Source organism: Camelus ferus, chromosome 12, assembly GCF_009834535.1.
Source record: "Camelus ferus isolate YT-003-E chromosome 12, BCGSAC_Cfer_1.0, whole genome shotgun sequence".
Classification (NCBI taxonomy): domain Eukaryota; kingdom Metazoa; phylum Chordata; class Mammalia; order Artiodactyla; family Camelidae; genus Camelus; species Camelus ferus.
The window spans coordinates 63,908,395-64,052,573 of record NC_045707.1 but is presented as its reverse complement, the minus strand read 5'-3'; the positions used below and the strand labels follow the sequence as shown (position 1 = coordinate 64,052,573).

Here is a 144,179-nt window from a genome sequence, read left to right as displayed (position 1 = left end):
GGTTACCCTCCTCCCCAGCCCCAGGGCTCCTCACTTCTGCACCCACTGAATGGAAACAGTAAGACTTCGATGGTCACTCTGCCTTTCTCTACCCTAAGATGCTGGCAAGTATATTTACTGATCCTGTACATTTAATTGTCTGTTATCCAGAAAAACTTTGTATTTCTTGTTTATAATTTGTCTTGTTGAATTTTAACTCTGAATATTAATCAATTTCAAGCACCCATATGTGTTGGTGAACTTGTTTTAAAAAAAAGAACTTTTTAGAAATTATGTTAATATCAATATGTACAAACCTAGACTTACTTTTTTTTAAAAAAAAGGAACAATAAAACAGACACTAGCCAATGCTAGAATATTTTTTTCTAGTAGTTAAATTATTATGATTACTCAAGAGCAGAGGAATGAATGAAAACCATAATTCAATTTAACTAAATGCAAAAAACAGGCAGTTTCCTGAAACAGATGTGCCAATGGGGAGAGAGGTATATTTAGCCTAACTAGAAAGTAAATTTTTGGAGCACTACCCACAGAATCTCAGGTGAAAAGGGTAAAGTCCTAAGGGCTGAGGAAACCCATACTGAGATCTGGAAGATGAGTCCAACATGGGGGCCGCCCTGAGACCAAGGGAGAGCCCCAACTTGCCTCTAGGAGTTTATGACACAGAGCTGAGCAGTAGCCAGACCTAAAAGTAGCCTCTTTTCTGAGGCCGTAGAACATGGTGCTGCCTGAAGACTGGAGCCTAGTCGCTGTGCCCTGAAGGATGTACCCAGTCTGCAAAGTGTCCTCTAGTGTCCAAAAGCCCTCACTGCACGTCAAAGCAGAAACCCTTCTCCGTTCACAAGATGGAGGGTCAGCCCGCCCTGACCACAGCCTGATACTTTGTAGTCAGCTGGTGATTATTTTTCCAGCTTCCACATGGTTTCCCACTTAATCTGGATATCAGTAGACAAAGCAAATAATGTAACTGCAAGCATCCTGATTTAGAGGCCAGAAGGAGGCGACAGAGCAACTAAGAATGTGGTCTGCATTCTGACAGCCTGCGAGGGTAGAGCCTTGCACTGCCACCAGCTGGCTCTGTGACCACTGATGAATGAATTAACCTTCCTGCTTCTCAGCTGACACATGTTGAGTCTGGATACTAAATACGATAATCCTATGTAATAAAGATTCTTAACCCACCCTACCTCAGAACCTTTTTCTTGTGTTGTAATAAACTTTCAGCACGTGCGGTTTCTACTATTATTTGCAGCCATTGCCACCCCACTGGTAAACTGACTACGGCAAATGAGTATTTCAGATGACATCCCATGGTCTTCCCATGGGCTGGGCTTTTGTATACTATAGACTGTTCCATCATACAGACCATCCAACTCACTAGCTACTCAAATGAGAAAACCAAATCCCGAAGAACCTAAGTGTCTTTTTCCAGGTCACACAGCTGGCAGAGCTGGGACTGCCTAAACCCCAACATGCCTGGCTCCTAGTCCAGTGCCCTTTTATCACATAATTCATTCCGTTCCTCCTCTCCATGCATTCAAGTCCACACAAATCACACTCCAAAGCAGAAGCAGCAGAGAAACCAACTATTTCTTCAACGTATTTTCCAGATGTGACAATAACGAAGCACTTCTTGAAGGCAGGTAATGAATTAACCGGAGATTATAATGAAAAGACCCCAGAAGAACTACTGTGAAAGCCGAAGATCAGTCAGTTCAATACATGTTTGAAATATCATCGATCAGACCTGGATATGCAGAAACATATACACAAATGGTGGAGCCACTGGAAGGTGCTTACTCACTAACCAACCCATCCCGCCCGCAGTCCAGCCCTGCGGTTAAACTCGGGAGGGACATCATTAGATCTTTCATTAGAACCTGCCTTCCTGCCAATTTACTGCTGGCTCTTCTTCTTGAGTGTGGGGGAGTGGGGAATAGAAAGCTGATTATCTATATTTGCTTCTGCTCTGGAACTGTCTTTACACAGACCTTCACATGGAAAAGTCATTGTCATGCAGGTCTCAGCTGGAATGTCACCTCCTCCTCAGAGGGGTCCTTTCTCATGACAACCTAAAGCAGCCCACTGTCATCTCCTGATCACATCCCTAGTTTTATTTGCCCACAGTACTAGTTACGACCTGCTGTTTTCTTTCTTTCTTTTCCCTTAATTTTTGTATATTTCTTCCCATCTCCTGCAGCTAAAACGTACACTATTAGATACCCTGACTGTCAGCATGGTAACCCCAGGACTAACGCAGAGCCTAAGTACCCAATGAATGGTAGCTGAGCTTTGCCTAAGTTTACACAGTCAGTTCCAGAGCCAAGATTAAAACTCAGATGTCTAGCCCACTGATGTTTTCCCCTACAGTCTGACTTCTATAGGACTTTACCTTGGGATACAATAAATTTTTAAATGTCTTCCTTACTTTACCTGTAGTGACCTCTACCTACCACCTCCTCTAAATTAAAATTATACCCCCCTTTTAAGGTCTGTTTTATTTTCACCATGGTGCTTTTTCTATCACACAATCAAATTTAATCACCCCTCTCTCAGTATTAGTATAATATCTTTATTATGTTTCATTTTTTAAACTTAACTTGTTTTTCACCTGATTTGCCTGACTCTTAGCTTACCTTGTTTTTTATCTAGACTACAAATTGTTTGAAGCTAGTGATGGTGTCTATTTCTTTTCCATTACTCCCTATGCCTATCAAGTTGCCTTGAATATAAAAGTTATTCAATAAATCCTCGCTGAATTGAATTATTTTCCCTCTATACAAAGGTCTTGCTGATTTCCAGAGACGCAGGGTGGTCATACTATAATAAAAATCACTCAAGGAAACAGAACAACCTGTTTATTGACAATAATGATATTTCTAAGGATATATTGGAATGACTAAGGCTCAAGGCAATATTCCACACATTCTAGAATGAATTCCATGGAGGAATATATCACATCTCACTGACTCAGAACCTATAAATATTTTTCAAGTAATATCTGCACAGGATGTTGAATTCCAAACAACTTTTAAAAACCACGAATCATTCACATTCTTCCCCAAATGTCACACAGTGTAAAACTGATGGATCTTTTGTGACCTGATGACATTTGTCTCCATTCCTAAAGGTATCATAATGGAAATGTGGTCTTCTATCATTCTGCTACAGTTGGTATAAATCCACTAGATCCTTTTTAAAAATATTTGGGGAACACACAGTCATGCAAACCAGTGTCTGCCTGTCCCAGCAGGGGATAGTAAAAGACTTTACAAACACCAGATGGGACTTAACAGAGTTAGTAAAACATAAAATGCTCCAAGAGTGCTAAGTCACTTCGTGAACAATTCAAAGCAAATATATTTGATTTCCATTATACATATTTTTCTTTCTTAAGAAATTCTAAAATCTTCCAACAAAAGTTTTATCACAGCCCTCTGACATTTAATTTCTCTTAAAATTAAATTATAATTATTTACCCTTCGGATACTATGCATAGACTATTAGTTGTGGATATATTAACAACTTTCTAATTTTACCGCAAGTCTAGAGCATACGGAGTTCTAAATAAGCATTCACCTGATTTCAATACTTCAATGCTTGCTTTACCAGAAAACCAACAGTCTAATGCATCTTTTTAGTTTGTCATATCTAACTTTAACCTTGTAACTATGCAGGAGTTGATATTTTGACAAGTATTTTATAAAATAGTCATTGCTAATCATTTAATAAAATATGACCTAGAAAGACGTTATTACCTAATTTTATTTTAAAAGACGATTTTCTTGGATGCTTCAGGGAATAGAAGATTGCGATCATAAACTAGAGTCAATTTTCTATTCAAAGTGAACAGAAGCACAAATAATCTTCCCACTCCCACCCTCTAAAAAAAAAATCACTCATAAAATCGGACTTTATTGTGTGTTTTACTCAAATAACAAGCAGCCTGGCTGAGGGTAAGAAGAGACAGCCTGTCTACAAATGTTCCTTACTATTGTTTTACTTAGATTAACATTAGAAAATGATTTGCTTTGCCTAACCAACTCTCAGAAATGGTTGCAATCCAGAAGAAAGCAGTTGAAAGTCAATCTGAGATTAAATCTTAGCTGCATATAATATAGTAAGCATATAATCCACAAGCAAACCATAAAGGAGCTCAAGGGGAAAAACTGTATTCGTGTGGCCCACACCATGGACCACAGCCATGTACCTGAGCAGAGATGCCGCTTTCCATCCCCTGAACCACCCGGCTTATCTAAGATAAGCAAACGATTCAAAGCAACAAGAGACTATCACAGAAATTAGAGGAACGGGAGTCAGATAACCGCTAGCTCACTGGATGACAGTCCCGAAACCAAAGAGGGCAAGGTTATGAATTTGCTCAAACATGGGGTCAAGAAAGGCTCTGTGTTCACAGACAGTATCTTTAATCTCAAAGACAATGAACGTCACAAAAAGCAAATCTAATGATGTCACTCTCCTAGTTAAAATTCTTCCGCGGCTCCCCTCTGACCTCAGGAGAAAGTTCAAAGTCCCCAGAATCCCATCCGAAGCCCTTCAGACCCTGTGCAAGTTCATTTCTCTGGCTTGTGTCTCTACCTCCCTCCTGCCCCCAACAAGGCTGCGCAGCAACACGCAATTCCCCAAGAGCAGCTAACCCTTCCACCGAGCACACACTTCCCTCCCCTTCTCCTGACTTATTCCCATCTGGAGCCCAGGCCTCCACTTAGAGGGCAGCCCCTCCAGGAGTCCTGCCTCCGCAAAGTCTCGGGAGAGCATAAAATCCTCCCACGAGCTGTCCCCTCCCAGTGGTCCACTCCCCATCCCACGGGTCTTACTGTGTTCAAACTGCAGGGTGGTATGTCCATCTCCACTACTGGCCTGTGTTATTTAATCCACATCAAAACCAACGAGGTAGGCCTTATTGTGTCATCTTACAAATTAAGAAACCAAGACTCAGAGATAACTGACTCGAGGTCACTTGATCCATGGCAGAGAAGCACTAAAACCTGGTACCTTCCCTTAATGATCACACCACGCAGCCATACAGGGTAGAGTATTAATCCAAACATCATGAATTGTTATTATACTAAGTGAGATCCTATAGAGAGAACATGCTTAGCGTTGGACCTGTGACATATACTATGAGCTCAGTAAATATTAGTCACCATCGCCATCACTATTACTATTAGTATTAGCATTATTACTATTTGTTCAAAATCCATCTCTTTCAAGGCAAAACGCCAGGAATCCCGCCAAATCCAGGATCTTTCCGAACAACGAGATCAATCACAGGTGATAGTTCTATCCAGCTACTTCCCCTCCTTTCTTTCCCTTAGACATCTTTAAGATCAACCTGTATTATGCTTCAAAACAGACAAAACAGGGTTGCTCTCAAACAAAAACCCTTTTCACTTCCATCCACCAGCAGTCGTCCCTTGGTTATTGAGGGCGACATTAAAGAGTCTAAAAAAAGTATGTGTTTCACATCTTTGGTGTCATTACTCTATCATTGTTTTAGCGTGATATCCATCCTGATCCTCTTGGCTTGACCTAAGCCCATTATACGTGAGGCCAAGGTAGAGCGAATTTTTACAAAACTCTTTATTCCTTTAGGGATGTGAAACTGAACCTTGTCCCAATGGCAGCAGCATCTATTTAAAGACAATCTGATTTTGTAGGAACTTTGATGGAAAACAATGAAAACAGGAACTGTCTGCTATTAAATATGTTTCCTGTAACCCAAGCTCGGTAAATTGAGTCTCCTGGTTTCGCTGTTGCTCTACCTCTGGGAGTCTTGTTTAAATCAACAGGGTTTTGTGAGTTCAGATCAATGGCAGGATTTTCGGTTTCACAGAGAAACAAAGCTTTCCAGGAGAGGGAATCAGCCAGCGCGCAGCAAGTACAGTGTCTTAATTGCAAATGCTCTTTGGAGCTCTGAAGAATTGCCTTAGTTCATTGAATCTGGGATTCGTTCCTCCACGTTGAAAACTAAGTGCACAATTTAACATACTTGGCATTTTCTCTATAAGGGTGATCCAAACTTTGAAATGCCTCTTGCGTTACAGGTCCAAGAAGCCCTCATGAAAACATAAAACAAAATCTTTGGTTATCATCTTATTCACAGTAGCAGATTGGAGCTGCAATTTATTACTTTCAATTTCCTGAGAGTAAATGTAAGATATTCAGCCACAAAAAAAAAAAAAAAATTCCACTTTGTAAATGATTATACAACTTCTTCTACCAGCTCCCATATGGAGCTTCAGCTTCTCGATGCAGAGTTCAGAGTGTTATTGTAAATTTATGGATGAAAGAGTTAAGACTGAGAACTTGGCCACATCTCTGGAGGACGACACCAGACAGTGGGTCGAACTGGAGCTCCTAGGGGTAGGAAGTGTCCGTTTTGTGTTGTACAGGCAGGCCCGGGGGTTTGGGAGGAGACAAGCCAGGAGGGGAGAACTGAGGAGGTAATAGAAGGGCAGCTCGAGAGGAGGACGGAACACAGGAGAAAGCTGGACGCATCGTCTCCATCCCCGAGCATCTCTGTGAAGATGAAAAAAGCGCCTCATTCCAAAACTAATCTCAACCCCATATTGCAAGTTCTAGAGATAAAGTGAGAACTCCTCAGCCAACAAGGAATGAACCCCAAAGCACCAGACACTCCCCACCTTCTCTCTCCAAGAACCTGACACAGCTCCAAGGTCTGGGAGAAGATTTTGGACTATTTACACATCCAGAGGCTCTTGAGAACCTCAGAAGGGATCACAGAGTTCCACTCAGTGCTGCCTCCCCCGCCCATCCCAGCGTGGGGAACTGGGCACGACATCCCCCATTCCACTCTCTTACCTTCAGGTACAGAGTGCTCAAGGCTCTTGTAAGCATAGGCCAGTGTCCTCACAGCTGGGCTCAAGAATCTTTACATATGGGGAAGCCATGCATTTTTCTCTGAGTGTCATTTTTGTCTCTATTGTGCTAAGAACTGAAAGACTCGTACCATCTTTCCCTAAATTTCACAAGTATAATCTTTTGCTTTAAACTATGGTGGGAAGAAGTGAATTGGCCATTTTACTGATGCAAGCACAGTGATTGACATGCATTTTTCCAAGTTTCTCGGAAGAATGGGAGTAAAAACATTTCTTTAAGTAAAAACAAAGAATTTCAGAATGCCTGAAGGAGGGGCTATGTAAATAAATAATCTTTCGTGTCTAATACAATACTTACTAACATGGACTCCTTACTAACCGGGTCTTCAGCGCCTCAGGACATGACTGCCCTGAAAGTTGATGCAAATCTGGGGTCTGTACACCTTTTAGTATTTTATATAGACAAGGCACACTGCTTATAAAGCTTTAATACTGTAAATGGCCCCCCAAAAATAGTTTCGAGGAACTAAATTAATAAGAAATGCAAAATCTTTATTTCATACTATTTTTCAGCCCTTCGAGGTCACATTTTTTCCACGGCTGAGCACTTTGCCTCTGAAAGACAAGAGACTTAAACTGAAGATTCTGCTTATGTGGACATGGATACAGCAGCATCCTGAGTGTCTATCCTATTCCTTTTCCTGCTTCCTAAAGGAGCCCCTTTTTAATGAAGTACCCATCCTCTTCCAGCACCAATCTCTACACCCACAGACCTACTTGTAGTTCCAGTGCCAGGTTCAGAGAGCTGAGAAGGAGAAACACAGACTCACAACAACAGCCAGGATTTGCCGAGAGCTCTCTGTAGACGCGCCTGGCACCTTGTGAATCATTTTGCCTCACTTCATCTCCACGGTGACCCCATTAGATTCCTGCTGTTAGCAGTCCCATTTCACGCCTGCAGCTTACAAAATTAAGTCTCCGCACGAGGTTTTGCAATAAGAAAGTGGTGGGACCAAAAGTCTAGACCCAGACAGTCTGACTCCAGAGTCAGCACACTAAGCCACCGTGATATACTTCTCCAGAAGTTTTACAGCAGTATCATCGAGGAAGTTAGCAATAAGGCAGCACTTTGGTTTTTCACTCCGACCTAACATCTGTGAGCCAGGAAGAACTTGGACATCATCTCATCACCCATTTTTACAGGGGACAAAGCTAGTAAGATTTCACAGTGCTAATGGGGAAGAAGAGGCAGACTGAGCAACAATTACAAAAGCAGATGGGTACAATGCAAAGGAGCCCAAGCAACACAGAAGAATATATAACTGATAAAGGACAGGGACTAAATGTAAGGTATATTTACCTGAAGTACTACTTTTAAAATCTTATCCAAATGAGCACATGTGTGAGAACGTAAAATGGTACACCCATTCTGGAAAACGATTTGGAAATTCCTCAAAATGTTAAACAGATATGACCTGGCAATTCTACTCTTTTAAGAACACACCCAAGAGAATTGAAAACACGTGTCCACATAAAAACATGTACACTAATGTTTAATGTTCATAGCAGTGTTGTACATAATGCCAAAAAGTAGACACAACAACCCAAATGTCCATCAATCAATGAATACATAAACGAAGTGTCCTATGGCTATAACGTGGAATACTATTTGGCAATAAAAAGCAAGGAACTGTTGGTATATGCTACCATACGGGTGAATCTCGGAAGCAGTGTGCTAAGTGAAATAAAGTGGTCACAAAAGACCACATATTGTATGATCCCATTTATACCAAATGTTCAAAAGTAAGTCGACAGAGACAGAAAGATTAGTTAGTGGCTGCCAGGAGGTAAGGGCAGGGGAGAGTGGAGTGAGGAATAAGGAATGATGGCTAATGGACAGAAGTTTTATTTGGGCAAGAGGAGGGCGGGTGATGAAAATGTTCTATAATTAGACTATGGTGGTGGTTGTGCAGCTCTGTAAATATACAAAGAACAATTGAACTGTGAAGTTTAAACGGGCAAACTTTATGGCATGTAAATTATAGCTCAAAGCGGCTGTTAAAAATTGTTTAAAAATGCGCATGCGTGCTTCCCACCTTTGCCACAGAGAGTGTAGCCGCCAGTGAAGGTGTTTCATTCACCCCCTTTCAGCAATACTGTCTGCACGCCCTTCATCTGTCTTCTGCTAAGAGCATCACTCACCACCAGCAGAGGGAGCTCAAACGACAGCTTTTCCCACTCTGCTCAATCTCACATCGCTGTGAGGACAGAAAAGGAGTATTTTCAGATTTAGAGAAAATAAAAGAGAGTTGAGCTTTAGCCTTCCTTATCCCTACCAAAAGGATGGAAAAGTCTATATGAATATCCATCTCCTTAAAACAAACCCACATTGATCCTCTGACACATCTCGGCTTCTCGATTACACAGTATTCCCCATAACACCAGATTATCTAGATTACACTAGGACAGAAAATGGTATTTGACCCAACTTGCTCCTAAGGCAGTCAGTGAAATCCCGCAGAAGAACAAAGAGTCAGCATTTTATCCATAAAAGGTGCTTATCATTAGGCGCTACATAGATGCACCTCCCGTCCTTCGCTCCAGCTCTAAGGTCAGCTTATCTGTAATGTCACCGCAGTGCTTATGATATTAGTGCAGAATAAATGGTAGCTATTTCTGCCACATTCCAGGATGAGAAAACAGCTTGTGAAAGACAGAGCTTTCATTTATTCAAGAAATTTTATTGACAATCTACTATAAGCCAGGTAGTGGTGAGGAAAAACGCAGGTAGAGAAACTGTCCTTATGTGGCTTACGCTCAGGTGGGGGAAACCCGGCGTTAAAGAAACATACAAATAAATTGTAACCCCAAACTGCAATAAGTACTTGGAAGGAAAAGCACAAGGTCATTAGAGAAATGATAACAGGGGTGTCTAACTTAGACTGGATGGTCAGGGAAGGGCTCTGGGGAGCGAGCACTTACACTGACAATCGAAGACAGAATGTTCTAGACAGAGGAAATAGTACTATGTGTATCCTGAGTCAGGAAAAGGACTGGAGGAGCTTCAGGAAGGCCTGGGCCGAGCCTAACGAGCAGAGGGAGAATGGTGCTAGATGAAGTCAGAGAGCAGGGTAAGGGCCAGGTCACGTAAGGCCCTGTGGGCTACAGGAAGGGGTTCGTAGTTTACTTTAAGTGTAATGGGGAGCCACTGAAGAATTGTAAGCACGTAAGTGGGTTATCAGAGTTGCATTTTTATGGGAACATTCTGGTCATAAAGTGGAAACTTGATTGAAGAGGCTCAAAAGTAGACGTGGGAAGGGCATGCTCGTTGAAAGGAACCATCAATTTTGTTGTGAAAGGAACATGAGGTCCAGGGGCAGTGGGAAGTTGTAAGAATCACCCTAGAAAAACAATGACATACTCCCGGGCCCATCGCAAGGCCAGCTCCAGAATCTGTGGTGGTTCTCCGCCACCACCAATCCCAGCTACATCCTCAAAAAGAATCAGCAACTATGAACAGCACAGCCAAGCAAACAATAATGCTGCTTTTTTCCCCTCTAAAGTTATGTAGAGCATTGGCTTATTAAAAAAATAATAATCATAACTCACTCACATGTTTCCCAGAGAAAACATGTCTAATTAAAAAATGTATACATGCTTCCTAAAATTGCAGGCCCTTGTTGCACCAGCTGTTGGAATTACAATGGTGCATCACATGAGGGGAATCGATTTTACACAGATGAGGAAAGAGATAATGTTTCAAGCCAAGCTTTGGAATTAACTAAATTTACATGCATGTTGTGGTGGAAAGAGCATGGCATGTAATTTCAGAGGACGAGGGGTCAATCCTTAACTCCACCACTTGCAAGCCGTGTCTTTGGGCAGTTTACTCAACGTCCCCCACCCACCCCTGGTTCCCTGAGTGTCAAGTATAAATAGTAATAATGTCCACCTCACAGAGAGGTTATGAACATGAAATGAGCATGTTCAACGCTCAGTGGCTTTCCATGTCTCGACTTCAAGAAGGTGCAAACTATTAGGTATAAAATAAACTACAAAGGATATATTGTACAACACGGGGAACAGAGCAAGAATTTTATCGTAACTGTAAGTGGAACAAAACCTTTAAAATAATGAATCACTCCATTGTACACCTGTAACTTATATAATATTGTATGTCAACTACACTTCAAATTAAAAAAGAATGTACTTCCAAAAATTTAATCAAGCTCCTCAAAATAAACTTCTACCCCAAAAACAGAAATCATTCTAGAAAATTACATTCACTTTAATAACATTTTAACATGGTTGACCATGTCAAATTCAATGAATTGGAACATTTGGGGCAATTCTCTGCATTAAAAAAGCAAACAACTACCAAAGCAACTGGTTATAAATTTTCAATAGTCGTAGCAGTGCTAGGTATTGGGAAAATAAAGACGCATGAAATAAACGGAATGAACAAAATGAAAAAAAATGACAGTTTCTAAAGAATGAGACTATTAATTTCGAAAAGTAATAGATGTGCCTTGTAAACAAAATCATTGTTCAGTTCAAGAGTGTTATGGAAATACTTCCAACACCTCAGCTCTATCGCTTGCTTGTCACGAGACTTTAGAATAGCCCCTTAAACTTGGCAAACTTGAATTTCCTCACCTATAAAATGGGGATAATGGCACCTAACTCACAGATTTATTGTGAAATGCAGATAAAATCGGGCCTCTAAAGCACTTTTGCACACTTCCTGGCCCAGACAGGTGCTGAAAAAAACGTCAGTTGTTGGTTTTTGTCTCAATATCTGAAAGCATGGTTTGGGTCTTTTGCATGGAGAATATTCCGGGGCATTTTATTTATCTCAGGTATTTTTTGAATAGATTAGATAACTTCTATTTCTGTTTCAAAGAGGTGAAATGAGTGCACTCCAAGTAGGCTGTTCCCATCACTCCATCAGAATTGCTCCTGCTAAGATTTATTAACGACCTACACGATGCAAAACCCAATGGACAATTCTCCCTCTTCATCTTAAATCTTAAATATACTAGGAGCATATCTCCCTGTGGATCACTCATTCCCACTTTAAATATTTTCTTCCCGTGGCCTCCAGAACACCATTGTCTCCCAATTTTTTCTCCTCTCACACTGGCCGTTCTCCTTTCTAACCTTTGCTGGTAATGCTGCAGTGTCCCAGCCCCTACGGCTGACCTCTCATAGGGTGGGCTTCAGGGTATTTCAGGCTGTCTTTGGGCCTCTTCTCTTTTCTGTCTGCACTCACTCCCTTCATGACATCAGTCTTGTGGCTTTTAATGCCTCCTATATTCTGACAATCGTCAAACTTAAATGTCCAGCCTGGAGTTCTCCTCTGAATGCCAGACACATATATTCAACTACATATTCAGTGTTTCACTCAGACATAGAACATGCTCTCAAAATTAATACATCCAGTTGCAACCTCCCCTTCGTTTCCCCAAACCTTTTCTTCCCACAGTCTTCCCCATCTCAATTAATGGCAACTTCAATCCTTCCAGCTGCTCGGGTCAAAAACCTTGAATTCTTCCTTGATTCCTTTCTCCCTTTCGCAAACCCCACATCCAATCCATCAGCAAATTCTGTCAGCTCTATTTTCAGAACATATCTAGAATCCTACCCCTAATCCAGCCACTTGTCATCACTTCCACTGCTCCTCCCCTGGCCCAAGCCATCACTCAGGTTGCAGTGGCCTTGCCCTCTGCCTTCGGAGCACTCTGGCTGCGCTGGTCGCCTCACTGTCCCTCAAACGTGGCAGGTCGGCTCCTGCCCACTCAGAGGCCTTGCACTGGCTATTTCTTCCTCCCAGAAGGCTCCAGATGCCTGCGTGGCCCAGTCTCCTCTTCCTTCAGGTCTTCATTGAGAGGGCACCTGTCAGTGAGCCCTCCCCGGCCATGCCACTTACAACTGCAGTCCACCCTCCCTGCCCTCACACACCCACCTCCCCATCTTTGCTTTGCTGCCGCTAATTACCACTTGGCATTCTATACATTTTAGTTAACTGTTTGTTAATTGTCTGCCTCTCTGGAATGTAAAGGGCAAGCATTTTTGTCTGTTTTGTTTGGTTGCTGTGTTTCCAGAACCAAGAACAGCATCTCGCTGTAGCAAGCACTCAATGACTACTTGCCGAGTAAGTGAAAATGGTGATGGGGTTGGTTTCCTTAGGCCAAGAATAGATGTTAACTAACCTCCTGAATATAATTAAAGCCTTAAGGCTTTTGGCACTTAAGTTGACCAATTTTAAATTTTACAAACTTGCTTATGAAACAGAATCTATTAGATAGCACATATAATGAATATCATCCAATACTCTGCTGTGTGTATATATTTGTATATATCTCTGCACATGTTTATACATAGATAAATACAGCTCACCAGGCAAACACATTCCTTTTATAGTGCCCCACTGAGCCTAGTTTACACATCAAACCAGAACTTAAACTTCAGTAATACGCTGCTGTTTTCCTACAAGGATTTCCATTCTGGCTTCTCTTTGGGGGTAACAACATGATACGTGTTTTAAAAACAGCACTTTTGGGGAATCATAGTTAATATACATAAGAACTTAAATTAGACGTCGGGGAGCAGCTCCTCTTTTCCAGAAGAGTGTTCAGTAAAATGAAAACAATCCTCGCTTCATCCAAGAATCTAGAACCCAAGTGCAATAGCCAAGACGGAAAGGAATCACAGGACATTTTTTTGTTAACCACATTTTGGGGGGTTTAGTGTTTGGTTTTTGTTTTTACTGTCCTCTAATACGTCAAAAAAAAAAAAAAGTCTGATTCCTATAAAAAGCCCTCCTCCTAGAGCTCTGGCCAGTGAACTGACATTACATCCTACCAGCCAGAGTCAGTAACGAAATCTTATTAGGAAAAATGTTTTCCTTTTCTATTCTAAATTTACCCCCAAGGGACTATTCTTTTTAAAACTTCAACTATAGACTGTTTTTCACTTTTCAAAAAATTTCCTTTGTCTTACCCACGTTAAGTAAAATAAACAAAAACTACATTTTAAATAACTTTAAGTGAAAAAAACAGTTGTCTGTCTTGACAATTTCTAAGAAAAGACAGGTTCATTTTAGAAACTGTATTATGCGTATTTTCCATTTATACTACAAAATTGACTAAGTTTTTTTTTTTTTCTTTTCAAAATGGTCTCTTCTTTTAGTTTTTCTCCATTTCCAAAGTCTGTGATAGACTCACTTTCTCTTTCTTTGTAACTAATACACCTTTCCCTCTGAAAAAGCCTTGCCAGATTTTTGCCACATGTTCTGTCCTGGGCTGTGAGCACAGGCTCAGTGTGAAAGTTGAAAAGCATTTGGAAACGAAATAAAAAGCCCGCTGTCAAACGCTTCGCATTTCATCGAAAACTACAGCCTCTTCTGACTGTTTCACCTACAGACAGAGCTACAGTACAAACCAACGTGAGCCGTCAGCGTTAGTGTCGAGTAACGAGTGGACTGTCCGCAGCGACTTAGCATGGAAGTGGTCACTCAGGAAACTTTCGAACACTGTAGAAAACACTGACCTTGCTTTTAAGAGACTTCAACTGAGTAAGTATCTAAGGAAGTTCATCTATTTATACAGCTTCCTACCCCCAGCCTGGAGATGACTACCTACACTTTTATAACATTAAAATCAGCCTCGAAATCGAGGTGTTAGAACCCTTATTAAAGATTCTCTGCTCCATTTTCTTTTCCGCTTGCCGCCAGCATGATCCTGCAGCCAACGATTTGCCACCACAATTACACAGCTTCGCAAAGGAAAAAAATTGAGAGAGATTTTTTAAATGCCTAAAGGAAAAAGGTGAATCAAAAATAAAACTGTACTCCCACTAGTTCAGAAGGATAATCATTTTATTAGCATTCAGAACAGTGTTTACTTCATCTGTCTATAAAAAGAGGGATTTTTAAAGAAATTAAGGGTATAAAAATCATTCTAAGCAATGTTGCTCATTTTTGCATGTCATTTTATTTTATTCTCCCATTGGATAAATCTTGTTTCCCAGAAAGATCATTCATGGCACTCAGATCAGTTTGTAAAGAAATATTTATTTGTGTGTGTGTCTGTTTTCCATCAATGTCAGTCCCACCGGACCATAAGCTCCAGGAGGTCAGGGACCATTTCCATTTCACTCACCATTCTATCCTCAGTGCCAAACACAGTGCCAAGCCCCAGAGTAAGTTCTCAGTAAATATTTATTCAACAAATAAGTAAACATCCCTTTTATAGCAGTCTTTGTGCCTGGCATAGCTTAAATCTGTAATAGTGGTCAATAAATTCTTACTGAATTAAATTAAGAGGATAGCCTTAAGGAAGGTGGTTTTGGAATCACAAATTTATTCATCAGACCACTGAAATAATAATTTTAAGTCATTTGTAACTTTCCTTCAGGCGTATGCTTAATTTGATGCAATTTTGTTAAACCCAGTTTCACTTGCGTTTTTCTTTTTTGTTCATACTCAGTGAGTAAACGTATTTCTTTTCCGCAAAAAGTATGAGTCAGATTTCTCTCTCCCTCATATGAATTATTCCCCCAGCTATTCAACATTATTAGAGGGTGAGGTTATGTCAAATTTCCATTGATAGGCAATTAGTCTTGGTGCTGAAAAACTGAGAATACTTAAATGTAGATTTAGACCATGATCAATCAACCAGGTACGAGTTGTTTAATAACCATATTTCTTCTGAATATTCTTCCTGGCCAAGTAACTGAACAAAACCTTGTTTCAGATCACAGAGATGCAGCATTTGTGTTTCACTGACACTTGCTTCATAGCCTCAGTGATGTGCCCCTCAACAGCTGCGCCTGTAGGACCCGACGCTGGGCCCAGCCCACCCTCCTGGCGGCAGCCTCTCTGGGCTTCCTCCCAGTGCCCTTTTCTGACTGTTCCTTGCTGGTTTCTGCCAAAGCAAGCCTCCTTAGGCATACGTCCTTTCCTACCCATCCACCTACAAAGCATCTGAACTTTAATTCGTTCTCCTAACCTTCAGTTGTATAGCTTTAGTCCTCACTAGAACTTTTTAAAAGCCCAGAAGTCAACCAAATTGAATGAATATCAATTTCCCAAAGAGGTTCTAAGCTTTTCTGCCGTCATCCCTTTGCTCATACTGTTCCCTGCTTTTAAATGTCCTTCTCCAGTGCCAAATTGCTGCCCATCCTTTAAGACCCATCTCAGATGCTGTCCGCTCCAGAAAGCCTTCCTGGATTCCACCAGCAGGACATACTCCCTCCTGCCCCTAAACTCCCATAATCTCTGAACCTCTCCTAATGAACTGCCCATACACCACACTCTAGTCTGGTTATTTGTCTAAATATTGAATCTTCCTTGCCAAATTGAGAGGCCACAGAACGTATAAGACTGGGTCAAATTTCCTTCATAGGTAGGGAAGTTTTTCAAATTCTTTGAGCATCAATCTTCCTCACCTGTGGGATGGGCAGAATAAACTATCACGAAGACATACAAAGAAGATTGAAATGACACAGTGTTAACAGCTCTTACCTTCAAGTTGCAACATAATTTTAATTTCGCTCCATAATTGTTCATTTTCAATATTTCTACAACTAGCCTGTATTCCTCTTATAACTGACTCGTCAAAGAAATATTGATAGAAGGCCTTCAGAAACTACATTATGGCCTGATGATACAAAAGGGATTAAGAAAAATGACAGTTTATAAGAGGAAATTTTTTAAAATTACTTGGGTAATATCATTCACAAAAGGGGAAAAAGCATTTGTGCCTTCAAAATGCATCACATTTCAGCCATAACGTGACTGCAAAAGGCTCAAGTAGAACAAAGAACCTTAGAAATCACTTACCCAAAATATTTGCCAACATAACTTGGTTAGGACACTAAGCTTTGGGTTTTTAGGGCCCTGCATCCGAATCTACCGTTGGGAGAGAGCAACGCAAACACGGAGGCCATTGCATCAAGCCTGTGACCAAGAATTTATATGTCTGGCTCAAATCAAAGATTCTATATCAAGAAAGACTGAAGCTGCAAAGGTTCATGTTGTAGTCAGACCCTTCATGATTCTGAAAACTTCTTAACTGCAAACTTGACATGCTCCAAAGTTACATTTATTACCTTCTTTTCAAAGCCTGACCCTCTTCCAGGACTTAAAAGTGTGGTTTTAGAGTCCAGTGGACCACAGATTCAATGCCAACTTTGCCACTTTTGGCAGAGCGACTTTGCAAAGTCATTTAATTTCTCTGAGCCTCATTTTTCTGATTTGTTTAAAAGAGGATAATTTTATTTACTTTACAGGTTGTTGAGAGGAATAAAATTTTTAAGAGATGTGTTTAAGTCTCTTAGCACAGCAGCTGACACAAACATGGACTCAAAAATTGTAACAACATTATACAGTAAATAATCATCATGTGCCCAGTCTCCCAGGCTAAAGGCAATGGAAACAGTACAACTGCTCTGACCCCTGTAGGTACCACAGTCACCAAGCTCTTCCAATTCCGCCTCTAGAAGTATCTCAGGAATCTATCACCTACCACCTCACCATGTCTACTGCTACATACTGATTGCAGTGTTTCTCACCTCTTGCCCAAATATGCCATATACTCTAATCAGTGATAACTTCTGACTCCTTCTCCCACCGTGATCTCTGACTTCTGCAGCAGTGCTCTGTGCTGACACTAAGGTTCTCTTTTCCCAAAGATTAAATGCGACGTCATTCCCCTGCTTAAGGATGCCCTGGCCCCCTGTCGTACCAGGATCAAGCCCAAGCTTAATAAGATGGCGTATCACACACTTCTCACAACCCCTCTGCCTTAGTGTGCCTCCAGCCTCACACATGTTCACCCTAAGCTAGAATCATGCTCATCGCTGTCTAAAAATTACATTTTGTCTCCATCCAAATCCCAGGGTCGTCCTTCCACCCTTTTCACTTAAACTTCTGCTGAGCCTTCAAGAACTTGCTCCCAGTATGACCTTTTCTATGAAGCCTTCCTCTGAGGCAGAGTTAGTTCTTCCCTCCTTCTTACCCTAACAGCATTTTATTACACTGCATTTTAGTCTTCTAGTTTCCACGTCTGTCTTCTCAGCTCAATGCTGAATTACTTGAAAGCAGGCACCATATGTATTTATCCCCACATCCCAGTGCTTGGCATCTACTGAATGTGCAATGAATGTCTTTGGATAAATGCATTCTAGTTAAAACTGGGAACTAAGGTTTTATTAAAACTGGGAACTATGGTTTTACTAAAACTGGAAACCAAGGCCTGCTGAATGTAACTCACATCGTTTCACTAGCAAAGATTCTCAGCCAAGGTGATCTCAAGATTTTGGGAGACGTTCTACTTTCGTGGGAAACCACAGTACATGTTCAAAATACCGTATCATTAGCGAAAGAAAAAAATAAAAGAGCTACTTGCTTATTTCAGGCCTCCTCTCTCTGTAGGATTGAATAGACTTTCTCAAGGAAAAAAAAAAAAGTGCTTAGGAAAAGAATGCAAAGTCCCTTACTGCTACCATATATTAAGTGCTTACTGCTGGCCAGGCCCCCATAACACATGAGCTCTCAGTCTGCTAACAGCTCTACACACTTGGTACAATTATCCTCACCTTGCAGATGAAGAAACTGGGCCTCAGAGATGAAGTTGCTCCCAGTCCCACAACTGGTAAATGACAGAACAGAGACTTGAACCCTGGTCCATGAGAACCCAACACCTGTACTATGCTACAACGCCGCGCTGCCCTTCTCATCAGTGACCACGCCAGTGACCCTCAAGCCATTCAGCTGCTCGCAGCAATCCTGATGGGAGGTTGGGGAGAAAATGGGAATGGGAAAAAGAGAATGTGAAAAGGAGAGTGAAGGATGGTATAAGGAAATGACAGAGATAGCCTCTTAGAAAATGTATTTAGAATATAGGTATTTTTAGGTGGGGGAGGGCATAGCTCAAATGGTAGAGCTCATGCTTAACATACACAAGGTCCTGGGTTCAATCCCCAGTACCTCCACTGAAAAGTAAATAAATAAATAAACCTAATTACCTCCCATCTGCAAAAAAATAAAAAATTATAAAATAAATAAATAAATAGAATATATATATACACACGCACACACATATATATATATTTAAAGCTGCAATGAGATTCCTCTCTGCCAAGCACAATCTAAAAATCTATGCAAAAGAAGAAAAATGGATGAAACTTCAAATCAAAATGTTAGTCCTCGTTAAAGAAAAATTAAAACAAACAGGCTCATTTTATTAATTCACAAACCTAACAACACTCAACAAAAGGTTTCTGTAAATTTTAATTGCAGCAATCTGGACAGGGTTTTATTATGACTCATTGACTTGAGCCATAATGTTTGTGCAATATATTTTGCCTTGTTTTATGAGATTGTAATTGCAATGAAATGCTACTATGCATACTCAATTAAAACACACCAGACTTATGAAAATAAAGCATTTAGGGAAATAGCGTGCTCTGTATTTGTTTAATTTCCTTATAATCCTGCATGTCCATGGAATAAAATCCATAAGTTTGATCTTCTAAGTAAACTGTACAATTCCTCCTCCTTACTTTTAGTATTTCTGCAACACCTCTGGTTTTTCTTTCCTGAAGTATGTTTACCAATTGTTATTTACTCTCTAGTGTTTGAGAGAGAGCTCACTCCTAACAGACAGAATGGTTTCTACTAACTGTTCTATAAAGATGTGCCCAGAGGAGGAGACCGAAGTTCTGCTCTGTACTCTGCAAAGGAGAACATGTCCAGTGATGGCCTCACTCACCTGAGCTGACCACTTCCTCTCTATCTCGGCTGTGCTCTTGATGGAAATGGTACTTCCCACCCTTCCCTCATCCAAGTTCTAACACTCCTTTTTTCTGTCTTTCTTTTGCTTCTGAAAAGTATTTATGAGACGAATATTCCCAAGTTTGCTGATGTTTGCAGGTTCATAATCCCTTTGCCCAAAACGTCAGGGTCACAGATGCTGCAAGTGCAGGATTAGGGAGGATTTTCAAAATAGACTATTTTGAGAATGATATCCCATATATTATATAAAACCCCAGTGGAGCCTGAGGGAGCACCCTGCAATCAAATACATCAACATTTCTGCAGCAAACTGAGTGAATATTAACATGAGACGAGAGAAAGACTTTAAACAGATTCACATCCATTTGGTTCAGGTTGTACCACCAAATCTGTTTCAAAAAACCCTTCCTTTTTTGGAGCTCTTAGGATTTCAGAATTGCAGTTGAGGGATTGTGGATCTCTACCATCTCTGCCAGTGGGAACCTGTTACACCTCGTCATTTCAGAGCAAGGTGCCTGTTCTGTCTGAGCCCTGACATTTAAATATGAGCAGGTGGATATCACAGATGACTAAAAATCCTAGAAGTATAATTCTAAGGAGACCAGAAAAGGATCCATCACATTGGGCATATGGAAGAGTTTGCCTGGATACTAAGGCGCTATTTGACAGAACTTAAAAAGTATGTGAATAAACTGAAAGATCATTTAATTTTAAGTGTCTTTTTTTTTTTTTTTCTCCTTAATCTTATTCTTAGTTTGAAAAGAAAACCCATCCCTGGTTTACTCAAATGTGAGTTTGATTGGACCCATGTTCCCAAGAGGCAGGCTGCATACCCGTAGAACCGTGTTCATCTCCATCCATGAAATCAAACAAGGGGATCAAAATGAATGAAAAAGAAGACTTATCATATGATTCAGCAATCCCACTTCTGGGCATATAGCTGGAGGGAATTCTAATTTGAAAAGATACATGCACCCCAATGTTCACAGCAGCACTATACACAATAGCCAAGACATGGAAGCAATCTAAACGTCCATCGACAGATGACTGGATAAAAAAGTTGCGGTATATTTATACAATGGAATACTACTCAGCCATAAAAAATAATAAAATAATGCCATTTGCAGCAACATGGATGGAACTAGAGATCGTCATTCTAAGTGAAGTAAGCCAGAAAGAGAAAGAAAAATACCACATGATATCACTCATATGCAGAATCTAGAAAAAGGGGGGGAAAGGACACTATGAACTCATCCACAAAACAGAAACAGACTCACAGACATAGTAAACAATCTTATGGTTACTGGGGGAAAGGGGGTGGGAAGGGATAAATTTGGGAGTTTGAGATTTACAAATGTTAGCCACTATATATAAAAATAGATTTTTGAAAGTTTCTTCTGTATAGCACAGGGAAATATGTTCAATATCTTGTAAACCCTTTAATGAAAAAGAATACAAAAACGGATATATGTATGTATATGCATGACTGGGACATTGTGCTGTGCACCAGAAATTGGCACATTGTAACTGACTGTACTTCAATTTACAAAAACGAACTAAAAAGAATTGGTAACGTCATGGACCACTGTCCTTTCTTTTAGCACGCTGTGAACATATGGATATATTTAAAGGTTTCCTTTATGCTGCGTCATATCAAAGACAGAGCCGAATGATATTATATAAGAGGCTATTTCAAAGTAATGAATTAGCTGAACGAATGCTTTCTTGCTAAACAAATAATTCTGCAAGAAAATGGGTCTTTATTCTTAAATCCTCCTCCCTTCTCAATTAATTAGACTTTGTTGGTGAAAGGAAGTTAAGAAATTCAGCGTACGCCTGATTATATCGTGAATGCAAAATGAGCCGGGCAAATAATGGGCTCTATACTCTTTCAAACAAGTTAAATAAGTCCATAATAGCCCACCAGTTGTGTAAACACTATTTCACTATACTTGTAAAAGAAATATTGACTTACCTGTTAACTAAAATTATCCTGGCATGCTTCAACTAAGCTTATTAGTAATTCATGTGGTGTACTTGAATGTTTTTAGTTGTGGACTTCTATCAAAGATTAAAGAATTAGGAAAGCATCCGTTTAGCAAGCCCAGGAACACATACCAGACTGTACTTTACCAGCAATGATTTTCGAAACTTGCAACCTAAGAGTCTAAGAAGTAAAAAGGGATTTCCAGCCTGGCATGAAATATTCCCATTACACACCAGCTCATTCACAGTGAGATGCGTTCCAAAATCGTAAATTATAAGAACATCTCACCCAGAGAAAATACCAAATGAGTCTCCTCGGAGCCTACTAACCTTACTATCACACATAAGAGTAGAGCGGTTTTTCTCCTGACATCTCACCAGTATATATTCTTGTGAGTAACTAGTGGTCAAGAGAAACCAGAAATATATATATTTAAGGGGGAATGGGGTTGAATATATACTTGTCCCTACTGTTCACATGAAAAAAAAAAAAACAAACATTCTGGTTCTACTGGTTTCACTGCAGTCCAAAAAGACCACACTTTTTCCCTGACTAAAATATGTGAATTTCTTTCTCAATAAAATGATAGTAAACCCAAGGTCCTATCCAGTTTAAATCTCTATGTGGCTAGAATTCCCAAGAGATTTGGAAAACGGTACAGAACTTAGAGTCAGAAGACTCAGGTTAGAATTTTGGTTCCCTCACTGACTTGCTGGTCACCATTAGGAAAACTACTTGAATTTCCTATCTTTAAATTGGGGGGTAAAAATAATACAAACGTCATAAAGTTGTCACGAGGACTGAGTGAGAGCATGTGGCTGTGTAAAGGGCTGAGTCAATGCTTATGGTCCTCATCAAGCAATTTGATAACCTGATCCTATAAATTAAATGGTATTTGCCACAAAACAGAGACCACTGGTCAGTGGCCTTAATAGAACTTTTTTCTAAGTGCACAAGGAATCTGGTTTGCTGTATTTTCATCTTTATTAGCTTAGGTAAATTGATTAACATACGCACATTCAGGCAATAAATCGCTATTAGCAGAACCATTCTTATTTTCAACCCATATGATTTTCTGTGTTTTAAGGTCTCTAAGACCTTGAATTTCGTCAGGTCACATTCAAATATTCATGTCTCCTGGGCTTTCAAGTTTTTCCTGAGCATCCTTGAGTGTAAGTGATCGCAGCTAAGTCCTTGCTCATTACCTCAAAGCAACAAGACAAAACAAAATTGATTACCTCACCCAACTGGGAGGTGATGGAATAGAAATAGCTTTTAGATCCAGATGTTTAAAAGAGGACCTTAGGATTTTTGCTTCTCTCCTTGCTAATGCGGATGTTCAGTTCCTGGTGAGCTTCCTCCACAAGGCAGAATGACAGCCCCTCTGAGCTCCAGGTTTCCTTGTCCTTAGAACTCGTGAAGCCAGAGAAGAAGAGCTTCTTACCCCAGAGTCCACGACAATCCCCCAAATGGATGCAGACTGCTCTGCTTGTGTCTTACCTACCCCAGGGACAGGGAGGTGCGGTCACATGATCCACAGCCCTGCCAGAGTCCCCTAAGGTTTAGGAGGTAGTCTCCCAAAGGAAAAGTGTGGAGTCCTCTTACCAAAAGGAAAGAGAGGCATTGGGCATACAAAAACAAAAACAAAAAAGGGTAACAGATGTTCATTACACCTGGTTTCATCCAGCATAGCTGTCTTCCCCTTGTAATTGAATCCGAAATCCCTCTGCTTTACATGAATTTACTAACAAGCTTCAATTCCTGAACGGAAGAGGAAAAGCACGAACATAGGCTGAAAATCTACTCTGCTCTAGGCCAAGTGCCAGACATTTTCACACCTAGAACTACCTAGGTGATTCCTAATCCTCCTTTACGCAGCCTTAGGCTCATCCTGTCCCTCTGATCAAACACTTAAAACTGTCAGAACCTAGATTCAAATCCAGTTTTGCCCGATTCATTCCACAACCAAAGTGCTACGCTCTTTTTGGAACCCTGATGTCATAAAAAAAACTGTTGCTGAGAGTCTTTAGTAAGATGGTGGACACCACCAGATTTGGATGCCTGGGTTGGTAAATCAGTCAGTCAATAAATATTGGTTAAGGTCTCGCTATCATTAGTCCATAGTGTGAGTCCTACAGGTAAAAACTAGTGGCCGAGTCCCTGTCTTCAAAGCCATCACCATAAAGTTAGGAAAACAAAACAAAACAAAACAAATAGTATTCAAGAAACCTGAGGGCTCAATTGTGCGGTATGTATAAGATACAGTGAGACTCCTGGGATTCCTGTGCAGTCTGGTAGACTGCATGCTCCGTGAGGACAGGTAAATTCCATGTTGCATCATGACTGTAGCTCTTCTACAAAGATTTGTTGCTTGGTGATTAATGTAGATTATGGTTATGGGAGATTTTACATAAAGAGTAAGTCGAATTGCCCCTACAAAATAAGCAATCTGAGGATAGGTTAAAAAGGGGGGAAGGAAAATAGGTAATTACTAAGGCATTCTATAAACATGGAAGGAATGGCTGGGAGAATCAAGAATCGTGTTAGAATAAGCAAACGGACCGTCGTGGATGTGATGTGCAAAGTGACAAGTGAAGGGGCAGACCAGAATTCAGCACTGATATTCAGAAACCAGGGTTAACTCACAGTTTTCAGCAGCCACTGTCTAATGTTCCGAAATCTCTGGGCCACCGTTCCTTTATTTGCAAAATGAAGAGGATGGAGGATAGAAAGCTTAGCCACACTCTCCTTCCACCTAAACCTGAGCGTTACAAGCTTGCCAGTGATGGGATTCACCCTAGAAAAGAGCATGTTCAGAATACCGATTTAGGTCCAGGAATCTATATTTTTAAATGTTTCACAGGTGGTCAGCCAGGTTTGGGGAATCACTTCCTAAACGAAGGAGAGTAAATAACCACAAAGAAAAAAAAAATCTTTCCAATTGTAAAATTCAGAAGATTGTATGGGAAACTCAGCAGGATGGGCTTAGTGGAGAAAGACTAAGAGAGGCCTTAAGCTAAAGGGTTCCCCACCTTCATGAAGCAAAGAGGCATTGTGCCCCAGAGTGAAAACTGCCCATTTTTGCGAGCTGAAGTGGCAGGCTGGGGCCGGAACCTCTTTTAGCCAGTCAGGTCTGCAAACTTTGACTTGCTTCTCGCTGAGGCCTTCTCTCGGAGACAGCCTCCTAACTCCCTTTCGTCCTTTCTCCTGCAGGTTCGCTGTGGGCCACTCTGGCCGAGCGTGAGGACACGCACCTTGCACTGGGTTCCCGGAGCCCAGCGCCTCTCACCTGGGTGGGACTGCACCTCCTCACAGAGCCCGGGACTGCTTCGGCTGAAAAGGCCGCCGAACAAAAGCAAACGTCCATCTGTCTGTCTGTCCGGCATTGTTTTACTAAAGCTGGCTTCCTAGAGGATCCTAAATCACTTGGGGGAAAAACAAAAAAAAAAGCCACTTGGCCTTCTTACCCCACGAGTTCGACAGCACTGGATCGCTTGCTCACCAGCTGCACGTATTTAGCAGTTAGCCCAGCGTTTCGATTTTAGGGCAAAAGCGGGCCAGACAGGACGGCGTGAGGTAAGGATCAAAAAGGCCACCCATCCTTCGCCAGGGGACGCCTGCCTCCTTACCCTGTCGGTGTAACTGTTTTCCTGGACTGGGTTTTGTTTTTTTGTTTTTTGTTTTTTTTTTTTTTTTTTTAAGCACTCCATGTGTTCCCTCCATTATTTGAAGCGGGCTCCGAGGGCGCGTGCCGCAGCCTTCGGCCCCTGCGCGTCCGCCTGTGTCCGTCCGAAGCAGGTCCCTTTCGGCTCTCGGACCTGGCTCGCCAGGACGCGGGAGGCGGTGCGGGTGGGCGTCCCCGGCCCCTCACGCGGCGCTGAGCGCCCGAACCCGCGCCCCGGCGGCCAAGCCCGAGCGCTCAGAACTCGCCGGCACCTCGCGCCGCCTCAGCCGCGGAGTCGGGAGGGAGGGAGGGAGGGGGTCGGAGGAGGGAAAGCGGGGCCGGGCGGGGGGTGCCTGGGACGCCGGGCTGCGCTGACGTCACTGGGCGCGCAATTCGGGCTGGAGCGCTTTAAAAAACGAGCGTGCGAGCGGAGATGCTGCTCCACACCGAGCAGGCCGCCGGCTGCAGCAGCGCTCACGGCCCCCGCGGCGGCTGCAGCCAGGGCCGCTCCCGAGGCCCGCGTGGCGGCAGGGGCGCGGCGCGGCCCCGCGGCGCTTCTCCTCGGAGCCCCCGCCGGGCAGGAGCGCGGCGCCCCGCGCTGCCGGCGCCCGCGGAGCCGCAGAAGCCCGCCGAGCCGCGCCTGGCGCGCCCGCGTCCTCCGCAAGCGCGACGCTGCCCTCCCACCGCGCCCCGCTCGCCGCCCCCTGCCCGGGCACCATGGACACCGCCTCGGTCGGCGTGCTCCTGTCCTTGCCCGTCCTGCTGCAGCTGGCGGCCGGGGGCGGCTCGCCCAGGCAGGGTGCGCTGCTGCGGGGCTGCCCCGCTCACTGTCAGTGCGAGCCGGACGGCAGGATGCTGCTCAGGGTGGACTGTTCGGACCTGGGGCTTTCGGAGCTGCCCTCCAACCTCAGCGTCTTCACCTCCTACCTGTAAGTGCGCCCCCGCTCCTCTCTGGGAAGGGGGCCGAGGGAGGGAGGGAGGGAGGCTGGCCCCAGGTGGGGGCTCCTCGGCTCCCGCTTGCTCCGGAGGGGGCGGGAGAGTTTGCAAAGGGCGGCTTGGCCAGGCGTGTTTGGGCCCCTGGGAAACGCACGTGTCTCAGGGGAGCACGGGCCCGCACTTTCTGGGCCCGCAGAGACTCGACTTCAAGGGCAACCCCGGGAAAGCGCTGGCGCGCCGCAGCTTCGCGGTCCAGCTCTAGGCAGGTCGCAGCGCGAATTCCTCCGAGTGCACGCAGTTGCCTCCAACGCAGGCATTTGGGTCGCTGAGCCTGGAACCCAAGGGCGGCCTGCCCAGTTGGTCCCTGCCCCAGCCTCCCCTCCGCGTCCTGTCCTGTCGCGTTCCACGAAGAGATGGGCTGTGAAAAGTTTCCCCAAAGGAGAATTCCGACTTGTCCAGCCCCAAAAGACCTTACTCTGCATCCCTTGCACGGTCGCGTGATGTAGACTTTTGCTATTATTTGCTTCTTTCTCTTTTATTTTTTTTTAATGAAGTGATTTAAGTGTGGCAACCACAAACCCCGATTAGAGCTGCCAGAACGTTATCTTTACCTTTGGCTGCCCGAGCCGCCCTTTGAAGTGCCCGCAGCCACGGTGTAATCTTTAACCATCTCCTCCTCCCGGGGAGGAAAAGGGAAGTGGGCTGAAGGCGGCGGGGCGGGTAAACAGCGACGCCAACACCCAAGTGGAGACCTGAAGCTCTCTGTCATCCCTCAGGGGTCCTCCCCACAAAGCCCCAACCGCGGAGACGAGGCAGCGGCTCTTTTCATAATTTTGTCTCTGGAAAATCCAGGCCCGGAGGGTAACAGGTGGTTGGGTGGATGAGGTGGCCCAGAGGGAACTCGATTCTTGGGGACGAAGGCGACAACTCTCCCTCCCACTATGGAGAATCTGGGGCTCGCCCCCTTCGGGCAGAGAGACCAGGGTCGGGGCTACTCGGGAAAGGGGGCACAAGGTCACCCGTTGAGGTTTTCATGTGAGGCACCGCGGTGAGCCCACCCCAAACCCACGCAATCCCAGTTTCGGCTTCTCTGATGTACCTTGGCAGGAGAGAGTTGGGATGTTTGTGAACTGTCTTTCCTCTGTTTAGTTGTTTTCTGGAGGCAAGAAACATGAAGAGGCTTGCACAACGCTTTGCACTAGATAGTGATTCTTTTTCTAGAGACGGAGTGAGGAAGAAAAAAAGATTCTTTTTTACTTGCTTTGATTTTGCGTTGAAAGAGAGGGATTACCCTGCTAGATTTTCCTCACCTACCACAAAACTATTTTGGCTGCTTTCCTTATCAGAAAGGATTATAAAATTATCTATTTCCCCACCACGTTTCCCTTCCATTGCACTTATTGCCTGGTGTCCTGATATTTTTACAATGATGGAAATCTGCTGTCCTTAAGGAGTCGTTCTCTACGAATTCACATGTCCTCCTCCTAAACAGCTGTCTGTACTACAAAGTCAAATACTCGTCCCCAGTCTCTCTGGTTTTACTGCTAAACTCCGTGATTCAAGAAGCATGTGTTCTCCTGTATCATGAATTTCTTGAGAGCAGTTTGGCAATTGCACTTAAGGGCCTAGAACTTTCCTTCCCCATCACCCTGAAGAAATTGGCCATATACAAGGGAGGGGAGCACAGTGAGCCCGCCAAACCCTTACCTGGCTATTTAAATCGTACATTTGTTATAAAACCTGTTGAAGGATACAGAAAATAAATTTATGAACAGTGTCTGGACTTTTTTTTTCTCTCTCACTTGAAAGAATGAATATTTGTTAGGCTTCTGTTACTAAAAGTTGGCATAAAATCCTGCTTCAAATCATTTCCCACATACCTCAAATGCATTTAACTGCGCCCTCCATGTGCTCAGAAGCTCTTCCTGCCACTGTTCCCTATCTACCTATCATTCTAGATAACCCCTTGGAGTTAAGATACCATTAGGAAGTTGACTGTCGTCTTACTCTCAAGCTGTTTGATGACAGCCTGTATCCTGGCCCAAGGGGAAATTTTCTCAGGGTCCTAGAAAATGTGAAACTCAGAGTGTCTGTGAAAAGTGTCACGAGTGAATGTCACAGACTTGCATCTAATGGTTAACATGTCAAGGAATATGAGTGTTACGTGTAGAAATCTGTCCTGAAGTAAATAATCAGACTAATGGTCTTCGTAACGTGCGATTTCAGAATTGGGTCTCCTTGTGGAAGACAAAATGCCAGAGGCCATCGGATGCCCTTCCTCGGTCGACTGAGGGGTTTGGTTTTTTTTGGTATTTTGTTCTTCCAACCACAAGAACTCTATGCCGACTTTGAGGGGAGATGGTGCCCTCTTTTGGTTACACCTAGAATTACGTCACCATTCCTCCTTCGCTTGTGCATTCAAACCATTAGAGAGACATCTTTATGTACTCTATTCAAATAAATAAGCATGTGTTTTTACTGCTTTTCTTATTTTAGGAAATAACTTCCCTTTGCTCTTGAAAGGGAACACTAAGTTACAGCCCTGCTCTGCCGAGGCCCGGCGGTAATTAAAGCTTTGATGAGAAAGTTGCAGTGTGCAAAGACTGATGTGGGTGAAAAGGCCAGACTGCTATCTTTTATTGTTTGTAGTAGGTTATCACCATTTCTTTGAGTCAAAATGTTATCTCTTAATCTTCCTCCCCTCGCCACAAAAGAACAAGCATTTCATTTTCTTCAAACAGATTGATGATGGCGAGTTCCAGCTGTACACATTTGGCAAATAGAGTTGCCACGATCTGATAACTGGCTAGTCCAGCTCGTAGGTAGAGAATAGAAGGCTAGAGCTCTTTAGGCACAGTTTTAGCATCTTTCTTCCCCAGGAAAGCTAAATCTTAAGGCCATGCAAACATTAATATGAACTCTCTTTTCTGACTGAACTGCATTCTCCAGTGGATCTGTAATTGGACCACTGAACATGCATAGTAGAAACACTGGAAATTTTCAATCTTAATCTCCCCTCTCTCTCTCTTTCTCCCTCTTCCCCTCTGTCTCTCTCGGTTCCCCTCTCTCTCTGCTAGTGATTATGGGCCCTGGTTTTACAACAAGGGCTAGTAAAGTTCACTCAGCAGAAACTAAGGAACACACCAAGGTTAAGACATAAAAGCAGACAATTGTTTACCACGTTTAATGCATCTAAACCTATGACAAGTGATCTGTCAGAAACAAAGTTGTTCTAGCATCTAATCTTATAATAGGTAATAAGTTATTTTAATGCATTGAATGTAGACATTTTTGCTAACAGGGTCTTAAAAGTAAGCTCCCTCTACTAGGATGTATCTCATCCAGTTCATGTGGCATCCAAATAGGAAACTGAATCCTAATGAACACCCTAATATAGCAAACATACTTTTCTTTATTGATCTAGAACAGCCATTTTATTTTTAAACGAAAACGGAGTTTTCCCCTGCTATTGCTTAAAGACATGAACCTTTCATCCACAGGCAAATTTATGTCACATGAGCCAATGGAACCGGGAGAAAGACTTTTTTTTTTTTTTAATTTTACGTAGTTGGTTACTTTTCCATATGTAAATTTGTAACAAAATTTAATTTTACGCATAATTAGTAAAACCAGTTTTAATAAGAACTAATCAAAAACCTCAATTATAACTAATTAAGGATAGCCCTGGTGTCATACGTGTGTTCTAAGTATTTAAGATATGGTTTCAAAATTAAAGAATATTTTTAGAATCTTCTATGAAAATGATTTAATATTATTCTACTTCCCTTGAAGCAAAGTATTTTAAATAAAGGAAAATTTTGCACTTTAGAGATGGTTACAAAAGCCTTAAATGTTATAACAGTCTTAAAAATTTTTTAGGTCAGTTGCAAAATTTGTACAGTTTTCTCTACAGTCTACTTGCAAAATTCGCTTAAAATGTAATGATATCAGTGGCTTTATTTTAATGAAGTTCTTTTTTTTTTTCTCCAGAATCCCCGAGTTTTCTCAGTAGTGTTTTTGTTATGAGAGCAATTATTGAAACTAATTGACTAAATTAGTCTGAGTGATTTTTTTTAAATAGTGGTCTGATTCAGACAATTTTGTGTCATAGATTTAGAATAAATGTTTTATTAAGTATATCCAACACGTGCATAGCAGAGTTTGTGTGACAAAGAATTTTTACTTATAATAAGCATGATCTCCAATCAGACCTTTTTTCTCCTTTTGCATTTTCTCCAAAGTAAAGGAGTTCTGATCAGCAACAAAAGGTGGCAATCACAAATGAGTCAGAAGATTGGAATAATAAAAATAACCTTTTTAGTTAAAGAAAATTATGTTTTAATAATGAAACCGTTCCCACTTGGATGTGCTTAAAGACGTTCAGAAACACAAAACTTGTCTCTGATTTCTCAAAGTTAGGTTTTTAACTGAGCTATTTGATTGTTTTTGATTTCCAAAACATGTAACCATCAAAAGCATAGACATAATACCCAAGTAAACAATTTAACTATCATAAAATTAAAGACATTACAGAATATTTATAGTTTTACAACTGACACCTAATATCTACTCACTTATGTAAAGCATTTTTTCACATTTCTTCTATTGAATTCATACACTGAAGTCATTTTAGCTATAAATTTAAGTATGTTTCCAATTAAACGAAATCACATGCCGTAAGATAGAAATGAAAACCAGTAGTGAGCACTGCATTGAGCAATTTTGTGAAGCATTTCTTTTGGTTTTGTTCAGTTATTTAAATAAATTTAGAATAAAGCTAAGTGGCACATTTCCTTGTAAACACCCCACAAGTGGATATTTCTGGTAAATTGAATTCTTCGTAAGAAGGCAAATTCCTTCCTATGACATTCAACCTCCTCACTCCTGTTGCAATGTTTTCCTTTATAGAGTCTCATTTTATAGTAGAAGGAGGCATCAGACTGGTGTTAGAGCCACAACTGATATATTACTTAACAAAGCAAACAAGCTGATAATTTGGTCCTGTGGCTATTTTTGATGTGTCTCAGAAGAACGTTGTTTGTTAAAATCTACCCATGAGTTCCAACCAGCTACAACTCTTTTATTCCCAGATCTGTCAGCTTCAATCTGCAGTTTTATTCAGTCATTATAGATGCCAACCACATGCTCAGTTTCACCCATGGAACTCATTACCTATGGGGAAAGGAGACATTGCCTAGGCCACACGTGTGATGGAATTTCTTGTAAAATCTTTCACAATTTTCAAAATCAATTTTGCTGTCCATCGGTGACATGGTAGGAAGCATTCTTGAAATCCCTGGCATTTTCTTCCACCTCTCAAGTTAATTTTTTGTTACACTGATTGAACCCAGTGGAAATCCCTTATTTGAAACTGGTACGTACAAGAACATCGGTCATTTGATTTCAAAAAGTGGGATAATGTTACCTAGTAGTAATGCTAAAAGACATTTAATAGGCTGTTCGCATTCATAGGGTACCTATTTAAAAGATGCTTTGTGAACAGGAGGCCTTTCTCATATATTACCCCTATTCTCAGTGTTTCAATCTGGGATTGGAGAAACTGGAATTTACTTTGAGAGCATACAGAGGAACTGACCCTTGTCTGTGAAACCATCTTCCTTAAAGTCAGATGGAATAATCCTCCAGGAGGAAACGATGGGCTCTCTTTCCTTCCGGGTTTATCTTCCTCACGAGACTGTGAGCTCCTCCAGGCTAGGAAATGTTCCACTTTATTTCTCAAATGCCCACACCAGTGCCTGACACGTAAGGGATGTTCAGTAAATACTTTAATGTTGAATTGGTTAGAATTGGCTGAACCAGCTGCTGAAATCCCAGTGGCTAAAAGGGCTCAGAGAAAAATAGATGAGAACTCCTTGTCTGCAGGGAACAGAACAAGGGTCCTGGTATCCCCCAATTAGGGCTCAACCCCATTTAAAATACAATTTTAGTTGTGTTTAGCTTAAATGATGCTATGAGCTGTTTATTTTAACAAACACACCAGGATTTACAAATCTAAGTTACTTTATTATTGTAATAACAGTCTTTGTAACAGCTGACGTTTACGTTGTTCTTCCTGAGTGGGGGGCATTATGCCTTTTTACTCAGCTATGTGCCCCACAACATTCTGACACTATTATCATCCCTAACTTGGGGGCCTGTTAGCTTATCCCAAGGATATTTCCATGGCTCAAAATGCTTGGGGGCCTGTTTGAAATTATCTTCAGGGCCAGTTTACAGAAATGTACGAAAAACAGCCTTCGAATATATACTTATGCCTCATGGTAATTGTAATTGGTGCCGAAATAGTTCAGCACATTTTTCTTTTCAAGAACATAATTTATGAAGTTCAAATACCAGAAATATTTCTTCAAGGAATCCTGGGAAATGCAGTTTTTAGTTTTCAATATAATGAGAATAATATTATATAGCTTAGGACCAATATTTTAAATTCAGTAGGTACCTTTTCATATATCCTTTTTCCTACTACCACAGAAACTATTTCTCTTGTCTCCAAGTCAAAGCTGAATTGTGGTAATGCCCAAGTATTATGAAGGGTGATCAATTGACTAGTAACTTACAAGTCAGGAATAAAACTTCTTTTTTTTCTATGACCAGATGCCATTATAAAGTAGCTGAATTCTTTGGACCTATTTCTCAATTCAGAGAGGCGTGGACTTTTTTAATAGGCCAGTTCTTTTTAAGTTTGTACGCACCTTTAAAACCAATAAGATAAATTAATACATCATTTATTTGATTCAGAATAGAGAATTATTTCAAATTTTTATCTACTTATCGATCTATCTGTAAGCTGTGCATGGTTTAACAATTAAGCCAGTGATACAGACTTCTGTATAAATTAGAAATCTGGATAAGTCAGAGAAAAATCCTCTCCTTCAAACAAAGAAGAACTTTCCCTGACCTATCCATTTCGTTTCTTCAGTCCTTCAATTCATTTGCTGCTGTAAACCTATGTGTTAATCATTTATTGTATTACAAAATCAACATGAAAAATTAACAGCTGACCAATTAATTATAAAGTATCTTCAGCATAAAGAGCACGTCTTCAAGTATGAACTCATGTTTAGAACATTTAAAATACACTGGGATGTAATCTCTAAAATCACTTAAACAGCACACTCAACTCTAGTTTTCTATGAACATTAGCGATTTAAAATTATTCAGCAATCCCTCATCTTCAGGTGTCTCATTTTTAATGTATGTCCAACTTTTCCATGTTCATTTTATCCTTTGCCTTTAGAAGGAGTTTGATTTCATCATCTAACAAAGACTGTGATGGTCAAGGGGAAGGAAAGCCATCCCATGCACACACTCACACACACACACACCCTAATGCATTACCCAATGAGAAACAACAGCCTTTTTGCCACTAGCTCGGTGGAAATGATATGGAACATTGACGTGGCGTGGCGGTGGAGAGCCAACCCTTTTAAGGGGCAAGACTGAGGAGCCGGCTGTGAAGGCACCTTCAGTTCGGTTCAGAAGCTGAAATGCAGAAGACAATTGTCCTGGCAATGGGAGCCCAACTCCAGCTGAGAACGCGTGCACCGAGCTGACCTTCCTCGTCAGCCTGCCAGCTGAGATTAAGCTTTCCGCAAGCGGTCCCCTGTTAGCCCAGCCTTTTCCCCAGTGATGCTCATCTTTCACAACTGGAAGCCAAGTGTTTCAAACTGTTACTCAATTTTGCAGCCAAATTCCTTTATTTCCTCTTTCCACCTTCTTTTCTGCCTCTTTCTCTGTCTCTCTGTCTCTTTCTCTAATACACACACACACACAAACTGATGGCTAACATTACATGCACGCCTTCCTTTCCAAAGTTGACACTAAGAAGAGAATCTAAGAATTTTTAGGTTTCACTAAAAAAAAATCTAGTAAATATTTTTATGCTTTTTTTCTTGAAACCTTGATTAAGTAGAACAGGGTCTGCTACAAAAGATGTCTCTTTGCAAAAATAACCTTCCTTTGATCAAAAAAGCCACAAAAGTGTACTTCTCGGGAAAGTAGAAAACCACACATGACCTCAAGTGGAAAAAATATAAAGAATTTGCTGAATTTTTAACCTTAGTACATAACAAAGATATTATTTTAAAGTTGGTTGGTTAACGTGGGCGGTGTTAGAACTTTCATTGTGTTGTGTTTGGGTTTACCCAATGTTATTTTAATGAGTTTATTGGTTTGACACACAAAACACCACATGGCGCCTAAAGTTTTTAGGTTATAAATTTTCTTGTGAGGCACGTACTTGAAGGAACTGTTACATAATCGATTGGTCTTTAAATCTGTCAGCAGAAAACTAACCTTTCACTTTTTGCGTACCTAGACAGTGAAAATTATTTGGCTATAAATGCCAAATAAAAATTTCCATCAAAGGAGTTACATTCCTTAATCATGTGTATATTAAGACTTTCACAGAAGTGTCTATTTCACAATGTTTGTTGAATGAATCTACAGGATGAGTTTGGAGTTTCCTAGTTAAAGACTGAAATAAGAAATCTTCTTGATTTTCTCTTCATACTAAAACAATCCTTAGCAGACGTGCATTTGGCCATAGACCTACTCTATAACGTATAGTGTCAACTGCCCAGTGGAGTAAAACCTAGGGGGAAATGGCAAAGATGGAAAGGCTAAGCGGGCAAGTCAAGAAATAGCACAGGCAGATCTGAGAGAGAGTGAGACCTCCACCGGGCACTCGACCCAGACGGTACACTTCTCCTCTGTCTCCCTTGTGCCTTCTCCATCCCTCCCTGCCACCGTAGTATCAGAGGAGGATTGAAAGGATGCAGTTTCCTTACCTCAGATACTCCCCCCCATTCTCCTCACCCCCCACCCCACTCCCACCCCCACCAGGGCTTCAATCTACAAGATGAGGGGAAGTTTAGAAAGAAGAGCCTCTGGGATTAAAGTTATCAACTCTAAATGCACCGAAATTGAGGTCTTCGCTTTTCACTTGGGGAAGCCGCACGGCTGCCCCTGTGGTGGGTGACCGTAGCTCCCAGCAGCTGTTGTTCGCTGGGGCTCAGGGCAGCCGAGCACAGGAGGAAGTTCAAGATCCTTTTTCATTGAGTCTTCAAGCTCGGGTAGCAAAAGGAAATCCTAGTTAAACCAGATTCTCCCAGGGTGTAAGCCTATCTCACTTGAAGACCTCAAAAGGTTTAGCAACATGATTAACTGACAGCAAGGATCCACCTTCCACCTTCCAGCTGCTGGCCTCGCAGCCCCAAGTCCACTTCCCCTGGGTCTTATCATCGTGAGAAGTGATAGGTGGACAAAGTCTGGTCCCGAATGGCTATTACATGGTGATTGGAAGCCTCCTTTGCCTTCGCTGTAGAAACTCCTCAGGACATAGTTAATTGTATAATGGGAAAGGAAAGGCTCATCTGGGTAGATTTATGTTAATTACAATAAAACCAGTTCAGAGCTCAAGCTAATCGCTGACTACATTTAGAGTAAGTTCTACTGTAAAGAGCTAAAAGGATAATCATTCATCCACAAATTACCAGAATGACTAAGCTTGTATACCTAAGGTCACATTACACAATGCAAAACTGAAATTTAATCATGATTGCTAGAGCATTACCCTAATTGCCCAAATAAACAATTAAAATCACTTAGCTGGGTTACAGAGGTTTTTTGATGAGTCAAAAACTATGTCTACCCGTAGGATTTGAAATAGGAAAGACCTTGGAGAGCACCTGATTCAACCTTCATCTTCACAGATGATGCAGTTCACACTCATAAGAGGTAAATGACATGCCCCAAATCACACACTGGAAGAACGGGGACTGGAACTCGAGTCTTCCGAAAACCCCAGCTGAGCGCTCCTTGTCACCTTTTTGCTCCAATGCCAGCTTCTCAAGTGAATTCTAAAACTCCCAGTTACTTTTCTAGGTGTTGACGAGTATCTTCTTGCTTACACATACAGTATGTTCAATTCTAGGTATGTGTCTGAACCATAACCTAAGATTTGGGCCCATTGCAAATACAGATGAAGTTTCTCTGTATCACCTAAAAATGCATAAGTCAGAAAGAAACAGTCAGATTTAGCTTGAGGAATAAATAATCTCCCAAATCTCAGTTCATAGCCAATAGACATGTGTTTATTATCATTTAAATTTCATTTTTGACCTTCATTTGACCAAATTCAGGCTGGCCTCATGTCCCTTATATCTGTTCCCTTTCTCCTCTAGCTCTGAAATCGTATTCATTCAGACTGTCCTCACTTTTTGCCTGGATGGCTGTGGTGGTCTCCTGTCTTGGTTTGTGCAGACCCCCAAGACACACACACTCCCTCCCGCCCCACAGGTTTGTCCAAGATGTCTCCCTCGCATTCAGTACTTCAGTGGTTTCCTGTGGCTTTCGTGGTAGAGTTTAACTCCTTAGTCTAACCCACAAAATCATCTTCTCTTGCCTTATACCCCGCCTACAACTCCTGTTGCCCATCCTCTTGCCCCAGCCCCCATGCTCTCTCCTCTCCAGCCAAATCAGACTACATCCTACAGTTGCCATGTCTCCAGGTGTTCGCAGGTGTTGGTCTCTACTTTTTCATTTTGCCAATCTCTCTCAGTCCTTCCATCCTTACTCCAAACGTCACCTCTGGAAAGCTTTTCTGTGACCTGTCTTTGGTGCTCCCATCAAAGGATGCTCCCATGCTGAGCCCACCGCCGTCGCAGCACTTGCCTCACTTTTCATTTTCTGTATTTTATGATGCTTTGTTATCTCGGGGCCTTGCCGACCCAAATGGCACTGCCTCCCCCGAGGCTAGCTAATCCCTGGAGATAGCGGTGACTTTGCAGACGTACCTGTCATCTGCAGACCAGGCAACCCAGAGCCCACACCCTCCACCTTCTTTATTCGTGCTCCTTCACGGCTCTTCTCCTCTTGGTCAGTATCCCCCTGCCCCAATCACCCCAGAGCCAGGTCCCAGGCGACCTGGGACAGCCCTCACACCCAGGGCCTGCTGCCGTTACTTAGACCAGCCAGTTCTAAAGTTGCTCAGCCTACCCATACTTTCCCCCAGAAACCACAGTAAAGGCTCTTGCCCCTGTCTTCTTCCCTCCCCTTCTTCCTACTAACTGACCACCCGTGTGGTCCTGCGCGGCCGGATGTGCCCCTTGCTCTTGGCAACTGTGAGTAACAAAGTACCCTTTCCCTAGCAGGCATCCTGTGCTCTGCTGGTGATACTATATCCGAATAACATGCAAACCTACGTCTTCAAACACCCCTTGCCCCTGCACATGCCGGGGCAGCTTCATGGCCAGGGCACACTTGGGGAGTCTGCACCATTTTCTCTCTCTGGGGGACACTCTGCTGTTCCCCCAGACTCTTTGTAAGACTCTCAGGTTGTCCATGCCTAAGATATAAGTTGCCACCAAATGTGTAACAGAGAGTGAGAGGAGCTGATACAACCTCTGATATGATCTTAGAGTGTGGTGACAGAGAGGTCCTTCCCTCTAAACGGGGCAGGCTGCACCGCTTGTAAACTCCCAAGACAGAAAATATATATATATATCAAAAAGTGCTTCTAACACTTTTACCCCCAACTTCTCATTTGACCCTCATCACGAACAGTAAAATAGTTATTAGTATCCATGCTTTAGAAATGAGAACATCCTTTGACGAAGACACAGCCCTCTCTTGAATAGCCGTAGCAGATTACTCTGCATCTCTGTTTTCTCATCTGTAAAATGGCAATAACAATGACATTTCCCTCACTGGATTGTGGTGAAGATCGGCAAGATGATGCATGCAGAGCTCCACTGCATGCCTAGCACCGCGTCTGTGAAGCACGCATTCCACGTTAGGCATTACTGGTTTGTTGGCAATGATGCTGCAGTTGTTAACAACACTAAACCCACGCATTTCAAATATGCAGGTGTTGCCTCTTGTTGTTATTCTCCAAAACCGCTACATCAGGTGCCCTAAAACTGTACAAGTGTAAATATGATTTTCGTTAAGTAAGATTTTTTTTAAATGTTCAAAACAAAAGGAGAACAAGGTACCTGCTGGGGGAAAGAGCAGGAGAAGCAAGAAGAGGGAGCTTGAAATGAATGAGGCATCACCCAGCACTGATTCAAGTAAAACGGTTTTAACTTTCATCTCTGATCCTTGGTATCAAATGGATAAAAGATTCTATGGATTGAATGAAGTTCCATATTTTCACATGTGTGTAGAGCGTACGTGTAGACACTACACAGATCTCCAGGGTGGCCCAAGTTTAGGAGTCCTCCCTTCAGACAGGATTTAATGAGTGGCCCACAATTTGCGATCCTGGGCTTAAATTGTTTTTATCTCCTGGTTCTTCATCTCACCCATCCCCACAATTTTGCCCGAGTATGGAAGGCTAATTCAGTTTGGTAGCTTCTTAGAAGTTCCAGTCTGAGCCGTTGACTTGCTACAGCAGCTGGCGAGAGATGGGAATTTAGTGGGGGCTAAGAGGAGGTTGGGAACCCAGCCTTTCCTCAGGGACAGAGGCACTCAGGGAAAAATACGTTTCAACACAACAAAAGTGTGGGGTTTTTTTTTTAATATTAACAACTGAAAAAAGTAATTGTACTCTAAGAAAAAAAGCTGATTTAAAAAATAGGCCTTAATAAAAATTTTTTAAAAATTAAAAAAAAATAGGCTAATGTCTATCAGAAAATACATTCAAAAGAGTTGGACTTCCATGAGGAATTTCAGTAGCTGTCTTCTGTAAAGAAGTAGTTGGTTCAATGCAGTTGCAGGAAAAATCTTTGCAGTCAGTGATGAAAATGAAGCTAAAATTATTTCCTGGGGAATAATAGATACCAATGACTCCAATCTGTGAGGAGAGGAGGGATTCAAAGGTAAACAGGTGGCCAAAGTACCACTGGGGCTTGTGTTGGAGCAGGGGACCTCTGGCATTAAGCCCAGTGATCCCCAGCAGAGAGGGAAGATGAGTGGGTGGCTATTGGACGGGGCAGTCTTTTAATTCTGCTGGACGAGGCCTATGTCACCATCTCTCTGGAGTCTCGGTGCCCCTCTGCAGAGGCCAGGTGCTTTACCCATGACCAATGAAACTGGGAGCGCAGGTCTGAAAAGGACAAGGGAAATGTCCCCTGTAAGAATACTTTTTTATCTGACTGTAGGTGAAAAGATGATTCTGGAATTCTCAAGTGCCCACTGAACTACGAAAGTAGGAAGCTGATTTATTTTTCAGTCTGAAAGCCAAAACTGAAGGGACTTTCAGGCAGACATTCTGTGTCATCCAGCAGCACAGACTGGAGAAGTGGGAGCTATCAGCCTACCGTGATGAAGCAGTTAAAATAATCACTAAACCAAGGGGGATCAGAAGGCGGCAAAGCTGAACAATTTCAAATGAAGCACCAGAAGGGTCCCTCTTAGGCAAAGCCAAGTTCTTCAGGTGGAGAGGGGATAAGGGGGAAGAGACAGCCTAGAGGGGACTGGGACACGTAAAAGAATTCTTTAAATGTCTAGAGAGACTCGAAGGTGAGGTGAACTGCAGGATGGAGGGAAGAGTCGGGCAAGAGGACCAGCTGCCGAGTGTAGCACAGACCCTGGCTAGTGTCTCTGCTGTGGGGTTGGCTCACCCAGTGGGTAGAGTCAAGTTGTTCAAGGTGATCTGCACACACACACACACACACACACACACACACACACACACACGGGCACACCTCTGCATTTACACATAGGAAAAACAGAAACTCGTTTGAAAACAACCTCAAAATCTCAAAATACCTGTATCTTCTGGATCTACAGGGAAATAAGGCAACTGACACACTGCTGGGAGCTGGGAAATCATTAATACTACGGTGCAGCAAAACCCAACCAAACCAAACCATGCAGAGGAGCAGCGTTCTAGATCAGAAGTCTAGATCCATGCTCCTCCAGCTTGTCTGCATCTCAGCTCCATCTGAGACCTAACGTTAACCCTCTTGAGGCCCAGATCACACACCAAACCAACTAAATCGGAATCTCTGGGGGAAGAAGCTACGCTTTGGGGAGATTTTTTGCTCCCCCAGGCAAATTCAGCGTGCAGTCAAGTTTCGAGAGCCACTGAATAAGGTCTGGCTACCCCTGCTGCCCAGCCTTGGGGCCTCCGTAAGATGCATAACCTCCCTGCCTCAGTTTTCGCATCTGCGGAGTGAGAGAGGGGAGCGCTTGTTCTGAGGTCTCTCCTAATTCAATCATTCTGTGAACCCATCAGCTTGACGTGGGTAGGTATCATGCAAGGGCAGGTGTGGCAGGATTGCAGAGAACGGGAGGCCTCGGCACACCCGCAGTCAAGCCCGTTTTGCGCAGCAAATCTGGGAGCACTGTTTACTCCCCGGCCGTGAGCATCCCTCAAAGTGACTTTATTTGTTTTACAGTTTAGGGGCCTCTGTAGGTAGCCTCAGGAGCCCATTCATTTCATTAACATTAAATCAACAAGCAGACCTTCTTTCTGCCTCTCTCAAGCAGGATTAATGGATTTTGGCATGATTTGTGCATCTGGCAGCAAAACCTCGTGCTGAGAAAGCTAGCAGGCTTGACTGATTCCCAGCAGTGCTAACTTCATAAACTTACTTGAAGCTTTTAACTTTGACTGAAGATTAAAGGTAACGACTTCACGCTGTTACATTCGAATGCATGATCCTCGAGATGCATAAAAAACTATAGAAAATGACAAACTACTTGATAAATTAACATCATCTACATGTTTGCATGTGTGTGTGTATAGAAATACATGGTTTTTATGCTTATGAAAACACTTAATTCTGTGTATGCAAAAAGGACCCTCTAAAACACAGATTCACATAATAAATAATCATCATTACACTAAATAGTGTACTGATAGACGCATAGGCGCGTAAACATGAGAACCTATAGTTAGAATATCGTAAATATGCTAACAGAAGGCGCAGTGTTGTGTGAGGCTGTAACATCATGGACTGTTGAACATAATTTTAATTTTCTAAGGAGCAAAATGATTCTACTCTCTGAGACCAGTTATCACCTATAAAGAATCCTACATATCTCCATGCTTATCCTTTTTTCTTCCAGACAGCCGTAAATTAAATTCAAAACTCAGAGAAGTCTGCATGAAGAAGGGAAAGAAAAGGGGAAAATACAATATTTCCAGCCCATCTGACAAGACTACATAAAAAACTTTTGATCAAAGGGTCTTAAGTACACTTTACTGGTGTGACAAACAACATTTTTATCCCTTTATTAGATTTATTTTCTTCTGAAAACTGCAGTGACCAGGGTATGGTTTGTGAAAGAAAGCCGGCAGGGTTGTGTTCTTTGATTCCTAATTAACACCTTCAGTCTCAAAAGAGAACCAACAGAAATACCATAAAATGTTGCAGCTGCATTGTGATTCCGCTCGGTTGGTTTGTTAAAAGTCGGCTGGGCATTGGCAGCTGCAATAAAGAGAAAGCTCAATGGATGTTTTGTATTGTGCCCACTGAAGTGAAAGAAGGCAACCATTTTAATTTTCAGATGGGCAGCTGCAGAGGGAGGTTTAAATGGAGCTAAGTACAAGATTTACTGTTAATTTATAGTAAATAAGTAAAGGAAGTAAAAACTCAACTTTCAAGCTTTTACGATCACATCGAAATTTTAGTGAGAAATTACGAAGGACAATCGTGGGGGAGCTTTTTAGCTACCGACTTAGGGAATTTGGCAACAAGGAATCGCATTCATTCTTAAAATCAAAATAGGCTTTTGGAAAGTGCGGGGTAAACCAAAGCTTTAGAAATTGACATTTCCACTTTGGAAAGTAAAGGTCTATCTTTCCTGTCTTTGGTAATGGAACTCCCTCATCCCACTTTATTGAAGCCTTGAAGTTCGTTCAGATCGGAACTGAGTAAGAGTCCATACACCCCTCCCACCTCCCTTTTTTTAAGAGCATGGAGTTGAATTTTGCCTTGGGTAGGGGAATAAAGGAGGCATTTAACTCTGGTCAGATAAATCTCACTCACATTCAAAAACGCAATTAAGGAAATATGTAAATCTAGGGGTTTCATCAAATGCTAGCTAAGGGGTGACTCGTTCTTTTCGAACACAATGACTGAACTAAAGAACTTTGGTGTCTGTGTAAGAACCATTGTCCAAGCCTGCAGTCCCTGTTGGAAACAGAGTCCGGCCTGGCCGTGGGAAATACCTACGTATTTGACACAGGCCCTATTTCTGAGAGAAAGGGGATGGAAGAGAAAGTATGGCGATTTTACTGTTGCATTCTAATCAGCCATGATCTGCCTAATTTGCTTTGATCAGGAAGATAAACTAATTTTTCTATGGGCTGGATAAAAGTAATTAGCAAGCCAAAGCTTTCATGTTATTTCAAAAGAGCTAAAGTAAAGAGGATCAGAAATTGTAATGGTGGGAGCTAAATACATCTTTTCGGCTCATCTGAGAGCATTGTTAGTTCAAAATAGGATACTGACACACAAGAGGAACTCCGGCTAAAGATGGTTTCATGGGCTGCCCCACCATTGTAAATCCTGGGACCTACAATGCTATGTAACTAAACAGAATTACAAAGGGTGATTTATAATTAGTATCTGTCATACAGCCCCATTCTTTTGCAGAGAGACCTTTACCTTCAAGTGAAAAGGTACAATTATTGCCTCTTCCTTAAAAAGCACTGTTGGTTTTTCCAGAAGCTCTGCATTTAAATTGCTGTATTTAAGTTGTTGGGGGTAGTTGGATATGTTTGTTTGAACCCTAAAACCACCGCTCCTCTAAAACATCCAGACACAGCCCGCTTGGGATTCTACAATCCTGGATATCCTATAGTCAGATCTGAGATCAAATTGAAAAAAGCCCATCAGGAACCCGACTCCCCAGGTGCTTAAATTTCACAGCCTGGTTCACGGGGCTTTTGTGCCAGTTACCAACTTCAGTAACACCGCAACCTCCTCTCCTGTTTTTTCTGAACACCCAAACACATGTAGTTATTAGATGAGAGGGAAAGATTTTGGAATATAGGATTTTGTTTCTTCAAAGAAAAAAACAAATCCACTATTTAGTGTTACTTCTTTTTCTTGTTGATGTGACCTTTACTTTACTTCCTTTCCGAGCTATTGTACCAGATACGGTATCTATAACCCAACTGTAAACTTAATTGCTTTTTTGGCTACTAATCTCCTTTGCTAAGGCTGTTAGATACAAAGTGTGTATTTCATGTCTGCCTCAATGTGTCTTATAAGATAAGTAGATCTTTTAAAAGGATCTCTCTGTGAGGTGGGAGCTCACCCAAGTTTCAAAGTTAGATAGAAACTACTGTTACCAAAAAATTACACAGGAAACTAGAAAATCAGGACACTGTTCTGCCTTGTTTTTAAAATTATTCAAAATAATCTGATTCACTTTTTTACGCTCACGCCCTCCCCTTAGTTTGGAAAACTGCCGTCAACAAACATTTCAACTCTTTTGTCATTGTCTTAAAAGTGCTTAGGAATAACAGTGTTTAAAAATGCAAATATTTTTACTTTGTGGCTTACATTGTCATAAGGGCTAGAAAAGATGGCAACAGTTAGGACTAAGAAGTCAATCTCTGGCTGCGGAGGCGATCTTAATAGTATCAACTTTATGTTCCTCCCCATTTGTTCGTTCATTCACAAAATTAATGTTTGTCAATTACCTATTTTGTGCTAGCCGCTAAGAGTGTTGCAGTGCCCAGGGTGGACACAATCCCTGCCTCTGCAGAGGAGACAGACATTAAGAAAATGCCTATTTAAATGTATATTATTAAGATTATGAAAGCGCCCTGATGGAGAATGGGAGTGCAGTGAAAGAGAACCTGCCTGGTGCTGGTGATCAGGCAAGACTTCCTTTAGGAAGTGGCATTCAATCTGAGACTTGGAGGCTGAGTTGGAGTTGGCCAGGAGAGAGAGAAAGAGCAATCTAGGCAGACTTTCCTGTTTAAGTGTGAGCACTGGCTGAGCTCTCCTCTGTATAAACATAGAGCATGATGCTAAGGACCAGTAAGCACCTTGCACTACGGGAGGTCTAACAGGGTTACCCCTAGGGGGCAGGATCTCCCTCTAAGATCTGACCTAGCATTACTAGGCACCTCTCCTAGGAATATATTACAAAGATCTTTATGGCAGGGGGCCCTATAGTTGTAGTCTGATTTCGTAAGTGTGCTTTCTCCTTTACCAGCTTCTAGTTTTACTGGGCATCCGAATTCATTTCCAATCCTTCTGAAACACAGTAATGAATTCATTTATTTGTACTCCTAAGAATAACCTGAAAAAAGGAGGTGGTAACATGTTGTAAGGACCTGTATGTTTTCTCCTGGATTCAATGGGGAGCCAAGAAGTAGAAGGCAAGGTTTCCCTCCGTCCTTCTCTCATTCACAGTAAACTCTTCCAGTTTTTGCTCACAAGGGGGAGCTGGTCAGACCTAAGTGTGCACATCTATTCATTCTTTCAATTATTCACCTAATATTTGCTGGGCACTTAATGTCAGGCAGATTCTAGACTAAGCCCAAGAACCAGAGATGAATTAAGGAACAGCCTCTGCTTGCTGGAGTTCACGGTTTGATCGAGGAAGACAGACAAGTGAATCAAGGCAGTACAGTGGTTAAGAGCCTCATTCTGGGGTCAGACACTCTTTATTGGAATCCTGGCCCCGCCACCTGTTACCTTGGGCCAATCATCCAACGCCTCTGCGGCTGCAGTTTCCTCATCTGCAAACAGAACGCTTCTCCTAGGTAGCTCATGAGGGCTATTATCTGCAGAGCCCTGAGAACAGTGTCTGGCAGGTAGTACATACAAGGTCGTAGAGGTCGGTATAAAGTCCCGTGGAAGCATGGAGAAGGGAACCATTCACTCCACCTGGGGCTGAAAATACTTCCCACCAGAGAGGGGGGTGTGCGTATGCTCTGCTCTTAAAGGATGGGGAGGATTTTTACCACGTGGGTGGGGCACATCCTTCAGAGTGCAGGGACCCCATCAGCAGAGACATGGGAGTGGGGAGGCACAGGGCGAGAAGTTTTCAGCTTTGCTGTACGTGAGGCAACAGCAAGTGGACAAGAGAGAGCTCTGAAGAGACGGAAAGCAGCATCAGAGTGGACGCAAGAATGCAGGAGGAGAGACTGAGCGTTTCGCGTGGAGAAACTGGTTAAAGTGAAGTTCGAATCAGGACGGACGCCTGCCAGATGAAGTCTCGGGCCTCTGTTTGGGTTTTTCTTGCCATGACTGGGCCCTCCACAGGAGACCAGGCCGCTACAGCCTGAGGTTTTACCCTTGCCCTACAATTGATGAATTACATGACTGAGGGTTACCCTCACCCCTTTCTGATTTGTTTTGCCACCTGCTAAATGAGAGAATCATCCATTTTAGTACAAACAGCACACTGGACTAACTTCATGTACAGCAAGGAATGCTTGGCTTGCAAACGAACACCCCCAGGCACGTCTAACGCACAGACATCGCGGGTCCACGAACCCGCAGAAAAGTTGAAGTGGACTCTCACTGGGGGCTTCCTCCATACCAGCTTCTCTCCTCGGGAGCCATCAGCTCCAATTCTTCCTCCTCCCTTATGTCGTGGCTTCCATTCCAGCCCTGCTTGGACTCCCCTTCCATTTCCAGTTGTCAAACAGGGCTAATTTCCTTCCTTCTCCACATCCTTTCCCAGCCTCCAAACTAAGAATAAATGAATGAAAGGTTTCTGGATGGCACCCTCAACTCTGTGGCCCCTGGAAACTCAATCCCACCCACTTCTAAGCGTCTTTGGCCATTGCTGCCTCTGCTGAAAGCAGGATCGTGACAGGTCTGCCCCAGGAATTGCTCCTCATCCATTCTCATTTGGGGGCCATAATCTTAACTCCCGCACCTCTTCCAGCCATGAGCACTGCCGCTGGAATCCACAGTTTAGCTTTATCTAGACCTCCAGGCTCTGGTGACCTGTGAGTCCTCCCCACCCCACCTCCCTCTCCCTCATGTCTCAGACGGGACAAGTCTTGCCTCTTTTCCAAAGCGACCCCATCTTGGATTGCCCTCTTACCTCCCACGGGTGATTTATTTAGCAGACATTTCTTGAGAGTGTGCCACGCGAGGTGCTTTGGGAGGACACACAGATCAAGACACTATCAGGTCATTTTCTTCTGGAAGTTTGACATCGAAGGGCTGGTACTATTCCATACTATATTAAATTTGGCAACCTGGCATGTTACCCAGTAAAAGGATTTCCACTTACAGTAGTTATTATGGGAGCATCCTCTGTCTCTCTCCAGTCAGTCTATTAATCATCGTGTTTCTCTAGCACGGTAGCGGGCATCTCTACATGTTATATAAATATTTCCTGTGGATGGAATAAGGGATTCCTCTCTCTGTTCTGTTGTTTCCTCGAATTCCTTTCCCTTCTTTCTCCTTCCTCTCTGCCAAAATTCTTGAGAGAGGAGGCCACATTCACTGACCCCAGTTCACTACCAGCCACTCCCTCTTTCCCTCCTTTTGAAATCACCCTGCCACCCCCACCGATCAACTGAACTCACTCTCTGAAACACCACCATGGACCTCCTACTGCCAAATCCAAGTGGTCTTTTCTCAGCCCTCCATCTTCCCGACTACTGGGCGGGAGTAGACTTGGCCGGCCATCCCTCCTTGCCTCCCTCCGCCGAGTGAGCGCGCCACAGTTCCAGCCTCCAGATGCACACGCTTCAGAATCCACCAGACCTGGGTCTGGCCACGGTCCAAAGCTCAGTTTCCTTATCTGTGAAATGGGCTAGTAAAGCCCATTATCCACGTCCGGTGCACCCAGGCAGTCTCCTAGTTGTTCCCCTTACTTCCGTGTCATCTCACACATGCACCGCTGCCTGATTCATCGTCATAAACTTCACGTCGCTTCTCTGTTCAGAAAGTTGCAGTGACACCCCGAGACTGCAGAGCTCCCGTCCCATCGCCCCACACACGAGGTCTCCACAGTCAGCTCCAGTCACGCCCAGCTGCGCCCCAGCAGCGACAGGAGCCCCGCGGGGCTGCGATGCCAGGACGCAGTTCCCTGGAGTCAGATTGGCCTCCTCCTGGTTGTCATTTAATGTTGCTTTATCTCAGTGTCGTCCGGAGCAAATTGAAATACTGGATTAATTTAAAGCTAAAGCAATTCTATGATTTTTACCTCTTGGCCCTGTTTTTCCGTACCTTCCCTTCAGGTTTCCTATTCCTCAGGCAAATTGGACTGGACCCCATTTTCCTAACTTCCTCCTTGCTTCCCCGCCTCTGCACCTCTGCTCTTACCAGTGTCTCTGGCTGGACTGGCTGCTTTCCACCTACACACGTGAAAACCCTTCCTTCAGGCTCTTCTCAGGTGCCACCTCCAATTCCGTGGCCAGGAGTCATTGTCCTGCCAGGCAGATGCCAGTCGTCCTCTTTTGTGACACATTCACGTTCAGTCCCGTTTGGCCCACTGCAGTTTTCCGCTCACTCTGTCCCCTGCCCCACCGGCTTGCCCTTGCACTTTGGCCGGTTGTGTCTCCTCTTGCCAGCTTTGGCTGCACGTCTCCTTACTTAAAAGCCACCATGCCTATTGTTGTCCAGTGCCTCAGACGTAGCACCTTCATGCATGGCTTCAAAACACGTCACTGAAATGTCCCAGGCAACTTTAGTTCTCTCGTTTGAGGTCATACGTGGAGGCCAATGGGCTGTAAGGGGCCTGAACTTTTAATAATAATTGTGTCGTGGGTTAGGATGATGCCTTTACAAGTTAGTATAAATCAGCAGATAAGCAAAATCGTACTTAAAGAGATATCACCTGTGGTGATACTTTATTAAAAATCTGGTTGCAGTGTTGACGGTGATAGCACACTTAATTCAGCCACTTCACGGTAGATTAGATAAAATTCCATAAATATTTGAATGCATTTATACCCTAGTTCAATAGTTCCTAATGGGCAAAATTCAGAATCACTCGGGGAGATTTTTTTTTTTAAGTCCACATCCTACCACCCCAAAGGCTGTTATTTGGTAGATCTGGAAATGAACAGTGGGTGTCTCTTTTGAACACAGGCGACCACGATCACCGGATCACACAGCTCCAGGAACTGTGCAGTGCACAGCTGCCCAGCGCTAGGCGGCGACCTGGAGCAGGTTCTGGAGCAGGTTCTGGCTGCATGTTCTCTTAGCCTCAGGCGAGAGCTTCACCCAGACCTCGGCATCAGAAACATTTAGGTTAGGATCTTAGCTTCGTCACTTACTGGATGTGTGACTTTGAGTAAATTACTTGATCTCTCAAAACCTCAGTTTCTACATCTGTATATGGTGACGGTGGTCACTGCAGAGGAAGATGAAAGTAGACCACGTCAGTAAAGTGCTCAGGACAGCACCTAACATACAGAAAGCAGGCAAAAAAGGTCGACTACGATGATGACAATGGTGATTATCTAAGTCCCTCTCTTCAAATCTCTCATTGGCCGAGTGGCTTCAAGACCAATTCACTGAAGGAGATATTAAGTTAATTGATTACTCAGTTTGAAAAGATTAGTATCTTTCTTGCATTTCTTATTACTTCTCTGTAGGTTGTTAGAGTAAAATTTAGCATGTATGAATTGTATTTTGTGTATGTAATATACATGTGTGTGGAGTCTCCAGTACATCTAGTGACCATAAAAAAGTTTTTGACTTGTCTGCCTTTTAATCCAAAAGTGTTTAGAGACCTTTGTGGGTATAGCTGAAAACAAAGCACTGCATCAGAGATTACCTGATGGCCCTCTGATGTGTGAACTGTTGGCCGAAGTGCTGTAGAAGCCTCTGCCAGAATATGTGATTATATAGTGGACTTAAATGCTAGTTTTAAAAAGATTATTTATATCATGGTTTTGTATCAAAATCTTATTTTGCATCACATTTACAACTGTAATTAAATTTTATTGGCATTGTGATTAGTTTAATGTTTGTTTCCATGACACATACCTCAGTGTCAGACTCTAGAAAGTCAAGAACTTTGTGTTGTCTCCTGTGGAGTCCTGTGAGTCTAGTACACTGCGTGCCACATAGTAGGTACCAGTAATCCTTTGCTGAGTGAGAAGAAGAAAGGAAGATGGGAGAAAGGGAGGGAAGAAGCTATGTACTCCTACGCAGAGTGGTTAATACAGAACCAGGAGCAGTGCACAGAATAAACTTTGAACTTCATGCGAAGCATAATAAAGACTGAGACAACCTCAACCCACCAAAGTTTACAGTCTAGCTAGGGACATCTGACATATTCAGAAATTTGTACCATTCAGTACACTTAATAAATGTTTTACAAAGATGATGACTGCCCTGAGGGGTTAATATCAATAGAGGAGAGGTGGGGCTCTAGTCTGATCCAGAAGATGGAGGGAAAGAGACAGAAAAAAGGAACAACCAAATTAAGAAAAAAATCAGAATTACATCATCTAAGCTACAATTACAGCCCTCAAGTAGACAGATGGGAAATCATCCCAAGTCTATATTAAAGTGAATTCCAGCAAGCCAGGCAGCGTGAGGCTGTGGCTGTTGTTCGAGTAGGTACATTCAATATCATAATCATTTTGCTTTATTCTAGTAGTGGTATTTAATTTGGAATTCTTTGAGCATGAAAAATTGGCATGAGATCTTTCTGTTCAGAAAACAGGAGAGTAGGTTAGAAAAGAAAGGCTTTCCCGGGAAGCAGGCTCAGAGTTGGCGATTTGAGTACAGAACGTGTCCTGGGGCACGCCCTCAGGATCAAACCTGCAGGGACAGAAGGAAGTGACCAAGGCAGAACTGGGCAGAGGAAGGAAGATGCTGAACTGGGATGAGGTTGCAACAAAGTCCCCAGCCAGCCCTCCAGGGAGCTCTTAACATCGGGGTGGCCCTTCAGAAGGGTCTCTTCAAACCTTCAAACCTCACACTGACCAGTTATCAGATGTAGGTTTCTCCGTCCCCACCCCCACCGCAGAGTGTGACCTTGAGCAAGGAGGCTCACCTTAATTGCTCAGCAGGGGGACCCAACTGGAGTTCTAGCTGTGCCGGATGAGCAAGTCATTTCTGAAAGGGGGCACCTGAGTGGCATACCATAACATCCCCTGTAACTGGTCAAGAAGGATTTAGTCTGGAAGAGGGAGGGGACAGGCAAGGTGGCCATGTTTCTTAGGAAAGTAATGGGAGTTGACTTACCCCAGTGAGGCAGTGCTGCTCTGAGAATGACCAGCCCTCAGTAGGATCTGGGAAATTATTTCAGACTTTAATCCTCCTCCTCCATTTTTCCTTCTCTTCTTTACATAGCCCCCTTTAACCTTCTACCCGGTTCCTTTCCTGTCTTAATCACACACACACACACACACACACACACACACACACACACACACACATATATATATGTTTGTGCATTTCTACTGTCCCAAAGAATCTTTATGCTCTTTGGCTTTTCTCCACCTGTCTTTTAAACACAAGCTGCCTCCTAAGATTCCTCAGGGAGTTACAAAAGGGCCTCAGAATACTGCTGTCCTAGTTCAACTTCATCTCCCATCCAGCTGCATAAACTTCCTCTCCTCCTACATTTGTATCTTCCTGGTCCTTTGGGTAAACTTCCTGCCACTTCACACCTGGCAAATGTTTCTCAGTTCCTCTCTTAGAAACTTACCTCAAGCCCCCCTTTGCAGGTAACATAAACTGGTTAACTGAAAATGAGAAAACAAGCAATCTCTGGTAATCCGCAGCCCAGGGCTTATCAAATGGCCACTTCCTAAAGCCCTCAGAAGAGTCCAAATAAAAATAATTCAGGGAAACAACAGCAGCGAAGACGTTTTGTTGGTCTCTGACTGTGAACTCTCGAAAGGCAGTCATTGCACCTGCTCTGTGCGCCTTTCCGACTGCACAATGTCTAGCACACTGTTAGAACTCAATAGAATGAGATAATGTTTTATCCAACACTGCACCTGGGAAGACTGGCAGGCTGCCACCAACTAATGGCTGGTGTACTTGAGTGATTCCTGCGCCTTTATGTTAGAAGTAGAAAGTCATGAATTACAGCACCTAGACAGACTGCTATGAGAATTATCCATTGAATAGAACAGTTTTTTTTTTGTTTGTATTTTCTTAATGAGGACAAAATACACTGGTATAATCCTTTTTTATGAATCAAGAGGAGAACTGAAGGAGCAAGGAGGATTATGAAATTATGTTACTTCTGTATCATCAACCCTGAAAGGGCTTAAATTCCTTCATGTCATTTTAGCAACATTTTGCTTTTATTAAATAGAGTTTTTAAATTTTTAGGTGCTCTTACTAAGCTTGCAGTAATTTGTGACTTCTTAGATGGGATGGAATTGGGGGTATCATGCAGAGAAAAATCATCTTGAAACTAAATGGGAAGATGATGAAGAAATGGAAAGTGAGTGTAGCAAATTAAATTTTTAAATCATCCAGTTGTTTGAGAGGACAAAAAGAAAGTAATACAAAAAGATGTTCCACATATATAATTCTTCGTGGTGATGCTATTTTGTGTTTGGGTTACCCGCCAAAAAACCAAAATAGATTCTGTGTGTGATTAATAGTTTCCTCTGTCTGCCGTGGCCTTTGATGAGTAGTATCTTAGGAAGATCTGGCAAATTATAAGGAATTGAAAAATTACAAGACTTTCTTGGGTATCTATGGTCTGGTTGTCATTTTCAGATTTTCCAAATTTAAGGAAACTGAGGAGATAGGAACATAACTACAGCTCTTTGGGGAGCTGTTATGTAGTGAAATTGGCAGGATGTCCTCCTTGGAAATAAGGAGAACGCAACTAATTTTAACATTGCAGTGAATCTTGAGTGATAATGAGAGTTACTGAAATACATATTTGAGGCAGGGTTTGAATGCTTGGAGGATGAGGAAGACGAAAAGAAAAATAATACAGGCGAGTTTTTTTTTTTTTTTTTTTTAGCAAAAACAGCCACCATTTATGATGTGCCAGACTGCCCCTATGTTATTTACTCCTGGTATCAAACCAGAAAGATTTGTTATTTCTATTCCATAAGTAAAGAAATCGAAGTAGTTCAAGAATTTTCTGAGGTCACAAACCTAATAAATAGTGGAGAGAGGGGGGACTTGAAAAGAGGCCTGTTTCCAAAGCCTCGGCTTTCCCCAGGACCTCACGAACAATTTCCTAAATGTGAACTTTGCCTTCATCAGAGCAACTGTGAGGACGATTTTCTCTCGCTTTCAGAAGGCTGAAGTGTTAAAAGGTGGTGGGAGTAACTGTATATTCGAGAGGGAATTTGTTCAAGACCTCACTGGTGTGGCAGTGCCTTTGGGGTGAATTTGGCCTGGAGAGATGGTGGCACAAGGAGTGCCAGGGGCCTCAGTCCTGGAGATGTGGTACACTCCCCGATGGCTGTCACTTTCCTCATCTGCCTCAGGAAGGGCCGGTTGTCACTTGAAGTCAGTCTCTGATCACCATGATCTTTCTTGGGCTGATCAAAGTGGCTTCATTTGTTTGTTTGCTGGTTAATAGTGTTGTTTCCTAAGGAGACTGCTATCTGCAGGTAACTTCAGAGTAATTAGTAATGTCAGAAAATATTTGGAACAATGATGGAGGTAAAATCTGACTTTATCCATTGGACCTGGAAGGCTAGAATAATTGACGCCAGTTTAGCAGGTCGTGTGAAAATGACACAGACCAAGATTTTAGTTGCCATCATTCTGAATACGGTGCCTCTAAACTACTCATTCCATTCATGCCATTTCCACAACGGTGCCATAAGTTCTAGAGATGAACCTCACATGAAATCCCTAATGAGGTGTACTTTAACCTTATGAAAACCCAAAGAAGTATTTTAGTGTTTAAACTTGTACAGTATCACTATATCCAAAGATTTCCCAGAGTCTTATCTGAATTCTTATTAATTCTCACAGTATTTCTATAAAATTAAAAACAGTCCTTTTCAAAATATTATGTAGCCCAAGGAACATTATGTAATAATAATGTGTGATAAGCAATTAATTTTCGCTAGACATCACTGATTTTTTAAAATGATAATCAAATACTGTTAATGCCTTAGTCTTCTATGGTCATTTGTTTCTGTGTTTGCTTCCCAGAAGCCGTGTTATAAACGATGAACTGGTAAGTAAGGGACTACCCAGGAACGTGTATGGTCAGTTTGAGCAGGCCCACTGGTGCACGTGGAAACGTAACACAAAACATTGCCTGTTTTAAAGAGTAACAGTTGTAAAGTTGTCAATCTAAGGCTCCTGTCTGAATTGATTACACTTGATAAAAAATAACAAGCTGTGACAAAGAGAAGGACAAGATTTCAGCAATTCACTAAAGAGTGTCTCCACTCAAAGCTTTGCGGCAAAAAATGTCTTGTATGGGGCACAATTGCAGATGAAATAACAGCCCCTGAGTGCCCCTGGAGAAATGACTCTGTACCCAAGGTGAATGTTGAAGCCTTCCCTCTTGAATGAGCCTTTTAATCAAGGCATTATCTAGGCTCTGAAAAAGTCTTCAGTGTTCCTACCTAGAGATGAATGGGAAAAGCCGAAACTGAGTTGGCCTATTTGCAGAAACAATTTTAAAGATTTACTGGTAGTTGACAAATGCCATTTAAGCTTTCAAAGCCAGCCATATGCTTTTGAAAAAGATTTAAAGGAAATCCTCCCAGAGAGAAGACGACTTTGAAGGATGTCTGTGGTCGCCTTTGGTTTTTAGGTGTGTGGACGTGTTATGGAATTTTCTCTTTCCTGCCCTTTTTTTTGCCCCGCACACCTTTGCTGAATTCCAAAAACATGTGGCTCAGAAAAAGACAATAGTCCTTCCTCTAATATATTTGTTTGTTCAGAAGGTACCTATATACTTTCGTTTATCAGTGAGAATTAGAGAAACCCTTGCCGGATAATTATGGACATAGAGTCCCTTTCTCAATTACCTTCCTATTCATGTAGGGCTGTGAATTGCACCCCAATTCTGCAAGTTTTGTGCAACTTTGTTCCAATACACAGTTAGAGGTTTTGCTCCACTAAAAAATAAAAAATTAATTAAAAGTACATAATTGACACAATATTGTAAACTGACTATAACTCAATAAATAAAATACATAAAGAAATCTAATTAACTCCCCCGCCAAAAATAAAGACAAAAAATTTTAAGGGGAGGATATAGCTCAGTGGTAGAGTGCATGCTTAGCATGCACAAGGTCCTGGATTCAATCCCCAGTATCTCCACTAAAAACTTAAATTAAAAATTAATTCAAAAATACACAAAGAAACCTAATTGCCTCCCCCCCTCAAAAAAAAAGCACAAAGACAATTAGAGGTTTTGAAAGGTGTTTGGATTTTTTTTTTTAGTCTTTATGTCAATATGTGGATTGTTTAGGCTTCTAGAATGTCACAGACACGTGTTCATTATAAGTCAGATTTTAATGAATATGGGCATCACTTTTCTTCCATTCATTCTTCTGTGCATCTGGCCGTTGGTTTTGGGCCCAGGTAAAATTTATTCAGCCTAAAGAGTAGCACATTTCCAAAGAGACTGTATTCAAAACGGTTCTCCATAGGGTAAAAACCTGCCTGCAATTTTAAAATACTACCCAGTCACAACGCGGTCGAGAATCGACCCCACTCTGGACTGTGTCACGCTTCTTGTCCTCACTTCAGTGAGCTCTGGAGGTGACTGCAGGTGCCAGGTGACTCCTCCTCTCTTCCCGACGGGCCCCCGGGAGCTGGATGGGTCCCTTTGCGCTGGTCCCCTCCCCGGGGGGCTGTCCCGGCGCCTGCAGACTCAGGAACAGCAGGCTCTGGCCTCCTGTGCCCTCGTCCCCGGGTCGCTGACAGTGAACTGATGGCAGGCGACACTGACACAAAGGAGCGCAGAGGGGCAGGAGGTGCGGGTGCGGTCAGAGCAGAGAAACAGAAAATCCAGTGAGATGGAAGCTGAAAGGATAAACCCGGGAAGGCTAGAGCCGGCTTCTCCGCTCACCTCAGTCGGCCACCCCCCACCCCCAAACCTGGAAGGAACGCTGCCACGTAACTGCCTAACTGCAGTGGTAGCAGTTAAAGATACAGGGCCGTGAAGGATGGGCTTGGACACATCAGCCTCAAATCCCTCCCAAAAACAGCTAGAAAGCCCAGTCGTCAGCTTCCTGCTCTTTTAAAAGCTAGGACCTAGCGAAGGCTCAGCCAGGACCGGAGCAGCATCACAGGACACACACACCAGCCAAGAGGGCCCCCTTCCGTTCCTCTTTTCTCGCCTGGACTGTTGGAATGGCCCCCTCTGGGCTGACTGTCCTCCAGTTCATTCTCCAGGCCACCCACCAGGGCGATCTTTCTAGAAATGTCATCTTAATACCGAACATGTCTCTGCCAGCAATCCTTCAGTGACTTCCCAGGGTATCCGTAACACCAGCAGCCTCTAGTACTGGGTCACAGAATCGGAAACGTCTCATCACAGAGTGGGAATGTTACGCCCTCGTCCGTTCCCTTTTAACCCCTCCTGGCTTCATCAATGAGAAAGTCTTGATGAGGGCTGGTTTGTCTCCAGCACTCCTCTGGCGCCCACTGAACTCCCTTCTTAGCAGAGGGAAGGCAGGCTTCAGGCTCAGTTTAGCTTGGCAGAGCTAACTAGGAATCTAACCGGGGTTTAATAACGTCAGTTGATTTTCACTGTATATACTTTAACAGTGTCCTATTTATGACAGGTGGTACTGGTTCTCCATTTGTAGATTGTAATAGAAATTTTTCATTTTTATTAAACTTACCTAATTTGAGTCAGTTAATATATATATCTATACATCTCTAGGTTCATCTACATATGTATCTACAAGTATGTGTGTATACGTGCAGATATGTAAAAGAGTATTAAAAAATGAAATAATAGGTGGGTGACCGCCCTTGTATGGCAAAGTAATGTGTGAGTAGTTTGGGAAACGCAGAACTGTGAAATAAAGCCCAGACTCCTTGTATGATCATTAAGTCCCACTGTAATCTTACTTCCACCCCTATTTCCAAGTGGGCTCAGCTCCCTCCACAGCCTCATGCACACCTGGTAACAAACTATAATAAGCCACGCGTGGTACTTCCCTGTGAAGCATGCCCTGTCCTTTCTGCAGAGGTTGCCTTCTTCCTCGCTGTCCTCCACCTAGATAATTCCTACACATCCCTCAAGATCCAGCACAAGGCCACCCCTCCAGGAAGGCTTTCTGCCCTGTTATTTCACCCAGCATGGTCCCTGCTTCTTCTGGCTCAATAGGTCCCTCCCACTGAGCTCCCACAGCATCTTGTGGTCCCATCTTTGTTAGAACACTTATCACTTCTGTGACTCTTTAATGATTTACCTCCCCTCCCACACTGTAAAACCCACAAGGACAGGAATTTTCTTTCAGCCTCTGACACACCAGCCTGGAATACAATGTTTGTTTAATAAATGTTTAATGAATTAGCAAATTCTTTTTATCTGGAAGGCAAACAAGCAGACTATCTCATCACCCAAACTTTTATAGTAGTACAGTAAATCATCTCTAAATAATGCATAATCTCTAAATAATGATCTCTAATTAGGCCTACCTTTATCGGTAAGAATGTGGGTTCTATCATAAAGTAGGAACAACCCAGGTGTCCATCAGCAGATGGATGGATAAATACAATGTGGTATATCCACGCAATGGAACATTATTCAGCAATAAACAGGAATGGAGTAGTGATAGATGATACAGCATGAGCAAACCTTGTGTATAATTCCATTTATATGAAATGTCCAGAACAGGCAAGTCCATAGAGACAGAAGGTAGCTTAGTGGCTGCCTAAGATTAAGGGGATGGGAGGGTAATGGTTAGTGACTGCTAAAAGGCACAGAATTTCTTTTCTGGGTGAAGAAAATGTCCTAAAGTTAGATTTTGGTGATAGCTGCACAACTCCTTGGATATACTAAAAATCATTGAATTGTATATTTTAGATGGGAGAACTGTATGGTATGTGAGTTATATCTCAATAAAGTTGGGTTTTTTTGTTTGTTTGTTTAAAGGTAAGGTCACTAAAATCAGATTGCCTGGCTTTGAGTCCTCCTCCACTTACCAGCTAGTGATCTCAGGCAAGGTCGTTAGCTTCTCTGTGACTCAGTCTCTCTTCTGTCACAGTGCCCACCACAAGAGATCACTGTGACGACTGCATATGCCTAGCCCAGTGCCTATGAAATAGTAAAAGAAGCAGCAATATATGGCATCAATATATATGTTAATATAATGAATATTAGCTACCATTATTGCAAATGGATTGCGTGGTGGATTCTGAATCGGGGGGGAAACATGGCACATTTTGACATCCTTGTAATATTAACTGTCTTAGTTCTTTCACAAATGGTGATATACTTGTGCACACATAATATTCTTGGTTAATAAACCATCCTGTATATGCCATGGACAATTCATCATAAAAACACATGCATATACACACACTGCATTGCAATTTAATCCACAGAGCAACCCCTATGAGGTAACTATGATTATCCCCATTTTATAGACAAGGAAAGGGATACACAGAGAGGGTAACTTGCTTCTAAGTGGCGAAGGGAAGGTCTCTGACCCCAAGGCCAGCGCCCTGTCTCGGGTACCAGGCTCTCCTGTGTGCACGTGTGCCCACATACACGGACACCCACAGGTCGAGTAATCGCCCAGAGACAGAAGTGCCTGGATGGATGTGACAGGCTCCACAATGCTTTCCTTATTTAAACACACCTCCCACATCAAACTGCCACAACAAGCCCTCCTGTCTTGTCTGAGATTTTACAATAAGAAATATGCTTTTGAAATGGAAAAGAGACAGAGCCTTTGTCTGGAGAATGCTGCTAAACAAATAGAACCTGAGAAAGGATAGGCCTGGGGGGCCTGCACCACACGGGCGTGATCCACGTCTCTCAGCACCAGCATTACGACACTATTAGGAATACCGGCTAAACGAGGGCTTAGAACATCTGACTTCAATCACTGCAGTCAGTAGCGAGAAATGTGTTACACACGGCATGTGCATATCGGAGCATGGGTTGATGCAATGAAACACATCCTATGATCAAAAAGGACACTACAAAACTAATTCTAAGTGGGCAGCAGAATTCACTTGGAACATCTGGGAGCAAATTTTATAACTTTGGGTTAAATTCCCTCTCTCTCCAAGAGTATTCAATGAATCCATTGGTCGAAGCTTCAGCCCACAGACACTATGTTGTAAATAATTCATATGTGAGCATAATCATATTTGAGTATTTAATTCTCAATAATCTCTGCCTTTAAAGAGATTAACAAGCTCATCTGAAAGATTGTAACAGTGTCCACCATCGTATTGGAGTTTGAATTCCTAGCACTTCCCACGGGCCCGCCACATTAAATGTTCTCAGTAAATGTTGGCTGAGTCAATAAATGAGTGCATGAGTGAGCGAATTATGACTTGGGGGGAAATTACATAATGCGTTTATAAATTAACATTTATTCAATACTTTTTAAAATGTTCATTATTAATTTGTCGGATGATAGATAAATGAACTTTAAATGAGTTAATGCAACATGCTGAATTTCCAGAAAGAGACTGAAAAATGAATAAGGTTTCCATTCATTTCCACTATGATGTCAGTTTAATTCCTTTAAAAATGTTTTTAAGATTTGATTAAAAAAAGAAGGGTACATTTGGGGTGATGAGCTAAGTCATCCTTAATTTTCAGAATACGATTATTCAGTTCATCAGGTAACTGGTGTTTTTCTTGCTGTGTGAAACAAATGAAATGACAAAACAGTTACATGTATCTCCAGACCCTGAAGTGATCCACTCTGTGTTCATCTGCAGCTATCAAAGAGTTAGCATCACAACAGGCAGGTAAATAAAGCCTCCCTTTCCCAGAGGTCAGTCTTCCAGCAACGTTAGCCTCTTAAAACAGAGCCGGGGTGGGTGGGGGAAACAGAGCCGAGAAATGTCATAGGACTCTGAATGTCAAATAGGACTGTGCGAATCCCATACACTAAAGCCTCTTATAAAAAGGAGCCTCTGACTCCCTTTCACATCCAGTTCGTTTTCTTTCACGTAGAATCTGGATAAGCTTGATGACTTAGCTTTCTGAATGCATGTTGAGGATAAACTACAATTTCATAAAAGCTAAACACCAAGACATCTTTCACTGTGCACTGATAACTGCAAGATTTATCAACTGATAATCCAATCAATAGCGAAGCAGAAAGAATTCCCAAATTAGACCCCCAACATAAAGCCAACCCATCTGCCATCACTTGGCGTGCAGACAAGGAATCCTACAGCCCTCACTCAATAGTTTCAAAAGGTTTTCCAGCCCAAGCACTGGTGATTTTTTATGATGGCAACCGTGAGCAATCAAGAAAAAATTAAATTCTTTTTAAAAAGGCATTTTTTATAAAATTAAAAAAAATTTAAAGACATACATGAAATTTTAACGTTTGAAAAATTTAGGCACTTTAAAGGCTACAATTCAATTTAGGTGGGAAACTCTCATCTATAGAATATTCTAAAATAGATCCAGGAAATGGGGTGAAATTGTTCATTTTTGCATGTAAGGTTTATAAATGAGTGGTTTGCTTCCCAAATCTTTTCAAATACTGGATTAGTTAAAACATCACAAAGCAACATATGTTAAAACACTCCAGATTATGTCCTCGCCTAGGTTCAGTTCCACATGACAATATGTGGAAAAATCCATTTACTTAACTTTAAGCTTTCAAGTTTTCTTGTCGATAATGTTAAAACTATAAACAATGTGGCAACTGACGCTCTACAAGAATGAGGCTGATAAAAAGTGAATTGTATAATGCTTGAACTTGAAAAAGGATGAAAAATACATCATAGCATAGAGTTACTTTAAAGTTTTAATGTTGGCCAAGGGAGATTAAATTGTGCCTTTGGGGTGTACAGATGCAGAAGATTCCATTGGTGTGATTTTCAAAGCAAAGACAGATGATATTAGGAAATAAAGCATGAGGGCTTCTGCTTTAATCTGTCCACATTAACGTTTTGATCTATGACTAATTGGAATTGTTAGTAGGGTTCAAGAAGATTCTTACAGCCAGTCTGAGGCTAGCAGACACGTAAGTCTTTTAAAAACGCATCTCGGAAGATTGCTTGATCACAAAAGAAAGTGTGAAGAATTGTTATAATTGAAGCCTGTTAGTGTGTTGAATTCAAAATGAATATGGAATATGCACAAAAATGAGAAAATACTCAATGCTCGCTCTATCAAGAAACAGAGAAAATAAACAGAAATATTATACACCATCTCCAAAAACAAAACATCACTCCCTTTTTATGTCTTTCAAAGAGAAAGAACTATCACTCAAGAGTTTACTAAATCCAAAGATGATGTCATTTCTCTACTTAAAATCCTGCAGTGGCTCTCAGAGCCTCTAGGATAGTCTGAGCTTCTCAACATGACATATGAGGCCAGCTTGGTCTGGTTCTGGCCCTTGATGCTGCTCAGGCCTTGTGCTGGGTTGTGCTGCAACACAAGCCCTTCCATTCAACGATGCCAACCAATTTGTAGTTTCTGGAGAGCAGCCTGCTCTCTCGTGCCCTGGTGCTTTTGTGCATGCTGTCCTCCACCAGAAACGCTCTTCCCTCTCACCCCTCCCTTTATCTCAGCCAACACATCTCTCCAAGACTCAGTTTAAGTGTTGGATGCCTCAGAGCTGTGTTAGTAGAAATGTGATGAACTGTTTAATGTAAGTACAAAGAATGTTCTTTGAGTGTTTGATGAAGGAAGAGATTAATTCTTAACCAGCTAAGATCTGGAAGGGGTTTTATGGGGTGATTGGTCTTCCATCATATTCATAGGACTAAGAAACTTTTACCATTTTTATTTTACTTGGAAAGTGAAAGCTTTCATCTTGTACGTCTCACGTCCTTCCTTGGTCATTTCACTCCTACCTTGGGACCTTGGGAGTTAGCTTGCAGGTGCTAATAAGATAGAAGAATCACCAACGTGTCGATAATTGACACATAAGATTCTTCTGTCTAGGTAGGTTGTTCTCCTTGAGCAGATGATCGGATGGGACTCACATATTCATGAGGGAAGAACAGGACACTGTCCAGCCACCCGGATCAGCAGAGGGACAAGAAAGTTACACAAACGCACCAGTCAGAATCCCAGCCACTCCCTCTGAAAGCCCACCTTACCTTTCTATTCTTCTTTTGATGCTAAAAAAGGCTGCTGACATCTCATCTCCTTCAGGAAGCCCTCCCAACTTATGGAAAATGTGTTGATAGCCTTCTTGACATGCAGTAGTTAAAAACATGTTCTTTGGAGGCTTATAGACTTGTAAGTGGGATCACACTGGTTAAGTGACTTAACTTGCACTCAAGCCGTCTCTACTCTGGAATTCAGGCATGACCAAGGAAGGGTTTATTTACGTGGAGGACCCAAGACCCTTGCACGAAGGATGTAAAGGGAATTGTGCCCACCTACAAAGGGTTGGGTCACGAGCAGTGGCACTGATAATGGCAGTGACTTTGGTGATGGTGGTACCAGTGGAGCCCCAGACACTTTTTAGTTTCTGGTGGAAAATGCCTGGGTTGAGCATCTGGGATACAGACGACTGATCATTGATAGAGTTTGACATATCACCATGGCAAGTTAGGGCAGGAGAAGAGGTAAAGAGTAGATGCTCTTTGGTCAAAAGAACTAGTTATTGGCATGCAGGTGAGTCATCCCAGCCAAGGCTGGAACTTCCAGAATGATTTGGGAAGAAAATCTGCTGGGGACTAAAGTTCCCGAGTGTGACTAGGAGAAAAGCCACACAGATACCCTATTGTGGCTATTTTTAATCAGGCTATTATGGATTGGGAAAGTAAAACATTATTCCTGAAACAAGTAGACATTTGAATAATTGGTATGCGGTTTCAGCTTAAATATTGGAAACATGTAGCAGATTAAACACATGTTTATCTCAAGTGGCAGAAAAGTAATTTAAAAAGCATCAACCTACTAAGACAAAGAGAACAGGGGAGGAAACGATAATAGAAAGGATAGATGTGCTAACAATTTCGTGAAATGACTTCGCAGAGCAATGGGCATGGGCTAAGAAGCAAGCCACCTCCAGGGTAAAACCCTGGTAAAGGGTACTTTTGAAGGTCCAAGTAATGTTGAGAATAGAAGGATTCACTGAAAGTCTTAATAATAAGCAATTAAACATCTCCTTTAGCTCACACAGCCAGACAACTGTTTCCTCACCACCCAAACTCCCACCACAAACAATAACCCTAGTAGAAGACTGGGAAGTGGCAGTCTGAACAGAGTGACCCTTGAGAGACTCTGGACTGTAGAGTGCAAAGGGTTGCTTCTGAGAAGTGGGAATCAGGGCTGGAAGGGGTGGGACAGGGGTCTGGTGGCTTAGTTTTTGTTTCTGTATTTTTTTCATTATAAGGATATATATATATATGTGTATTATAAGGCTATATATATACACATATATATACACACGCACACATATATATGTATCTATATAAGATACATATTATTGTGTGTATACATACAAACACTTTGACCTAAAGTAAAATTTAAATTTAATTTTAAAGAAGTAAAGTAAAAGAATACAAAATTTCGTATTCATGAAAACACATTTAAAACTACACAGTACGGTATTAAAGTATAAAATCCTTATCTTGTCACTGATCGTTTATGCCAGTGGCAGCCCTGGGGATTTTTCGTTTTAATTATGGTCTCCTCTCATGACTCTAAACTGCTAGGGAGCTAGTAAGTAGACCTGCCACACAAGCTGCGCTTGCCCCAGCTGCGGGGAGACTGGAATTGGCCGTGTGACAACTGATGGTACGTTTCCATGAGTGTTAAAGCTCTACCTCTTACTGTTTCATTTGTAGTAAGATTTGTAAACTCACTTCCTCGTGGTTGGTACAGTTCCTGACCTGCGTTGCTCTTGTGGCTTAATCATCAATATGCACTTTTTCTCACATATGACTCATTTCACTTAACAAGATTCATTGTAAAGATACAAGCACAGATCTTACCATTTTAACGTTTCCCTGGTGTTTGTTTTTTTTTTTTTTGACCTTTTCTCAGTTAATAATTGTACATTTGATATAGCTTACACCGACATTTTGAATTTCTGATTGCATATGTAGTCAGACTTGGTTGAAAAGACTCTTGATGTTACATTTATTTTTACATTTTCTCAGACTTTGTAACTCATTAACCGATAACAATGAATGATTACTCCTTTGGTCATTTTTAAAAGTTCATCAGTGACTTACTGGTTTTCGAGGCACTTGTAAGCATATAAATGAATGTTCTGTAGCTGTTGTTAAGGAAAGGCAGAGAATTGCTTTTATCATGGCAATACTTTGGGAGCAATAGAGATAAACCTGGTTATTGGCATCTAAAATTAAGTCTTACATGTTTTTTAAATTAATGCAGCACTTGGTCTTTTCACTGTTGAGTGTCTGAATTTTAAAAGTCTCTCTTCTCTAATTGTTGACTCTGCTCCCTCTACTGGAATCTTGGCTAAACTGAAGGGAAAAAGGTTTATCTGAAACTGAATAGTGTCTCTGTAGAGTTGGTCTATCAGCCTCAGATTGACATGAAGACAGACATTAAGCCAGCAAATTACTCTCGTAGGGTAATTGAAAAGTGCCACTGTGACACAGAGAAATTTTTCTCTCTCATCTTTCCAATGCAAGTCAGTATTTAAGATTACTTAAAGTAAAGGAATGTTTAATCAAACTCTTGGGTAGTTCAATTCAATTCTTGAAGTATTCTGGAGAATTTTTTGGAGAATTACATTTCTTTTTTTTTTTTTTTACTGCATTGTTTTGAGTTTTAAATGCTTTAAAGTATTGCAAGAATAACAAGAGTTCATTAAATATATGGTAGGCACGTCAAAGGATCTCAGAATATGCTGTATAAATATTGCATTGGCATTTCCCATATCACTGAGTTAAGAATAGTCAAGATTTTTTCCATTTAATGGGAGAAAAAATTCAGCTTAGAAAGAAGGGTGTGTGTCTACACAAGCTCACATACTATTCATTGGCAAACTAGGAATAGAAGTTATACCCTCTCTATTTGATTTTGAAATACAGTCATGTTTCTATGTCTTCCATATTCAACCAGAAATGAACTCAAAGATTAGTTAGTGAGATTTATTTGATTCCTTTTTCTTTTTTTTAATCCATTGTTGATCAATATCTTTTTGATAAATAGATTTGCATTTATAGTAGAGTTATTTTTAAAAGTACACGTCAGCCAGCTGTTGAAAGGAAACACAAGGTAGACACAGTATTCTTTAATCTGCTTGCTATGCTATCCTCTGAGACCCATGAAAACATCCTTAGTAAAAAAATCCTCCTAGAAATAAGAAAGGAAGGGAATAACGCCAGAGAATGTGACACTCACTCAGCTGGCCAGTCACTCAACAAGAGTATGTATTGATTGTCAACCACGTGGCAGACGCTGTGCTAAAAGCTGGTCATTTAGCAGCCCTCTGGCCTCATGGTATTCAAGAAAGGAGGACATGAAAGTAAATAAAGATGTGACCACAAACTTTTCTTAAGTGAAAAGAATGGTGGTGGGAGGTGGTGGGGGTGTGGGGAGGCCAGGGGGTGTGTCCTGGAGGGAAGAAAGAGGGAGGCAGGAAGAAGAGCAAGGCAAGATGGGAAAGGAACTCTTCTGGACCAGAAGGTCAGGAAGACTTATCTGAAAAAGTGGTATTTAAGAATGAAGAGGAGCAGCCTTGGGAAGGGAGGGTGAGGGGCAGACGAGTGTCCTGGGCATAGATAAACACACAGTAGAAGACCTGAGAAGGGAAAGCACTTGGGATCTAGGGGTCCAGGAGGAGCCGCACAGTGGCAAGTGAGTGGGGTGACTGAGGGAACAGTGAGTCCAGATGAGGATGGAGGGTCAGGTGGAGCCAGATCCCCCAGGGCCTTGTCAGTCATGCAGAGGCATTTTTATTTAATCTAAGAGCAAATAAGAATCCATTGGGCAGTTTCAGGCTGTGCCAGAGAATTATCTAATTCTGTTTTGAAAAGCTACATTTGTGCAGATGGCCAATGGGCACATGAAAAGATGCTCAATATTGCTAATTATCAGAGAAATGTAAATCAAAACAACAATGAGTTATCACCTCACACCAGTCAGAATGGCCATCACTGAAAAGTCCACAAATGACAAATGCTGGAGAAGGTGTGGAGAAAAGGGGACCCTCCTACACTATTGCTGGGAATATAAACTGGTGCAGCCACTATGGAAAACATTACGGAGATTCCTTAAAAAACTAAAAATAGACTTATATGATCCAGCAATTCCACTCCTGAGCATATATCCGGAGGGAACTCTCATTCAAAAAGATACATATCAACCCTAATGTTCATAGCAGCACTGTTTACAATAGCCAAGACATGGAAGCAACCTAAATGTCCTTCCACAGATGACTGGATAAAGAAGATGGGGTATGTGTATACAATGGAATACTACTCGGCCATAAAAAAGAATAAAATAATGCCATTTGCAGCAACATGAATGGACCTAGAGATTATCATACTAAGTGAAGTAAGTCAAACAGAAAAAGACAAATATATGATTATCCCTTCTATGTGGAATCTAAAAAGTGACACACATGAACTTATTTACAAAACAGAGATTCACAGACATAGAAAACAAACTTAGGGTTACCAAAGGGCAGTGGGGAGGGGAATGGATAAACTAGGAGTTTGGGATTAGCAGATACAAATTACTATATACAGAATAGATAACCAACTAGGTCCTACTGTATGGAACAGGGAGCTATATTCAGTATCTTATAATAACCTATAATGAAAAAGAATATATGTGTATAACTGAATCACCACGCTGTACACCAGAAAATAACACAATGATGTGAATCAACTATACTTCAATTTAAAAACAAGTGAAAAAGAAAAGGAAAAGAAAAGAAAAGAAAAGCTATATTTGGCCACCATGCAGAGCATCTACAGAGGGGCCAGGAGTAGAAGCAGGAAGAGGAAGAGCATTTCAGATTGGAGGACGAGTGGGATACAGGCAGGCAGCGTTGACCAGGAGGAGACAATGGCCACTTCCTCTGGACAACACTTCCTTGTGCCTGTACTTGACATGTGGTTTCTCTGGTCTACATGACTCCAGCAAAGCCTGGGTGCGGGAAACCACAGGACAAGTTTCCTCCACATCCCCTCCCTTGAACTATAGTATTTCACTGGAAATATACTTCCTGTGTCAATCTAAAGGGCAAAATCTTAGGACACGTGGGTGTGGCTGGAATATAGACTGTCTGGAAGGGTCTGGAGAGAGGGGAACCTAATCCAGCAGTTTAGGGCTGGACCATGGAGACTTCGACCAACGACTGGTAAAGTGCTAAAATGCTTTCGAGTGCCGGATGCTGAGCTGAGGGCATGCACCCACATTATCTCATTTAACCCTCACCGTGGCAACGTGAAATAGGTGTTAACAATATCTCTTAGGAGGTTAAGGCCACAAAAACAAAAAAGTGACAACCAGCAAAGTGGTGGCAGCACCATCTTTTGAGACCTCGACCTCTTTTCCCAAATCCGCAACCCATTTTTCTATCCTTATGCCCCAGCAAAAGAACAGCATTTAGGCTCCATTTTGTAGATTGTGAGCAACCATTAAGGACCTTTGAACCCATGGGATGAGGTAGGAGGCTGGAGCAGATCTGTCTTTTTAAATAATAACTCAGAGCCTTTGCGTGGGCTTCAAGACATTAGATGGAATGTGGATGGGAGAGAAGGATTTCGTCCTATTGGCGTGGAAGGATCGCATGGTCACACCATGTTAACTGTGTCTTCCTTATTGCACAGGTCAGGAAAAACAATGCGAATTTCTGCCTGGGTGAAAGAATATAGAGCTAGTTCCTTTAGTGAAAGCTTTTGGAAGGTTTTCTTTGAAATATTGCCTTGGGGGCCTTTTCTGTGTAATTATCATGGAAACATTCAGTGCAGCCGCAGTCCCAGAATTGTTTAAAAGACTCAGTGCCACAGCCTCAGAGTCACTCCTTGGGTTATCAATGCACTACACCTTAAAGACTGTGCTCTTTGTGTTATATTTTCATTGTTTGATAAGAAAGTAACGAAATTATCTGCTAAAAGGGATTTATGATGTGAAAGAGGAGTAGGGAAGGAAGGGTTTTCTAAATTCCCTCTTTCAAAGAAAACAAGTCCTTGAAAATTTAATTTTTCTGTCATCACAAAAGGCAAAATTATGCATTTTAATCCTGTGTGAAATTCACGTGTACTAGTTCAGTGATTCTCAACCAGGGGCAGTCTGACGCCAGGGGATGTTTATTTGGCAATGTCTGTGCATTCGTTGTCTAGGGCTGCCATAGCAAAGCACCAGAGACTGGGTGGTTTAAATAATTGATTTTCTCATGTTTCTGGAGGCTAGCAGCCCAAGACCAAGGTCTCAGCAGGTTGGTTTCTTCTAGGTCTCCCCCCTTGGCTTGTTGATGGCCAGCCTCTCGCCATGTCTTCACGTGGTCCTCCCTCTGCACCTTTCTCCTCCGAATTTCCTCTTTTATAATCACACCAGTAATCATAAATAGGCCCCACCCTAATGACCTCATTTTTACTCAATTACTTCTTTAAAGACCCTCTCTCCAAACACAATCGCATAGGACTCCAGCGTAAGAATTTAGCGGGGGTGGGGAGAATATAATTTAGCCCACGGCAGTCTAGCTCTAGGTTGTCATGAGTAGGGGAAGGAGGCTCCTGGCATCTGGTGAGCAGAGCCAGGGGTGCTACTGAGAATCCTACAGTGCACAGGACAGCCCTCCATTGCAAAGAACCATCAAGCCCCAAACATCAGAAGTGTTAGGGTTGAGACACCCTGTTCTAGTTCCAAAGCCAGTTGCTTGATTTTTTTAAGCATAAAGAAAAACAACATATTCCTCAAGTGAACATTAGTATAGTGAGTTAAGTACAGTCTTAGGACTCTGCAGGTATCCATGTTCAAATGTCTCATACGGGGACAGATTTGTGGGGCATGAAAGAGCTTGGTAACCTGTAAAGTCTTAGACAAACAAATGGAGTTATTGTTAAAGAAAAAAAGGAAGCACAATATAAAATATTAGCCCCTTTATTCTCCAGGGAAATATTGAAGCTAATTCCAGAGGGACTGGGAAGGGAGCAGGAATGAAGGCAGAGAGGTCACTAGCATTAAGAGGACCCCATTGCCATTTCTTGACCTCCCCTCCCAGGTAAGTGGGAAGCCCAGGGTTCTGACTGGAATTCTGGAATCTGAGGACAGAAAAGAGATTGGGGTAGGGGCTGTAGATGATGGACCTAAGAAGGACCCAAAGATGGTGTCCACAGGGGAAGTGCAAGCAGAGTAGGTGGAGCAGAGAGGTCTGAGAGGTGCTGGCCAAGAGGTAGAAGTGGCCAGAGATGCCACCAATGCATGAGCAGGTTCAGAAGAGCCAACAGCAGGCTTTCCCTGAGCTACCTCCTTACGCGCGTGGGACTTCGTAAGAGTGAAAAAGGTCCAGCAAATATGTCGGCCAAAAATGGACATTAGAACTTGGATTCTAGGAGACAGTGTGGCTGCAGAGAGCTGATTGCACAGGCTCTGGGGTCGGATGGACCAGGTTTAGACACTGCTGTGCCACTTACTGCTGGGGTCATTTTGGCAAAGCTAGAGTTCTGTGTGCCTCTGTTTCTTCATCTATAAAATGAGTTGCTAGAGAGAGAGATAAATCTTGGTTATTTGGGACAGAGAAATGTTACTGTTATTCCAGAAACATTTCAGAGATTACCATCAGTAGGGCTGTTGCCCATTTAGAAGCGGGTGGGGATGAATGATTAAGATGATGTAAAAAATACATAAATCTGAGGTTTCCAGCTGGGTTGCTTGAGAGAACAGTGATGCATTATTACGTCAAGGTGAGGAAACACAAGAGGAAAACCTGGTTTGGGGAAAAGAGAGAAAACAATGAGTCCAATTTGAATATGTTGGGTTTTAGGAGACTGGTCGATTAACCACATGGAGAAGTTCAAAAATAGAGCTGTTAGAAATAAAGGTCTGTAGCACAGGTGTAGAGGTGGTTCACAGAGCAGAGAGGAGCAGAAGAGACAGAACCTGAGTGTGTTCCTAGAGTCTTAAGCTTTTCTGATGATTTTTGACAATTGTGCCGTCCTTTAGAACTTATAAAACTCTATACTATGTTGGCGGGGTTGAGGGGTGGGAATTGGTTTCAAATTGATTGAAACCTTTTGGAATATCTAGAACCATTACACTGAAGGGACAAAGACCTATGTGTTTGATGATAATGATGATGATTTTGGTTCTTAAATCTGCTTTCCCGCATCATTGCTGACCTTGTTCAGTCTGCCTCCCACGGGTAATTGGCTACTTCGGATTTCCAAACCAAACCAAACAAACAGACAGACAAAAAACCCAACAAGATTGCCCAAATAAATAACACTTCCCTTCTGATTGGGACCTTTTCCTCTGAGAAAGTATACATAAACACTCGTGACTGGCTTTGTGGGCTCCTGATTCTGACTATCCAAAAACGGTTTGATTTGTCATTGCAGATTTTTTTCTTTGTACAGTTGTTTTTGTTCTGCTTTGTTGTCTGCTTGCTTATTTCTCTGTTTGGGGTGTGTTGAGAGTCAATGAGGTTTTTAGGTAAGAGATCTCCCCACAACAATGGTATCTGTCTCTTCTCTTGTTATTGACAGAGCTTTGAGGCTCTGTCTTTTCAAAGCTTCCATTTAAAAATTATTATTAACAAAGCAAAGGGACCAGTAGAACATAAGCCTACTGTCTCTAAACATCTTTTTAGTTTTCCTGTAACTTTAGCCAAGTTTTTTTCAAAATAACCATAAACATCAATAAGCTAACATTCCTCTACTCTTCGTTACATCTGTACAGGTAAGGGTTTTAATTTGTAGAAACATAAAAGAGATTCTATGTTATTATAATAATGACAGCAAATATGTAGTGCTTATAAAGTGCCAGGTACTGCCTTGAGCGTTTTACATCTATTAGCTCAATTATTTCTCACAAAAATTCTGTAAAGCAGATACTGTTACTGTGTCCATTTCACAGATTAGGTAACTGAGGCGCAGAGGCAGTTAAATAACTTGCTCAAGGCGACTCAGCTCCAATACAGCAAAGCCAGGACATGAGCTAAGGCAGAAGAGCTCCAGAATACATGTTCTTAACTATTACACTGTCAACTACCTCAAAGAACAACTTTGAAACCTCAGAAAGAACAATACTATTCAAAGAGAAGTAAGGAGATTATTAGCTTTTTCTTTACATATCAATGTATAGGTTCACTTGTTACAACTAGTGAGTTTTACTTTTAATTTGAAGGTCATCAAATAAAATATTCTTCTGGCAGTTCACAAAAAAAGGGTATCCTGATGGTCAAAAGTCATATGAAGGGGAGATGGTATAGCTCAAGTGGTAGAGTGCATGCTTAGCATGCACGAGGTCCTGGGCTCAATCCCCAGTACCTCCTCTAAAAATAAATAAATAAACTTAGTTACCTCCCCCCAAAAAATTTTTTTAAATTAAATTTTTTTTCACTTTAAAAGTCATATGAAAAGATATTCAACCCTCTTACACACGAGGGAAAAGCAAATTAAAACCACAGTGAGATACCATTGTACATACATTTAGCCAAAGTGACTCAGATTTAAAACAAAATAATACCAAGTTTGGTGATAACAAATGGAAACAATTGTATATGAAAGAAACAACTGGAATTCTTGTACACTATTGGTAGGAGTATGAATCAATGTGACCACTTCAGGAAATTATCTGGCAGGATCTGTTAAAGCTGAATGTGCACACACACCAAGACCCAGCCATTTCACTGCTAGATATATACCCAACAGACAGGCACTCATACATGTCCAACAAAAGGCATATTTAAGAATGTTCATAGCACCGTCACACTCATAACAGCCACAAACTGAAAAGAACCCAAATGTTCATCAGTAGTTCAGTGGATAAATAAATTGTAGGATAACAATAAAATGAGACACTATTGCACTGAGAAGGAATTAACTATTGCTACAGGCGACACATGATTAAATCTCATAAATGAGTGAACGAAAAAACATGAGAAGCTACGTTCTGTACTTCTAAGTGAAAGAAGCCAATCTGAAAAGGCTGCGTATTGTATGCTTCTAACTATGACATTCTGGAAAGTGCAAAACTATGGAGACAGTAAAAAGATCAGTGATCGTGGGAGCAGGGGGTGGAGGGAAGAATAGAGGAAGCACAGAAGATTTTTAGGGCAGGGGAAATACTCTGTATGATACTGAAGTGGTGGATACCTGTCGCTATACAATTGTCCAAACCCATAGAATGTACAACACTGAGAGTGAACCCTAACGTAAACTACAGACTTTGGGTGATGATATGTGTCAACAGATTCATCAGCTGTGACAAATGTACCCCTCTGGTGGGGGATATTGATAATGGGGGTAAGCTGTACATGTGTTTTGGGGGAAGGGGGTATATCTCTGCATCTTCCTCTCAATTTTGCTATGAACCTAAAAATGCTCTAAAAATATATAATCTTTTTTAAAAAAAATACACTGTATGATTCCATTTATAAAAAGATCAAAATCAAGCAAAATTAATATAAGTGTTAGAAGTCAGCAGACTGGTTCCTTTTGGGGGAGTAGTGGGTGGAAGGAAACTTGATTTGTGCTGGTTTACAGGGGTGTGTTCACATTGTGAAAACTCAGTGGGCTGGACAGTTAGGATTTATTCCTTTCCCACATAAATTATACTTCAGTAAAAAGTATTTTTCAAAGAAACATTGTTTTGGAGTTAAAAACAATAACATGAGAAAAGTATCTGGACGTAACATCATTCATACAATCATAAAATGCTACCCAAGCCTGCACCTTGCCTTTTGAAGTTCACAGGAGGGCTTATTCTAAAAACATATTTTAAAAGTGATCAATTAAAAAGTACTGGAATGGCTCCAACCTGGACCCACTGTTAACAAAGGTTTCTGGCAAAAAAAAAAAAAAAAAAGCTAAATTCTACTGGAACTCCCAAGACAAATTTAACCTGATTGTACTCAGAAGAAACAGGAACTGCATGGTGCTGCTCGAGAAGAAAATACTTGTCTTCAGCTGTGGCAGGGATTAAAGAACCACTTGTTGTTTTATTTGTTTACTAGTCACACTGTAAGGAATGGCCTCTTTTTTTCCACGGGTTCATGTGTCACATCCCAAACACAGACAGTAAGGCTGGATGTTAAGATGCTGGACTAGGTACCTACTGCCGTCATCCCTCCCATAGCAAATTCATAGAAATGATACAAAAGATTTTTTTTTTTTTTTGCATGAGAAGTAGAAAAGGGAAGGAAAAAAGAAGAGGAAGAAAAAGAAGAAGGAGGAAGAACAGGAGGGAAGATGGAGAGGAGCAGAAGGGTAGAAAGAAAGGAGGGGGAGGGGAGCAGAAGCATCAGCATAAAGGTACCTGAGCTGCAGGTGGAAGGGGACTTTCAGTGGCTGAGAATCTTTGAGGAATCCCTGGGGCAGAAAACAAATAGGGTCGACTGAAAAGAGAAATCACAACCCTAACTGTGAGCAACAATACCACTGTGGAAAGTGGGCACAACACAAAATGGGTTTTGTTCCCAAAAGTGTTTTATACCAGAAGGACTACATATCTCCCACTTAAGAGTTATGTGGCCATCTGATGAGAAACACTGTTTTTTTTAATGGATTGGGTAAGATCAACTGCTTATAGGATGGAGGCAGTAGAGGAGGGTTCAATTCAGCATTCGCTGAGTATCTTCTAAATGGGAAGACTCTCCTAGACACTAGAAGTCCTATGGTTAAAAAACGGCCACTGATCATGAGGAATGCAGCCTACTGCAGGAGACAGACGCACAAATTTTTCATTTCAATATGATGTCATTAAATGTGCAGGGTAATACAGGAGGACAGAGAGAAAATCACTTACACTGACCTTAGAGTTGAGAGAAGGCTTCCTGGAGGAGATGACACCCCCTCCCCAACCTGAGTCTTGAAGGAGGAATGGAACCAATGTGCCAGAGCAACAAAGGGTTGATGTGCTTGTATGCAGCACTAACAAATGTGGATTTCATTTGGAAGGTGATGGAGAGTAACTGGAAAGTTTTAAGTAGGGTGGCTAATTCTGCATTTTGGGGTGGTTCACCCTAGTTGCCATTTGGAGGGTGGACCTCAAAGGATAAGACTGGAAGCAGGCAGCCACGGAATTGAGAGGCACTTTCAAAGGGGACTGGGTCAGAGATAGTGAGGACAGAGTTAGGAGAGAGAAAAGGGATAGGTAGAGAGGATTAAAAAAAAAGAAGAAGAAAAGAAAACTTGAGTAGTATCCAAGATTTGGGCCTTTTTGACAGGAAGATGGTGGTGGTGACATTAAGTAGAAACTGGCCCTACAGAAAAAGAAATAAGTTTGGCGTAGAAAATAATTATTTCCATTTTGGACATGGTGCATTCCTGCAAAAATGCTCAGTGGACATATCCAGAAGGAAATTAGACATATGATTCTGAAGGAGACAGATTAAGATTTAGGAATATGGCTTTGGAGGGTTATGGGCATCTAAGTGATACTTAACCCATGGGAGTAAGTTATAATCTCTAAGAAGCGAGGCTAGAGATTGCAGAACACTAGACCAAGGGTTGGGCTCCAGAGAACACTGCCATTTAAGAGGGAGACAGAAGAAAATCCCACAAAGAGTCTATAAAGTAGAAAGCTGGGAAGTATGGAAAGAATCTTGAGAGAATGATGACTTGGAAACTATAGAGTATAGAATTTCCAGCAAGAAAAAGTCCAGTGCAGGAGAGAGGTCCAGTGAATCATTTGTTCATTAGATTTGACTACATGGAGGTCATTGTTTTTATAGCAAGAGCAGTTCCACTGGCTGCAGGGATGGAAGCCTGTCGTGGGTTGCAAAGGGAACAGGAAGTGGAGACTACAAACAACCCCAAAGGGAATGAGAAAGAGAGGACAGCAGGTGAAGGAAGACATGAGATGGAAAGATCTGATTTTTTGTTCTAGTTGTGGAAAAGACTATATTTATACATTGAAAGGGAAGAGAAAGAGGTTGAAGATACAGGAAATAGAAGGAATTGTTCATGAAATAATGTGTTGTAGCATCCTGCGCAAGGGATGGAACCCACAAGAAGAACAAAGTACGGGAATCATAAGCCAGAGATAAAAGAGAACAAGAGCTTGGCTAATTTCATGTTTGGTCTAAAGAATCTCGTTATTTCCACAAAGTGAGAGGGAAGGTGTCCATGATGGGAATAGTTGCTGATTAGGAGTTTTGAGGCAGGCGGTTAAAGGTTGGCAACGGTCCCTGTGGGAGTAAATTCAACCATAACAAATAACAGGATTGTGCAGCAGCGTTGAGAACCCACAAAGAGACCATGAATTTATAGGAACTAATCTGCACATTTGTGAGTTTTTCTTTCCTAGTAGCACTCAGTACACTGAGATCATAATGGAGGAGAGGAATTATGGTGTTCTCCCAGGCCTGGGGTTTGGCCAGCAGAGTAAAGCAAAGGGCAGTTGAGGGTGGTGGGGAGAAGGCGATCTGGGAGATCACTATGTGATCTTGGGCTAAGGCAAGGCTCTGATGCTGGAAGCATCAAAGAACTAGAGACTGAAATAGAGAACAACTAAGCGGGAGAGATAAGAGGTTGTGTCTGAAACACAGGGGTCTGTCTGTTAAGCACAGGAGTAGTAATCTGGAAATAAAGAGGATAATGGATGCCAGGGAAAGAGAATCACATGTGTAAAGACAGATGCAAAGAGGAACAGAAGGAATTTTGGTGTAACGGGAACACACGTTGCATAGAGGAAGGAGGCATAAGATCAAGGTGGGAACGTGCTCTAGGCCAGATTGGGAAGAGCTTGAGCAGGTGTGGACATTGGTTCCTCTCCAATGAGAAACCAGAGGAGTTCCCAGATGGGGAGGTCCAAGATGGCTGTGAGTGTGCGGGTCATGCCCGGCGGTGCAAGGGCTCCTCCTCCACCAGGGCTGAACTCCAAGCCAAGCTCTCTTTGCCAAGCCACTCACCTTGCTCTGCAGCTGCTTCAGCAGGAGGAAGATAATCTTTACTTTACCACCCTCCCCTCCCAGAATGGAAGCGCTTCTCCAAATCAGCCATCTGAGGGGATGCCTTTCTTATTGGCTAGCAGTGGCTCTGAGTGGCGTGACAGGATCGGATGGACTTTTCAAGGTGACCTCCCTGATCGCAGATGACCTAGAACGAGGAGGCACAGTCAGCAGGACAACAGAACTATCAGCACAGCAAGGACCCAACCAAAGGTAGCAGCCGAGAAGAAAGAAGAGGAGCCAGTTCCAGAAAAAAGCTTGTGGCAGAATTAACACTGGGCACCTTAGGGGCGTAGGGACAGCAGGAAAGGGAAAAGTTGAAGATGTCTTGGATTCATTCTCCACTGTGTTCCTAGACCTGACCACAATTAATGCTCAGTTAATATTTGTCAACTGAAGAAAAAATAATAGAGTTGCAAGCAACAAAAACACTTTCAAGGGAAAGATATTGTCTGCTTGGATGAAACTCTCTACCCAGAGGAAAGAGTAGCTTCAATGATGTTAAGCCTCCTACGTATTGCGTGAGTTGTAGAGCTCTGAGCACCCGTCTAGAAACTTAAAACGAGTCACTCCTATGCAGTGGTTCTCAGCCTTAGTTGAACATTCAAATAATCTGAGAAGCTTTTTAAAATCCCAGTGCCCGATAAAAAAATATTTTTTAAAAATCCCAATGCCCACACTGAACCAGTTGACTCAGAAACTCTGGGGATGGGACCCAGCCATCAATATTTTTTAAAGCCACTGAGGTAATTCCAATATATAGTCAATTGCTCCCATGGAACTTTGCAAATTCTATTCCAGATTCCTAGATGTGGTCATTAACACAGCATAGACAAGAGCTGGGTCGGAGACAGGGCAGAATGGTTTAACGTATTTGACCATCTTGTCACAATGAATCCTCCATTTCTCATGAACTCTTTCTACCTAGTGACCAGTTCTTCAAAATTAATTCTAACATCTTGGCAAAAGATGAAAAAAGTTAAAGAAATTCATTACATTGCTTCACTGATTTTAGGAAACTTGAACCATGGGCCAAATATAGTACAAAATAGGGACTTAAAAAAATAGTTTAAAAAGTAAAGAAGGCACAGATTTGGAAATTATTTTAAGACCCTTTCGATGAGGTTAGACATGTTCAGACGTAGTCAGAAAGACTAAATACTATAGAGGGGAAAAAAGAAAAGTTTAAAAATAATTTAAGTGTAAGAATGAGGATATTTTTGTACAAAGTGGAAAGTGTGTTGGAAAAAGGAAAACAGGGAAAAAAAAAAAAAACCTAGGGCAGGAAGATATCTAGGTTTCAGCCTAGGGGATTTTCCCACTGAATTCTGCACTGTGATGTGGAGACCACTCACCTCCGTGAGCCTCATTTTCTTCCTTTATAAGTGAGCCTCCTCACCCTGGTGAGTGCCAGCCCCTTCTAGCAGCCAAACATTCTCATTCCATCATGTTTAACTCAAAACTGAACACGCTGAAAGTAATTTAACCTCACCCTTCTTGACACGAAGGAGAGCAGAGCATTGCTAACCAAAAAAGGTAGTCCGAGGACCTGCTCCAGGCTGGGATTGTTTTTAACTAATCCACAACAGATAAGGGTTTGAGAGTAAAGGTTTAGAAACTTTCACGGGAATTGAATAATCTCTGTTGAATCACAAGACAAAATATTGAGGTTTGTATTTTGTATATCTTTGTGTTTTTATTTCACTTCTCTAGTATTTTAATTTCATTATATTTTATGAAAATATAAGTCCACAGCAAACTAGAATCTTTTGGAGGGGGGGTTGTCAAAAGCAAACATCTATTAGAATCTTCTTTGATTGGTCTTTTACCACGGACAGTTCAGGAAGCTCTGAGCTAGAGGACCACTGTTACATTTGAACATCAATGCAAAAGGTGCACGTAGAAAAAGCGAATGCAGACAAATTAATTTCTACCTTACCCACTTTGAGTTTGCATTTCAAAGCCTATTTCATTTTACTTCAGATTGTTGCTGTTAAAAGTTGTTTCCTGCTATAGGTTTATCTGCATTGTTAGCAGCTCTTCGAAAGAAAGCAGCCTGTATTAGAAGTCAAACGGTAAAGGGTTGGTTTAGCAATACAATCGTCCTCGGTGTCCATGGGGGATTGGCCCCAAGAGTCTCCACAGATACCAAAATCTGAAGATGCTCAAGTCCCTTACGGAAAATGACATAGTTTGATAAATAGCACTCGGAATCCGCGGGTGCAGAACCCGCGGATGCAGAAACCCACAAATGCATAGAGTCGACTGTAGGAGCTATTTTCTCAGGCAAACCACAATGTCAGGTATCCTGGAGAAGTTACTAACTCCTGCTGGAAAAGGGAAGTACTCTCCTTTTCAAGAAGAAAGTAAGTCACTCCCTCCTGATTGGAAACAGCTAATCATGGGGTATGAAACTAGGCAGGTAGAGACACCCTTGTTGAAACAGAGGAAGTCTGCACAGGGGGGTTAATTTTCCCGAGATTGTGCAGCTAGTGAGAGGCGGTGAGGACAGGATTCAAACCCGAGACACCATACTGTGTGACAAGCCTGCACGCTTTCTGCTGCTCTACCATAAAAATGCTCCAGGGGGACCCTGAGAGTGAATGCTTAGATAATGCTTCCCTTCCAGGGGCCTGAAATAGGGTTATAAATCAAAATAACGTGGAGTGCTTATGAATCTCCTTAATAGGTAAATTCCCTTGTTCTATTTAGAGCTTTCCTCACATGGACAAGATCAACATTTGTCCCAAACTGATTTGCACATCACTCGGGGACATACGGGAGGAGAGGAATGTCAGTGCTGTCCACACCAGCTGTCTTGAGCCGGGTTTGATCTAAGTTACCAGTAAAGACGCTCCGAAAGCAAACCACCCAATCCTCTTAGGCAATCAGTGGGCAATCAGTGGGCTATCAGCTAAAACTAAGTGACTGTCCCTGAGAAACAGCAAGTCTTTGCAGAGATTATACACACTGTAAGGGATCCAGAAACTATTGATTAGTTTAATACATGCCTGTTCAGTGAACTAAACAGCCTTGCTACTTCCGATAAACATCTACACGGGGAACTGAAATTGTTCATCAATTATTGAGCTCTCTAATGTAAACAATTCCAGAAAAAAAAATCAGATTTTTAATATATGGACAATGCATGTTTTTTTCAGTCTATATTTTTGGCATCATTTAGTTTTAGCTTAAGAATATAGCCTTGTACTCTGCTATATCATTGTTCGTGAACATATTAAAATTAATAATTCTGAGGATTTTTGCCATCCTCTAAAACATTCAGCAAAACATTTTTTCCTCCCTTGTACATACTAGGGACCTTTTAAAGGCACCAAGTGAATGATCCCTCAATTCTTGGCATCGCTGATTAAAAGTTAATATTTGATACAGGTACCAAGCTATTAATACTGAAACGTTCTGATTAGGTACAATGGGTGTGGCCACTTCATAACAGGCATAAATTAGATTTTTTTTTAAAAAAACTCCTGGGTGATATGGGCATAGGTGGTCAAAAGACACAGATTTCCAGTTATAAGAAAAATAAATCCTGGGGATGTACTGTACAGCGTAGTGACTATAGATACAATACCACATTGCATATTTGAAAGTTGCTAAGAGAGAAAAAACTTAAAAACTCTCATCATAAGGAAAAATTTTTGTTAACTGTGTCATGATATATGTTAACTAAACTTACTGTGCTAATCATTTCACAATATCTACCTATGTCATTATGTTGTACGTCTAAAACTAATACAATGTTATATGTCAGTTAAATCAGTTTTTAAAATAATACGTAAAAAGAAGCTCATTGTCTTGTCTCAAGGTGCATTTTAAGCACATAGACCTGGTCTGAGATTATAATGGCACGAGTTCTGAATCTTCAGGTTTGCAGTGAGTCATTTTTTAAGTCAACCTTCAGCTGACTGTTAAGAAAGGTCTTGGAAGGTCGTGAATGGAGTCTAACAGTTGGTCTTTGGGCCTCCGAGATACAGATGGCATCTATAGTGATGCTGTAGGATCAGGTGGGAAACAGTAAAGAAATAGAAAAGTAAAAACAGAATAAAATCTAATGGCACGGAGTTTCGCTTAAAACAAAAATTGATTGAATTCTGCCCAAAGTGGCTTGTTGTTTCCTGTGCCAGGAACTACTGTGCGAACCCAGCAGGAAGTGTGTTACAGAAGAGGATCACATTACACCCTTGTTTTATGGTTCATTTCACGTATTTAATGCAATCTGAGAACCTGCAAAAGGAACATGTTCGAAGGAGGGCATAGGCTTTTTGTCTGGTTTTGTTTTTTTTTTTTTTTTTTTTAAGTTTCTTTGAATCAAAACATTTGTTTTAACAAGGGACTTATAGTCCCAGAGAAACAGGACTTCCAGGGCTGCGTGGTGAAGACATTTCTCTTTGTCACAATATTTAGAGCAGGACCCGAGGTTGAGCTGTGTCTAGGGTTGAGTTATGTCTGTTCCCTTTGCTGTCCTACTCAGGACATTTCACACATGAAGAATTACAGCCATGCCCAGGAATGGTCTAAATCATTCTGAATTCCATATAAGCTCCTCCCAGGGTCTCTGATTTGATTGAGAGCCCATGATGCTGGGGGCAGCGGGGGTGTGGGAAGAAAGGAATATATTAAAGATGCAAACGAGCAATGTGTTTGTCAAACAAAAGACTGAGTTCTTTCGTCAGTATGGCTTGAAAATGTGTGAACTGAACAACTGGGTTTCCTTGTGGTGGCAAATGTCGCCCCTCACGTGCTGTCTGTTTTCCTCTCCAGAGACCTCAGTATGAACAACATCAGTCAGCTGGCCCCGAATCCTCTGCACGGTCTCCGTTTCCTAGAGGAGTTGTAAGTATCACCGGTGACGTGATGCGTCCAGTCAACGCTGGACACGTTCTTGTATCTGTCTCATACTTACTTATGGGAACCAGATAAAACAAGGCAGGGAAGCTGTCAGCACCAACAATTTTGGCACATGAGGAAACACTTAGTTGGGAGGGGAGAAGAAAGGATAGCTTATGATTCTGGAAATCAACTTATAAAAGAGTTTACCATGAGGCTACGACGTTCTAAGGTGAGACGGAGCCAAACAAATTAAAATTTTAAAACAAAGCCTGTTTAAAAGAGCTGGATGGCTCTTTGGAAATAGTTAAGCAGCAGGATATTAAACGTTTGAATACTGGTTCATGTTTATTAAAATAGCAAGTAAAGCTATAATCAAAACCAAAAACTGCCGCTTAGTCCGGCTTGTCACAGGGAGAATTGAGTCCACATTTCGCAGCACCAAAACTTCTTGTCCTAATCACTTTTAATTACTATTTTCCGACTTTTAAATTTAGCTTCCCTGAAGGCTTGAACAGCAAAACGTGAAATCTACAGAAGACTTAAAACTGGTCTCTCCCAAACTCAGTGTAAAAAAAAAAAAATCAATTTTTTTTAAAGGAGGAAGCTAAAATTAGCTAATGATACACAGAAGAATCTTGATTAAGTCTGGTAATCACTTTCTAGAAGATGAAAAAGAACTCTATAAACCAAAATCTGCATTTAAAAATTCATTTGATCTTCCCCTTTTGAGGGACGGGACCAGGGAGGGATGCACCGTCCTCGTCCTCATGAAGAGAGTTTGGCACCATCCGCTAAATAAATCCTCTGACTGTTGATTAAAGGAATTGTTTAGGCAATGACCTCTTTTGAAAATACTTCCTAGAGTCAGGGTCCAATTTGGGGAGTAATTTAAATTGTCGATGCACCACACGATCCACCTTGGGAGGTGGAAAGAACGGTCCATCACAACCAAATTACACTGCATCGATCATTTATTTTCCGAGGGAATAATATTCTCAGGTTTCTCCCCTTTAGAGTTGGATCTATATTTATTTTTGATGGCATTACATTTTTAACAAATGCTATTGTTTTACTACTGAAATCAGCTGAATATGCCCAGATGGTCATCAAGGGCTCAGATGACTAGATTGTCATTCAAATAGTGGGTTTTCACTTTGGGTTGTCCAAGGGTCCTCTTTTCCCTCTTGAATTTTCTCTCTGGCCATTTCTGTTGCTAAAAAGTGGACCCTCGTCAGGGCTAGGACCATGTCTGTCATAGTGTGTAATGAATAATCAATACATTTTTGATGAATAAACTGATGAGAAAGCAAAACATGTAAAAAGAGTTTCTTATACTTGTTTGCTGCCTTAGAAAAAAGTAACAGATTTAGTTGACATTAACCAATATTTTTAAAAATTATTTTTAGTAAATTTCAAATGTCAGGGTTTTTTTTTTCTTTTTTATATTCTTCTCTTCCTCCCTTCCCCACCATAATTAGTACAGAATACTGAGTCCTGTTTACCTCCATATTCCCAAACTATGCATTCCCAATGCTTTTCTCTTAAATTTCCTTGTAATACACAATGACAAAAGGCTTCCATTCTCCCTCAAAACACAACGCCTCAATTTTAGACCACAGACCAAACCAATAAATAATTCACTTCCCCCAAGGACTCTGTTTAATAGAGTTCCTCCCTCCATGACCCAACTCATTCAGAATGACTTCTGTTTCTTCATGGGGTGAATGTTAATTCTCATCCAAGACCAGTTCTTCAAAAGATAATTGAGAAAAAAAAAGAGGAGGGAACTACCATTTGAAAATGCTATTTTTTTTCTGAATTGTCTTATTTTTATGTCTCTGGAAACTCCATCAAGTATCTTGAGCATGGAATCATAGAATGTCAGAAATAGAGGGGACCCTTTAAAGATTATTCATTCCATTTTCTCATTCGGCTCTGAAATTCCCTCTGCTGAGCTGGCTGACGTGCTGCATTTAAAAGAGAGACCACTTTCCCATATATAATTCTGCGCTGCATCTAACTGATGTTTTGAAGACATCATTTTTCCCTTAGTGGCAAAAGGGGATAGTATTTATAGAACCTGGAAAAATGATCAGCTCTGCTTGGTTCATTCTGTTGTTCCCAGGGCTAAATTTAGGCCATCGTAGGTTACACACACACACACACACACACACACAGAGTCAGCAGAGCTTTTTGGTGATGCCTTTGTTATGTGCTGATTGTTTCTATTAGACTTACTTGTGTTTAAGTCTATATTCTCCTCTGGAATATAAGATCTTCAAAGTAATAATGTAAGTATGACAACAATAGAGCTTACTCTGTGACAGGCACTGTTCAGAATGTTTTATCCCACTGAATCCTCCTAACAACCCCATAAAGTTAGACAGTAGTATTATTCCCAGTTCAAGATTCAAAACAAAAAACAACTGAAGTACAGAGAAAACAAGGAATTTACCCAAGACAATGGAATTCGTGTCAGAACCCAAGGTCACTTTAAAGCCATACTCAGCATGCAGGGGGACAGTGGAGCGTATAGCTCAGTGGTAGAGTGCGTGCTTAGCATGCATGAGGTCCAGGGTTCAATCCTCAGTACCTCCAATAAACAAACAACAAACAAACAAACCTAATTACCTACCTTCACACCAAAAAAAAGAAAGAAAACAGAGGGAGGCGTAGGAATTGTGCATGATTTTCTGTGCTTTGCTTTCCCCCAATAGTACTGAGTGCAGTGGTTTGCAAGCTGAACACATTAAAGTGTTGTGAACTGAGTTTCATAATGATAGGTGTGTTTATCTGTCTGCGTCTGGGTATATGTGAGGGGATGAGAAAAATAGAGTGAGACAGAAGGTAAGAAAGAGCTGTCTACCCAGCCCAGAGAGATCGGATATTCAGGTTATTAATTCATCATATGTTGGCGTATCATCAGAATTTTCAGGTGCAGAATTTCACCAATTTAGCATTGCTTAACAGGAACATTAATATTTTTACACGTTACTCAAGCAGCATGTTTTATATGGTATTCTACTTGAACTAATAAATGCCCATCCATACAGCTAGACATCTGTTGTTGTGCATGTGTGTATGTCATGTATCTCTTGTTATGACAAATGAATTAGACCAGTAAATTAAAATAAAACACTTAAATTTTACTGTTCTCAAAGTATTCTTTCATTCAGTTTATTCAGCTCATCTCTATGCTTTATTCTTTATCCATTCATTAGGAAACTGCTACTAATAGTCTCAATAATATTAATAAAACTCTTAACCATAAACCTCAATTTTGGGGGGAGGAAGGTAAATTATTTGTTTTTTAATGGAGGTACTGGGGATTGAACTGAGGACCTCGTGCATGCTAAGCACACACTCTACTACTGAGCTATACCCTCCCCTCATAAAACTCAATTTTTTTTAATCACTATTAACAAAGCCAAGTTGCCACTCTTCCCCTTGGCTCTAATTGCCCAATACATCATTTCTCTAGTTTACTCCCTCTAACTATGTGATATAAACTGTGTAGAGAAATGTAGTCATCTCTCACCCATCCCTGGTGCTGATTTCAGAATCCTCTAAGAATCAGTAAAGCCTTAGAGGCCTCACTGACATATTTTTTTTAATCTATTGTAACCTTGGAGAAAGTGACTATTTAAGAAGAATTAAAGCCATCACAGTTAACGGTCTCCGTCTCTTCCCCGTGACGTTCCGGAACACTTATTACCGTTGTCACATGTCTTGGTACATTCAAGTCTTGTTACTTACGTTTCATGTTGGTTGTTCGTTATTTATGTTTTATGACTCTGCAAGGTGACCAGACATACGCAGGCCAGACGTCCTGCTGGTGCAATGTGATAGCGCAATCAAAAGAGAGAGCCTTTAAAAAAAAAAACCCACCATATCTGAATGTGGTTAGACTGTGCTGTGTAGAGAGGAGATACTGATCTAGAGGCAGAAGCAGGCCCAGGACTCCTGTTCTGGCTCTGCCCGCTTGCTAACTGATAATCCGGTGACCTCCCTGGGCCTCAGGGGATGATGATGAGGGCAGCCCTTGCCTGTGTCTTGAGATGCTGAGGATCAAATGAAGCAATGATGAAAGAACTTTGGCAAACTATAATTTACATACTGAGTTGTGTTCGTGAAAAGAAAACACTTTCAAGAAGATTCTAACTTCCTTCTTTCCTATTTCATGAGCTTGATTTTGCAGTAACCCCAGGGGCCCAGGATTTGTGAAGAAAAAGCCGTTTTCCAGTTATGAGCTTTAATGGGTATAGGCGACCAACGCAGAGAGTTTTCACCAAGCTCTAACATCCTGCGCAATGATTGCGTTTCTCTCCAACAGTATCTCTCCCAGTTCTGTGTATTTGGTTCTACTAGGGACTTCCTGTTAATGTTCGCTGTTTGGACAATTGAGAGGTCCTACCTTTGGTCCCGTGAAGCGTGGTTGAGATGTTAGGAGCTAATGGCGGATCTGACGTCTACAAGTTCCTTTAAACTTAGATTGGCAGCTTGATTAAACCAGAGGGGAAAATGAATTGTTACCATTTTAAACAGTCTAAGGTAAAGGCCTTTGTTTCCAAGTAGTATTTTCAAATCTTCCCAGATTCGAATGCTATTGGAATCAAATACTCAATTTAGGAAGGAAACCTGAGAAGCTCTAGGGAGGTCCGTTTTTAAGTCACTATTGTTCCCTGGAACTGTTTGCTCGTATTATGGTTGGCCTTGAAGAATCTCTGTGTAAACAGTGGATATGTACTATTGCAGATGGGATTAGCAGTGAGAAATACCACCAAACTTCCCGAAAGCCCAGTCTGTGCCTGCTACTTCTGCTTCCTCCTCATGCTGCTGCAAATAGGGAGTCCTGTCCAGCTTGTCTTTTGAGAGTTTTGTCTGAGGATCAAATGAAATGATGGTAAAGGAACTTTGGTAAGCTGTAATCCACAGTCTGGGTCGTGGTACGGAAAGGCAAGCTCCTTCTTGCCCATGAGTGATCTTCCTGACCCTTTGCCCTTGTCCCAGTGCTCAGGTTCCCCTCTTCATGAGCTGGCGATTGATTCTAAATGCTGCCTCTGTAACTTTAAAAGTCGTATAAAAAGTTTTTTTTAATTTTTAAATGAATCATTTTAAAACATAAGAAATGAAAAGAAAAAAATGCCGCCCCTTTGAAACTCTTTTTTTTCTCTAGTGTTAGTTTATGGCAGTTAATTTGGTTCTCTTCCAAATGTCTATTCATACAGCTAGATATAGACATTTTTGTATCTGTCCTTGTGTATGTACGTGTGTGTATGTATGTGGATGTGGATATATGGGTGTTTGTATACGTGTATGTGTGTGTGTTTGTGTATGTATGTGTGTATGTGTGCGTTTGTGTTTTTGTGTAGGTGTGTAGGTGTATGTGTATGTGTGTATACATGTCTGTATGTGTGTATATGTATCTATGTGTGTATGTATGTGTGTGTTTTGTGTATGTATGTGTGTACATATGTGTATATGTATGTGGATGTGTGGATGTGTGTGTATACGTGTCTGTATGTGTGTATATGTATCTATGTGTGTATGTGTGTGTGTTTTGTGTATGTATATGTGTACATATGTGTATATGTGTGTGGGTGTGTGTATATGTGTGTATACATGTCTGTATGTGTGTATATGTATCTGTGTGTTTGTGTGTGTGTATATATGACAATTTGTTATGACAATTAGGGCACTGTTCTGCACGTATCCCACTGCTCTGCCTCCCATTCTTTTTCTACTTAGCCCTCCTTTCTCCTCCACCCCCAACTCCTATAAAATATAGACATTCCTAAATTTCTGCGCTTATTTTTAGTGGCTCCTTTCTCAGTCCTCTTCAGTTCATTCATTCAACATGGATTTATCGAGCCCATGGGAACATGAGGATGAATAAGACTTGCTGTGTTTCATTCATTCAGTCCGCAAGTCCCCACCCCCGCAACAGGAGAGCTTACGATGTAGAGGGGGAGACAGATGATCAGCAAGGAAAGAGGCACGTGTGATATGTGCTGGTTGTGACAAGCGTGATAAAGAACACAAACATGGTTAAGTAGAGAATAAATCACAAGGGATGACAAGGAGGGAGAGTGTCTCTAAGAAGGTGACATCTGAACTGAGATCAGGAGGATGAGGGGGAGTCGGTGGTCCTAAGAGCCGGGGTAGAGTGTTTCTAGCAGGGGAATAGTGTGAGCAGAGGCCCTGAGGTAGGAAAGAATGTGACATGTTTGTAGATCTGAAAGAAGGTCAGTGTGGCCCGCGTAGAGTGAGAGGGAGGGGAGGGGACAGAGTTGGAATGGGAGGAAAAGGCCAGATCACGCAGGACTGATCATGCTACATAGAGAATTCAAATAAGAGTGGGAATGGCAGTGGGAAGTCATGAGTGGATTGTATGCCGCTACTGAAATAAATAGGATTTACAATTTATAAAGACTTCTCTGATTTCTGTACGCAAAATAGATTGCGGAATTATGGAAGCCGAGAGACCTGTCAGGAGGTCACAGACGCATTAAGAGATGGCTGCAGTTGTCTGGGAAAGAAACCCAAGATCTAAACTACCTCTGTTATACAGATGACCCCCAGATCTGTATTTCTGCTTAAGATCTCTTCTGTCTTTTGACTGCTAGTGGTTCTCAAAGTGTGGTCCCTGGACCAGCAGCACTAGCACCACATGTAAGCTTGGGAGAGATGCAAACCCCAGCCCAAGCACCCCACCCCAACCTCGGGAATCAGAAACTCTGGCGACTGAGCTCAGGAAACTGCCTTTAACAAGCTCTCCGGGTGATTCTGATGCACGATCAAGGCTAAGGACTACTACTTGAGGCTACTGGTTCTCGAATTCTAGTGACAGCAGAATCACCTACAGTGCCCGCGAACTGCACATCGCTGGGCCCTGCCGCAGAGTTTCTCCAGCAGGTTGAAGGTGGGCGGGGAGGATGTCAAGAATTTGCATTTACAACAAACCCTCAGGTGAAATGTATTCTACGAATCTAGGGACCACACTTTGTGAAACATCGACGACCTGAGTGACGCGTCCACCTACCTGGCAGGTGCAGAACCAGATCGTTCCTGCACACACACACCACCCCCACAACAAGCTTTTTCTCCTGCCGTCACTTCTCACCATCAGCTTTCTGATTATCCAAACTAGTGATCACTGGGTCTGTCACTGATTTTGCATCTGTTATTCTTTCTCACCTCCCATGTGAGCCAATTTCCAAGTCCTAGCGCTCACAACTCTGCCTTGTCTTTCCTATTGGTTTACTCTGTTTCATCACCACCTAGTTCAGGTTCTTACTGTCTCCTCTGGATAACTTAAAATTTATTAACTAATCACCTCTCCTGATGCTCCCAACAATGAGTGAATGAATCATTGTCTCTGGGGTTGGAGATCAGGAAGGTCTCTGGATGATCTTATCACTGTGAAACTGTGAGGACTGTTTCAGAGTTTCCCACCTTCAGTAGGCATTATTTATAAACCTACAAATTACAAGGGCCTGTTCCTAGAGATTCTGATTTAATGGGTTTCAGTGGAGATCCAAAAATAATTCTTTTAAATTCTACAGGGGCTGAGGCCCACTGGAATATATGGAAGCTTCACAGCAAAGGAATACAGTCAGGCACTCATCAGTTGACTTAAATGTAGGATCCGAAAGGAGGTCTGAGGGCGAAAGATGTCTCTGAGTAAGGTTATAAGATTAGGTGCTAGGACACTGGTAAGGCACAGTCGATAAAAAGAGGGAATTCAAAGGGAACAACTGCTACTTTGGAGGCAAGAGGATGTCTGGTCCTGGATATACCAAGTGCAAGGCACCAGCCGGACATCCAGATGGAAATATCAATAACTAAGTCAGAACGTGAGCCTGGAGCACGACGACACTGCCCTAGAGACGACTGGAGAGTTGTTCACAAAGAGGTGACTGTGCAAGGTGCTGGGGCAGATGAGGACCTTGAAAGAGGGTCTGGGCTCTGATTCCCAGTGTGGGTCTCTACCCGTGCTAACATCACCTGAGAGGTTTATTAGAAAGCGGATTCCTGAATCATTTCCCCCAGAAACTCTAATTCACTAAGCCTAGTTTAGTGTAGGGGATCTGAATTTTTGGCGACTTCTAAGGCAATGGTAGCACGTGCTGAAGTTTGAGTGCTGCTAGATAAAGAAAAAGACAAGGTGTGAGGACAGAAGCGTGAAGAATATCTACGTTTGGTGAATGAGCATTAAAAGAAGGGCTAGCAAGAAGAAGAGAGAAAGACAACTGCTGGTAGTGGTGAGAGCAGAAAGAGTGTATGGGATCCAGGAGGCAGTGGGAGGACTTTGAATAAGAAGCAGCAAGCAACAGTTTTCTTACAGCCGGTACCTCCAGTAAGGCAGCCATCTGTGTCCTTGTGTTTTTCCTGTTTTAGACTGGTTGCTCCTGATCAACCCAAGCTCCAGACCAACCTGCTTTAACCAAAGAGATGTTTAAAAACTCAAATGGGGGGAGGGTATAGCTCAGTAGTAGAGCGCATGCTTAGCACGCATGAGGTCCTGGGTTCAATCTTCAGTACTTCCATTAAAATAAATAAATTAAATAAATAAATAAACCTAACTACCTGCCCCTCCCAAAAAAAAAATTTTAAAACAAAAAAATAAAAATTCAAATGTTGGAGCCAAAATGCTATGGTTGACCCAAATTCTCTTGTGTAAACATTCGTACGTAAGCCTGAGCAAATAAACTTAACCTCCCTTAAGCCCAGGGGACTAGTCAAAGGGGAAGAGTCATGTCATTTGTTTAATGTGGTTTTTAAAAACATTTAAATAACACAATGTATATAAAGTACTTAGCATTGTGCCTAGAATTTATCAACTGATTTACAAAAGGTACATGCTATTTATATGCCCCAAAGCACTGTACGTGGCATATTGAAAGGGCTCAAATAAATTGCTAAGCTTAAATCCGATGCATAATGAAGACGGGATATTCTTCAGCTTTCTGATCTAGTTATGTAATGGCTAACCAGCCCTGCTGGACGAGCGATGCCAGACCTGAAGCAGTTCTGACGCTGAGGCCAACTGTCTTTGGAAATACAATCAAATGATCCATCAGTAAATACTGATTCAGCTCCCTGTTCTGGGCAGGCAGTAAGATTATAATCAAATCAGGTAGACTACATATAAAGTGGGAGGAAATGAACCTTTATAAATAGCATTGTATAGAATACGTCCTACAGGAAAGTGAACTGTGGACTGAGGTAATTAAGGAAGACGTCACAAAGGAGTTGAAACTTGAAATTCATTAGTCTGTGATTAAAGAAACCATAGGGTCACATGTCCACTAAAGATCTCCCTGCTGCGCTGAAGAGTTCACTTAGTCAAGCCAGTGGTCTTAGCTCTTAAACCTTGAAATATGATGTTTTTCTATCTCATGTAAAATGAAAACAAAATGGACAGTTCATAAATTCACAACGTAAGAAAGAATGATTTGGGGCTGGATTTGACCAAGTAGACATGCTTAACTTCTTGTGGGAAGGTACGTGGGTTCCCCAGTTTTTGAAAATCACAATTTCTTGAGGCATATTAGGAAAGATGCTTTTTTTCTCCAATGGGAAGAAAAACTGTTAAGTCTTATCTTATTCAGAAATGAAGATGATGAAAGATATTTTCATGAAATAATTTTAGAAACAGAGGGAAGAAACCAAAAACAAAATCTCCCAGCCAAATGGCATGTGGGTCTCTAGGGTTGGAACATAGTCACCCAGAGATTTGTTAGTTCAAATCTTTGTGAGAGAGATTTGTGTGCAGTTCTCACCACTTGTGTACTCAAAAGTCTTTCTTTCCCTAGAGTTTATATGTATTTAATTTTAAAATTGCTAAAACCATCCCACATGGTAAAGAAATGAGGGGAAGGATGCAATGATTTCCTTAAACTGCTTTTGACAACGAGATAGATCTTCCACCAGCCCAGCAAAGAGCTAATAGCCCATCATAAATTCCTCTGCTTTAAGACAAGCTCCCCTGGTAACACAGGTCAGTGGCTCCACAGATTAGTTCTGAATACCGACTGAGGCTCTGAAAGTCCTTGCCCAGAAAAGAAAAACAGTCCATGTGAAATGAGTGAGCTATGTTTCAGGAAATGTAACAGAAAGGTATTTCCCCTGACAATAATTCCACTAATAAAATAAATAAATGAAACGTTTTCACTTTCTCCTTTTCATTTCCAAAGTCAATGACTCAGAAACCATCAAGCTACGGTTAAGAGTCGATAAGCCCCCACGTACAGGCTCTGTTCTAGGACTCCAGAGCTGTGCTGCTGGAGTCATGGCTGCGAACACGATCATTAGGGACATTTGGGCTGAAGTAACAGTTCCTGGTCAGTGGGGTCTGATCAGTTAAGCCACCTGCGATCTCCAGCCACACCTGATCTGTCTTAATTCATTAAGTGAGTCTGATAGCACAGCCATACACAAATCGTGTCCTTCAGTATTACATCTAGCACTTCGGATAACTAATCAAATGCGTGTGGGTTAAATAGAATACAACCATAAATATAAAATGTGGTGGGTTTTTCTTTTTTTTTTTTTTCTGGCTGCCTACGTTTCACCTTGACCCTGGTGGTTTGCATGTGGGATTTTCTTTCTTCAACACCAAACTCCACCACTTACCGCCTCCACCCAGGCAGCACCGCGCCAGCAGCTCCCGTCTGAACAGCTCTAATCACCTCCTCTGCTTCCACGTTTGCCCCCAAAGGCTCTTCCCCTTCTTTAAAAGGGTCCCATCAGAAGGACCCTTGGAAAACACAGAACTGATCGCATCACTGCCCAGCTCGAAGTCCCCACTGTGGCCTCCAAAACCCTGCGTGAGGTGGCTCCGGACACCGCTCCAGCCTCACCTCGTCTCTTTCCCCTTGGTCCCCTCACTGCAGCCATGCTGGCCTTTTTGCAGTTTCTGGGCCACGCCAGGCACCCTCCCACCTCAAGCCTCTTGTACTACTGTTTCCTTCGCAAGGTACCTGCGTGACTCGTCCTTCACTGAAACGCCCTCTCAGCAGAGAGGTTTCCCTGACCATCTCGTCTGTAACAATAGCCCATCACCTTCACAACCACCGCCCAGGGCTCCCTCCCTCTCTCCTTGCCTAACTATTGTATAAACATTTTTAAAGGAGAGTTTTATATATACATAAAACTGTAAGCTATAAAAGGATTTATTGTAAATGAGGTAATTTATTATATTTCTTCTTTGGCCCTTCTTTCACCAGCTCTTTGAGTAGAGATTTACAGAAATTTTTTGCAAAGTATGACAAAACAGGGTAGTTTACAGTTGCTGTTGGCATTTGTGGTCTGAACACAACTGTATTGCGTTTTTAACGACTAAATGAATTCCACGTGAAGAGGGTTATACTGACTGTCTCTCCTCTCCCTTGAAACCCACAGACGTCTTGCCGGAAATGCTTTGACACACATTCCCAAGGGAGCATTTGCTGGCCTTTACAGCCTTAAAGTTCTGTAAGTAAACCGAGTATTGTTTGTTCTATTTCTGATTTTAGTGCCAGTGGATGCTAATTAACTTGTAAGGCCTGAGTTCCTCTAATGAACTATTTCGAGCCACGGGATGATTCATCTCGATTCCAGTCTGTCTACACTGATGTCTTAGAACCCTGTTATACCTGGCTGGATTCTGTGTGTGAAAAAACTTCCTCTCTTCCTTATCTGCCTTCTAGTACCAAAATTTGTTTGCTTCTACATAACCAACTTACCAACTCAAACTTGTGAAAGAGTATTTCCATTTAGTTTTGTGTTATGAAGTTGGGGAGAGTTTCTGGAGTCATTTTGATTCAAGTGAATAAAATTACTATTATGCTGACATAATGAGATCACAGCTTCAAACTATTTGCAAAATCTGTTTCCTCAGGATGCACTGAATAAAGATCAGCTAAAAAAGAAAAAGTCAAGTTTGTGTTCCACTTGTGAATAGATGTGGAAAAGCCTAGTGCATAGTAGATGCAATGAGTCGTTGTTTAATTGAGAAATGTTAATTCACTGAGACTTGTAAAAAATGGACTTTCTTATTATTCAACATCCAACTTCCTAATTTTTTTAATCAGAAAGCTCATTATTATTGACACCTCCTTCTTCCAGTACCTGTTGCTTAATTTTCTTTCAGTGTATTCCGTGTTGAACAAAAAGAGACCTAGGTAGAGAAGATAGGTAACACAAGCTGGAAGTCATACCAGGGAAGTTTCCTCTCAAAGGAAATAACATGATTCTATTTCCTTTCTTTAAGATAAAAGTTATAAACTCACAGGAAATCGAAATTGTGATGAATACACAATGACTGACTGATGTGGAGGTGGCCTGCTGCTTTTTTAATCTTGCTTTTCCACTAGCCAGCAGAGTCTACCCCCAACTTCCATGAAGGCTGTATCATTAACTTTTTTTTTCCCCCAGTTAACCTCAATTCCCTGTTGCCTGTGGTAGGCTCTCCAGGGCCTCCTGAAATCCTGGAGAACAAACACTCACCCCAGCATGTGATGGAACTTTGAGATAGGATGAAGGTTCTCTGTGGTATTTCAGTCCTATCTCATAAAAAATAGAGAATGATTTTGATATGCTCTTATTTGTAAGAAATACTCATTTATGAGAATACCCATACTCATCTGTGAGAATGTAACACTTTCTGATTTTCTCATTGCAACACCTACAGTATGTCTTAGCGTGTTATCTTTATTTTAATAAAGGTATTTCCTTCTTTCCCATATAATATAAAACGAGGATAATCTGTTGTATGTCTTAACTACAGATCTTACTCTAGTATCCATCTGGACCTCAAGTCTCATTTCCCTGTTCTAGTATCAGAATAACTTCTAATCGTGTTATTTCTTTCACATCCAACCTTATTCATTAAAAGTGAAGGCAAACATCTAACACATTCATAGAACTCTCTCCTAGGACAGTCACATCTGAGCATCACATATGTCCCTTGATTATAAATTAATTTTATTTCTCCTTTACAGTTCATTATGTTGATTCTTTTTCTTTGAAATGATGTCTGTAGATAGGCTATATTTTTATGAATTTTATCTAAATGTAATGGGTGCAGCATTATAAAATATTTGGTATTAAAGGGATAATTGGGTCCAATAGAGTTGAGAACCACAGTACTGGAGGTACAATGCTGAATAAGACATGGAAACTGTCTCCAATATTTATAAAATCCTCATGGAAACTGTCTCAAATGTTTTATAAAGTCCAAAAGGCACTGGAAGAAAGAAATAACTGATTAGATTGTAGCATGGTGAGAGAGACATAATATACAAGTAATATCCGTCTGGGGCTCTGACCAGTATAAGGACGGCAAGGAGGGCACATGGTAAAAAAAAAAGACAAAGAGAATGGGAATCCAGTCTGCGAAGATGGGAAATTAAGATAGCAACAGGCCTCTTTGGTGAGGCCCGCTTTATATCTGAAATACTATTACTGTGAGCTCTGGAAGATCACTGTCATGTAAGGTGATCACCCCTGTAAATATTGGCCTTCATAAAAAATAAGCTACAGGTTTGGTATTGCAAAATACCCAACCCAAGGGAGCTCTGAACCAGGCTGTCCTCAGCGAAGGCTCATGTTCTCGGGGAGGCCATACAGTCAGGGGCTGGCTTATCCCCGGGCCGCCCAGCACCAGAACCAAAGCCACGAGGAGGTGACGGATAGCGCTGACCACAGGGAAGTCACAGCCAGCCAGAATTCTCCCATTCCCAGAAGACGGCCTGGAGAGCTACCCAAGACCTAACCGCAGGACAGCTAGGCACAGGGAATACCTAAGGATCAAGCTATTGACCGATACAAACTCCCCTTTCAACAGTCTGATGTCGTCTCCCGCGGCTGCACTGTACCTGATCGTTAGTCCTGTTGTAAAAAACAAGCAAACAAAATGGTGCTGTTAGAGTAGCGCAGGGACGCTTACGGAATAGTGAATATTTTCAGGCTCCTCAGGAAAAGAAATTAAGAAAATACGGAGTCAGCCTTTGTCTCTAGAGAGAGTGTTTCATTTTTTCTTTTCTTATACGTATGTGAATGATAGAAAGGAAATTGTGAGTGCCCAAACCACATTCAGTTGGTGGTACATTCTGCTTATATTCAATGCCTTGAATAAAGGGTTATTTATAAATGAAATCAACAGCCGTGTTGTGCATGCTCTCTGGTTTAACTGCACTCCACAGTGCTGTAAACCTTTTCATTGTTTTGCCTCCCACTGGACTATCTTAAACAAAAACAGAATTTCCTAATTAACTCACTGGAGACCTATAAGACTATAATGGAGATAATTTGCTCTTGTTTTGTCATTTGAAAGTAATTAAACAAAAGTTCTTTATTTAGGGAGCAATGAGAACCTAAGTGATTTTTTTTATTATATTTTTAGTGTTTTACTGGTAGAAGTGGTTGAAAATTAAATTGCTGGGAGGTAACTCAGAGGTAGCTTTAAAAGTTATCATTAGTAAAGCTTAAGTTCCATTTTCTGAAGCCAGATATATAAAGCTGAGAAAGTTTGCAACTTTTCAGTGAAGAGAAACCATTTAAATATCCTCTACTTATCCTCTACTCCAATTTTCCAATATTTTAGGAAGACCACATTATAAGAGCCTCACTGTTTGGTTAGCAAAGCACAAGAGGACAATTCAACACACGCTATGAACCAGTAATATATCACCTACAAAGTTTAGACATCAATTAAGTCCATTATCTGTATCTTATCATTTAAATTGATCACACAACTAATGAATGACTTAGAAAACATTTTTGTCAAGTTAAAATTATATATTAAAACTGCTTGGAAAAGTATAAAATAACATGGAAATGTGAACGTTTAATATTTAGATATTATTTAATAATTTGATAATATTTAATAATAAATTATGTAAAATATGAAATTCAGGCTATAATTTTCCCAATTCCCTAACCAGTAATTGAAGTGAGAGGTCTCCTTTAAAGTTAACTGTGTTCATAAGGAACCAATATATTCTGAGACACTGGATTTATGAAATGTTAATTGAATCCAAGTTTAACATAATGAAATTACTTGTGTAAAACCATTGGATTACAAGTGACAGAATTATACTCCTTTGAAAACAGAATCTCAGCCAAGGTGTGAAAAGCATAAATTTTATGATCTCCAAGTATTTTTCACATCTTATTTGTATATGAGCTCACATTTGCATATCTGAACATGTAATAAATGCATATTCATATTTTAATCCTCAAACACCTTATCAATCAAATGATATTATTCTACTCCCATTATGCAGATAAAAGACCAAGGGCCAAGGAGATTAAACGGTTTGCTTGCCAAGGTCGAAACTTAGGCCTTATCTCCAAGTTCAATGTAGCCTCAAGTTCAGGTGAAAACACTCTTAGAAATACTTAGCATGGCCCAGGGTGGTTCTCAGTGTGTGGTGCCTGCCCACTAACACTGACATCACCTGGGAATTTGTTAGGAATGCAAGTTCTCTGGCCCCCCCTACTTTAGCGGCAGAGAGCCCAGCAAACAAGATTTTTAACAAGCCTTCCAGTGGATTCTGATGAACCCTAAAGTCTGAGAACCTCTGGCACAGAGTTGCATTTTTTGCCGATTTTATTTTCCCATTCGTTATAATGTCATATCCAGTACAGTCTCCATATGTCATTAGTCTTGAAGAGAGGTTTATAAGTTCATACTAGAAGGGCCAATTTTTATTGAATGCTCACCAGGCAGCAGGTGTTGTTCTGTGCACTTTCACTCATTAGATCGTCACAATAAGCCCTGGGCAGGTGGGTATTATTACTGGTCACTGAGACGTGGAGAGATTGACTGATTTCCCTGAGGCCACGGGGCTACTGGCAGGGAAGAGCTAGTCAGATTCCAGAACCCACGCTTTTAATCATACCGTACAACCTGAGAATTGCCCACTTCACTCTGCCACAGGATGCTGCAAGGCTCAGTGGAAAGTCCACCAAGCTTGGGAGTTAGACGTACCTGGTGCTGAATCCCAGCGAGTCCACTAATGCAAAAGCTTCAATTGTGGAGATGAGAGAACCAGGCAAATTGTTTCTGAAATCCAAGCATAAATTTGTAACCTAATAAGCAGAAATATTTTTAACTGTCTTTTAAAAACTGTCTGCTTTCCTAAAATAGTCTTCTGACTCTGGCTTACGTAGACCATGAAATACTGGTTGGGGGTTGAGGGGAGTAGCAGCAAAATTAGGATGTTGTACACTTTTATGAATAAGTGGCAAAATACAAGAAAGCGAATGGGAATTTTTTTCCATACTACTTCCCGCTAGCAGTGATGTATTTTAATTTCATTGCTGCCAGTTTTTTCCACTCTGTAGTCCCCATGGTCTGAAAAGAATTGTTGAACCCCAGGTGAGCAAAAGTGCAATACTTCACAAAAAGAATTTAATTTATAGCAAAATATGACCACACATATTTGGCTATATTTTGAAGGGAGACGATCTTTAATAGCCTCCTACTCTTTTTTTTTTTTTTTTTTTTGGCTTAAATAACAGGAATTTATTTTCCTACAGTTCTGAAGGCTGGAAGTTCAAGATCAAGGTGTCCATAGGTTTGATATCTTCTGAGTCCTCTCTCCTTGGCTAGCAGATGTAATAGCTTCCTACTGTTATCCCTTATTTCCATTTTGTCTAATCGAATTGTCCCCATCAGTGAGCCTTTATAAAACATAAATAGGATCCAGTCATGTCCCTGCTTAACCCCTTTGACAAGAGTTTCTCACCACACTTACAGCCTGCAAGTCCTCCATGAGATGGCTTTAGGTTGTCTTCCAGTCTCTTGTTCTCACTTATTCCTCCTCAGTCACAATTGATCCTTTGCTGCCTTTAACAATTCAAGCAAGCTCCAGCCTCAGGGCCTTTGCACCTGCTCTTCCCTCTTCTTCAGTAACTTCCCAGACGTTCACATGTTTCCCTCCATGACACCATTCTGGTCTTTACTCAAATATCACCTTCTAAGAGAGACCTTCTCTGACCACCTTTAAAATAAAATTCTTACCTCTCATTACCATCTACCCCAAATCCATGTTTCGTTTTCTATTCATAGTTGTCTCCTATTATATATTCATTTGTTAATTTTTAGTTATCTACCATTCCCCACAGGAATTCAAGCACCCCACAGGCCAAGGTTTTGTCTAATGCTCTGCTGTTTCCCTGACACCTAGAACAGTGCTTAACATTGCTGTGCCAGTAATTGTTCATTATTAACTTTTTTTTAACATTTTTCTTCATCTGTTTTAATATGCAGTATGCTGCAGAATAATCACCTAAGACAGGTGCCCACAGAAGCTCTACAGAATTTGCGAAGCCTTCAGTCCCTGTAAGTATACTTGAAATTGCAAACTGTTCTCAGGAGTAATTTGGGAAGAAGCATTGAAATGTCCAAATGACCATTATAGTAAACTCCTTGGTTGGGGGCCAGAGCTAAATACATTGAGAGCGAGAGTTTCCATTAGAGCAACAATTCTTTGCATGCTCACTAAACAGCACATATAGGAGAGACCAGTGTTGAAGTTTGGGGTTTCAGGGCAGAGACTTCATCAGACAACCTGCAGTGAAAAGCCTCTGGGATATGTTGGTATCACCAGACAAAACATCCAGGATCTTGCCCTGCATCCCCCTGTACCGTGTTTTAGTTCCTGAATTCAAATCAGGGATAATACTTTCTCCTTTTATCTACAAAAATGAGTCAAAATCTGGACTTCTTGGCTATTTCAGTTTATTTTGTTTTTAGATTATCTGAGTTGCCTTGTAATGCAGTTTTGCTGAGTCAGATAAAGTCTTAATTTTTTTTTTATTAAGTTCTATATGTACATCAGGGGTTCTCATATCAGTAAGCTAAGATATAACCATGTGTCTTAAAGTCGTACTGGGCAGGTCTACAAACCAGGAGCTCCCCATCACCACGCACAGACGTACGAACACATTCACAAACAGTCCTGCAGAGACACACCTACCTCAGGCTCACACACCACACACAGACACAGACACACACACACACAGCAGTGGAGCCGGGGTTCCCTACTCTGAATCCCCAAATTGTAAGAGGTTGTCTACAGCGATTATTTGGCAAGACTGCCTTGCGTACTCGATGATAAATCTTCATCTCATCAGAATGTGTAAGTGTTTATAACATATTGCACGATTTCCAGTCTGCACATGTGTGATAATATGCTTTCATCTTCCTCACCCTCGAGGTCCTCATCTGTCAAACAAAATACTGATTTCTGGTCTAGAATGATGAGGGCGACACATGCATTTAAAAAAAAAAAAGGCAAATGAATATTGCAGACTCTAATTGGAAATCACTGTAAGGAATCCGTCAGTTAATAATTACATATAGTTCACTGAATGCCTTTTATGGAGGTGACACAAGAGAAGGAGGAAACGTGAGCTCTGGAGATGATTCTTTCTTTCTTTGATCTTTTTTTTTTTTTCTTTTTTAATGAAAGCAGATCTGTGCTTGAGACCATTTTAAGCTTTTTGCTCCAAACAAAGTGACTTCCTAGGTCTTCACCAGCCTGTAGATAAACAAGCCCACAAGAGCCCCTTTGTGGCAGCAGACAGGGCTGCTGGCAGTTCCAGGAGCACCTTCATGACATCCCAATATCACTCCTCCTTTGTTGAATGAGCCTTCTCTTCCTGAAGGAGAGAAGCAGCCGGAGCAGCAAAACACTCCCAAGTTGGGTTATGGGTGTCAGGGCTCGAGGTCCAGGAGCTGAATGGAAAAGCGAGATCCTAGCGGTGGCCAGTGGAGCCTCAAACAGCTGTGAGGCAGGCAGAAGATGGAGGGATAAGGGTTTGTAACCAAAAGCCACTATCAGCTGAAAGAAGATCACAAACAGAACACACACGGCAGTGAACTCTTTGAGGAAGAGAAAACCACGAGTCTTTTGTTCCCTCAAACTGGGTGGTGCCTCTCTGATAAAGGTGTTGAGATTTAGTTTCTTACAGTCTAGATATTTACTGTTCACCAGGTTTCTCTTGCATGTGGTGTCTGGTTCACAAAAACAATTGCGTTTGAAACCTTAGTATGTGTTCCCTGTGAAGAAGCCAAGGGTTAACTTTCTAGTAGGACGTTTATCAAATTCAAGCCGAGGCATCTAGATAGATCGTCACCCCCACCCCAACCCGCTTGCTGGATTGTGTCACCTGGTTACCTAACGTTTGTCTGGGGTCCCTTTGACCAGAAGACCCATGGGAGGTGTTGAATGTTGGCAGTGTGTGCGGCTTTGACTCTTTGTCTCACTTACATTTTTTTTGGTGCTACTGTGATCCACGCATAAAGATTTGACAGAGAAAGCATTACAAACCACCAACCACACAGACACAGTATAGTACCAACCAAAGGAGTCCCCTCCCTGTCTGGAGGTTTGGGCTCCTGCGAGTCCTTTGAAAGTTTTCCTGTTGTCCCAGATTCAAGGTGTGTAGTAGTGTTTCTCATGCTTCCTTCAGGCAGTTCCAGAAATGAAAACAGTTTTGAGTCTAATGGCCATTACAAACGTGCGTCCTTATCCCCCGTCCGTTCATTTCCATGCGTATTTCAGCCTTCATGCTACTGTCATATCAAAACAAGTAACAAAGAGGGCGACACCTGTCTCATCCGTGACACCTGGGAGGCTTCCAGTCAGCTGCCTACCAGGTCTTCTCAGACTACGGTCAACCCTCAGACCTCCACCTTTCTCTAATGGTTTCTCCTTTTCCTCTCTCTTGAATTCACTCTGTGTTTCTCCACTTATTCTTCTCCTTGTATTATACTTTCAGTCTCTAAGAAGCACTCCGAATTCCACAGGGGCTGGAAGTGCGCCACCCCATGAGTGCCTGGCTTTGCAACTCCTAAAGAGGGGGGCTTCTCAACCAGGCTGCAAAGAATCAGCTGGAGAGTCCTGAAGCCTAGGCTGCACCCCCAGACCAATTAAAATCAGAATCTGGGAGAATCAAGCATCATTGTTTTCTGACTGGTTTAATTATAATAGTTAAGTGCTTTTTAAATGAAGATTGGGAAAATTAGTGTCCTATGGCATTCCTTCAGAAGATCTGCATTATGTTCCTGAACTCTTTTCAAACGTGAAAATAATTATTTTTTTAAAGTCCGTATTTTGCATTCAACTATGAACTAATGTATCTAGAATACGAAACAAAAGTAAGGGGTTGTCTGTGCTTCACTGAAGGAGCTCACAACTGCGGGTTAATTCTACTGACAACCTGGGGCAGGCAGAGTTAGGGGGCCACGTGCTATGTTACCCTGCTATGCAAATGTGTCCTTGGACCAGCAGGAGCAGCAGCTCCCAAGATATGCAGAACCATGGGCTTCATCTCTGTCTTACTTAATTAAAAGCTCCACTTTAGCAAAATCCTCAGGGATCTGTATTCACAGTGCATTTGAGAAGTTTTTAGTGTCCGTGGCATGAACAAGGTGGTTGAGAACCACAGGAACAGGTCATCGGGGTACTTTGCTCCAACCATGGAGACTTGACCTCATTGAATCAACTTTAAGAAACTTGATATGTTGAAGCTGGTAACCTTGCTGGGAGGAAGAAACAGATTGTACTCATGTTTCAAGGGATGTAATTTTCATTGATTCCGTGTGAACAACTGATAGTTTGCTTTGTTCACGATGAAAACATAGAGGTACATTTGTGTTCTTTGAAGTCTCTCCTGATGCTTTCAAATTGCTCAGCTAAAGAATAAGAGGGCAAGTCCACGTGCTGGAGCCCTGGAGCCCAGGAGCCCAGAGCCTGCCCCTGTGCAACACGTACATGAGGTTTCTGACATGGCAGTGATGGCCCAGACACCAGCTGGACTTTCTGTAATGTAATCAAATATAACTTAATTTCCTTTCTGTTTTCTGGAAAGGAGTAGGAAATGTAATCAGAATTCACAGTGAGTTGTATTTCACCAAGAAACTTTTGGCATTATAGTCATTTGAAGAGTAGGATCAGATTGCAATGATTTGATGGAAACTCAAAACTTAACCCTCCCATACCCTCATACCTTTGTATTAACAGTTAAGAAACCAAGAGCTATATTCAATAGCTTGTAATAACCTATAATGAAAAAGAATATGAAAAAGAATATACTTTTGTATAACTGAATCACTATGCTGTACCCAGAAACTAACACAATATTGCAAATCAGCTATACCTCAATTTAAAAAAAAAAAAAAGGTTAAGAAATTGATCTATAAAAAAAAAATCATTGCTTCATTTGTTGATAGTCAGTAATGATGTTCCAGCATCTCACCGTCATTAGTGGACGTTCAAGATGATCAAAGAGAATGACATATTCCTGTTTGTCGGGTTAACCAGAGTATTATTTAATACATGGCAGTACTTATGCCAAGTCTGCACTAGCAAAACTAATTGTGGAAAATGCACAATCACAAAAATAACGAGTTGGTAAGTAGAAGATGAAAGGAAAATTCGACATAGCTACAGTATTGTCTCTATTCTCCAATTAGCTAATAATCATCTTTAAAGTACAAGACGTTATTTTAAAAAACTGGAGAAGAACGTGTCCCTTCCTGCCTGGAACATGATCTCTTGTGATATCAGCTTAAGTGCTACAGACCCCACCCTTGGACCCAGTAACTCCCCACCACCACCCCCGACTCTTCGTGGTAGGATTTTGCTAATAATAGTCCAAAAAGAGAGCCGGCAAGAGGAGGGGAGTGGGGAGGAGGAAGAAGTTGGGCTCACAGTGCTGAGCAGAGGGTAAGGCAAGCCTGGAACCAGCAGCAGCTCTCTCCTGTTCATATCCAGGCACCTATTGGGTTTCAGACCCAGGACAAAGAATGGGAAGGAAGTAACAGAAGACAAGGAGGTGTAAGCAGACAGAAAGAAGGCAAAGGGAGGTAACCAAGAGGATAAGATTAAAAGATCAAAAGAGTTTTTAAAAAAACAAACAAAACAATGGTTTTAGTATTCGTGACATTATTCCTTCCACTAAAATGGTCTCCAGAAAGAGAAGTTTTAAGCCTACATAAGAAAAATACACCATGGTTTTGGTTTATTTTGTTTTTTCACAAAAGTGTCGGCATATTAGGAACATCTTGGGGAGGAGGTGGACTGAGAAGTTCTAGAGGCCAAGGGTTTTGTCTGTTGCACTGTTCAGAGTTCATTTCACAAACCACGTGCAAACCAGCACACAGTGAATTGTTACGTGGAGGAGTTTTGTCTTGTGCCCTTTCCCCCCATTTAAACATTAGGAGAAAATTCTTTTCTTTTACTTCTTTTTTTAAAATTCTTTTTATTGAAGTTTAGTTGATTTGCAGTGTGTTGGTTTCTGGTGTACAGCCTAGTGATTCAGTTATACATATGTATATATTCTTTTTCATTTTCTTTTCATTGTAGGTTATTACAAGATACTGAATGTAGTTCCTTGTGCTAGACAGTAGGTCCTTGTTGTTTATCTATTTTATGTACAGTAGTTTGTATCTGCTAATCCCAAATTCCTAATTTAACCCTCCCCCCTTCCCCTTTGGTACCCAAAAGTTTGTTTTCTATGTCTGTGAGTCTATTTCTGTTTTGTAAATAAGTTCATGTATGTCATTTTTTTAGAGTCCACATATAAGTGATATCATATGATATTTGTCTTTCTCTATCTGACTTACTTCACTTAGTATGGTAATCTGTAGGTCAGTCCATGTTGCTGCGAATGGCATTATTTCATTCTTTTTTATGGCTGAGTAGTATTCCATTGTATGTCTATGTACACCACAACTTTATCCAATCACCTGTCAGTGGACATTTATGTTGCTTCCATGTCTTCACTCTTATAAACAATGCTGCTATGAACATTGAGAGTGCATGTACCTTTTCAAATTAGAGTTTTCTCCGGATATATGCCCAGGAGTAGGATTGCTAGATCATATGGTAACTCCTTTTTTAGTTTTTTTAAGGAGACTCTCTACTGTTTTCTATAGTGGCTGCACCAAATTACATTCCCACAAACAATGTAGGAGGACTTTGAGCTGGAAAGTGTTCAGATCCGTGTTACATGTTTGGGTCTGTGTTACTGAGATAGTCTAAGAGAGAGAGGAGAATTTTGTCAGGATGGGGGGCAGTGGAGTTGGAGAAAGGGAAATGGATTTGAGAAATATTTCAATGAAATGACCAGTGTTTGGTAATGAATCAGCTATGAAGAATGAAGGAGAAAGGGGTGTGGAGGATGATTCTTAAGTTCCTTGTTTACATAACCACATGCTTGTTGGAGCCCATCACCGAGATAAGAAATGCGGGTGAGGACTACATTTAGGGAGATAACAAGTTTGGTGTTGAACATGTGTGTTTGAGGGGGAACTGCTAAGTAGCAATGTCACGTGGGCAGCTTAAAATCCAAATCTGGGTCTCAAAGAAAAGTGAAATTTAGGTTAGGTCCTTCTGCCATGCATTTCCTGTCACTTAACGCCTCATTGTAATGATTTGATTGAGGCCCCATAATAGTTGGAACCTTGTCTGCCTGGTTTACTGCTAAGTCTCCAGCACCAGGCACAGCACCTGCAAAAAAAGCACCCAAGAAACACTTGCTGAACTGAACTGAAACTTCAGACTCTAAGTGATGTTCTTAACAGCTGCTCAGGGTGAGTTAACATCCCCCAGTTGGGCTGCAGCCTGCATTCACCCATCTCTCTGGCTCCCAACTCTTGTCTTTGGACCTTGGTTTTTCCTACCTGCCTTTCCTGAGCTGGAAGTTGGGTCCCAGTGTTTTCTTCAGGGATTTTGAAGTTGATCAAGCTACAAGATTTAGCTTTCCCATTGTCCTAGCTGAGGATGCCCCACTTCAAGAGTAGAGTTCAGAGAAGACCTTAATGTTAATTCTCAGTGTTGTTGAGATTTGGGTAGGCAGGAGTTAGGAGATATTCACAAACACAAGGCTCAGAAGTACCGTGGGAAGTTGCTACAAACAGGATTTGACTGGGACCCAGAAAGAAGAGAGAAGTTTGGCTAGATAAGGTGGATAAGCTTTGAATATCAGAATGGAAAATTTGGGTTTGAAAGGAATGGGAATATGGAAGAAGTGTGGATTCCTAACGGGCTTGACAGAGCGCGGTTTTAGGGAGATTAATCTGGCAGCAGCCTACCGCGTAATTGAAGAGATAAGGGATCAGAGACAAAAGGGCCAGCTAAGAGTCTGTCACAGTAATGCAGGTGTCAAGAGATAAGAGACAACTAGACAGTGGAAGCGGACAGTCTTGGAGCTGAAGATAAATGGAGATACCTTGGTGAATGATTGGCTGGAGAGCAATGGAAGATTCAAAAATGATCCCCAGATTTCACACCCTGGTGGTAGCTGGGAGACTCATGGCACCCCTGACAAAAAGGAGGTCTTTGTTTTCTCTGGAGAAAAGCAAAACTGAAGCTGTTGGTGCTCATGTTCCTTTGGCTGTAGATCCTCTCCCTGCTAAAAAAAAATCCACAGCAGTAACCTCTGAGAAACTGAGCCACTTCATGTGTAAATGGACTGTCAAGTGTATTTCTCATTGGAGTCCTTTACTTCCCAACGATGCCAGAGAGGTTTGGTTCTTAGACACTAGTCAGGCCAGCCAGCTAGCCTCTAAATGACTGCCCGTCAGTGAACCTGTGGACTTTATTTCTCCCCAAGCTGCAGAGATGGAAAAAACTTTTTTTTACCTTTTCAGAGGTAAGTCTAAAGGAATCGTTGTCTTCCTAGTTTAAGTTTACCAATAAATAAGATAGAGAATAGAAATATAGAAACAGAAATTCCTATATAATCATGCTGTTTATATGAATTCATATGCTTACTGTCTTCCTAGATTATAGATGGGAAATTTCATTAGAAGGATTTCACATTGTCATCACTTCATAAATATTAAAAAAAAACCCATAGTAATCATAAAGATGACTCATGTTATTATGAAGAATTCATATAAATCAACATGAATTCAATCTATAAGAGTTCATGTAGATAAAAGTCTATCCCAATAGTATGACTGTAAATGATCTGACAGATTCAATCCCAATGATCCACTGGTTCCAATGCAATAAAAATTCCAAGCAGTAAAATTTCACCACAACAAAGACTTTAGGGACTTGGTCGAATTGTATTATATACAAGCTTGGAACTACAGGCTTTTCTTTTCATAGCCAAGGTAAGAAAGCAATTGGAACTGCTTTCATTACTTAAAACTTTTTAGATGAACTAAATCACTGAGCTCATTTGACTCTTCAGGAATTGTTCAAGATGGTCTCACGAAATGTACAAATGTATATACAAGAGGGTTGGTCGTTTCTTTAAAACTTACGAAGCAAAGTGCTCATCCAAATATAAAATAGTAATGTTAAATGCTGTGCTTCATAATTCTATTTATTGAAAAGGTCCCCGTAAGCTGCATCATACCTGCAGCTGCAACATTCTTGACACCTTTGCTTTTTTTTCCCTCGAGTCATCTGTGTTAATAATTGACAATATTACAGTCATCTCAGGATGGGGAATTAGCCAAGATCAATGGCTTATCTTTTGACTAACGCTTTCTTCCTTGTAGTTAATGGCTCATCAAAGACATTCTCAAACAAAGATATGTGTGTGTGATACACTGCCAAGGTAGCATATTGCAAGGTATATGTAAAGGACTATTTTCTAGAAAAACAATAGCAAGAATGACCTCATAGAATCCCTAATCCCTACTGTAGTGCCATCTATAAATCAAAAATTCCTTTTAGGAGTGTGTAGCAGATTGGCAAAATGTTTCTTTTCAAAGAGAAAAACTGTAAAATTAAGCTTGTATGCATGAAAACATTAGGGGGAAAACTTTAGAGAGAAGGTAAGAAAATAAGCTTTTTTTTTTTGACATAGCCTGACATAAAATTGATTTTTTTTTTTGCCTGTTACCTTCCAGCTCTTCCTCACATAGGCTACATTGATATTACAGAACTGTATTCACAGTGAACATGCAGTTCTGTTTTATTTCTATTTTACATGGTATTAGGTAGCATTCATTCCCTGCATGGTGTCCAACCTTTAGTTGATAAGCTGCAGCAGAACATCAAGATTTCAGAACGTACCCGATGGCCAACAGGCACATGAGAAGATGCTCAATGTTGCTAGTTATCAGAGAAATGCAAATCAAAACTACAGTGAAGTGTCACCTCATACCAGTCAGAATCGCCATTATCAAAATGTCTACAAAAAATAAATGGTACAGAAGGTGTGGAGAAAAAGGAACCCTCCTACACTGTTGGTCAGAATGTAGGTTTGTGCAGCCTACATACTGTGGAAAACAGTATGAAGATTCCTTAAAAAACTAAAAATAGTCCTACCATATGATCCAGAAATTTCACTCCTGGGCATATATCTGGAGAAAACTCTAATTTGAAAAGACACACGTACCCCAATGTTCATAGCAGCACTATTTACAATAGCCAAAACATAGAAACAACCCAATTGTCTATCAACAGATGACTGGATAAAGAAGATGTGGTATATATACAGTGGAATATTACTCAGCCATAAAAAGGAATGAAATAATGCCATTTGCACAACATGGATGGACCTAGAGATTACCATACTAAGTGGAGTAAGTCAGACAGAGAAAGACAAATATCATATGATATCACGTATACTTTTGAAATCTAAAAAAAAAAAAAATACAAATTCTATTTACAAACCAAAAACAAACTTATGGACATAGGAAAAAATATATATATATATATAATTACCAAAGGGGAAAGGGCAGGGAGGGATAAATTAGGGGCTGGGGATTAACAGGCACACATTACTATATATAAAATAGATAAACAACAGGGACCTACTGTAAAGCACAGGGAACTATATTCAGTTTCTTGTAACAACATACAATAAAAAAGAACCTGAAAAGAAAAAATATGTATTGTATATATATGTATAACTGAGTCACTTTTCTGTACACCTAAAACTAACATTGTAAATCAACTACACTTCAATTAAAAAAAAAGGTTTTTTTAACTAAAAAAAGAAAAAAAATTTAAGAATGTAAATTCACTAAGGGTTGAAAAATTAAGTTTTCAGCTCCCAGGCCAGAACATTGGGTCACCATAGCTTCCTTGTCTTCCTCTCTGGTCAAGTCTGGCAAGCCTCCATGTTCTGTCAGCCCCACTCATTCAACATCCGTCATACCAGGCCTTCCTCTGCCTTTCCATACGTCTTTCAAGCACTCATCTGTTCTCACTGCAACCTCCTTGGTCGCTTCCTCTCCCTCCAGCCCCTCCTGCACACTGCTATCCAAGTGACCTTTCTACAGCACATCCATTATTAGGGTGTCCAGTCTACAGGCAACACAACATCCCCGCCCCAGAGAAATATTTTTATGCAGATCTTGAAGACTGCTTGGGGGGAGTGAGACATTTCTTATGGGTAAGTAACACAGAAACTTTCTGGGAGTAAAGTTATCCAGGCTCCAAACACTGACCTTGGATACTCAAAGTTATGAGTGTTTTCCCCTGTCCGGGAAAAGTGGATGGTCCTCACCAGCGGCCCATGCACCCAAAGTCCGTAAGAAACAGTCCCCTTGGCCAAGCAGTCTGTGCAATAGAATACCTTTTGGTAATGGTGGAGCCATCCAACCTCCAGCCCACCCTCCAGAGAAGGATTTATTTCAACATATGCCCAGGAGTCGTGACAAATCCATTTCTCTTCAGTTGTGGTCCTGTAACATTGCAGAGGCTCAGACTTAAAAATTCTGTTCTTGCACCAAACAAGGTCACTAGTTTCAGCCTTTGGGGCGTTTTTGGACCTCTGGCAGAACACAGAAGATGTGTGCTTCTTTTTCTCTGTGATAGAAGCCTTCCTATAACACTAATCAAAACATGCTGTGCTGCACATGTGTATTAAGGATGCCCAGTGAGTAGAAAGTCAGCCATCCTGCCAGTCCATATAACAGACTAACAAAAAGGCAATCTCCTAGAGAGATATTAGAAATTCCAAAGGATTAAGATCCTTCAGAAAAAAAATAAAGGAAACTTTGGTGGGGAGATGATACCACTTCCTAAATGTGAAGATTTTTCCCAGATAATACAGTCTACATTTGTAGAGTGCTTTACTGTTCACAAAACCCTTCCACGTATAGTTTCTCATTTAATTCCCACGGCAATTTTGTGACCTGTTGTGATTCTGCTTTACAGATATGAAAATTGACCCTTAGAAAAAATGAAACATTATGCCCACAAATAGCAGAATTAGTAAGTTGACAGAGTCTTAAATATGTCTTAATTCTCTTAATTCAGTGCACTCTCCAGTTTACCATATACTCATGATATAGGTGGTTGTCTGTGACATAGGAAGTTGGATAAAATTTTATTTTATCTATCATTTTCTGTAAGTTATAAGTAACATTTGGAGCATGAAACGGGTGCCTTTTCCCATATAATGATTACTTTTCAGATCACATTTCAAGATCATAATTAAGAGGTTTGAGTGTCTGAAAGAAGGTGGGGTCACTCCTATTGTTGAAGGATTTTACTCGCTGCACCCAACTGCACGCAGGTTTTATGCACATTATTGATGGATACTTAAATGCCAAGATCAGTACTAGGAACTTTCTCTGAGAATGTCCCATCTATCACGTGTCACCACTTCTCCTTTGCCTTCAGAATGAAGACGTAATAGTAACATATCAGGAACAAAGCTATTTGCGCTTTGTAACTCTGAGCTACGCACACACATACAAGTAATGATAATACTGAAGTCTGAGAAGTAAGGAGGACTTCTGTTAAATCTAATTGCAGACACCGCTTCATCATCATTTCCGTTATAAGGGATGAAAGAAGCAGCCTGCGTTTCTCAAAGCTGAAATTCACTGACAAGCTGGCACTCATTTTAACCCACTTTGGACTATGGGAAAATTTGAGTTTACCCCTTTTTTTCTGACTGCTTTCTGTGATCAAAAGACAAAAACACCAACTGTTAACCCCCTTTAAGTAATAATCTTTTAAAATCATTAACATGCTTTATAGTTTTCAAAGCCTTGTATTATTTTCTTTAATCATAAAGCAACCCCGTAAGATAGAGGTGTCACCCCCAGCTTACAAGTGTGGAAGCTGAGAGCTGTTGACTTGGCCATGCTCACACAGCTGCTGTCTGCCTTGGACCTGAAATTTCTCATCCCAAATCTCTGCACTAATTCACAGGTTCTGAGCTGCCTAAACACGCACGCACGCACGCACGCACACACACATGCATGCACATCCATGTGTGACTTGCAGGAAATAGAAATGATAACCAAGAAACCTTTAAAAAGTGGAGCTATATGATATAGTTATTTTTGTGGCTCCTGATAATATTACAGAACCACCTTTTTATGTGTGTTTTCACATTCTGTGTACTGGTGTTTTTCTTGTATGCCACTGCTTAAATACTGCATTTTCCAGGCAGATAAATAGAAAATGTCCACCTGCCCCAAAAGACCAGACTGACATAATACGCGCTCTTTGTTTACCCCCTGAATAGGCACAGCTTGTGCTCCGCCAGCTGCTTTGTCCACAGTCTTAACCTGGTTCCGTAAGAACCACCTGTATAAGTAGCTGGATAATGAAGTCCCTGCTCCAGTTTGTTTTGTGAATCTTCTGTTCAGATTAAGTTAGATAATAATACATCTGAGTATTATTACGATTCTTGGACATAAGTCTGGACCACTGAGGCCAGGTGGACGCGACTTCGAAACACTGCTGTTAGGAGGATCATTTACTGGGAGCTTCCTATATGAAGAAACTGGAGGCAGAGAAATGTTTAGTGCTGCCCTCAGGCTACCCGAGTCCTGGGTCGGGGCAGAATCGTGTTTGGAGTGTTAGAGCTGTGAAGAATTGCCCTGTCTTGCTTGTTTCTTTCTTTCTTTTTTTTTTTTTTTTTTTCTGTCTTGCTTGTTTCATCTCAGGTAGCAAACCGCTCTAAGATCACAGTGTAGAAGCCAGATTACATCCTTTTATTTTTTTTTTTTCTGGGGGAAAAAAAGTGATTCATAAAATACATCTACCCAGAGAAATGGACTTACTAACATCAGAAACAGATACCAGGGTCACTTCGAGATCCAGCAGAAACTTGGGTAGTGACTTAAATATTGAAAAAGACATGCCTGGGACTCAACGCAGAGAGAGCCTTTTCTGGAAATGCACCCTGACATCTGCACTGAACTTGAATTTTCAGGAAGTCACTTGTAGTTTCAGTGCATAAAGCGACTGGCAATAATCAGACAATATGTCAACTAAAGATCGGAAGCTCATATTATTTAAATAAAGTCTTCCTGCTTTAATCAGTGCAGCCGTTAAGGAGAGTTTACATATGTGCTTTACCTCTCAGTCAAACAAAAACAAGCACCTCCTCCCCCCCAGATGAAATTATACCTGATCTGAACAGGGGCTGAGCGTGGTGATGCTGGGGCAAGAGGAAGACAGGGCTGAACTTTCCTAAATGTTTCCAGTTCCATCTGTAGACAGAACCTGGAGATCTTTGGAAGTGTGTTTCGGCTGCCTACAGTGATGGTTGTTCTTCTGGAAATGTCGTTGTGAGTGGGTATGACACGGGACTTGTTTGTTCCAAGTGACCTTATCTCAGTATCAAAATGTGGCCCAGGGCCTTGAGGGCATCGGTCCCCATTCAGTCAGGAGAAGCAGGAGCCAGGGAAGGAGCCTCCTGGAGTGACCCACGTGGCCCGAGGTGAGGACGCCACTTTCCTTCGTGATTAGCTCCCTACCACAGAGATTTCTGTTTCTAAACTATTTAAATTTGGCTTGCAGGGGATTCTTCTGTGACCCTGGTGAGCTTTCTGCATCTGTTTTGTCTTAAATGCTTCCTAAAACATTTTTCAAAATCCACTCGTGATTTTCTAATCCTTCCTAATACATGCACTGCTTAAAATGCAACTCTTCTTTTTTTTTTTTTTTTTAATTTTAAATCCTATCTTTGAAAATGTAAACAAATGTGTGAGCCTTAAGAAAAGACTGGAAAAACTGAGTGAGGGCTGTTGGACGCAGAATTGGATGTTGGTGGTTCTGTTGTTCACTCACCTTGCAGAAAATTTCAATTCCTAGTGTGCTTGGTCACTTCAATACGAAAAGTGAAGGCCTTGTCATTACAGCCATTGTTTATGTTGGATTAGGATGAAATAAATGTACTGCACTCCCTCTGCTGGCTCTGAAGCTGCAACAGCTTATTAACCAGCCCTATTTTTAGATGTATTTCCCCCATTAAAAAAAAAAATGGTGTGTAAAGAAAGCAAGCAAACCCTGGGAAAACTATTGATTTTGTTATTTGTTGAACATGTCGAGAAAAACTAATGTCTATTCAATGCCGTTGGTAGGATGAGCAAGAAAGCCTGGAGGTTTTGGGCTTTTCCATGCAGTACTGAGCAAAAGGGAGGGGCCATCTCCCGGAGCGCTCCTTAAAGCGGATCTCTAACTGCCTTGTAAAAATTATTCAGTCTCTTTCGGTACTGAAATAATCTTTTCCCAGAACTTCATGAACAAACCAATAGATGAATTTGTTTTGTCTGTTCAGAACAGTCCCGGGAAGCAATGGCATTTCTTTGGCTTGGGATGGGAGGGAGGCGAGAGGGTGCGTTTCTCCGGGTGTCAGAAAGGAAAGCTGAACGATCATGATCATCACGCTGAAACTCTATCCCCCAGGGGAGGCCACTTCCGGGTGGGAAAGCATGTTACCCACAAGCCTGGAAGAGAATCACAGTGCCATGGAATTTTACAGCCAAGACAGCCCAAGATGCAATGGTTCTGCTTGTGAGTGAGGAGAGGCCACCAGGGGAGCAGAATGCTGCAGATGGTAGGGGGCCCGGCCCCACCCCACCCCCACCGGGCCCTGCTCCACTCTTGTTAATCAGCATATTGAGGTTCTCCTGCAGAGCCCATCCCCTGCCTGCAGTGTGCCCTCATTCTCCATTCTCGCCTGCTTCCTTCCCCAGGCGTCTGGATGCCAACCACATCAGCCACGTGCCCCCCAGCTGCTTCAGTGGCCTGCATTCCCTGAGGCACCTGTGGCTGGACGACAACGCTCTGACAGAAATCCCGGTCCAGGCTTTCAGAAGTTTATCAGCCCTGCAGGCCATGACCTTGGCCCTGAACAAAATCCACCACATACCAGACTATGCCTTTGGAAACCTCTCCAGCTTGGTAGTTCTGTGAGTTTTATTGATTTTTTTTTTCTCTCTCTGTCTCTTTTTCTCTTTTAAAGGCTTCTAAATTCACTGTAAGACTTTATAATTCAATAAGACCTTGGCCGTAAGGGGTGCCCTTCAGACTTTGAACAGGGACATTTCAAGGGAGGAAAACTCCCTGCGCCCCTCCCCAAAATGACTCATAAATTTTCTAATTGTATACAAGAATTAAACAACATTTATCAAGCACCTGCTAAGTACCAAGCACTGCCAAGCCTTCAAAGATAACAAAGTATGACCTCTTAGGGAAGCCATTGTATATTGTACAGGTGATCACCACCCTGTACGTGTCGTCCCACGATCAAAGTTAATAACAATCCCTGATTTCTGACAATAATTTATAATTCAGGTCAAACTGAAATTATGCCCTTCTTATTACTTAATAAGTAGTTCTTGAAACCCTTCCAAGGGAACAGCAGCAAGAAGGAACCCTTGACAGCAAGCTAGGAATTTGTATGGCTTTTTTTCCTGATAGGTCTAAATTTCATTGTTTTAAGTACATCAAAATGATTCTCAAGTAATCATGTTAAGTTTTATTTTTTAAGTTTAAGAGTGTAGCACAATGCCCTCTGTGTGTAATACAGTAATAGTCAATTGATGCTGATACAGGAAAACAGTAGCTACTTGGAAGGTATAATAAGATCAGTTTGAGGGAGGAGGGTATAGCTCAAGTGATAGAGCGCAAGCTTGGCAAGCATGAGGTCCTGGGATCAATCCCCAGTACTTCTCTGATAAATAAATAAATAAGTAAACCTAATTACCCTTCCCCACCCACAAAAAAGACAGTTTGCATAGGAACTTGGAGGAAAGCATCTTCCGCACTATTTCTACTTTTGCTCCATGCCCCGCCCACCGCTGCTGTCAATCATTCCACTTTGCTTGGTGACACGTCTGTCTCTTGCATTGAGGTATATACTCCTCTGAGGGCTGGCCAGCATCTTATCCATCTTTTTAGGTTCCCCTCAATCCTCTTCCCTCATGTGTTGCATGAAAAAAATTCTCGATTAAATGTCACATAGATCTCACATGAAACCAACATCTATTTATTAGAATAAAAACCTCAGTCTGAAAGGATAGGACATTTGGGGTGATACTAACAGATTTCTATATTGCATTTCACATACAAAGATGATGCTTCTAACCCCCCAGGAGCTGGGTAGTTGCTTTAACCTAACCCTCCACTAGAGGGAATGGATTTACAGAGATCTGGCTACTCCATCTCCCCCTTCCTCCTTAAGCCCATTTTCCAAAAATCCCTTTGGGACTTGGTCCAGTTTTCAGCTGTGTGCACAGCTGTTCTCACTGGCCCTGACCTCACCGACTTACCACTGAGCCAAAGATGATAATTAGGCACATTAATATTGTGTCAAGATAACCAACCTCCTTGAGCAGCCGAAAAATCTGATTCCCATTCTCTGTGGCTGAAATTACTGTTTCCTGTTAACCTGTGGCCCCACCCCAGGAATGTGGCCATGATCAGCTATCAGCTTTAATAGAAAATGTGCTCGGTACACCTAGGACCTTCCCTCCATCCTCCCTTTGTCACTGTTGGTCAGAAGCTCTGTTCAACATCCTGCATCCCAAGGCCTCGCGGAATAGCCTGAATTTACCTTCACCAGTCACATTGCTCACTCCATGAGATCTCAAACCCCAAAAATAAATCTGTGGTGGCCTGTTAAATTTTTGGTATACAATCATCTGTGGTAAAAGGGAATGGGGCATAGAGCCTTTAAAACAAACAAACCAAAAAAACGTTGAACAAAGCATTTCTTATGTATCATCAGTGCATTCCTTAGCAGAGGTTTTTTTTTTGGACTTCAGCAATCAGGATGTTGTGCCTAAGTTCCCCTGCGCATGTGCCCCGTGACTGTCTGTACGTTCTCCTGCAGGCATCTCCATAACAATGGAATCCACTCCCTGGGAAAGAAATGCTTTGATGGGCTCCACAGCCTAGAGACCTTGTGAGTTGACCTTTTATTTGTTTCCCATTTTTTTTCAGTGTTTTCAGGGCTATTCTAAGGGAATCAAAAATAGCCTTTAAGTCAAACCGGCTATTGGGTTTGCTTAATTGCCTGCGCTTTAAACAGATATTTACAGTGGCTTTATCTTACCCTCCCACCCACACACCCCACAGAGCTAAACCATAAAACCGAGATTTTCTGTGAATCTACCAAGAGTGATAAATTAGTTTAGGATCATTATAAGCTAACTGAGACGTCCTCTGCTGAGCAGTGACTCTTTGCTTAGGAATGTGCCATCTCTATCAAGGATCAGTTCGGTATTGTCACTCAGGCTCACAGCTCCAGAGTCTGGTCCTCCCCCTGACTGAGAGGATGCAGGGGAGGCGATGCCAGGCTCTCTGATCGGAGGTGAACAGGCATCTCAGTAGCTGATGGTGAAGGTTTCTGCTGAAGCAACGCAAGTCTGCAAAAACAAAGCAAAACAAAACAAAACAAAGAAACAGCTACCATTTATTAAGCATGTCTCTAACCGAATACTGCACTGAGCCCTCGGCATACATTGTTGCAGTCAGCCCTACAACCATCCTGGGAGAGCGGATACTACTTGCCCACTTTTGGCTCCGGTAAGGGTCAGTTATTTTACCAACATGCCACAGCTAGTCAGCAGCAGAACTGGGATTTGTTTCCTTCTGTAGTTTGACTCTGAAATCCATGTTCACCTGTATGTGCTACTTCCAAAGAATAGGTCAAAACTGCAGTTCTCAGTTGGTACCTGTCCTGAAAATCCGTGGAGTCCAGCCAGCTGACTGCCCGGAGCCTAATGCCAGAGGAGTTGCTATGGGTCTTAGCGGGTCCAGTCGTTTTCCCAGGAAGGGGCTGCTCTTCATTCTCCGGCTGAGTGAGAGAGGTGGAATGAGGGTGCGGGGACGGGCAGTGAGGGTCCTGAGTGTGCCGGGAGGGGAGGGACGTTCCAGCTGCTCCCTCCTCACCTCCACATCTTCAGTGCTCAAGTGTAATAAGCCACACAGGGCCGCCAAATCTGTCACACTGGCTCTGCCCAGGACTGCAGAAGGAGGTGACCAGTGTGGCCTTCCTTGCAGCCCATCATTGCTCATTTGCATACAGAGCTTAGCCATTTGTACGTGGTCAGTTTAGCACCTGACCAGGTCTGCGTTCACTGATTTCTTGAGAGGACCTAACAGCTTTCCTCCCAGGTTGCTTAGGTCACTGTGTGTTTCCTCTTGAGGGGGAGGAATGTCATCCTCACAAGGAGATGCCAAAGATGAACTTGTGCAGGCAGGACTCTAAAGTCAACTTAACGGCATGAGCAAGCTGTTCCCATCAGCTGCTTAGAAGAATTAGAACTTTTCCCTTCTTATTTACACAAGGGCTGAGCTGGGGATCTTAGCAGTGGAAAGCACCTTCTAGTCCTTTTCAACACGACAGGAACGAAAAAACAAGATGGGCTTTGATAGGTACTGCCATAAATAGTCTTTCCTTTTTTCCCCTGATGTTTGCGGTGAGGACCCAAGATTGCAAATTCATGCAATTCATGCATTCAGGACAAATTCATGTGAGTCTCAACGTCCTCTCTTCCCTCGCCTTGCCCAGGGCTACACAGGATCAGTAAATTGGTTACTCCCAGCCTCTTCCTTTCCGTCGCTAGAGATCCAAGTAATTTATAAGGTCCCAATCCTCGTTTAATCAAAACAGAGCATCTGGAGAGATTTACAAACAGGAAGAAAATTTATGTCCACAAAAGACACAAGTTTCCTGCCTGCTGTATGGCTTAAGGATGGTTTGTGCCAGACAAGTAGGAATCTTGATTCATGTTTAACTTGGTCAAATTATCTCTCTCTTAACATTAAATAGCAATTCTTTCCCACAGAGGAAGATCTAACCACATCTGATTGCCTGAGCAAAAGGTTTTTCTGCGTCATCTGGGAAATCCGCCATTCCCAGAGACCAGCAGGCAATTACTTTTTCATAGGAAGATGTAAATACAAGGTGGAGTAAATCTATAAAGCTGCTTGTGAGTAATGGAATTGAAAAGCCATTTGTGCCATAACAGATAGAGAAATTCATGATTTGAAATTGGCCATTCCGTCTCTGTGCGTGAAGGATGGAGAGCTTTGCCTCCCAGACCAAGGAAAACATCATCCTTTGGCTCTGAATCCTCATTTGTGACCTTGTGGAAAGTCTAGGCCTGATGTCCTTCCTGAGAGTGCCCTGGACCACATAAACCTCTCAGAAGCAGGCTGTCATCCTGGCCCTTAGGCCGGGGGAAAGACAGGACCTGGACCGGAGTCAGGAACAAAACCGTTCCCGAAGGTGTCCTCTCAGGAGAGAGTCTGAACAGCAATGGGACAGAGTCAGAGGGCAGAGGAGAGAACAAGGAAGGGGATGCGGTACAGGAGTCCCAAGGAGGGCACAGACTAGCCAGCAGCTCATCGAGCCAGATTCAGGTGAAGCGCTGCGTCCACAAGCCACCAACACTGGGCCAAGCGTCCCTCCCACTTGGACCTTCACACTGCTGATGTCCCTTCCTTTGTTTTAACGTCCAGTGCCACTGAGCCTTGACTCTTTGAAATTCCTCACAATCAATCCAATGACCATTTTAATGCAGATGCTTGTGGAACAATGATGGTCAGCGAGCCAGCAAGATCTCTCTCCATGAAGAGAGGGAATGAGAATTGTTATCAATGATACTGGTTCACTGGGATAGCGTGTTAACATCCCTTGTAAATAGTGTGTATGAATTTTTAGATGAAAAACTGAACATTCTATTTACTTATTTTCAGAGACTTGAATTATAATAATCTTGATGAATTTCCTACTGCAATCAGGACACTCTCCAACCTTAAAGAACTGTAAGTAGGACAGACTTAGTGGGAGAACGCCATTCTTTGTGAATTTATTTTAGAATAGGTTTGACTCTTGTACATAATATGGTTTACTAAGAAAAATTTAAAAGGTTGTATACATAATGATTAAGCACATCCAAAATATATTTTAATTGGATTCTATCACCAATAAATAGCAGATAATCTTTTTTTAATTTATAATTAATTTCTCTCATATACTTATATTAGAAAAAAGATACCTTTTTTTCTAAGCCATACTCTTTTCCTAAGCCATATTCCCCCAACATTTATATCCTTTATAGATTTGTAGAGAACTGTATCGGAATTCATATTTTCTGAGCATTTCGAAAGATAAGCTTTTCTAGGTTGCGTAAGTTTAGAGCTGGGTGAATACCATGTATGTGCCTAGGCTAATGCAAGAAGCTTTCACATACATGATTTCATATTCTTTTAATGCTTCATAAATCTTATTTAGTTTTTAAAGAAACCCACAATTTTATTATGGTAAAGCTAACCTTCAGCTATTAGGTGGCATGTATGGTCTTTTGTGTATATTATAATTTAATTAGCTTTTCTTTGTACCTAAAAAATGAATAACCTATGTAATGTTCTAACATTTGGAAAGGAAAATAAACAAAGAGCCTACTCTCTTGGCAGAGAGAAGCAAGGCACACAGCTAAAGGAGGTAGACAGCAAGGCTTGTTTCCAAGAAAAAGCGGCTGCGGGGCTCTGCCTCAGGAAACCCATGTGCAGCTTAGCCGGGAAGCCATCCCTGGCTGTGGCCACGCAGCCCAGCGACTGCCCCTCACCTTATTTGGCCACAGACCCACGCAGGACCCCGAAACCACTGACTCGGCCCCTCTGCCGGTCGGACACATTAGCACCGACAGATGAGCATCAGTTTGCTATTACGGACTCCCTGAGCTGGGGCACCTTTTTTCAGCTAGGAAATTTTGTCCTCCTAAGAAGATTACTTAAATCTCTACTTCACTGCGGCGTAACTCAATTTTCTCTTTTCCCGGTTTCAAATCAGGTCAGGAGGAGCGATCATAATCCTCTCTCCAAAGACGGTTTCCTCCGTCTCAAGTTGTTATAAGATGGTGCTCTATTATTAGATGCTAACAGATGGATTTTTCTCTCTGTAACATTAGCTTGTTAAGCACAATATTTATTTTCAGATTCTTGATTCCTCTTTCAAGATGACCAGCTTGTGATATTTTTTTTTTCTCCTAGAAAGTAGGTGAGGGCACAAAAGTTTCAAAATGGATAAAGGAATTTAACCTTATTCTCTAGGTACTAAAAATGCTGATTATCACTAGGGGCAGGGAGGGACTATAAAATAATTTTACAGCCCCACCCAGATTATTTTCTATAAATTATTTTTTCCTCTCTTTCTAGAGGATTTCATAGCAATAATATCAAGTCAATACCTGAGAAAGCCTTTGTGGGCAACCCTTCTCTTATTACAATGTAAGTGGTTTCTTTTTGATTTTTCTATCCTGAAATATAGCGTGCATTGCACTTTTAAAGATAACACAACAAATGTTCTATATTTGCCACATTTTTGTCTCAGTCAGTGTAAGAACCTACACAGAGAAGTGTATATGGCAATGTTCGGCCAGGTTTTAGCTGAATGCTGAAATAATATTAAAGAGGGGAGGAGAGGGGACTACTGATTTATGCCAAATCTCTACACCCATTCATTTTCAAGCCCAAACATCAAGTCACATTTATACAAACTAGGATGTAATTCTAGAAGGATGCATATGAGGATGTATATGCCATAGTGGCATAAGACAGAGTTACAAGTCCAATGTATATTAATTCTATGTTTCACATTTAGCAAACAGCAAATTGATCACGTGTAGGGATACAGGAAGATGAAAATATGTTAAGTATTAGGCTGGCTCTTAATTAAAAGACCACTGGCAGGTTTGGGGCATAGTACTGGCCTGAGGTCTCAAAAATGGGCGAGGACAGTAAGGACGACTTTTGAACAGGACTCTGGGGCACTTCTTGGCATCTATTCGTCCTGCACCAACTTGTACCATGTAGCTTTCTGGAACCATGTAGCATTTGTCACAAATGAGCTGAAATCCCAATTAGCCCTGACAACTGAGGAGGGGGGGAATACCATTCATCATTTCTGAAATGTTCTGACAGCATGTTGGCAAACTAAGGGTGTCAAAGTTTTATTGCCAATAAACATTAGTTCTCATTAGAGAGTATTTACATACTGAGAAGCTGGCAGATAGCACTGCCTTTCTTTGCCCCTTTTTTCCTTGAAGCCACGGGACTGGTTTTTCTTAATCACTCTTTTGATATGTTAATAGCCCTTGAGAGGGCTAACTGCCCCCAAGATTGGTCAGCACTTCTGTCCTCTATTTGATGGTGCCATTCTACCCCGGAAACACTCCTCTCCTTGCTTCTGCCTCCATTTCCATCTCTTGTCATTGCCACCCCTACCTGTACCCCCCTGACTCAATTTCTTTTGCCTCTCATGTCCCATTGGCTACCCAGGCCTCATTTCTGCCTCTCCAGTCCCCATCCTACCCAGAACTTCTTTCCCCGCCTCTGCCGCCAGCCCCTCTGCTGGCCATTATCTTGAGATTTTTACCAGTCGAAGGCTCCCCTCCCCGCCTCTCCCGCCAGGCAGAGCCGTCACCCTGGAAGCACAGCATCCATACCGTCATTCTCTTGCTGTGAAAATACAGAGTCAGGACTGTCTTTTTAGGGTAAATGCCAACTCCTTAAGCTCCCATTCTCAGCTTTCCACGTGGCTGGCCCGTCCCCAGTTACCCGATGCCATAACCCAGACCAACTAAACCACAGTCACCGAGCCAAGCTCTCCTTCATTTCCTTTGCTCCTGTGACACCATCCCCTCACTGCGCATGTTGAAATTTTGTTTTCCAGAGTCCACTTCAAATGACATTTTCATGAAGTTCTCCTTAACGCACGAGAGAACTCCGTCCTGAGAACCCTATAGCTCCTTCTTTATGTTCGATACTCCTGCCTTATAGACACAAACACGCGTATTCTTAGCCACCCCGTGTACTGACATACAGACCGACACACACACGTACCTGAACGCAATTACATGCAAACAAGCCTATAGTGTAGATCAGGGCTAATATCATATTTTGAGGGAAACTCCATTTTAAATCATAAGACTTACAGACATAGAAAACAAACTTATGGCTACGGTGGGGAGAGGGATGGGGGATAATTTGGGAGTTCAGGATTTGCAGGTACTAACTACTGTATACAGAATAAAGAACAAGGTCCTACTGTATAGCACAAGGAACTATATCCAATATCGTGTAATAATGAAAAAGACTAGGAAAAGGAATATATATGTATATATATATATATATATATATGTATGACTGAAACACTATGCTGTACACCAGAAATTAACACAACATTGGAAACCAACTATACTTCAAGACCTATATTCCTGCTCTAGTTCTTTCTCTTACTAATTGTTTAATCCAAGGGAAAAAAAGAGGTCTGAGGGTAGGACCACAGAGGGGATTTCGGTTTGTTGAGTGACAGCTGTATCCTGGGCACTGTGCGAGCTGTGACACACGCCTTAGCTCCTTCACTGTGTAGACAGACCCTACACCTCGGTATTACTACGTCGGTTTAACAAGTTAGGAAGTTGAAACTCTGGGAGGTAATGAACTTTCCAGAGTATCTGAGCCTCAGCTTCTTCCTCCCAAAATGGGGGAAGTAGTGTCTATGTGTCCACACTGTGGATCTCATAAAGTTGTCGGGTGGATCAGCTCAGCTCTGTATGTGAAAGGCTTTGTCAACCAGAAAGTAATATCCTCTTATTTATTGGTTTTATCCCAACTAAGTCCAAGCTTCTTTAGGGCAGGGATACCTTATCATTCGTCTTCAAATCCCCTGCATCCAGCGTAATGCCACGCACATAGTAGATACCCAACCACAGCTTCCTTAATAAATCAGTCTTTAAATGCAAGCAGCACGTACCCTCATACTTTGAGCATAATAGACACCAATAAATATTTGTTGAATTTAGTTGAACTAGAACGGTGTCTCGGCTAAGAACTCTTTGCGGGGACTCCACTTCCAGGAAGCTCAAATGCCATTCCATTACAAACATCTGGAAAACAAAATATTTTTCAAATTCTAATGATGTCTTACCTTTTAGAGCAATAATTAATTTTTAAAATTTTCTGATGTTACAAAAACCCAGAGTAGCAAATTTCCTCTCAAATAATTTGAAGGTTATAAGGTATATGTTGAAAGATTTGACCAGAGGATATATCCTCATGTAAATGCACAGAACTTTATCTTTCTTTAGCTAATGATGGAATTGCCAGCACCTTGAATTACCTTTAGCCACTCAGTGAATATTCCACAGATGTTGGAGGCAGAGGAAGATTTCTAAGTATAACTACAATCAGTTCACTTGCTTTTCTTTCTCCTTAGTAGCTAACATTTTTATCTTCCTTGCTGTCAACAGTTTTCAGTTTTACATCGTATGAATTTCTTACCAAAATAATGTGAGTTAAAACGCTTTTCAGGTTTGCCCCAAACCAAGTAATCAGGACTGTTATGTAATATAGTACAATCCAAATTAACATAAATTCATTTCAAGTATTTGTTGAAATCTTGAACAAGTATTCATTGGTCATTCAAGTTTTATTCTAAGACACTGGTGTTTGGATTTCTCTTTCTCCCCCCAGACACTTCTATGACAACCCCATCCAGCTTGTTGGGAGATCTGCTTTTCAACATTTACCTGAACTAAGAACACTGTAAGTTTTTCTTTCTCTTACGGACCACTTTCCCATTGCAAGGTTGCTGTGAAGATCAAATGAACATTTTCAACCGCTCTGAAATGGCCATAAAAATAAACCCTTTCTAGACTCTTCTCCCAAGAACACTCACGTCCCTCTCCTCCCAGGACTTTGAATGGTGCTTCACAAATCACTGAATTTCCTGATTTAACTGGAACTGCGAGCCTGGAGAGTCTGTAAGTACTTGAGAAGGCTCTTGACTTTGAGCACTACCCTTAAAGCCTGGCCAGCCTTAACATCAGTAAATCAAAATATGTCACCGGGTGATGCCTGAATAAAAGAATGATGTCTGGTTTGTGTTTCAACAGGACTTTAACTGGCGCACAGATCTCATCTCTTCCTCCAACCGTCTGCGATCAGTTACCTAATCTCCAAGTGCTGTGCGTATGAGTGAGGCAATAATGTTGTGTAAACAGAGGTGAAATGACAGCCATTATTTCAATAATCCTTTAAAAGGGGAGAAAGTTCTTTCCTTGCAGGTCTTCAGGAGGTCAGGACTCCTTTGTCCCTTTGGGCCAGGGAACTGGCTCTTGGATGTGACCCTGGTAATAATGGCAGTACACCCCTTGTTTCCAAGTCCCAAACAGTCTCCCATTAGAATTTCAGTTGGCACACATTTCCTTTCAGAAAATGGATATGAACAAGCCAAGGTAACTTCATTTCCCCCTCTAAAGGTTCTGTGGGGCAGAGAAAAACACAGAACAAAAAAACAAAAACATCATGGATCAAAAAACCCATACGGATGCCAAAATAAAATTATCAGACCCACACAAACCTTGATAAAGGCAAACAACATTCTTCCGGTATAATTGTGGGTGCCACGTTCTAATGTTTCATCTAATGGCTAAACAGCTAGCATATGTTACTTCTGTTGACTTGGGGCTTTTTTCCCTCTGCCCTTCCCATGTTTTACAAAAAGTAGTTTATAGGAATTTGAAGAGCCTTGTTTTGACCTTCCATGTTCAGCCATCTCTCTCGAGGCCCTTTTACTGGGACGTAACCAAAGGACCCTTCGTCTCTTGCCACGGCTCTGCTGTCATACAGAAGACTTCTGTGGCAGTTGAATGCCTGGGATTCCGCCGTAAGCTTTACCTCGTAGCCAGACCAGAAGCTCTACAAAGATGAAGGGGAAGGAAGGGAATATTCTTCAGTGACTGGCCTCCCGCATCCCCAGCCCCTGCGTTACTTTCAGACCAGTGATGCGGAGTTGCAGTCACACCACGTAATAGCCAGAATAGGAGCGTTCGCATTCAAATACAGGCAGTTTGATAGAATAACTAAGAGAGGGCGTGTGTACACTGGGGGGAGAAATCTTAGGAGCCCTCTTAGAATTCTGCCCACCACACCCAGAATAAGCATAATTATCCTCATTTCTTAAGGAAACTGTCTCAGTAACGTGACCAGGATTTCACGCACTGTAACTAATCAGCAGGGAACCAGCATTTAAATCGCATCTGTCCCCACCATGTCACACAGTGAATGGTAGACCGTCCGGGCGGAGAGCTGCATACGAGGAAGCCCACTGGCAAACTGAATAAGAGCCCAGGCCCTGGGGTCTCTTTTTCCAGTTCAAATCCAGTCTCCCTAAACACTATCACAGTATCTTGAGCAAGTTATTTATCCCTTCCGGGGCTCCGTGAGTTGTAGCCACTTCCTTCAGGGGATCATTGTGAGGATGAAGTAAATTCCTACGTGTCTACACTGAGAGCAGCACCTGGTGCTTTGTAAACTCTCCCACACGTCAGCCCTCACCATCGCCTTTCTGGTTTCCTTTACACCATCGTTCTTTCCTCGGGGTGAACCCTTGAGTGGCCTGAAACAACTACGTTCATAGCAGTACCATTGGCAAAGCCTTCCAACCTGTAGTGTTGATTCATTCTTCACAGCAATCCTGCAGAATCAATAAAGCAAGTATCTTCTCGCTTAAGGAGAGAATTGAGAAAGACATCAGTGCTCTGTCCAGCATACCGACCAAGTAGAATAGTTAAAGTTAAAAGTAGAACCCAGGGCCCTGACCTTTACTCCAGTCTGCCTTCTGGAGCTTCTGGAAGTACAGGTGTGAAAGCTCCCTTCTGCTGGCTGAACCATCCACCAAGTACCTGTTACAGGAGGAAACGCCACTGTAGCTGAGTGACTTTTGCCTCCAAGTTGCTTCTCCTTCGTGGAGGTGACTTGACGAAGTGTGGCTTTCCCGCCTACTAGCTGGTGACCTTAGGCAAGGTCACTAAATGAAATAATTCAGGTCAAGCTGTAAACATGGTGTCTATAGATAAGAAGAACTTGATCAAAGTCAGCCATGAAAATCATTGGGCCGAAGGTAGGCAGGAGGTGACACTGTCTTTACATAGAAGAAGGTTTCATGTACCCTCTGCTACAAGCTTTACAGGAAGGACTGGCCCCCTGTGGAGATGAGTGAACCAAATTATTATCAGGGGGAAGGGTATAACTCAATTGGTAGAGTGCAAGATTAGCATGCCTGAGGTCCTGGGTTCAATCCCCAGTACCTCCATTAAAATAAATAAATAAATAAACCTACAAATTATCATCAGCTTTGATAATGTGTGTCCATTTTACCGCATTCACTACTTTCCAGAAATACGCATCATATTGTTAATTAGGTATATTTGTACATAGGTTTGGGGTACAGTTTTTTGGGTTTTTTTGGATTTTGGTTTGGTCTGATCTTTCAAAGCTCTAGTATAAACTACAAATTGGTGTTTGCAAGCAGCATCATCTGAATTTATGTGTAGTAAATAAACTGTATTTCTTCTACATAAATTCCATTTATTCAATAAATGTAAGATAACGTGACCAATTACAAGAATAAAATCATTTAAAATCGTCTCAGAAAACAATATGGGGTTTTTCGGTTGCATAGTGGTGATCTGGTTTTAAGAATTAGAATCAGGCGTGAAAATGAGTTAGTTGATTAGCTGATAACTTTTAAAACATGAGACAAAAATTTTTTATATATATCTGTGTTACTTTATCTACCAGCTTTCTTTTTTTAAGCTTTCTGCAAATTACCGTGGCTTGTTTTAGATTAGTTATATTATACTATAAATACGTCCAGATGTTTTTGTTATTCTGTAATTTGTTGCATTTTAGCTGAAGACTTCCTTAGATTTTTTTTCCCCCTTGTAATGATTGATTTTAAAATTAGTGCTATGTTTTGAATTGTTGGGATTTTTTTTTTTCTGTTGATTATAAAAGAACCAAAAACGATTCTCTTAGCTGTAGAAACATAGTAGCTCTTAGAAGAAAAGGCACAATTATTTAATTTAATTTGTACTCATTTCTGTAAGGTAATAGCTAGAACATTGTCGATCATCCCTAACAAAACATAAATAAATTCATTAAGTAAATTATTTAAAGCAATTAAAGAAGTCTAACAGTTACATGTCAGTAAACGTCTGAATCGACTGCTTAATCCAATAATGCTGGGACTACCTGCTCCGTGTCAGGGCTGGGGAAACGTTCAGAGTCTGCCTTTGGGAGACAGATCATCCTGGAGGGGAAAGGAAAGGAAAGTGTGTTTCCTTACAACTAATATGTAACAGATTTTCCCTTTTGTACCTTCTGTTTTTCAGAGATCTCTCTTACAACTTGCTAGAAGATTTACCCAGTTTTTCAGTCTGCCAAAAGCTTCAGAAAATGTATGTCCACGAAAGCCTCTGAAGTCACCTCGCGAAAACTGGGAGCCCAAACCCACATTTCCAGGGGTCACCGGTTTGCTTACCCTGTGGTTCAGTGGGAGACACGCGGTGCTGTTCCATTTTATACCCACAAGCTCTGACTGCGGAGGACGGCTGTGGGGCTGGGAAACGTAGATAATGTGACTTTGTACTATACGTAAAGCATTTATTATGGGTTTTCTTTTCCTAACCTGGTGTAGTCATGAACCGGGTTTGTTTGAGCTTTGGAGTTTTTCTAAGCTCCCACATCCAATGAGTGCCGTTATTTCTGAACAGGGGGAAGCTTGCGTTCGTGGGTGTGTTTGCTTCGCGACAGTCACCTTCAGAGGAGGTGCCTTATTTGTTCTGTTTCAGGCGCCATCGATGCTGCTGATGCCGGAAGCGTTGTAGCATTCCTCTCTCAAAACCCTCCTCCATAAAACATCAGCCTCGTTGCTCAATAATCACGCTTTGGTTTTGATCAAAACAATATTGAGCATCTACCCTTTCAGGCTTAGTTTTTCTCTGAATGCCGAAAGCGATTAAGGGAGGTGGGGGGATTCCATCTTTGAAAGGTAGAGACTTGACGCTCCTGAAAACCTTCAAGGAACATAAGAAAGGGCCAGATGGCAGAGCCAGGAGAGGCATCCTCAAAGTGTCTGAATGATGTTGGTGTTAGGAACATAGTTTTAAGATTCACCCAAAGGAGCTAGCTGCCTTGAACGGGAGGCTTTTTTTTATTTCTGTGTGTAAATTGTAATGTTCTTTTATAAACAAAAAGAAATGTTTCGAATGGTAACTTGATAGTCATAGTTCAAGTGTTCCTGGGGTTGAGGGCAGGTAACCCCTTTGTAAAAGTTCTCTGAAGACTCATCTTTGAAACCAGTGCCTTTGCAATCAGCCTTTGGGACACTGTCGTTTCAGAGACCTACGACATAATGAAATCTGTGAAATCAAAGCCGACACCTTCCAGAAGCTGTTTAGCCTCCGGTCTCTGTGAGTACCACCCGCCAGTACCTTCACCAACACAGGGCGCTTTTTCTTCTCTTTGAGGTCTTCTTCTATTATTTTATTTTCACTGTAAACGTGTATTGTTGGGCCCTTGCACATATATTTGCTATGGAAAGGCAAATATCTTGCTCATGATCATTTCCAGGAACAAGTTCAAAAGCAGTAAATTTGCCATCTGCTCTCTGCCAGTCAGCAGACATGGAACTTCCACAAAGAGGAAGGAGGCCGACATGCTGACTAGCCTACAAAAGGGGCTTCTGTTCACAGCCCGGAATTGGCAGAAATCGTGCTGCTTATAAAAGTGGGGTGGCTGCAGTCCTTCCCGCCTGCTTTTCTTTCCTGGTCAGTTTTTCAATGTGTGTCCCTAAGTGCTTTGGCATCACACTGGAGGGGACTAAAAAGTGCCGGGCCCAGGTTCTCACCTACCTCGTTAGTCTCTGGAGTGGGGCCTGAGAAGCCACATTTTAACACGTAAACTAAGGTTGGAGCCCAATTGTCTTGGAAAATGCTTCTGTTGTTCAGGTGACTAAGATTGGTAAATATTAAATTCCATTTTATGGTTGAAAAATACCATAAGTTTAAAAAAAAAATGGGTAACAAATTTTTCTTGGTGACAGTTAAAACTTTTCCATCCTGAAACCGGATTGCAATGTAATTTTGGTGAATAGCAGTATGTAGTGCTAAAACTGCAGTATAGTGTTAAAAAAGCCTTTCTTTCCTGAAGTTTTTCTTAATATTTAAGAGACTATAGCCTCGGAAAATAATACCATTTCCCAAAACATTTTAAATTCACCTTTGAGAATCGCTTTCTCCCAGAAATTTACTTTGAAAACCATCATGATCTGAATTCAATTGTGTTGCTCTTTCCTTACTTTTGGTCTAAAATCACCTTATGAAGTTCTTTTACTTTTTAAAATAAATGTAAAACAAAAAAAGTACATTACCTAATTTTATTGCCTGCCTTATTCACCAGGTTGGCATTCTGGCTGTTTCCAAAAGTTAGTTCTTTTTTAAAACGTTGATATATTTGGTAACACTGCGTTGTGTAATTGAAATTTGCTTGGAGAGTAGGATTTAAATATTCTTCACCAGAGACCCGTGGGATCACTCACCTGGCTCACCATCACCAGCCTCCTAACCAGCCTTTCCAGCATCAGTCTATACCTATTTATCTCATTCTCCAAAGAGAATCTTTCTGAAGTAGCAATTGAATCATGTTACTTCCCTGCTTCAAAAATCTTCTGTTATTCCCCTATGGTCTTCAAGACCAAAACCAAACTCCCAGCACTGCCCTTCAAAATCTTATCCCAACTGGAACACCCTTATCTCTTACCCACCAGTTCCCAGTCCCCTGACACATGCGCCATGGTTTCTTCTGGTCCTGTCACCCATTGGCTCCTCCCCACTCTTAACTTGCCCCGGTCCACCCCATAGGAACAAGATCTCCTATATTTGAGCCCACTCAACTCTGATGTGCTTTGCATTTTCTCTGCAACAGAACTCAACGCTCAGCACTGCCGTCAGATAGACCACCCCCTACCTGAAAATGACAAGAACTTTTTCATCTCCTAATCCCCAGGGTCTAGTGTAGTGGCTCTCTCATTATTTACCTTAAGAATTACAAGCACGTTCTGTGCAAAAGGTCAGGGACTCTGAAGTCAATCTGCGTGGGTTTGAATCTCAGCTCCCGAGATCACTCTGCGACTTGCAGCAAGTCACTTAAGACTCTGTGCTTCGTTCCTCACCAATAAAGTGGGGCTATGCTAATTCCTACTTCTCAGGGTTGTGTTGAGGGTTATGAAAAAACGTGTTAAAAAAAAACCTCATAACCATACCTGGCATGTAGTAAATATGCAATTGTCTCATTATTGAAGTTGTTGTTATCATCGTTTGAACAAGTACATATCCTTCCAGGGTATGTAAGTGAGGGTTCTCACAGAAATCAGAATTCACCCCGGATGGTTTAAATGAAGGGACACCGACACAGGTGTTGGCAAGCAAGGGATGGGCATGCAGAAACCAGCAGCTGATCAAGACGGGGAGGAACGAGTGGTGTTTCCACATCCCAGGAAGAGCGGAGGCACAGAGAAGGGACGTCCGTGGGGGAGAAAGTGTGCAGATGCCACCAGAAACAAGATTCCAAAACGGAGGAGCAGACCACAAGTGCCCGGCCTCTCTCTCTGCGGGAGGGCTTCCATGGGGAATCCAGCAGAGAACCACAGGGCGCCCTGCAGGGTCAGCCCCGCACACCCACACCCGCACCCGCAGGGCAGTGGAACCAGCTCCCCCAGGGCAGCTGGGAGGATTCCAGCACACAGGTTCACAAATAAGAATGCAGTTACAGCCCTCTGAGCATATACATTCTCCCACACTTACTTTTTTTAATTTTTAATTTTTATTTTTGGGGGGGGAGTAATTAGGTTTTTTTTCTTTTTTTTAGAGGAGGTACTAAGGATTGAACCCAGGACCTTATGCATACTAAGCATGCGCTCTACCACTTGAACTACACCCTACCCTCTCCCATATTTACTTAAAACCCAGTCAAATCACTATAGAGCCCGAGGTCAGAACATGGCCTGCCTTCCTGATGTTCTGCTCCTTCAAGCTCACCAGGGCACCCATGTTCTACTTAGAGCACCAGAGAGACTGCCAGATGGCAGGGCTCGCCTCCCTCACTGGACGCAGGGTTGATCAGCGGCTCAACAGAAGACAGTCTCCTAGTCAATTACCCATTCGTAGCTTTCCCACTCCGTCCATGCCTCTCCGTCCCCTTGTTAGCTGGATTTTTGTTTTGCGATTACTGAAAGGGGCAACATAAAAAGCCTTCCAGTTTCCTCCAGTTTAGGGGGCCTTTCCAATGAGAATATAAATATTCTGTGAATACCATTTATCCAAGGTAACTCAGGGGGCCCAATATCATGGATAAATTATCTGCGCTAGAGAAAAGTTGACAGTGATCACTTTCCGTTTCCTCAAATGTCTACACTTTAGTTCCCTTTATGAGTTAGGCGTTTTAAAAAGACAGATTGTAAGTTCATTGCTCTTTTTGTAAAATGGGTAAGTTCTTACATTCTTGTGAAATTACCTACATTTCATTACATATAGTCTGTGGAGGGGCGGGGGTGAGGTCATTTTATTTCTCAGTGAATTGTAGATTTTCTTTGGGATCAAAAGATTTTATTTCCAACATATGCTAGCCCATCTTTTCTCCATTTCCCAGTCAAGAATTTAAATGTCTGTCCTCTTTACTGGGAATTTTTTTGAAAGTGTCTCTGTGTTTCTCTTAAGGTCTAATATACATGGACAATATACACAAATTTTTTGAGTTTCATTACATATCCAGGGATATTTTATAACTTAACATTTACTTGCTTGTCAGAGGATGAGCCTCAGAAGTTCCTGTTTCTTCCCACTCCCCGACCCCCACTCATCTTAGAAATGCCCTAATAAAATGTTACAACCATGCTAAAGTCAACTTTTTAGCAAGAAGAGAGTAAAAATTAAATATCCACCCAAGTGATTTTTCTTGATTGATTTAAACAAGGTCGTTTTGAAATTCTCTCTTAATCGTTTTATACTATTCATATCTGCATCTGAAAGATGATTAGATAAGTTAATTGTTCCTGTCCAGAATGGAAATTAAGTTTTGTTGGGAGAATGAATATATATGGTAAAACTTCACACAGTCTGCTTTTACATCATCCTCTCACTTGCCTTTTTCTTTTTTTATAGGAATTTAGCTTGGAACAAAATTGCCGTTATTCACCCCAGTGCATTTTCCACTTTGCCATCTCTAAGAAAGCTGTGAGTATTTCGCAACTTGTTTGTGGCGTGGCTCTCAGTAATTGGGCACCACCCTACTCATCAAAAATGCTGGTTTTGCTGAAGAGGCCCCCAGAGCACAGAATGCCCAGCCCTCAGTGTCCTCCACACTAGAGCTGGATCAAACCAGAGGCCATGTGGGCCCGTGCATGGATAACTGAAGAGCCGGGTGACAGCTGGTTCTGGTAACTGAGGTGAAATTTTCCATTTTCGCTGAGCTGTCAGGTGGAATGGAATAAGATGTCAGTACAGTTCTAAAGCGCTTTCATTTGATAGTTCGCCATCTTGACTAACAGGGAAGCTTCCTGTCCATTCTTTCCCTCCCTTTCCACCTCTTGCTCCGTCCTGTCCCCATCTCCCAGGTACCAGAAAGAAAGAACTGGTCAGACAGAAGTTAAGGGGAGAAGGAAGGAACTAAACCCCCAACAGTGTTTTCCCCTCACCCCTAACTGGATCCAGTCAGCATCACTTCTCAAATTAGATGCCGCACCTCACACTGGACTTTCGATGTCCCCACCTGGCAAAGCTGAGCTGAACATAGAAATTAGACTTCAGCTGTGATTAAAACATTTTTCGTCCTGCAATTCTGATTGTAAAGTAGAAAAGTTGTCAAGAACTAAAATGGTTCCTCTTACCATTAAGAGTAAGGACCCTACTTAGAAGTTTTTATGGAGCCGTTTAATAATCTTTAGGCTGCTTTTTTTTAACATCAGCATCTTATGCTAACGCAGACTAAAAGCCAATTGCTGTTTGATGTTTTGCAGGGACCTGTCGTCCAACCGCCTGTCGTCTTTTCCTGTAACTGGGTTACATGGTTTAACTCACTTAAAATTAACAGGAAATCATGCCTTACAGAGCTTGATATCATCTGAAAACTTTCCAGAACTCAAGTGAGTTTGTCATTAAAGCTAATAAGATACATTTGTGGTCATGTGAAATAATAGACGTGTTATAGTGGTTTTCAAAATTTATGGGACTCTTTTGAATTGCATTTCATGCCTTGGGAGTCCTCCACCCCTGGGATGCTGTTAGGACAAGCCCTGGAGTGGGAGACCGTGTCTTTCTGACCACGCTTCCTTTCTTTCTCAAGATGCCTCCCGGAACCATAGAGTTCATGGAAAGAGTTTGAAAACCATTGATCCATGGGCTACAAACCAGGACATGTAATTAAATAACATTGTAACAAAATTATACTCCTGTTTACATTTTTAAATTCATCTAGCTTATATATATGTTCTAATAAAATGGACAAAATTAATATTTGTTTGAGGAAGTAATGCTCTTTAAAACCGGTTACGCTTATTATCGATAAAGAAGTCCCTTGAGAGATCTTATATGTATATTATATTTTTTTAAACGACCATACTTTTTATGCTCTTTTAAAACCATAGCCCCAAGAGAGAGCCCAGAAAATAGAAGAGGAAAAAAGGCTAAAAGTACCGCCTAAACAACTTTTTATGTTCCTTCCTTCCAGATTTTGTCTCCAATGTATTTTTAATTGTTAGATTCACAGTTCGTATACAAACTTACGTCATGATTTCGTTACCTAACATTATGTCATATCATAAGCACTTTTTAATGGTGCCACAATTTCCCTAACAGTCATTTTTTTTCATGTTCTTACTATGGAAATTTTCAAACACAAAAGTAGAGGAAATAATACACCTCTCACTCAACCACAGCAACGATCAACATTTCATGGCAATAATTCTTAATAACTCCATTGTTATTATGAATAGCACTGTGATCAACATCTTCAGGCACATAGTCAATATTTTAGATTATTTATTTAGGCTAAAATCCACAGGCAGAATTACTGAGCACAAGAAAGCGAACACTATATTTAATCATCTGTTTCTTTAAGTGTGTTTTTGGTTTTGTTCACTTAAAGGGTTATAGAAGTGCCCTATGCGTATCAGTGCTGCACATTTGGAGTGTGTGAAAGTGTCTATAAAATTTCTCACCAGTGGAATAGAGGCGACAACAGCAGTGCAGATGACCTTCATAAGAAAGATGTTGGGATGTTTCAAGTTCAAGGTAAGACCTGCTATGTCACTGGCATGAAATTGTGTCTCAAGGGGTCTTGAAAAGTCATCAGACAGATCATCTGAACTCCAGACCGGCCCACATGTAATCATGCCAGCAAGCTGAGAATCAAACCCACTTTTTAAAGTCTCCCAGAGAAAGAGAAAGCTCCTTTAGGGTTCATTCTAAAACTTTATCTTTTCTGTAAGTGAATTTTTAATAGTTATATTTATAATTAAATCCCTTTTAGTATATACTGACCTCAGAGATAAATACTAATATTGATGATCAATATTCTCATAATTGTTTAAGAGGGCTTCATCCCTGTGAATAACTTTTTCAAACACGCTTCTGAACTTTTTTCTCCCAAAGATAAAATCTGTTTTTATTCTTGCAGCCCAGGGGGAGTGGAGGCCATCAGCAATTTTAGATGCCTCCATATTTCAGCAGGAGGGCTTAAGAATCCACCTTCTTATCCAACTAGTCCTAAAACATTTTCCCTTCTGCCCCCCACAGGGCTGTCTGTCAGGAAAGTGAAATGAGATAATGTCTGTAAAGCGCTTGGCTTTCCTTGAAGTAAGACCTGACTTAAAAACACAGCAATGTACCTCAAACCACACCTGTGGTAATGAGGAGGTGCTCTGGGCAGCCCTACTCTGCTCTCCCTGCCAACCCTGCAAGTTTGCACACAGTCTAAACAGACTGGCTTGTCTTCCTTTGGGTGTTAATGATTTGTTGATTCCCAAGCAAGTATGATTCAGTCTGTCTGCACATTATCTTGACTTTTCTTCCTGCACACATATCTGATTAAGGAGCTGGTATTATGGCCTTTGGCCTTTTTGCTTTAGGCTACAGCATGTGTCCTATTCTTGTTCTTGATTTCATTTTTGTTCCTCCTGCCTCACCCACCCTAATTTCTACTGCATTTATTTATCACACACACCTCTCCCCCCAAAATTCCAGTGTCTACTAAGTGCCAGGCACTGTTCTAGGCCCTAGAGGCTCACAGTGAGCGAGAGACACACTTCTTCATGGAGTTTACCTCCAAGGGCAGTGATTCTCAACCCTGGGGCGCATATTGGAATCACATAGAAACTTTTGAAAAACAGTGATGCCCGAGCCACACACCTGGCCAATTAAATCAGCATCTTTGGGAAAGTGTGCTAGATCACAGAATCCCTGTTTCACGGATGGCTAATCCAAGCACGAAGCAGTTACTTGATTTGTCCTCTGTTAAGCAGCATTCCTCAGAGAAGATTGACACTGATTCTCCCTCTTGCGCTCTGAGAACACAGCCCAGAACATTTGCAGTCTAGCCACAAAGTGTTAGAAAACTGGATGAAGTGGTTCTTCCACTGAATGGAGAGGCCTACACTCTCTAAGTTGGGTCAGGACAAATTTGAGGCCATCATGAGCCCCAGGGAACAAGAACAGGATGCGAGAGCTTAGATGCTATGACCGGGAGCCCAAGTCACTGTCCCTTAACCCCAGTTCTGCTGGGGCACTAGGTCGTACAGTAGCCTCAGTAGAACATCCAAAGCAACTCTACAACAGACAAGAAAGTGACAGCCCAGGGGAAAAGCGGAGCGTCTGACCTTCAGCCCCCTTCGTGACACTTCGTGTCTCCGGGGCAATCCAGGACTCTCCTACCTGGGAGCTGGTCCCTGAAAAGAGAGACAGAACTAATCATTCCAGAACTTCTCACTCCTACAGATGAGCGTGATCTTGAAGATTTCCTGCTTGACTTTGAGGATGACCTGAAAGCCCTCCATTCCGTGCAGTGCTCGCCTTCCCCAGGTGAGAAAGGCATCAGAATGGACCCAGCAGCAGCACCCTCCCTTAAGTCTGGGGGCCACCCAGGATGTCGTCGCTACACTTCACAGCACAGTCTGCTTTGCAGCTCATCAGTATCCCCCCTAGGGGGACCTTAAAAATACAAATGTTTGTTCCCTGGAGTTGGTCTTTATTCATAAGTAGGATTTTTGTGGGAGACTGTTGATTCAGATTAATGGAAATTAAAGAACCAATCACGTAGTTAGAAGTGTATGTAATTTTTAAATGACATTAGCAATTTAGCCTGAACTGGTAGGCAGCAGTCTTTCTTCACGTAATCACCGATTGTTGACAGTGACTTTTTTTAAGTCTTCCCTACGTAGCTATTTGGTTAAAGCAAATAATGGCTTTACAGATAGGTAAAAAAATATCTGTATAGATTATTCACTTAACTGTTTGTCCCATTCGCAGAAATACGATAGGCCAGTTGAGGGGAAAAAGAAAAAAAGACAGCTGGAGAGGGTCGCTATTTTATTTTCAACAGTTCGATTATTCCTTGCTCCCAAACGTCAGATGTCAGTCTAAACCTAAAATGAGATTTTAATGAACTGCACCTCCATACGACTCATACATCCTTTTCTAATATTATGGAGTATTTCCCCAGGATTCTCCTTCCCTGTTTACAGAACCTTTTTGAAGTATTCTGGAAAAATATAATAAAAAGCCCAAGAGATGTGGCTTTTTACCTGGCCCCGACACTGCTGTATCTGGGAGACCAGAAGCAAGTGACTGAAACTCTCCGTGTCATTTCCCCGGGTATAGCTGGAAAACCTGAACTCCTGGTCTGCTCACCTTTACATTAAATAGTAGTTTAATAAAAGATGTGTTGGTACGGCCTCTCTACTCCTTGGTGTCCTAATGAGAGAAACAAAAAGGTAGTTTGCAAAAGCTGTCAACCCTAATTTGATGCCCAGTCTTTTTCTTCCCTGGACTTCTAGGCCCCTTCAAACTCTGCGAATACCTGTTCGGGAGCTGGCTGATCCGAATTGGAGTGTGGACCATAGCGGTTTTGGCGCTTACTTGCAATGCCCTGGTGACGTGCGCGGTGTTCAGGGCCCCTGTGTACATCTCCTCCATAAAACTGTTAATCGGGTTGCTAGCCGCGGCCAACATGCTCATGGGGGTCTCCAGCGCGGTGCTGGCGGGCGTGGACGCCTTGACCTTCGGCAGCTTTGCGCGGCACGGGGCGTGGTGGGAGCAGGGGGTCGGTTGTCAAGTCGTCGGGTTTTTGTCCATTTTCGCTTCGGAATCCTCTGTTTTCCTGCTGACTCTGGCGGCCCTGGAGCGTGGGTTCTCTGCGGGATGCTCCGCCAGATTGGACACGAAGAGCCCCTTCCCCAGTCTGAGAGCGGCCATCGCGCTGTGCGCCCTGCTGGCCGTGACCGTGGCCGCCGTGCCCCTGCTGGGCGGCCGCGAGTACAGCGCCTCCCCGCTCTGCCTGCCGCTGCCCTTGGGGGAGCCCAGCGCCGCGGGCTACATGGTGGCGCTCGTCTTGCTCAATTCCCTTTGCTTCCTCATGATGACCATCGCCTACACCAAGCTCTACTGCAGTCTGGAAAAGGGAGACCTGGAGAACACGTGGGACTGTTCTATGGTGAAGCACATCGCTCTGCTGCTCTTCACCAACTGTATCCTTTACTGCCCCGTGGCGTTCTTGTCCTTCGCTTCTTTGCTGAACCTCACGTTCATCGGCCCGGAAGTAGTTAAGTTTATCCTTCTGGTCATCGTGCCCCTTCCCGCATGTCTTAACCCCCTTCTCTACATCCTCCTCAATCCCCATTTTAAGGAGGACCTGGGGAGCCTGGGAAAGCAAACCCACTTCTGGACGAGGTCCAAACACACCAGCCTGGTGTCTGTTAACTCTGATGATGTTGAGAAACAGTCCTGCGACTCAACCCAGGCCTTGGTAACCTTCACCAGTGCCAGCATCGCCTACGACCTGCCTTCCAGTTCTGGGTCACCACCAGCTTATCCAGTGACAGAAAGCTGTCATCTTTCATCTGTGGCATTTGTCCCATGTCTCTAATTCATACATAAGAGAAAAAGTTTTCAAATATCAAAAACCCAAAAATGTGAGATTGAGTACATCAGAGTAGTAAGTAAAAAAGAGCTGAGTTGAAACCTGATTTTTTTTTTAAATCTCTGTGTCAAAAAAAAAAACTGAGAATTATTTGATACTGGAGAGTGAAAAATAAGTCTAAATGCTGCTTATGTAGTTTGTTCAGCTACAGTAGATCGGTCACATGATTCAGGTAAGCCTAAAATATATTTTTAAAATGGATTGAAATGTTCAGAAAAGATTCTCCATGATTTCAATTTGAATTCTTTTTCAACTCACCAATTTAATCATTTGCTGGGGGTTGTGGGGGGTGGGGACCCTTGCTTACAAAACCCAAAAACCCCTTAAAAGATGGTTGGAGGTATTAAGAAAATAAGGGTTTTTAATGGCATATATTACTAAGTAATGGTTGTGACCAATAGGATTTGACTTTAATGACCATGTGGAGATGTTTTAGTACTCCTTTCCTCAGAAAGGGTCCTTCCTGGCCACCAGTCCCCCCGTGAATGGATAACATAAGGCACTATTCATTCATTCACATCCACTTCATTTTTAGAGATGCTAGAGTTTATGTGTCAGCACTAGATGGCTCCAGCCTCAGTGGAAGAAAACTGCTTACACATATTTTGAAAGGAAAATGAACTTAAATTCTTCAATTGCTGTGAAGGCAATCATGTACAGGTGAGGTTTGCCTTGTCTAATTCATTTTTAATTCCTTGGTGCCCAGAGGTCAGAAGAAAAGTCCATTGCCGGCAATGGACATACTTAGAAAAGATGGTAAGCAACCTGGGATTTTTCTCCCCCTGGGCGAGCGCACACTTCTCGCAGGAGGTTTTATCAGTTGATTCAAACCAATGTGCATCATAAGGTAATAATCAAATGCAGACTCAACAGAAATTAAATCCACTGATATAACTTCTCTCATGTAGCTCGTTAGTAGCTCTAGAAATGGATGTCTGAAACCACTTTTGACTCAGCAGAAACTTGGTGACATATTATCCTGTTTATTTAGCTTGGTTTTTAGCTCTGTTGTCTTTGGATCAACCCACTTGATGTCAAGAAGATGACGTCTCTGCCTATTCCATATTTAATACGTGTGTTAGATATTTTAAGAGGAGAATTTATTAAATACTAAAGGTCAAAGGATAAATTCATAACTTCTATTATACTGCATTAGCTTCAATACATCTGAACCAAAAGACTGTTAGGTAGATTTATTTTTATATAAGCATGTTTATTTTGATCAGATGTTTTAACTTGGAATTGAAAAAAATACATTTATGAGATGTTTTATAAGATGTGTAAATATAGAACTGTATTTATTACCACAGTAAAGATTCAGTAACACTAAAGACATGATAATAAACCATGTACAGTGGCATATTCTTCCATATATATTGTGTTTCTCTGCCCATTTTCTTTAAATCATTACCTGTATATAATATATGTAAATGTATAGTACTTGTAAATAGATTCCAAACTTGCTTTTCTATTGGGTACAAAATAAAAGAAATTTGTAATAAAATGTGTGACTGTAAAACAAAATATCTTCATGTCTTTTATTGAGCCCATAGGCAAATATCTGGTCTCCTAAATGCTTTTGATTTTTGATGTGTAAGTACATATGCTACTTAAGTATTTGCGCTTCAATGTTTTAAGTATTTTGGACTTTAGCAATAGCAGGGAGGGTATAGCTCAATGTGGTAGAGCACATGCTTAGCATGCACAAGGTCTTGGGTTCAATCCCCAGTACCTCCTCTAAAAAAATTTAAAAGTAAATAAATAAACAAACCCAATTACCTTTCTCCCCCTCACCCCAAAGAGAACTAAAGTGAAGAAGTGAATCTTTCACAAGAACAAGTCAAAATATGTTTACCAACCCCTGGATTATTTTAACTGTGACTGATAAACCATTTTGTCATGACATATGACTTGGTAACGTTCATTGTCCCCAGTGATAATTTGGATTTCATAGCCAGGATCTATTTCTTTTGCAATGTAAAAAGAAAAAAATAACACAATTAGAAAGAAATGTATAAATAACAAATCAATCCTAAAATTATTCAACATGAACATATTTTTCTATAAATTCTTCCTTTAAGAAAACATATTTTATGACCAAATCAAGGCCAAAGGATAAAGACATGTGACTCCCAGGGCACAAAGAAATACACTGTTCCCCTTCAGTCGCCACCCCCTAAAACATAAACAATGCAATGATTTTTCTAAGCACCTAGTGCCCCCTCCCAGCTTTGATAGTGACTCCTGCTCTGCCCATACATGTTGTAAAATGAAACCATCAAGAAGTAGTTGGAGGCCCGGCATTATTGCTCAGATTAACCCGTATCAGCTGACCTCCCCCAGGGTATCTGGCACTGAGCTTCCCACCCATCCATCAGATACAATCACATGCTTCCGCCTAACCTAGTTAACAGGCATCCAGCGGGGTCCTACTATGCGGTCTACACTTGGTTTGTCTTCAACTGAAACAAGGGCTAAAACATAATCTCACTCCTCTTAATCTCACACCTCTTAGCCCAGGCAGCTGATACAAAAGTTACCTCTGATGGGGAGAGGATAGCTCAGGGGTAGAGCGCACGCTTAGCAGGCACGAGGTCCTGGGTTCAATCCCCGGTACCGCTAAAAAATAAATAAATAAACCTAATTACCTCCCTCCACCCCCCAAAATAATAAAATAAAATAAAGTTGCTTCTGGAGCAAGGGATCTCAGTCTCTCTTGTCACCACACTTGCTTTTGGGTGCCCAGAATTCGGAATGAGTCCTGGCAGCCCATGCCTTTCTCTACCACTCAATAAAACACAAGTCAGTGAATGTCGCTTTAAGGGAAAAAAAAAAAAAACAACACTCTGATTTATTTCTTTAAAAATCCATAAGCGCTATTTGCAAAACCCAGTTATAATACACCTCACACCAAACACTGTTCTGTTAAGTGTGATAAATGCTCTTCGTTCTAATGCAGTAACTCAGAACGACTGGAATCACATCCACAAATAAATACATCTACACTGAGGAGGAGATAGGACAGAACACACTGCTGGCGGACTGAATAACAGCAAAACCAAAAAACAAATCAAAAGAACACAAACTGGTGGGCTAGCCTAGCGTAAACGGTTAACAATGTAACGTTTTCAAAATGGATTTATTCATTCAACAAATGCTGCGTGCTTGCTCTGTGCCGTGTCCTATGCACAGTGATAGTAAAATCCAGTCTGGAATTTGCATTCCAGAGGAGGAGAGAGAGAGAGACACTCAGCAAATACAAACAAGGAAATAGCAGACAGAAACTCGAATGAAGAAAATAAAACTGAATAGCTAGCCAGGAGTGCCTGGCATGTTCCTTTAGTTGGGGAGCTCAAGACAAATCTCTCTGGAAAGGCATGTTTTAAAGCAAGATCTTTCAAAAAGGAGCTGCCTTTGCTTTAGCATTCAACCAATTACTTCAATAAAACTCATTATTTTCAGTCCCTCTATTTATATTGTCACCTACTACAAACTTTTTTCTCTTTTAATGGAGGTACTGGGGATTGAACCCAGGACCTCATGCGTGCTAAGCATGTGCTTTACCACTGAGCCATTTCCCTCCCCCAGCTACAAACTGTTTCGAATGATATTTTAATATAAAAATATACTAGGTGGCTGTTATCACACTTAATTTTTTCTCACAACTGTTACTGGAGAAAGTCATTCTTACAAGAAATAGAAAACATCTTTTCATTTTGTTTTGGCCAAAAGTAGAAAAGTAAGGTAGTAAAAGGTAATAACATTAGCAACACCCTGTTCATTTAGAACCTGAAAAGCTCTAACATCTGAAAAAATAACAATGTCTGGCTTTTTTGGTTAATCTTATCATTACATGCAGCTCAGGGGCCATTAGCCAACAAAAAGTAAATCCTAGATAAACAGATGGGACTCCATGCGTGCTCTTCAGGACTTAGAAATTGTTTTACAGTCCATCTGTGTAGATAACGGGGTCCGTGTCCTTCCAAGCCAGTAAACACTGACCACTTTCTCTCCCTGGTCACAGAAGCCCTGCAATACACTTAGGTTATGGTAGCTTTTCCTTGCAAGTGAAGTGGTCAGGGGCCATGTCACCACACCCCCATTTCAAGGTCCTCCTTATGAACATTTCTTAAGATGCAGGAGTCAGATTCTACACTGACTCACGCTCCTTTCAAACACAAGCTTCAGCATGTCTGACCCTTGAAGCCTATTGAGTAGGAATGATAACAAAGCTTCAGCTTGTCTGGGTTCAGAAACTGGCAGAAAAACACACACACCGAGCTGGAGAAGCATTGCAAAATATGGAGTTTCCGACCCTAGCCACGTTTGGATGTGAATTCTCACTCCTGTCCGGATAGTCTAAGCGGGACATTACAACCATGCCACTCCATGAGGACAGTGAATCTAGTGATATGGGATGGAGAAATGATAGTTCATCAAAGAATAGGTGAAAAAACTGAGAATGTTCCACCTGGAGAAAAGAAGGCTAATGGAAAACATTCGAAATATTTAAATAACTGAAATTGGCTAAGTGCTTTCTTAAGTACCAGCTCAGAGCGGCCCAAAGAGTAAAATAGTGAAGTCCAGCAATTTGCTACCAGACAGAACTGTGCTCAAATCCGAGTCTTACAACTATGCAGGAGTTGGGCAAGGTATTTAAGTTTTCTCAGCCTCAACCTTGTCCTCAGTAAGACGGGACTGATACCACCAGTCTTACAAGATTAGAAGGATTAACAACTCAGTGTGTATAAAGTTCTCATCAGGGCACCTGGAATGTAGGAAATATTTAATAAATGGTTACCATCTTTTCCCCCTTTCCCAACAGTCCTATGACACGAGCATTTGGCAGATGAAGAAACAGTGAGTCTGAGGGTTGAGCGACTCCCTAAGGTCAAAGATGAGGAGCGAGGGTTAAAATGTGGGTCTTATTTAATAGCACAACACAGTGAAGGCTGCGGGAAGAAATCATATTCTCCCCCCTCGATGTTTCCTTCCACGTGGAGGGAGGTCTGTTAGAGTAACCTTCCTGGCAGTGTTCCATCCTCTCACTGACTTTTCCTGTCGTGAGGATTGGTGACACAGCTTGTTAGAATTTAGAAGAAGAACTCAGCCTTTCTTCCCTCTGTTAGTACCCACGAGATTACACTTGGCTCTGTTCTCCTATGTTGTTATTTCACAGAAACGCATCCCTGCGTGGGGAGGTCTGTGATGGTCCAGTGTTCTCTGTGACTCAGAGGGTGAGTCTGCTTAATTCTCAGGTTAAGTATCAGGAAGCCTGTGTTGTATGATTTTAACTTAATCCTTTGGGCTTAACCGATAGGGCCATGGTTAACCAGAAGTCTGACTGTGTCCTCGGAAGAGGTTATCAGCTGTGTATCCAGGCAGTTTTATTCCCACCTTGGTAAAGCTGCTCCTCTGCAGCAACAGCCCCTGGAGATACCTTCCTGGGCCCACTAGGGGCAAGAGGTTTGATCCAGAGGGCTCTGTGATGCCATGTTCTCCAAAAAACCAAAAACAAAAACAAAAACAAAACAGAATTTTCTCAGCTTTCGAATGCCCCAGACGTGATTAAGACCAGTGCAGTCTGAATAAAAGCACACCTCTATACACCTTAGCAAGCTGCCCAGGTCAAAATACTATGTAGGTCAAGGCTCAACTTCATATTGGATCTGAAGGGTTCCAAAAAATAGCATCCTTTCTCTCAGCCTGAGTTCTAAAGAAGTGGCAAATAAGGCAAACAGTGGATCAATCTGTCACATATTCTAATAATACACTTAATATTGCAGAGTGTGGCTTAAATGTCTCGGCAAGTAAGCTTTTCAGAGTCCGCCATATTTTTTTGCCCAGAAACAGGCAGCAGCAGATGACCACAGCCGTGACTTTCTATTGTTACTCCTGGGAGCAGCAGAACTGATGGTTTCTGTGAACATCCTGGTTCCAAGTTTTAAAAAAGAGCAGAGCAGAGTTACTCAAGTGGACCAGACAGTCTCTCCCAACTCACCAGTAGGATCTATCACTTTTACTCCCCTGGGCTGAGAGGCTAGGATAGGGGCAGTAATGGCGCTCTCCCTGCTGAGAAGGAAGTATTAAGCATGAGGAATACGTTTATATTGCTAATAGCTATTATGTTAATGTTAAATATATATTTAAGTGGATGCATGTCTCGAAAAGCCAGCTCATAGTAATAGTTAACCTTTATTGGAAACTTGATCATGCCAGACAGTGTCAGGTGTTTTTACGGACGATACCTGATTGAAGTAGGAGACAAACCTATGAGATGGGTCTTGTTATCATCCCCATTTTGAAGATGAGGAAGCTGTAGCACAAAGGTTTGATGAAACGACCCTAGTGATCACCTGCCTAGTGAATAGTGAAGCTGGGTCTCAGAGATATTTCTTCTTAAAAGTTACACTTGTGATTTTTCAAAGTGTGGTCTCCAGGAACCTGTTAGAAATTCACATTCTCAGACCTCACTTCAGATCTACCGAATCAGAAACTCTGGGGCAGAGCTCAGCAATGCTTTCTAACTGGCCCTTCAGGTTATTCTAACGCAGACTCAAGTTTTGAGAACCAGTGCAGTCTACTGTCCATGGGAACTAGGTCTTAAGGGGGAATTGAGCTGTCAGTCCTAGAGCAAGGGAGCACCGGAAACAAAAGGAAAAGAAAAGTAGCTATCCTGAGTGTAGAGAGAAGAGGAGTCGTGGAATTTATTTCAAATTAAAGAAAACTGAGTGAAAATATTGGCTGAAGCGTTGACTAGGAGAAATATTTATAGAACGCTGTAAACATCTCCATCCTTTGTTTACATTTGTCTACAAAGAATCTGTGTAGCACATATTCAGATTAATTCAATTATTTCGTAAGCATGCATCAAGTGGTTACTTTGAGAAGGAATACAACAGAGTGATTAAGCATTCAGATTCTGAAGCCAGGTGGCCAGGGTTCAAATCCCGGTTCTAACCCTTCAGGTTGCATGTCCTTGAGCAAATCTCTTTACTTCCCTTCTTCTGAGTGCTCGTCTATAAAATGGAGCTAATAAACTACCTGCAGTACATGGTGTCTGCCAGCAAATTTCATTTTCCAATTAATTATAAAAACCAAGAGTAAAGGGGCATGACACAACATTGCAAATCAACTATACTTCAAAAAAAAAAAAAAAAAGAGTAAAGGTGCATGGAGATATACCAATTCCAGGAGAGGTTTTATTTTCATTGAAGGGATTTGCAGTTCATGTGTATCTGATACTTGTCTGATTAACTCCTCAAAGTTTAAATTTCCCATTCCATACTAGAAAAAGATGTTGCTTGACATTTTGGTCAAAACTTGCTAACCACTGAGAGGTTTATTGGAAGAAACAATAAGGAAATGGTCCGCAAGAAAAGAAGTTAAAAAAACGAAACAAAACAAAAACCCTAACCTTGTACTTTTCACCCAAGTCTTTTGTCTTTAACAAGAGCAGAGTTGGCCCTCTGGGGTACAGAAGGGCCTTTGATCTAAAGCAGACCAAATGTCATTGTTTCTGATTAACATAACTTTATTTTCCAAAAGAAAAATGAGAACTCTTGATATGTTGCTGCAACAGTAATTAGAAAAAGACTGTGTAGCTGATTTTGCCTGCTAAAATATCTGAAATATTCAGTTTTTCCTCTGAATACCTTTGTAATGAGGAATAAAATTTAAACAGTTTTCATGTATGAGCCGAAAGTGCCTATCCCAGCCAAAATTCCATGGAGACGGACAATAGCTCTTCTATACAATTTTTTTCAA

General features: G+C 41.7%; 1 protein-coding gene across 4 annotated transcripts; it reads left to right on the top strand.

Moving 5' to 3' along the window:
• Positions 1-25,664: 25,664 nt before the first annotated feature.
• On the top strand, positions 25,665-137,916 carry LGR5 (leucine rich repeat containing G protein-coupled receptor 5). 4 transcript variants are annotated; one of them, XM_032493759.1, is made up of 18 exons: positions 25,667-26,242; positions 80,074-80,145; positions 91,549-91,620; positions 97,406-97,477; positions 112,061-112,276; positions 114,202-114,273; positions 117,075-117,143; positions 118,536-118,607; positions 121,854-121,925; positions 122,036-122,143; positions 122,276-122,347; positions 125,558-125,623; positions 126,566-126,637; positions 130,385-130,456; positions 131,239-131,364; positions 132,366-132,511; positions 134,213-134,296; positions 135,271-137,916. In XM_032493759.1, the coding sequence occupies exons 1-18, from the start codon at positions 26,031-26,033 to the stop codon at positions 136,356-136,358; spliced, it is 2,763 nt and encodes a 920-aa protein (XP_032349650.1). In that variant the 5' UTR covers positions 25,667-26,030; the 3' UTR covers positions 136,359-137,916. The 4 variants fall into 4 exon arrangements, with proteins under 4 accessions (XP_032349652.1, XP_032349650.1, XP_032349653.1 ...); XM_032493760.1 differs by having other exon boundaries at positions 25,669-26,242; positions 122,075-122,143; XM_032493761.1 differs by lacking the exon at positions 118,536-118,607 and having other exon boundaries at positions 25,665-26,242.
• Positions 137,917-144,179: the final 6,263 nt, after the last annotated feature.

Excerpts from the sequence above, each read along its gene's own strand:
- LGR5 (XM_032493759.1), top strand. The coding sequence starts at position 26,031 with ATGGACACCGCCTCGGTCGGCGTGCTCCTGTCCTTGCCCGTCCTGCTG. Across the intron at positions 118,608-121,853 it reads AACCCTTCTCTTATTACAAT|ACACTTCTATGACAACCCCA; the intron begins GTAAGTGGTTTC and ends TTCTCCCCCCAG. Across the intron at positions 125,624-126,565 it reads TGCCAAAAGCTTCAGAAAAT|AGACCTACGACATAATGAAA; the intron begins GTATGTCCACGA and ends CTGTCGTTTCAG.